This window comes from Natrix helvetica, assembly GCF_964273705.1.
Source record: "Natrix helvetica genome assembly, chromosome: 2".
Classification (NCBI taxonomy): domain Eukaryota; kingdom Metazoa; phylum Chordata; class Lepidosauria; order Squamata; family Natricidae; genus Natrix; species Natrix helvetica.
This window is the reverse complement of record NC_138552.1, coordinates 126113370-126233003: the sequence shown is the minus strand read 5'-3', so window position 1 is coordinate 126233003 and position 119634 is coordinate 126113370. Positions and strand designations below refer to the sequence as shown.

The 119634-nt window shown below is 40.5% G+C and overlaps 1 protein-coding gene across 8 annotated transcripts; it reads left to right on the top strand.

Moving 5' to 3' along the window:
- Positions 1-19943: 19943 nt before the first annotated feature.
- Positions 19944-83733, top strand: TFAP2B (transcription factor AP-2 beta). 8 transcript variants are annotated; one of them, XR_014174359.1, is made up of 11 exons: positions 19944-20021; positions 21191-21452; positions 25771-26229; positions 33900-33960; positions 49991-50210; positions 54301-54419; positions 59083-59224; positions 74571-74830; positions 76614-76676; positions 77278-79574; positions 83532-83733. XR_014174359.1 is itself a non-coding variant. In XM_081941238.1 (10 exons), the coding sequence occupies exons 2-9, from the start codon at positions 21372-21374 to the stop codon at positions 76652-76654; spliced, it is 1383 nt and encodes a 460-aa protein (XP_081797364.1). In that variant the 5' UTR covers positions 19944-20021; positions 21191-21371; the 3' UTR covers positions 76655-76676; positions 83532-83733. The 8 variants fall into 8 exon arrangements, 6 of the variants coding, with proteins under 6 accessions (XP_081797364.1, XP_081797363.1, XP_081797361.1 ...); XR_014174360.1 differs by lacking the exon at positions 83532-83733 and having other exon boundaries at positions 77278-77388; positions 79428-83500; XM_081941238.1 differs by lacking the exon at positions 77278-79574.
- The last annotated feature ends 35901 nt before the right edge of the window (positions 83734-119634 follow it).

Here is a 119634-nt window from a genome sequence, read left to right as displayed (position 1 = left end):
GGCTTAGTAAGCAAACCTTGCTTCAAAGTAATCAGTGGGACGTGTTAATCTAGTTAGAATGGCTTGCACAACAGTATCAAGTAGAATAATAAGTTTTCATCTTATTATTCTGTATTCAAAAGTTCCACTAAATGTAGTGAGTCTTACTTCCAAGTAACTGTACTTAGGCATAAAGGCAAAGGGTCTCTTGACTACTCCCAGCCCTGAAGTCCCTGTTACAGATACCAAAAATAGTAATCCTTGGAAGACTTGAAAGCTTTCTAAGACATAATTAACCACCTATTGGGTTGGATAACTTTCATGATCAGGAAACTGAGAAGACAAAATAATGAAACTTGGGGAGGGGGATATGTGTATTTACAATACAGTTTGAAGATATACCTCTGGGCAGAACAATAAATTTAACTACATCATTTAATAGTTGTGTTAACACAACCTACCACATATTGTTGTTCAAATTTCATCTTCTTCTTTTTTCCAGTAGTTCAGCTCATCTCCCTAAATTACCACTCAGGAAGGTTGACATCCACCCAGAAACAAAAAGTCTGTTTAATTCCTGAGTATAAACTGAGTCAGGAAAGTCTTTTTGCCTTATGTAGCATCACATCACATAGCATCGCAAGCGGGCTATGGAAATGATTGTAAGAGAGGAGAGAAAGGTACTTCAGAGATATTTCAGATAGTAGCAAGGAAGAGTGCAAAACCATTTCATGTTCACTTGTATTCCCTATGCCACTGTCTTTAAGCAAAAGACCATGTCAGGGATTTAATTTGACCCATTTGCTATTAGTACTGGTAGAACTTTAGTGAAAATGTTATTATTCTAATACAAAATTGGCTGCAAGAAAATAGCAGAGGAAAAGAGAGTCCCCCACCCCCATTTACTGTTTTCTAGCTGTATTGGAATAACAATCCCCCACATTTTCAGTCACTATGTTGGCCTGATTATATTTCAGCAATATCCAAAAGGACAAAAAAAAGTTTTGCACTCTGCTGTGCTACATCACATACACTGTTCCCTCTAGTGATTCATGTCAGTAAGAATGATTCAGGGACAATGTTCCCTCTAATTTTTTTTTCAGTGTGAGCAGAAAAGTATAGTGTTTGAGCGGCACATTTTTATGCCTGAGCAGCACCTGAATTTTTTTCACAGGTGTCACCTAAGACAACAACAAAATCAGTATTATTTGAAACTCAAAGTTATGTTTATTCAAGGTACCCGCTTAATTAAAAGTGTTATATAGTATCACTTAACAACGCTCCTGCTTAGCAACCAGTCTTAAAGCTGTCAAGTTACAAGATCCTTGCATCCCTAACCCTTTAGGAAAAAAACCCCCAAGGGGTCTTCAAACTTGACAGCTTTAAGACTGTGGACTTCAACTCCCAGAATTCCTCCTCCAGTCATGTTGGCTCAGGAACTCTGACATTGAAGCATGTAAGTCTTAAAGCTGTCAAGTTGCAAGACCCTTCCATCCCTAACCCTTTAGAAAAAAACCCAGGGTCTTCAAACCTGACAGCTTGAAGACTTGTGGACTTCAACTCCCAGAATTCTTCCTCCAGTCATGTTGGCTCAGGAACTCTGGCATTGAAGCATGCAAGTCTTAAAGCTGTCAAGTTGCAAGACCCTGACACCCCTAACCCTTTAGAAAAAAACCAGGGTCTTCAAACCTGACAGCTTGAAGACTTGTGGACTTCAACTCCCAGAATTCCTCCTCCAGTCATGTTGCGGCGACGTCATCTGCGTGGATCTGCTCCATCTTCGGTTTTTTTCACAGGGGGCAGGGCTGCTGCTGAAGATGCCGACGAGCCCCTGCCACCACCAGAATAACAGCTGCCCCCCCCTCCTCCTCCTCCAACAGCACCACAACATTTGGAGTGAAGCTGCCAAAGCTCCCGCTGGCTTTGCCCGTGGAAGCGGCGGCAGCGCATCCCCCTCCACTCAGAGCACCTGAGCTGGGCACCACGTTACCCCTGCTGCCCCCTCCTCCTCCGCTGTGCTTTTGAGAAGCCATGAGGCCTTTTTCCCCTGCTCCTGCCCCCCCCCGCTGCCTTCCTACTGGCTCCCGCGGCCTCATGGCTCCTCAAAAGCACAGCAGAGGAGGAGGGGGCAGGGGTAATGCGGGGCTCAGCTCAGGTGCTCTGAACGGAGGGGGAGGCGCCGCTGCCACAGGCGGGAGCACCGGCGGGAGCTTTGGCGGCTTTTCACCTCGGGCGCAGCATCGGGCAGCAAATGTGGTGCTATTAGAGGAGGAGGAGGCGGCAGCAGATATTCCGGTAGCGGCAGGGGCTTTGAGGATTTATTTTAGCCGCAGCGCCGGGCGCAAGCAGCTAGGATTGGCCGCCCACAAAGGACCTCCCCGGGCTTGCTTTGCTGAACTAGCATCAGTCGCCCCGCGCTCACCAGAACAAGTCCGGGGAGGTCCTTTGCAGGCGACAAGTTTTAGCCGTCTGCAAAGGACCTCCCCAGCCTCCGGTGCCTGTGGCAGTAGAAATCACTGCGCCGCAGTTGGAAACTGCTGCGCTGTGTTTTCTTGCCATGTACATGGCCGCGCAGCCGCGCACCTTAGAAGGAACAGCGTTCAGGGATCTTTGCAGCAAACTGACCCCTCCCTAAACTGGAATCTGGGAAGGGTCCTGAACAACAGATAGTCTTACCTTTTATGAAGACAGTTGTCTGTAAAACAAAACTGGATGCAGATTGTGTAGTCTGGAATGAATGAATGAATGCCAAAATGAAACATTCTAGTAGTGCTGGTATAGTGACTAAGCATAACTGATAGTAGTTAAATCCTGCTCTTCTTTCTATAAGAAATGAATCTTCCATGAAGGTTCCCTAAATTTTCGAATGGTCCTTTAGGATGCTCAGTGGGCCAAGTTCCTCCATGGGTGCAGCTGACAAAGGGACATCCCCTTGTGCTTCCAGTCTATCACGGACCACAGAGTCACATTTCTTTTGTGTAATTCCCATTCAAGTCAGCTGCCCTAGAGATTCGGTAGCCCTTATGATAAATCTTTTCTGGATATAGTAATCAATTCCTGAATTTGTAAATGCTGGCAGTGCAAAATGAAATAAAGAATAGCATTTAACATGTATATATGCTTGGGGGTAGAGCATATCCCACTCTTGTCTGGAACCGGCCAGCATTCCAAGTGCACTCATGACATGAATGAGACAGATTTCTACTCTTTATGATTGCCTTGCTGGCTGGCTGCCTTTCTTTATTCTGAGATGAAATTATGAATGGAATTACTCATACTGATAGCTGAATAGTGAGTTATATATCCCCAAACAGAATAACAGAATGACAGCGTTGGAAGGGACCTTGGAGGTCTTCTCATCCAACCCCCTGCTCAGGAGGCCAGAGACCCTATACCAGGGGTGTCCAAACTTGGGAACTTTAAGACTTGTGGACTTCAACTCCCAGAATTCCCCAGCCAGCATGGGAATTCTGGGAGTTGAAGTCCACAAGTCTTAAAGTTCCCAAGTTTGGACACCCCTGCCCTATACCATTTCAGACAAATGTCTAATCTCTTCTTAAAAACCTCCAGTGATGGATCTCCCATAACTTCTGAAGGCAAGCCATTCCACTAGTTATTGTTCTCACCATCAGGAAATTTCTCCTTAGTTCTAGGTTGCTTTTCTCCTTGGTTAGTTTCCATCCATTGCTTCTTGTTCTGCCTTCAGGTGTTTTCGAAAATAAGCTGACTCCCTCTTCTTTGTGGCAGTCCCTCGGGTATTGGAAGACTGCTATCATGTCACCATAGTCCTTCTTTTCTTTAAACTATACATACCCAATCCCTGCAACTGTTTCTCATATGTTATAGTCTCCAGTCTCCTAAACATTTTTGTTGGTCTTCTCTGCATTTTTTCTAGAACCCCAACATCTTTTTTATTTTGCAGTGCCAAAACTGGAAGAAATTTCTTAAGTGTGGTCTTACCAAGGCATTATAAATTGGTACTATCACTTCCCATGTTCTTGATGCTATCTCTCTGTTGATGTAGCCTAGGGCAGCATTGACCTTTTGGTGTCTGTACCACACTGTTGGCTCATATTTAAGTGGTTGTCCATTAGGACTTTAGATTTCTTTTCACAGATATTCACACTGCTACTATTGCTATTTAACTCTCTCAGCTTGTCTTTATAGCATGGATGCAATGTTATTTTACAATATGCCTCATAACATTGAAAGGGCTCCTCCTTCAACATTTCAAACTAACAGTTCTACTCTGGACAGTAGCAAGGGAGAAAAGCTGGAGGAGCCAATGCACTCCATTGGAATTTCAGAAAAGGAGTGATCTTCTCTTCCCAATCTTTGGTGGATTAGAAAACTTGCAAAACTTTATTAACTTCCAGTGAATCCCCATCTCAGCAAGATCAAGATCAATGAATCCTAAAACTACAATTGGTTTTATTGATATAGATGGTAAATTTACAGTATGTTTGGAAAGTGGCATATCTGGGATCCATGAAACCCAAAATCATGAAATCCCAAGCCTTTAAATTCGATAAAGATCTGGAAGCCTTGAAGAGCATTATTGCTATTTCTCTTGAAATTATAATTAAAACCTTAAAGGGGGGAAAAAAGAATCAATCCCAAAATAAACTCATTACAAATTTACGAACTGCATACATACAGTGCAGGGGCAACTCACCAGAAATAATGTAAAAATAATTAACCAACCTTTAGACGCCGAGCAGCAGAAGCTGTTGTTAAATTACATAGAAGGATGCCTTCAGGAAATCTTCTCACTGCTGGCTGATTTTAAACTTGAAATAATGGATGCTTACAGATTAAGGGCAATAGGCAATCCCTCACAGAGACCTGCCCCTATAAGTGTTAAATTTCTAACATCTAGTACTAGAGATCAGCTCTTGCAACTTTCAAGACAACCCACCAAACTGAAATACCACAGATGAAAAATTGTGATTTACCCAGATCTTTTTTTTTACAGTGTTCCAATTACAGCAAGACTTATATTTGGTGCTTATGCTTGCAAGAACTAAGAGCATGAAATGTTTTTTCTGCATCCATCAATCTTCTGTCTCTCTTGAGGATGAGATCCAGGTGGTCCATATGAACAACTTGATAGGCTGCTATGGAAGTTTCATATGCTCTGGATGATGAACAACAACTTTTGTTTCCCTTTCATCTCTTCCTTCTCTTACTATGTGAATTGGAATTGTGCATGCATGACCACTTGGCCAAAAAATACATTTGCGAACCACGTGCTAAGCTACATGCACCTTTTAGAGACTTCAGAGTGGTCTTTGATTTAATTTCCCAGCCTAAGCTCCTTCTTTTTATTTATAAATTATATGATAATTCCACTATACAGTTCAACTTCAGCTCCAATGGACATTATACTAAGGAGTTCCCTGTCAATAGTGGAGTTTGGAAGTGATACATTCTACCACTATCACTGTTTAATTATTATATCAATCCTTTAATTGCTAGAATAATTGATCTCTCTCATCATCCCCAGAATTTGCACAGAAACATTTATATGCAGAGTTGTTCAGAGTTCATCAGGCCTGGAAAGAATATTGTAGACCCCAGCTGTATATTATAAAGTAGAGGCAGTAGTAATTAATTATAATGAAGCCAATGTGTTTGCCCTTTAATTTGATTCTATCAAGATTCAGGCAAGTCATGTGGTTTTTAAGCATCTCAGTATCATATACCATATCACAACCAAACATTGGATTGGACGCATAGGGAACATGCAGTTCCAAAAGCCTGAAGATCTGCCACAGCTAGGGAAACACTTCTTTGTATCACATGTTCCTGCTGTACTTGCAGTACGTTCAGTTCAACTTCATGCGCAATTATAAGATGCCCAGTTAGCTCTATAAACCACTTTTGACCCTTGCAAAAGGTCCAAATTAAGTTTCTTAGGAACATTTGGAAATTCCATATTACACTTCAGATGAAACTGTACATCTCAAGGTTGGCATTAGTAAGATGAATCTAATGCCTAGATACATATCTTTGAGCCACTGAGCTACCGTGTCTCTGGTGTCGTATAATGGAGTGAGCTCCCATTACTAGTCCAGCTTCTGCCAACCTAGCAGTTTGAAAGCATGTAAAAATGCAAGTAGAAAAAATAGGAACCACCTTTGGTGGGAAGATAACAGCATTCTGTGAGCCTTCGGCATTTAGTCATGCCAGCCACATGACCACGGAGATGTCTTCGGACAGTGCTGGCTCTTCGGCTTTGAAATGGAGATGAGCACCTCCCCCTAGAGTTGGGAATGACTAGCACATATGTGTGAGGGGAACCTTTACCTTTACCTTTATATATATTTTACATGCTGGACCAAGTCATTTTTGTCCCGGCATATATAATTTCCTAAGTCCTTAGTCCTCTAGACTAAGACTAGAGGTGGGTTGCTCCCGGTTTGGCCTGGATTGGGCGAACCAGTAGTAGTGGCAGCAGGAAGCTCCGCCCACCTGCCCAGATGCTTCTGCGCATGCGGAGAAGCATCGTGCGTGCACGCAAGCGCACACACGCACAAACTGGTAATAAAAACCCCACCACTGACTAAGACGGTTCACAAGGAACAAAATTATTAGCTTTTTAAAATCTAGTATTGTGTTAGGGCATGGGCATGCAACAGAGACAATCAAGGAAGGTCTTAGGAACATTCAAATGTAATCAAATTTTATATTCCTCACTAATTTTTAAAAGTAGTTCCTACAATATTTCCAGACCTGGGAGATATCTAAGTCAAATTACTATCCCTAAACTCAGGAACACTCTAATGCTAGCATGGGTCAATGTATCCCCATGAGAGACCTTAGTGGGGAGAGATAAGGGCATTCTATTCAAAATATAAACTGCACCCATAGAGAGAATAATGATTTTGGAATTAATATGAGGGAGTAACCCAAATATACATATGAAAATGATTGAGTGTGGCAGAGCTGGGCCTGGCTGCTTTAGTGGCAAAGGATGTGAGCGACTTATTGGAGCAACTTCCAACTTTCCTTGTCACCTTAATCATTGACTTTGTTTGTGAAAAACTGGCAGAGAAGGCTACAATTGGTAATCTGTGACCATGGGACAATGCAACTGCCATATGTGCAAGTTGGTTGCCAAGCACTCATACTGCAATCTCATGACTGGGAAGGAAGGAACTTCAAGAACCAGTCATAAATACCACTTATTCATTGCCACTGAACTTTTAACAATTGCTGAACAAGTAATCATTAAACATGGACTACATATATCAAACTGGCAGCCCGTAGGCATGATGCGTCACAGATAGGTCATGTCCACTCCAATTCCACAAATGGGAGAAACATTGTGAAATGTCATGTTACGGCAACGTGACACGCTGCAAGTTTGACACCGATGACTGATGTTATCACATGCACATTAAAATGTTTCAGCCTTAAGATTTACCTTTTTTCCCCCTATTTTGGTAAATCAAGTTATGGACTCTACAAAGGGCCCTATAATGTTCCAGTGACTCTTAATAATAAAATTTAATCATCATAAATCAGTCAATTCCAGATGGTATCAGAATATTTCCCTCCTAAGAGATTGTCAATTTGTGGAATATATTAAGAAGGAAATGTATTCTTTTTTTGAAAAATAAACCAGGCACAACTAACTTGTTAACTCTCTGGAATGCATTTAAGGGACCCCCTGATGGAGGCACCAAGGGATCCATTATCACTTGTGCCTTAGCAAAGGAGACTCTGAGACTATAATCTTATTCAGATGGAAAAGATGGTTAAAGATTCTGTTAGAAACCCACCCATGAGTCATATCAAGCATTTATAATAGTAAAGCTTAAATTGGGTGTTCCAAAGTACTGAGCACTATATGTTGAATTAAATATTTCTAAAAGTATAAATGCAATTTCAGTAGCTATAACCCAATGGTAAAAAAAAAAAATCCTCCTTTGGGGCAAATGTAATGTTATCAAAACGAACATTACATCAATCTAAAAAGAGATTCTTACGTTACTTCCTATTCGATATCTTACTCAGATAAGTAAGGTGAGAAAAAATTTATGACAAGCTAAATTCGCTCAAATACCTTTGGCCAAATCCAGGTTATTTTATGGATTGGCAGATTTAACCTTCCAGATTTTCAACTATATTATAGGGATATTATTGTAATGTCTTTTCCCCCTTTGGGGAACTTGCATTATTTTCTTCTTTGGAAATCATATGAAAAGCAAAGGTGTAACATTTTTCAAATTTGTCGTCCAGGTATATTAAACAGGAATGATCATTTTTAGTTTTGAAACCTGGCAGGCACTGGTTTACTGGTTTATTTGGTTTATTAATAAGTAGCGGCTATTTTTTGATCCAGAATCACAAAAGAAATTGACATTGTAGAACAAATAGTTGGAAGATGGAATTTTTTTGTTTTGTTATGTTTGGGCTAAAGATTGATCAACATTTTACATTGGTTTATTTCTAATGGTTGTTTTAAAGGTTTTTGAGAGATTGCATGTAGAGTACCAATTACCTGCAATATTCATTTAATACTGCATACAATTGAAACATATACTAATTTAATTAATATGGTTCATCTAGCAGCCTCCAAAGTTTAACCATTGAGTAATTTATTGAACCCCTCAATTAATGTCTAAAAAGGAGTAGGCATTACATTTTAAAAAATGTTGGGACTGTAAGCAAGATGCATGGATTTTTAAAACTTGTATGATTCAGTCTTGAGTTATAGTCTTGTTTGGTTTTAAATAGCTACATACTGTACACCAGTACAATTTTTAAAATGAATATTATGAAAAAGAATCTCAATGTGGTGTTGAACTATATTTGTAAAACATGGAATTTACTGGGAAAAGAACTTACTTCCCTGATTTTGAGGAATGGATCTAGGATATCAGTTCATTACCTACTTGTGAAAAGTTTCTGTGTTCTGAAAAAGAGGGGGGAAAGGTGAAATATCTTTCTAGATTTAATCATAACTTTCAGGATTGAATTGACTTCACATTGCAATATATAGTTATTACATGGGTCCTATATTGGTGTTTATTATTTTAGTTTATTTTAATCATTAAATACATTTAGATTATTTTTTCTTGTGAAATGGCTTTTTCTTTTGTGTTTCTTTTGTGTGTATTTTTTTAAAGGTATAAATAAGAGACAGGGGACATCAAGGTCATTTCTAAGATAATGTCTGCTTTGATAAATGTAGCCTTACGTCTTTCCTAGGGAAAGATCACATTCCTGGTATCATAAAGTTCTGAGATTTCTATTCTAAAATATCATGGGAAGATGCTAGCAATTGACAGCAGGGGGCAAGGGGTAATGCCTTCCTGGATCCTGATAAATTGCTATCAAGTTTCTTCCACTGTGTGTGTGTGTGTGTGTACATGCAAATCATATATATATATATACACACACACACACATACACATATACATGTATCCATCCTCTTCAAGTCATACCAGTATTACATTATCTACTTTTGCAGTTGTACCTACATTCTCCTTCTATGATTTCATTTTTTTTTTCTATTTCCTTCACCAAAACTGTGATGATATCTTTTCTTGCACTTAAAATATTATTTGGGAGATTTTCAGTGCCCCCTAGTGGTTAATATATTCATGAAATGAAATAACATTCCCATGCAGAAGACAAGCATTCTACTACTGAGTCTATGAAAGCTATGAGAAGACCAATCTTTTTTTTTTACCAAACAGCAGCAACAGAGAAGCAGTTTTTACATTATGATACAAACAGGGTTGGATTCTTTAGACGATGCATATTATAACGTTTCATTTTGTAGATTAAAGTCTCCTTTCCTGGATGGATTGGATTAAATGGATTACGGGCACTTCAGTTTACAATATAAAAAGGAGGCACTCTTTGAGTTGTCAAAAAACTGTTTGCTTTTATTGCAGCTGAGGGACCTAAGCAAAAATTCTAAGAACATATTAATGGCTGAATCAGGAATACAACTGTGAATGTGTTTGATTGTGCATTTAATTTTAAATCATTCCAACCTTTTAAAAAAAATAACCAGGGAAGATACATAACAGGATACAAATAGACAGATGGTTTGGAGTATTATTTGAAGGACAATAAAATGACAAAACAAACAAGCAAAACCATGTCCTTTGTAAAATGGCATAACCTAAACAGTAAGGTTTTGTTCCAAACCATCAAGAGTCAAACCATGGCACTAAGTACTCATTGTCTGCATCCTAAAATCAATAATTGAATTTGAAATATATGTGGCTCCAGTTCCCATGCTCAAAAGATACAATCCCCTCTTCCCTAAACAGATTAAAGGCATCACCAAAATTTGACCATTTTAACACCAAATTTCAACAATGCAATTTTTGAGAACTTTTGGACAGTTGAGTGTTCTGACACCCCCCCCCCCCCGCTCTGGTATACCAAGTCACTCCGACACAAAGTCTCTTCCAGATGTTTATTGACATACAGGTTCAACCTTGGCAGCAATCCAGCCTGCCAAGGTCAAGATAGCACTCTGGGCAGCAATCCAGCTACAGCGACACCCCTTGGCAGCAATCCAGCTACCAAGCTCCAGATAATCACTTTAGCAGCACTCCTGCTTGCCAAGGTCCAGGGAACAGATTGGCAGCAATCCAGGTAAACCCTTTGGCAGCAATCCAGCCTGCCAAAGTACGACACAGATTCTCCAACTCCAATGATCAGTTGATTCCTGCAAAGGGTGTGTCCACAAGCAGTCCCTTTATAGTCTGGAGAGGAGTCTAATGATCAGCAGCTGAGAGCAATTACCTCCTGTAATTGCTCAATTGCTCCTTACACCGTGGTAGCACGCTGGTAACAAGCATCTAATAGCTCACTGCTGATGTCTGACTCACTGTCCTGTGACTCCTCCCCACTGCTCCAAGGCATGACATCAGGAGCCCCCTTCCTTTGGCTTTCACCACTGCTCCATGCCTCAGGCGCCACCTGGTGGCCAACCAGCCTCTCTGCGCCCTGCTCAGAGTCGGAACCCTGTCCAGGGTCCTCCACATCCTCCTGAGGGACCCTCGCCGTCGGAGTCTGGTGGCAACTCCAACGGCTCCTGCTGGGCCACAACAGTTGAGGAACAGCCTAATTTTGCGGGGGAGGGGGAAGCAAATTTCTTCCCACAAATTTCTCATTTCTGGCCACTCTCACTATTAAAAATTTGAATGCTGGTTACTTCTCTCCCCCCACCTCCAGTTGTTACCTTTGGCCTTCCAACTGTTTGAGAGTGGAGAAATGGCATGTTTTCCATCTCTGAATTAGTCTATAATGTGTAACCTCAGCAATGAAGCTTACTTTCAACTGATTATGCACAGGTTGAAGATAGCAGTAGGAGAAAATAATAGTTCTGCCCTATGGATTGAATGTTAATTGTGTGTGTGTGTGTGTGTGTGTGTGTGTGTGTGTGTGTGAGAGAGAGAGAGAGAGAGAGAAATTTGGTTGTCTGTAGATGGAGAGAATCCTTTCTACCATATAGCAGAAGTGTGATCATATGTTCAGAGCTAGTTTGGTATCGTGTTGAAGGCACTGACCTAGAAACAAGAGATTGTGAGTTCTAGTCCCACTTTACGTATAAAAGCTGGATGAGTGACTTTGGGCCAGACTCTCTCTCTCAGCCCAATCCACTTCATGATGGTTGTGGGGAAAATAGGAGGAGTATTGAGTAGGTTTGCTGCCTTGAGTTAGTAGGTATTTTTGCTGCCATGAATCATGAGTATGTATGCATACGTGTGTGTGTGTGTGTGTGTGTGTGTGTGTGTGTGTGTGTATAGATAGATAGATGATAGATAGATAGATAGATAGATAGATAGATAGATAGATAGATAGATAGATAGCGATATGACACACAGAGAGGGGGGGTGTATTAATATACTGCACCAGTTAGCAATTTCAAAATTGTTAGCAAGCAAATAATTGGTTTGTAGTTGCCTGGTGCTGTCCCTTTTTTGCAGGATCTTCCATTATAAGATATGTTTTACTAGATGTTAATCAATCTTCAATTACATCTCCTTGTAGTATATTAAACTGCTGAACAATGAATGTGTGTAGACCAGTCAGATGTTTCAACCAAAAATTATCTTCTGTGCTGTTTTCACCACCATTTCTGCTGTTATTACAAGTTCGGTTTCTTTTCTTTTTTTTACTTTTTCATTTCCTTTATCTAAGCTGTATTTTTGTTGTATTTCTTTAGTTTGTCCCATAGCTGTGCCCAGAATTACCTTGTTCTTTTGATTTGGCAGACAAGGTATTCAACTATAACTGCAGCCATGGTTTGTTTCTGACAAAGCACTTATTTTTTGATATTACAGAGTTGGCCTCTTTAAAGTGTCTTTGTAACACATTTCAGTGCAGCAAACCTTATTCAATTGTTTTGTTTCTATTTTAGATGCTCAATTATTCTTGGTTTATTTATTATTTTATTTATTTATTTATTTCTTAGCGCTTATAGACCGCCCCCTCTCCTGAAAGGGACTCGGGGCGGTGTACAGTCCGTATCAAAAATACAACAAATTAAAATTATTAAATAAATAGATACATATATACGTATATGTGAGGAGGATAAAAAAATATATGCAAAACTGTACAGCTAAGTAAATAAATCAGAATATACAAAATTTAAAATCCCAATATCCTGTAAGATTAAATTTAAAAGAGACAATCCCTCTAAAAACCAATAAAAATGTGTATGCCAGGAGGTAGACGTTATAATTATGCCAGACCAGCCAGTCGGAACAGGTGAGTCTTCAATTTCTGTCGGAAGGCGCGGAGGTCAGTAGTGGTTCTAATGTCGGGGGGGAGGTCATTCCAGAGGGTTGGGCCCATCACAGAGAAGGCCCTACTCCTTGGTGTCGCCCGCTGGCATTGCCTAGTGGACGGCACCAGGAGAAGCCCCTCCCTGTGAGAGCGAATTGGCCGCAGGGATGTGTGTGAGAGGATGCGATCCCGCAGGTAGCTAGGCCCTATGCCATGGAGCGCTTTAAAGATGGTAACCAGAACCTTGAAATGCACCCGAAAGACCACAGGCAGCCAGTGCAGCTCACGCAGGAGAGGTGTTACGTGGGAGTACCTGGTACTCCCCATGACTACCCACGCGGCTGCGTTCTGGACTAGCTGCAGTCTTCGGGCGCGTCCCAAGGGAAGCCCCATGTAGAGAGTGTTACAGTAGTCCAGGCGAGACGTCACCAGTGCATGAGTGACCATGCGTAGGGCATCCCGGTCCAGAAGGGGGCGCAATTGGTGCACCAGGCGAACCTGGTGGAACACCCCCCTTGCCACGGCTGCCACATGGTCATCCATTGACAGCCAGGCATCTAGGAGGATGCCCAAATTGCGCGCCCGTTCCACAGGTGGCAATTGTACGCCCCCTATGGCCAGTGATGGAATCAGCTGGCTGAACCGAGGTGCCGGTAGCCACAGCCACTTGGTCTTGGAGGGGTTGAGTTTGAGTCTGTTGTCCCCCATCCAGACCCCGACGGCTTCCAAACACCGGGACATCACTTCGACAGCCTCGTTGGGGTGGCTTGGGGTTGAGATGTACAACTGAGTATCGTCAGCGTACAGATGGTACTCAACCCCAAAACCACGGATGATATCACCCAGCGGCTTCACATATGCGTTGAACAAAAGGGGCGAGAGGACCGACCCTTGCGGCACCCCACAAGAGAGTGGCCTCAGGGTCGACCTCTGCCCCCCAGTCAACACACATTGCATCCGGCCGGAGAGGTAGGAGCCGAACCACCGTAAAACGGTGCCTCCGACTCCCATCCCCTCCAGCCGGCGCAATAGGATACCATGGTCGATGGTATCAAAAGCCGCTGAGAGGTCTAATAGGACCAGGATAGAGGAACAACCCCTATCTCTGGCCCTCCAGAGATCATCAACCAACGCGACCAAGGCTGTCTCTGTGCTGTGCCCGGGTCGGAAGCCGGACTGGCGTGGGTCTAGATCAGTGTTTCTCAAATTTGGCAACTCTAAGGCATGTGGACTTCAACTCCCAGAATTCCCCAGCCAGCTGGGCTGGCTGGGGAATTCTGGGAGTTGAAGTCCACATGCCTTAGAGTTGCCAAATTTGAGAAACACTGGTCTAGATATACGGATTCATCAAGGCGACGTGGAAATTGCTGCGCCACTACATTCTCAACAACCTTCGCTAAAAACGGGAGGTTGGAGACTGGACGATAATTAGCTAGCTCCGTTGGGTCAAGTGAAGGCCTCTTGAGTAGGGGCCTCACCACCGCCTCTTTCAAGGCAGTCGGTAAGGAACCCTCACTCAATGAGGCGTTCACCAGGCCCAGGAGCCAGCCTCGCGTCACCTCCCAGGATGCCAGTACCAGCCAGGAGGGACACGGGTCCATTGAACATGTGGTGGGTCCCAGCCGTCCACGCAACCCGTCTAAATCCTCAGGGGCAACAGAGTCAAACTCCTCCCAGAGTGGACTCACAAGACTCACTGTTGACGGCTCGTCCGGACCACTGGTTCCATTTCTTTTGCTTATTTAGGTAGATGGTGTTGTTCTTTTTGAAGAAAAGGCAGAGGAGAGGGTGCCTGGTTTAGAAATGAAAATGATTTAACCGCTATGCTGGCTTCCTCAATTACCAACTCCCCTGGTTTGCTTCTAAGTTACTTCTGACAAGGCTTCAGTTTCTTAGCTTTCTTAGCTCTGAATAGATCGTTGCAGTTCTTACATTTCTATTTCTCTTAATCCTTTATTTTGTATTATAAATTGATGCTGATGTGCTGGTCATTGTCCTGTTATTTTTTCTTTTGGATGTTGTTTTTAGAACACATATATACAAAGCCAGAACTGATAGCAACTGTTGCCTCTGCAAAAAAAAAAAAAAAAAAAAAAGGCAAAGGAACAGTGAGCCACATACTTAGCTGCTGCAAGAAAATCATATAGTTTGACTACAAACAAGAGCATGGCAAAATAGCAGATATGGTGCATTTAATGGATGCAAGAAATACCACTTGCCTGCAAGCAAGAACTGGCAAGACCACAAAATAGAGAAAGTAATAGAATATGAAGAATCTAAAATGCTCTGGGACTTTAGTATTCAAACAGGCAAGCACCCGCCATATAACACCTCAGACTTAATTATTGATAAGAAAGACCAAACAATGTGTCTGGATAATGGACATTGCAGTACTTGGACACAACAGAAGAAAAATGGTGGGGGGAGACTCACAAGAATCTGCAATTAGAAGTAGAATGACTGGGGCAAAAGAAAGCAAAGATAGATGGGCCTTGGGTGCAATGCCAAAATATCACCATTATGAAACATCACTTGAATAACATTGACAGTGATAAAATGATGAATTGATTGCAAAAGCAACTGAATTTGAAACAGTTTACATCATGGGACAATACTTTTACTATTATTAAACAATACCTGCCTATCCTATATCCATAGGAAGATCTCAATGCCAGGTCTAGTCTAAGTATTTGGCTGACTGTGCACAATAATAACCATAATAATTATGCGTGTTCCAAAATAAATACTAGTCCAAATTTGCTTCATTGCAGAGAACAGGACATTGCAGTTCTCAATATGGAAGCAAAGAAGAAACTTAATTTGCTTCAAAGGATATTTGGCATGGCTTTCCAGTCTTGACTGGAATTTGCAACAGCTCACAGAGACTTTATATCTTTGTACAGGAGTTTCATTGGCCATTACCAGTGCCAGTCAAAATTGCTTTGAGAAGATAGCAAAAACTGCTAAACTGAATAGGTTACAGTGTCTTATAACTCTATTGAGTTTTTGGAGAAAACTCCAGGCCGATCTCCAACAGGTGTCCTTTGCAGAGACAGCTCAGTGATTTAAAATGGATGAATTCCATAAACTCTTGTGCAAGAATGTTGACATGTTTGCTTTGGTGGTGGAAAGGTGTATGGACAGAAAATCTTGGCTTTACAAAGCGGGAGCAGGATTAGGCACTGCCTTGATTTATGATCTGACTTTCAAATATTGCCCATGGTATCTTCTGAATCAGCTTTTTGGAGGGATTGCACAATTTTGTGATAGCTTTTTATATGATCCCTAGGGGTTGAAAGCCACTTGATGGGATATAATCATTCAGAAATATTTTCCTCTATAAGGATAAATATTAAAATGGTTCTAAGGGATGCACACCTAATCTTTGGCCTGTGCTTTTGGCCTCTTTTATTTTTCAATACCTGTTAAGATCTCCTGGGGGGGGGGGAGCTCCACTAGTGACAGGCACTGGATTTTCATTCTACTGAAAACTAATGTCACTGTGTTTGGTATTTCAATTCCATTGCATTCCGTGGAGGTTCTGAGTCAGCATTTGAAATGTGGTGGATACTTGGACAGGAGTAAACAAATGGAAATTTAATCCTGGTAAGAAAGGGGCATACTGAATAGGAAATGTACAAAGCAGCAATGGCAGCTGTTGTACTGAGGAATGCAGCTCCTTGAAGCAATCAGACTCATAGCTTGAAAGTTCATTTAGATGCTCAGTCATTGATTGGTATTAAGAGTTTGGGCTGGTAGCCCACGCACATCTGTTCTTGGTATACTTAAACCAGTCTGGTGCTTTAGTTATATCCACCTTGAATTATTTTCCTAGATTTACATGGGACAGCTCCTGAAAAAGTAAGGCATGAGAAAGTTTATTTTATGCCAACATCAGATCCAGTTCTTAAGCAGCCCATTCCCACTGTGTTCTGTTCCCCCACCACCATCCCTGAGGTCACATTTCTAATTCACCCCCTTCTCAATTGTATACAGCAAAGTGAGAATATATTCTTAATCTAATGAATTGCTACCTGAAATAGAAAGAGAACGTTCTGGAGTTTGAGACTATATTTTATACAATCTCACACATTTAATCATAAACCTCAGCATCCCTTTAAAAAAATGTCTTCTGCTAAAACGATACTTTTTTACATTTGTATCTGAAAATCAACTTTGCAGATGAATTTTATGCTTCTGTGAAAGTCATATGACATATAAAAATATGAGATATAAAGAATATCTCTGAGTTGTTTAAGATTGAGGGACATACACGTTTAATGAAATAATTGTGTGTGTATTATTCTTTTCCATCCAGTGGCACATTTTTGCACTCCAGATATAAAAGTACGCTGACATTTCAATGTCACTATTTCCTACATTTTCTGGATTTTTTATTAGTTAAGATGTTTGAAATAAAATATGTTATTTTTAAAATGGGACGGAGGTCCAGCACTAATTTAGAAATTTGGTTCTGTTAATTCGGATTAGTTCCAATAATGCCGGCTCCTGCTTCCGTAAAGGCAAAATTGGACTATCGTGCTAAATGGGAATATACCGTTTCTAGACAACAGAAGAATACGATTATTCTAAATCCTCTCGTTATCTTGTGAGAGATTAAAATCGAGTCGCACAGTTTTAAAGAGCAGCGCGGAAAAACGCCCACGACCACCAGCAGAGGGCGCGAAAAGAAACCGTTTCAAAACCGAGGCCGAATTAAATGCCCGCTCTCGGATGACCTCGGCGTTCCCGGGCTGCGTTCGTCGACTCTACAGGATGAATCCGCTTACTCAAAAGAAAGAATAGAAAACTCCCAGCAGATCTTTGCTGGAGCCAAACATCTCACTGCATTGGAAACGGCAAACGGGGAAAAATATCTTTCCATTCCCCCCCCTCCCCAAGTAAAAGTGGGATAGGGATAGCAGGGCGGAGGAAATAGCATTAGAGACGCTTCTGAATTGCGGAGTGGCCACAGGTGTCTTGGGTTAGCGCAGCTGAATAACGAGCGGTCCTCCGAACCTTTGCACACACGAATGTTCTTCAGCCACATCCATGGCTGCAGCTCGAATCACGGTAGAATTATGTCCTTTCTTTGTCAGATTTCTATCCCCCAGGAGCGCAAGTCCAACATGCACAGCGCTCCCATCCGCTCCCACCCCCTCTACCTCCCCCCCCCACCAAACCACTCGATAAAGGTAGATAGGCTTCTTCTATTGCTGACAATGGGTTTGAATCTAAACCTTCCCAACCTAGCCAAACACCTGACACCAAAGCGTTGTTAAAACACCACGTTCGCTTTCATCTTTCTTCTCATAAAGGAGAGGACAGCTTCCTGCCATCCCCAATCCCCACCCCACCCCGTGAGCATTTAAAAAACCCGAAAGGTTGATTTCAACTGCTTGCAAGAGCCCATAGAGGGCGCTGTTGTCCTGTTGAATTACAGGTCTTTCCGCCCCCCCCCCCTCCCTCAGCCGCCGCCGCTCGTTTCACACTCAAGTTTCCCATTAATAGGGGTTCGAGGATCTGTTGTAGCCCGTAGAAAGGCAGGTCCCGGACCCAACTGTAATTTTTCTTCCGTGCCAAGTTCTCTTGACATATTAAACCTACGCGAGTAAATTGTCTTCAACGGTGTGTTGGCGTTTCCGACACCATACATTTTAGCATTTTGGAGGCGGCGCATTGGCATATACAGCGCGGTAGAAGTCCCAAGGAACGTGACTCTACCGTCTTCATGTGTTTAAACCCCAGTTTTTATTCCCCCCCCCAAAAAAAAACCTGGAGAAACATTTCACGGGGAGACGAATTTTTCTAGTGTCTTCACCTGAATTGGTTCGTGCAGTGTTCTCGGGCCCGTCCAACAGCCAATTCAGCTGGAAACATCTGGAGGCGAATGAAATCGCTACCTGGGTCCAGTAAAGCATTGCCTGAACAATCTTCCCCACGCTCAGTCCTAAGGAAGCCCCGATTCGTTCAAGGCATTTATTCCCACATTCGGGATCGCAAGATTACAGGCTGATCCGGGCGGGTAAGGAAAAGGAATCAGAACCATTCCTAAATTAATTATGTTTTTTCTATCCTGCTGTGCTTAAGTCTTAAACGCTCCTATTTCCTATTCGACCGCACTGCAAGTCTAGTTGAGCTGCAGGGGAAGTTCGACCTAACTACTAATGGCTGCTTCAGTGCAAATTGGGCCTCCCCCCCCCTCCAGGCTGTAGAGGAAGGCTGGAAGCCAGAAGCTCGCACGCTTAAATTTAGCACCTCCGGGGCACAATTTCGTGTAGGAAAGGCAATAATATCTTTTGTTAGCCAACCAGCCAATAAGGTTACAATTCCGGTTTACCCTTTGTAGTATTTTTATGCACGTGGGTTTTCCCAACGGGACCAACCTGACCTCACCGCCACGAGGACAACAGGGATCGTTTCCACCCCAACACAGCCCAAAGGAATCGGCTCCTGTCGCAACCGGAGGAGAAGCCGCGCTAACTATTCGGAACCAGGGAGGAGGGAGGCAGGTGGAGTGGGAGGACACTGGGTACACAAATCGTTTTGCAGTTTGTCCTCTGCCCGATGGCAAGGTCATGATCCTCAGCTCGAAAAATGGGGAGTCCGTTCCCGGTGCCAAGGAGCGAGTCACACTTATTTGGCCCCATTGAAAGCGGCAGGACTAACTCCCCAGTAAGTAGGAGCTGAAGCGGCCAGAACCCAGACTTGGAGCTCGGGATGATTTTCACTTATTGTAATACTGCCAGCTTTGGAAAAATGCGCATTCCTCCGTGTGTGAGAGGGGGGGGGGAGAGGGGGAGGGAGAGAGAGGGAGGGAGGGAGGGAGAGAGGGGGAGGGGGGAGAGAGGGAGGGAGAGAGGGAGAGAGAGAGAGAGAGAATGAATTCTCTCCTTCCTCACCTCCATCCCTCACCAATTAATGCGCTCTCCTTGGAAGCCTGAAACCGTTTCGGCTGTCTCTCTCTCTCTCTCTCTCTCTCTCTCTCTCTCTCTCTCTCTCTCTCTCTCTGTCCCCAAAGCTGTGTACGGCGTATTCAGGGCTGCGCCGCTCCCGTCCTAACGCCGCCGCCTCTTCTTCCTCCCACTCCTCCTCCTCCCGCCCAGACCCGCTTATAAGACGACAAGCTTTGCTGCCGCGGCTCCCTCTTCCCAGCTTTCATCACTTCCGTGCAAAGGCCAACCTGCCTTACTCCTCTTATTCCAGCTACCTGCTGGCTGCGAGAGCGTCTGACCTGCTCCCTCCTCCTGCCCTTTCCGACAGCTCCTGCTGGAAAGGTGCATTCTGAGGTTACGGGCACCGGGAGGGGAGAGAGAGAGAAAAGTTGGATTTCTCACTGTTATTGGGGCGGGCAAGGACCCCTGGACTCTTCGCTGAGCAGCTCACCCCTTCCCCCTTCCTAGAAGGCGAAACCTCGATGGCTTGCCCACTCTTGTAAAGACCTCCTGAAAGGGTGCGTTTTAAGGCAGCTCTTCTCCTAAGTCCCTTTGCGAAATTCGCAGACCTCTCGAAAAGTCTCTCTGAAATCCGAGCAGGAAAAGGCCTGTTTCCGCACCCAGCCCAGGGTGGTTTTGTCCCCTCCGCAAGGGGCGAAAGCTTACCAGCTCGTCTCGCTGAGATGGGTCTCGTTTTAAAACGCGCAGTTCGTTAAACGTCCGCTCAAAAAAAGTCCAGGCAAGTGTGGAAACAAAATAAATCAAAGAGAAACCGCTTCATGAGAGGGAATCTTTGAAATGAGCTTCCCTGGGTTAAATACGGCCGGAGTAGGATGGTCCTGGTCTTTGGACTGCCTTGGCTTTCAACTGAGGAAAGAGAGCAAATTGCCTGAAATGAAGGGACACGGGGTGTAAACTTATGCAGCGTTTTCGCCTCTGTGGTCGTTGCTGCCCCTGGTCTTTGCATTTGTCAGTCAATCAGAATTTATAAAACTCTGCGTTTCTCTCCCACCTCACCCAAAAGGAGGAAAATGTCTATTTACATCACAAATAATTATGTAATGTATGTGCCTAGGTGCGCGCGTCTGTGAGTTTTTTAGTTGTAAATTTCACACATATGAAATACCTATGTGTGCGTATTACAGATAATATAAACTTATATCTTTAAATTATTTGAAAGAGTGCCTGGATGTACTGCATAAACAAATCGATCTGTAAAAGGAAATGTGTGCAATACACATTCCTTGTGGTCAGAAAGTTGAGATCCACGTTTGCTCCTTTCCTTGAGTGTGTCCCTTACATAAATGTATGTATGTATGTATGTATGTGCAAACATATGCACAAATCGGAATGTTTACCTACAGAAATATCTCCAGCGTTCTTTTTCATAACTTGCCTGTGTGCGCGCGTGTGTGTGTATGAACATATAGCCGTATCAAGGGTGGGTGAGTAATTATATGCATAATCTATGTGTGTTCAATATGTCTATGTGTTCTATATAAACTCCACAGATGGGAATGATTTTTCCTCTCTGTCTGAGGCTTCCTTCTCCAGCCTATTGTTTCAGACAACAGATATAAGTTGCGATGGGAGAGGAACGTCGGATTTGGTGTCTGTCCCCCATTTCCAATTATAGATGGATCATTACAGACAGAGAAGTCCTGAGAATCCAGACATCTGCTCTTCACATGAATGCACTCACCTCCTAGAGGACAGCCCGCCATCATGCTCTGGAAACTGGTGGAAAATGTGAAATACGAAGACATCTACGAGGTCAGTATGGAGAGAAGAGGCACCTTGGCGGGGCAAAGAAGATTTACAGAACCGAGCAAGAGTCTCGGGCAGGCATGGAGATCTCGGGAAGGCAAACCAGAGAGGGGTCCGAGGCGAGCCGGGCGCTCGACTCCAGGAGTCCCGGCGCAGTTTGCCTGCCTCGTGGAGGGGAAGGAGAAACGGGGAGGAGGGGGACAAGCAGGAAGGGATTTCGGAGGCTTCCTTTAACCAGCGCCTTAGACCCAAAGAGGAACTTTATTTTCTCAGTTTGGTTTTTTTCCTTTCGTTTCCTTCTCCCTCTCAAGAAATGAAAGAAGCAGGCGCTCTGCACTCAGCTGGCAGGTAAAGCAGAGATTCCCTGGCACGCCGCGCTCGCTTTAGATCCACCGGAATTCGATTAGAACCGCAGCCGCCTTTCCTTTTCCGTCTATTTTCACAAGGGCAGCTTCCTGCGGAACCGAAGGGGCTCGCTTTGCTCGGCTCGCTTTTCTTTGTGAGGCAGCGCGAAGCAGGGCGGAAAGGCACAAGTCCAGACGTGCCCCGGAGACCCCCGCCCGTGAGAAGAGCCCTCGCTATGATCTCGGCTCTTTCCCTTTGGCTTTGCAGGCATCTTCCGCGCCCGAGAGGCAGCGAGAGCCGGCTCACTTACTTCCCACCTTTGGCTCTCTTATCTCGAACCGCTTCTCTAAATTGCCAGGCACTACCCGGCTTTCTCCGAACCGGGCAAGTATTGCCATCCCGTTCCATTTGCCCTGCCTCGAAATAAACCCATTGGCCCTAAGCGCTCAGGTTCCACACCTCAGGTTAGACTGCAACGTCTATTCCGGGGTGATGAAAAAAGAGTTTTCTCTCTAATTTCCAACGTTTGGACTCCGGATAGTTTCGGGGGTTTTTTCTCCCCCTGACCCTTTTCTTTCGGGTGGGCGACCAGCTGGCGCCCTTGGAGAAAGCACCGCGCCGGAGGCAACAGGAGGATTCTCCTCCGGCGGATTAAGTTGATCGTTTCTTTCTGAATGAACCCAAAGTCTGCCTCCGGCTTGCCCCTACCAGTTAATCTTTCAAAGCTTAAACTTGTGGGAGAAGTGAGACCGCCTCGCCATGTCTCACTCCAAGGCGCTAGGCTGAGGTACTCCTCGTGTAGCCTTGTCTTGCAGTCCCGGGACAGCTCTCCAGATTTCCAAAAGCGCCCTTCAAGACAGGGATCAACGGAGCGCCGGCAACGGTGCTCAGTTCTGTTTCTCTCCCCTCCTCGCCGCTCTCTGTGGTCTTCCCCTCGGCATCCCACTTCCCATCGACTCACTTAAAGGCAAGGTTCAAAGTGAGCTGCGTCTCTACCGGAGGGCAGGTGAGCCAGCGAGGCAAAGACTCTTTCTGCCTCTCGATTTCAAGATCAAATTATGGATCCTTCAGCCGGCTAGCGAGGGTTTCTAAGTACGCCAAGGTATTTCCTTTGGTCAACTTCTCGTTCTTTTTCCTCACCCGAATAATGTTGAACTGGCTCTGGAAGGATCGAAAGATCCTTGCAAATTCTAAAAAGGGGACCGAAATACCGGAAGGACTCTAAAACCGCTCTCTTTTGAGTTTTCTAACTATGCCATCAATTTGCTCTTAAGACAGGTGTGCATGGGTGTGCGCCCGCCCGGGCGTGTAAATGCACCCACCCACCCTCGTGTAGGGAATCCTTCCGCTTTCCTTGCGAACATCAAATCGGCCAAGCTTTAAAAAGCAAGATTAAATCGTGGCAACGCAATGTTATTTTTTCGGAACTCAGGCATTCAAGTTTCTCCTGAAACTGATTTGGGGCTTTGCCGACCGAGAAGGCGTTTAGGAAACGGTGTTCGCGGTTGGACGTTCACTGGTGAGGTTTACCAGGATAGGAGAGCAGCTCTTGTAACGTGAGAAAGGTTTTCTGTCGCCTCTGACTTTACGAGAGAACTATAACTTTGCTTTTCTTCTTTGGAATCATACCATACCTGTTCTACCCAGGTGTCTGCTGGGCGCCTTTTTGCCACAGCAGCTGCCAGAGCAAAGTAAGTGCATCTTGGGCGGGCGCACACTCGGTCAGGTACTCTGGCTGGCTTTCGGTAGCCCGTTGCAAAACCTCGCCAATCTATAGCAGGGTTCGGTTGAGCTCCCTTTCTTTTTTCTTTTTCCCTTTCTTTTCATAAGCTTAATTGCTTCTGTAAACAAATCGCTTTGGTTGTCTTTAAATGTTAAAAAAATGACAAGCTCTTATTTGCTTTAAAAATCAGAACAAAAGCACCGAGGGCAATCGATTTTCCTTCGTATTTGGAATCTATAATTAAATGTAAAAAAACGGGGGGGGGAGGGAAATATGATTTTCTCCCTCCTTTCTTTTTGCCTCTAGCGTTGCTCCAGATCACTTCCTTGCTTCAGATCAGTAGTGCCTCGTTTACACGTCTTCCCCTGTTCAAATTAATAGAAGTTCTGCCTCTTGCCCGCTCAACTTTTTGTCCCTTCCCTCTCGCTCTCCCCCAGCTCTGCCTCCGCCAGCCCCCTCGTCTGATTACATCTAGTAATTCTCCACTGAATGAACGTCATTTACAATACGAGGGGAGCTCTCGAGCTGCCTGCAAAGCCTTCACGCTCCATTTGGTCTTGCATTCTCCCTTTAAAGTAGTCGTGTAATATTAATAGTCATGAATATCAATTATTATGAGGCGGCGTAGGGAAGGGAAAGGAGAAAGGGGCACTGGAGCAGTCTGAAGCTTGCCTTGGGTTGAAGAGGATTGCTTTTGGAAGCGCAACGGGCGGGGAGGGGGGGGCCAACACGAGGACGCTCCTCGCCGACCGTAGACTCTCTCCATACATATTTTCCTCCAAATTTTGGTTTTGATGGATAGACTCGGAAATACCTCCAGCTGTTCTCCTGGGTGCACCAAGGTCTTTTGCAGATTTTCTTGATACCGCCCCTCTCCTTGTTACTAGAATTATTAATATTAATTTATTATTATTAGTATTATTATTATTAGTAGTAGTAGTAGTTATTCTACTGCTATTTTATTTTTACCTGTTTCAAGATTTTTTAAACAAATTTCCAGATGTTAGTCCACACCTATTCCGCTATGGTGAGTTGGGGTCTGTGTTATGATTTAAAATTGCCCTCTTCTCTTTGCCCCTTGGTGCCTTGTCTGTAGACCTTCTCTCATTCCTTCTCTCTTAGCCTCCATTCCTTCCTCCCTCCCTCTCTCTCTCTCTCCCTCCCTCCCTCTCTCTTAACGCCTTTGGCTTGGTAATTTAGCACAATAATTGGAAGACACTTGCAGCTGCTTCTCCATTTTGCATTGTGTGTTCTTCATTTGATCTGGGAATGGGGAGGGGGGATCAGTGAGGGGAAACTTTTTCAGGGGAGGAAGGAGATATTGCTGTTAAGGAAAGGACATACATTTTCTGGTGTGTGTGTGTGTGTGTGTGTGTGTTTAAAATTGCAGCTTTGTTTCTGTTATAGTATGTATCAGTGTTATAAGAATATTCGTTGACTTTTTAATTACTTTTTTCAGGTTGTTAGGGATAATCGTTAATATATACTCTTTTTATAGTCATTTAGTATTTTTTTTTCTGTCAGACACAAATGTAATTTGGGGGAGAGTGTAAAGAGTCAAAGACCAATATGTTTATTTTGAACCAGAAACAGACTTATTTTTCCATGCAACCATTTTTTGTTTGTTTGAAGTTGAGTTTCTTTGAGAATCGTTTTGGTTAATACTGTTTTCATATCTTCCTGCCCTTAGAATTATAGCCTCTTGGTCATATGTCCTGCCATCCAAAACCTGAGTGGATGGCCCCTTTGTTCATTTCTTCTCACGTTTTAAATATTTTTCCCCCTGAAGCAATTGATGGTTTTATATATACATTCATATTTATTCATATGCTATCTAGTTTTTTTCAAGCAGCATTATATTGTTATTATTGTTATCATCATTCTTACTGGTGCAATTTAAGCCTTTTGGTGAACTTTTTTTTAAATAATTAATTTTATCATCATCCTCAACCTCAGGCTCACAATCCCCATTGAGCGTTGGGCTTTAAAAGACCATTTAGGGTGTTATGATTATAGTTGAACGTTTGGGGAGAAGATAAGAAACAAACGGTTATTAACCCCAGGGAAATATTTACATTGACTCGAATGGTGGCACATGGCGACCATCACCATCACTACATTGTGAGAAATAGGAGCACTTTAGGATGAGTGGGGTTTTTTTTTTTTCAATCATAGAGGATGACTTTTTAAAACGCCTCTCTTTCTCTCTGCTTCTTTTGTTTGTATCTCTGTCTGGGGCCTAACTGCTCCCTCCAGGACCGGCACGATGGAGTCCCCAGCCACAGTTCCCGGCTGTCCCAGCTGGGCTCGGTCTCGCAAGGCCCTTACTCCAGCGCCCCTCCGCTCTCTCACACGCCCTCCTCGGACTTCCAGCCGCCCTACTTCCCGCCGCCCTACCAGCCTCTTCCTTACCACCAGAGCCAGGACCCTTACTCCCACGTTAATGACCCCTACGCCCTGAACCCGCTGCACCAGCCCCAGCAGCATCCCTGGGGGCAGCGACAGCGGCAAGAAGTGGGCTCCGACGCCGGCTCGCTGCTGCCCCAGCCACGGGCTTCTTTGCCGCAGCTCTCGGGCCTCGACCCGCGACGGGACTACCACTCCGTCAGGCGGCCAGACGTCCTTCTCCATTCGGCTCACCATGGCCTGGACTCCGGCATGGGCGACGCACTTTCCCTCCACGGCATCGGGCATCCCAGCATGGAGGATGTGCAGGTAAGTCTTCGCGGGAGGCCTGGGACTGAGGTTGGGGATCGCGCTCCGGAACCGGCTAAGGCGAGGGTCATTGCCCCCTCAGGTTTCTTGGAACCCTGGGAGCCCTTTGAGGCTAGAAAGCCACCCTGATACCAGTGCAGCCTGGGTTGGATGCCACAATCCATCAGTCGGCCAAGTGGCTTAAAAGGGCTCTTCTGCCGCAGGCAACTGTGACGGGCCAGGCTCCGGAGCAGGCCTGGAGTTTGCAAGAGGCGAGTCCGCCGCCTTCATGCGGCGGCGACTAGGTTCCACTGGAACTGCTGCGCTGCCTTGTTACAGACCCAGACCCAGCCAACGGCGGCAAAGTTTCTGCCCAACCCTAGAAGGCCTGGCCCTGTCACATTTTCCCTAACCACAAGGGACTCATTTCTAAGTAGAAGGGCTCTCAAAGAAGGGGCGAACACCCAGCTGGGCCGACTCCGGACTCTCGAGGATGGCCAAAGAAATGGCGAGATCCCAATTCCTACCACGCTATTCTCCCCTATCCTCCTAAGAGTCTTAGAACCGCCGGGCCTTCGAAGAAAAAGGCTGGGCAGGAAGATTGACATACCAGGCCAGCTTGGTGAAGTCCAGGACTTGGTGTCCCAGTCCCTCGCAACACCGGGGGGCCTGGCTTAGTTTTAGTCGGCTTTCCCCCTTTCCAATTTAGATAAACAAGTCTGAAAAACTTGACAGGTTAACCTGACCAAGGAAGCTGACAGTGTTTATGTGGTGTGTTTTGGTGGGGAAGAGAAAGGAAGAGGATGTCGCCTTCAGCCTATATTGTGTGGCTTACTTCTTAGCTACTGAGCTTCGATGGATTCTGGCCTTGAAGCCGAACCCTGGGCATATCCCCCCACCTCTCTCTCACTCTCTCTGGTGTGCTTTCTGGCGGCTGAATGCCTTTGAGTCAGCGCATCTCCTGGGTTTGGTTGCCCGTGGCCGGCTGTGTGTGTATATATTTGTGTGTGTGTCTGCGCGTGTTTGTAAATAATCTTCCAAAGCAAAACTGGAGCTGTGAAAAGCAGAGAAGCAAACAGTATGGAGAAAACCGCATGTTTTGCAGCTCAACGGATAGGAAGTGGGACGCGGGTGGGGACGACGACAAAGATTTTGCTTTTCCCCGCAATTGGGATGCTTTTCTACTGCGTTTTCCACTAACCCTTTCCGGATGTCCGCGTGCAATTGCCTGAGGCAAGCTCCTCCGATTTAACAGACATGATCCTGCCTTTTTCCCTGAAGGGTAACCTCGGCTAGGCAAAACGGAGCCTTTCTTTTTCTTAAAACTGCTAGAGTGAATGAGAAAAAGCAATGAACTGAGCCAGATCTTAAGCTCTTGAAAAAAGAACCTGACTACTTCGATCATAGATTTACCCCCTACTCTATCCCAAACCTGGAGTCCCGGAGGGCTCTAATCGAGGATCGATATTATAATCAATTATTCCCTTATTTCCCCGATTAGGGGTAAGTGTCTTTGCAAAGGAAGGCAATTTAATTTTGAAATACACTTATTATAAAATTTCTGAAACGATGCCTTTGCAGACAAGTTTCTTAGCAGGAATTATCGTAGAAAATCAACCCGCCCGCTTAGGGAGTAAAAGCAGAGAAAGGGAAGGCCCTGCGATATGTTACATTTTGAAGGATGTTTGCCAGATTAAGTTAGATATCTTGTTTTCCCTTCTAATAGTTCTTCTCATCTTTCTAAATCGAGTGTTTGTTTATTTAGAATTTAGCTGAATCGAGATAAGGAGAACCTGGGATGTCTCCCATATTATAATACAAGACTTTATTTGACTTGGGGTGGGGGGAGATAAAAGTAAATACATCGTGTTCCCCTTCACTTAAAGTTGGCGAAATTGGAATGTGTCTGACTATGACCAAAAGAAATCAGGCAAGTAGAGATGGGAGAAATTAAGGAGAAATACGCATCCCGCGCCCCATCACTTTCTGTTCTTCTGAAAGAAAGGCGGATCTTCCGGTGTGTCGATTTCTGCCCCTGGCCACGTGCAGCCCAGGCTTTTGCAGGCTTATTCTAAAGAGAATTTAATTGCGTTCCAAGCTACTGGCTTCTAAGCCAAAGGTGCCTAGAGCGGCAGAGCGGAGAGAGTGCCCCAAAGTTGATCCAACAGGGCCTGTGGGTTGCTGTAATCAAGACCGGGAGGGTATAAATTGCAGGGTCTTGTGTCAATAAGATTGGGTCCTCCACACATCGCCCCAGTCTCTGTCTGTGGGTCTCTCTGTCTGTCTCTCTTTTAAGAAATTAGATTTCTCTGTGAGAAATGGTGGCAAGAAGCTATTTAAATCATGGATCGGCTCAAAAACTGTGTAATCTCGGGAAAAGTTCGTTCCCGTTTGAGATCATAGACTAGGATCTTTCCCATCAATTCGGTGGGAGTTAGGTTCCTCTAACAATGCCTGTTAAGTGTAAAACACTGTTGAAAGAGCGGAGAACAAGATTGTCCAAACATCCCGTTATCCCCTCAAGAGATCCGATTTTAAGTTGTTTTAGACAATTTTTTAAAAAATGTATGTTGGTGTTAATGGGTTTGATGAGACCATTCCATTTATTCTGCTGTAAATAACGCTGGCTGAAGTGAGACTGACAGGTGCCATAGTTAAACGGATTAAATTTGCTGCATCATAGATATACCACTATGACCTGCCCATTCTAAGATGAATTCTTTACAGAGAGCTGCAGAATTCCGTGGGCAGGAATTCACGAATAGTTAACAGTTTCGGTTATTAGGTGGAAGTCTTGTAATTTCACTTCGAAGTTCAGTGAGACTTATTTCTAAATAGATATAGGATTGGACTCTTAAAATATATGTATACCTATACCGGGATCTTGGTATTCCATAATTTCCTTTGTAATTTAAAATTAGAAGGGAGAACAGGATCGATAGAATGTTACAACATACCCACGTGCGAAGGCCAGGAAGATGCTTGCAATTTTGGCTGGCCTTTAATTAAAATATGAAGGTCAACTTATCTATGATATCGAGTTTGATATACACTCAGGCAGAGTGCTGTCTACATGACAGCGTGTCTGTCTGTGTGGGAGAGAGATTAAGGTAAATATGTATGAGATTATTATTAGAAACATCGGATAGTTCTCTCAGGTACATATCGCCGTTCACAGTTCCGTGTGAGCCGTGCACTGGTTTTGCTTCGCTTATCACTTCCGTTGCAAATTTTATTACCTGGAAGAAGATGAAAGGGAAACCGGGATGCTTACTCCCCACGCCACAGTTTTCAGCCGTGGGCCTTTCTGCTTCCCAAGTAGATGGTGTTACAAGTTTCCCAAGCCTGCGTTTCGGCTTCTCTCGTTGTGGGTCAATTTTGTTTCAGAGACAGGTTCGCCGTCCAATTGGATGGAGCCTCGAGCAGGGAAGGGTTTCCCAGGAATTCCCTCTGACAGAAATCCCTTGATGGGGCGTTCTCATGCACGTGTCTCCCAAGGAGCTCAAAGAGCGTGCATCAGGTTGCAACCCCACTTTTGCAAATTGATGGGGAAACGAATCCCTTGGCAATGCAAGATGCTGATCTCCGAGCAAGCGTTCAAGAGGAAGCGAAGGGCTAGAGAGTCTCCCCTCGCGCCCAGCCCCCCCCTTTCACCCTGATTTTATTAAGTCGACTGGGGATAAATGTCTTCAATTGGTGGTGGGTCATTACTGATCTCTCTTCTTCTCCGCTCCAACCTTTCTCCTCTGTCTTGTCGCCTCGCCTACCGGGAGTCGAAGAGATCAGGTTTTGTGGCGGCGAAACATCCGAATCTTTCCCAATCCACTGCCCAATTCAGCTTGGACTTCAGCTCCCATCTTCCCTAGCCGGAAAGGCCCAGGGAATTCTGGGAGCTGAAGTGCCTCTGCAAAGGAATTCTGGAAGTGAATCCTGCAGTTAAAGAAACCCAACAATTAAAAGTGTGAGGGGTGTGTGGGAGTTTGTGTTAGATGGGTGGGTGGGTGGGTATCCGTGCACGCGCATGCTTCTTTCCACGTTTCCGCGCCCAGTCCTAATTAAATCTTTACGATTCTCTCTGTGACTATTAACTGCCAGCATGCTGCGCGAATATCCTGTACAAAAACCCAGCAGGCGGCCGTAATTAGATAGAAAATCAGACAAGACTCTTCTCATTAACTACAACAGCTCAACCACATTGTGGAGTGGGGGAGAGGGGAGTCGGAAAGGAGCGGAGGTCGTGTGGAACCCTTGTCCAAAGTTAGTACCACTCATCCGCCTTCCATCTCCGCGAAGATGGAAGGTTGTTAGTATAGAGAACCCAGAATAATGCCAAATTGGCAGGTTCGCATTTCATTCTATCCTGGAAGAAAATGACCCATGCAATTGAAAACCCATCCTCTTCCTCAAACACTACCGGCGTAAAGTAAACCTACCAATGAAGAGAGTGGGATCTTGTTTAGACAACTGTGGGTCTTCGGAGAGCCACTCTAGGACTTCTGAGCCAGTGAAACTCTTTTTACATTCTTAAAGCTCACCTGAAACTATAAAAGGGAGGAGGGAGAAGGAACAAGGCAACACTTTATCACTTTAACTTTAATCACTTTATGGGAGCTACTAATTTCCTCTCAGCTGAGAGGTTGCGGTGGGCAAGTCCCCCACCCCAAATTTAATAGCACTGCAGATGCAAGAACTACTGGTGAGGTTCACCCATCACACACTGACCGAGTGCTGGGGATGGGATGTGGTGTTCTGGCTGAGTTTAGGGGTCGGTGTAGGATGCGAACACCATGTGATGAGCAGCTATATAAACAGAAGGAAGGGAGTTTATGATGTGTTCATGCCAATGTGCCACTGCCAAGAAAAGCCACAAAGTAAAATGTGGCCCAAGATCACAACTTCTCTGAAGGCAGGGAAATTTCCAAATGGTGCAAATGAGTCTTTGACATTGGAGCTGGAAGAAGGCTGCTTGGAATTCTGGTCTGTTCAATCTGTCCTGTCTGCTTCCAGGTCAATGTATTTAGGACCAAATTATAAGTGACTAGACCTGGGTGATGCAGGAAACCTTGAATGGCATGGAATGGCGGCTGCCAGCCAAATGGAGAGTTAGAAATGTAGGCCATGGTTTAGGGCACAAGGTGCCTAGAACCATACTTGGCCTCTTAGTGGCTCAGCCCCAAGACTCTGGAGTGGGTTGTTTTCATACACATATGTTCAATTTACAGTTCTTTGTTGAATCTTGTTCCTTGACTATCATGCATAATTGTTGGGAGTCCTGCTCAAAGCTTGCTTATGCTCTCTGAAGCTCTGAATGAGCCTAGGGCCTTGGAGGAACAAATTTCAGCTGTCCTTTTCTGAAATATGACTGTGGTTACATTTATGGTTAATTGAACAATGGTTTGCTCAACACTATTTTCTGAATTTCTAGGATGTACTGAATTAATTACCATGGTTAGCTTCACACAATGCCTTGATCTAAAATATATTAACCATTTTTGAGATAATGGGCAGTGCCAGACAGCCTATAACTTTTATAAAACAACAACCTAAATTGATGTAAACTTAAGGGAACTTAATATTTAACTTGGGCTGAGAAGCAAAAGAGAAAGAACAAGAAAGAGCAAGAACATCATGTTCTTGCTATGTATAAGAAAGTGGGGAATGATATATTCTAGTTACATTTGGTCTCTCTATTCTTCTTTATCACTGAGCCATGATATCTAATTTGTCTATTTAATGGCAGAGAAAACAGGGAACCTACTTCTGAAATTAAGAATCTGTGTTGATAAACTGAGGCAGATTCAGGCGGGCTGTGTTCATACAATTGTAGCAGGAAATGTTTCTGATACAAATGGGAGGGACTTAATTGTTTGAAGGGGGGATCCCCTGCTCCTTTCAAGATGTTTCTCTCCACTGCGAGTTGCTACCTGTAAGGAGCTGCAATTATCATTCAGGAGGATGTTAAGAGCACAGTTCCATTGCTTAGCAGCAGAAGCCCCTTCATTCTATAGAACTGGTTCCCAAGAGAGAACATTATGGTGCAATGCTGCCTCTGCCAATATAGAAAGGACCCTTCCCCAAATTGATGCTCTTCTGAAGTGCTTGAAAGCATTTCAGCAAAAGGCATGAGCTTTACGTGAGCTGCATGTCATGAAAGCTAATGACTTCTAATGAAATGTATTGGTCAGAAATACATTGGCTGTTTGGCTGTCAGTCTTGAATTTTTCTTACGTTAACATGGCTCTCCCCCTACAATGTCCAAAAGTGTTGGTCTCCTACCATCCATACTGGCTAGTGATTAATCAAAGTGTACCATTCTTTGATTTGCATTCTAAGCACACCATATACAAATTTATCAGCCTTTGGTAAATAACAAAGCTCAGGCTACCTGAACCAATATTAAAATTAATCCTCATTGGAGCTCTATTTCCTTTTTTGTATACATGGCGGTTCCCTGTAAAAGTTGAGCTTCATTGTCCACAGGTAGCAGCCACAAGGGCAGTAAGAAAACTCCTGCGTCAAAAGTAAAAGTTGCCCTTATAGGGAGAAGGATAATTATGCCAATCAGTTACTACTCCCAACCCATCTATTCTTCGTTCCCTCTCAAACTCCAGGAGGGCTGGAGTCCAAGTGTACAGAAATAAATAAAAGCTGAAATCACCTCTTTACTCCCACAACTCGGTGTCATAATGTATATTTGAGACCCGCCACAATTCATTTTCTTTGCATTGTCTTCTATGTCACTATAATTTCTCTTCCTCTCCCTCTTCTCATCCATTGAAGTCAATTGTCCCACAAAAGGGAGTGTGGCAATAAACTCAAAACACTGAAATAACTCTTGAAATAATATTTTATTTGTTCAGTTATTTGCTTTGAATGAAAAAAATATTAAATGCTTGATCACGTTAAATACTGAACTGTGTTTGGGGTGGTGCCCCTCCTCCAGTCAGAAATCCTTGAAGTTGGTGGACTGGAGGGAGTTGGGTAATTTTTATGTAAGTTTGTGCTAATTTGGTTGATTTCAAGATCTAAATCTATTTCCAACACCCATCAGAGACTCAGCGGCATAAATTGTGCAATAAATCAATAGCAAGCCTCTTAATTATAATCTTTATAAGGAGGAATGCAAAGAATCCCTCATTTATTTTCTCCCAGAGCAAAATTCTATTTTGTCTATTTGTGCCTATTTTCTTGGGACAAGCCCTATTGAGCAAACGGAACTCCAGTGAAATCTAGGTCAGAAGGAAAATGGATAAACAGCGATAAATTCAAGAGTTTTCTTGCTGAGCAAACTTGCACCCACTGCTATTTCTTGTCGCCCGTCAAAAGTTTAGTTGCAGGTGTCAATGGGCTGCACAGATACCAAAGCCAAAATTGTAAGGCTCCAGGGAATAAAGGCTGAGCACCATTGATGACTTACTTTGGCCTCTTAAATCATTAGAAGGATCACACCTTACATTTTCTGTTCACCCTAAAACCCCTAAGAAAAAGAAGCTTCGTTTTCATACCATTTTAACATGGAGAAAAAGAATATTTCCCCAATTAATTGTTCTTCGTGGAAATAATGAGCGTTCATTAATGAATTTGAGATAGTGTGGGACTTTGTCCAGCTCTATGCACCTCTTTGTTCTTTTACTAAGTGCTGGGAAATTTGAACAGTGATTTTTCCCTTCTTTCTCCCCCTCTGTCCTTAGGCAGTAGAAGATGCTAATAACAGCGGCATGAACTTGCTGGACCAATCGGTCATCAAAAAAGGTATGGGTAACTTTTCAATTTTTGCACAGTTTGTTGAATATTCGTGGGCACTGTACAGAGGCAGTTTCAGGCCTACTTGGAAGTAAGCTTCACGAGAGGCTTTCTTCCAGGTAGCGTTGAGGATGGGGTTGTGTGCTTTGTATACAGAAAAAGTTATTCAAGTTCCAGAAAGGAAGCCCTTATATCCCGATTTGATTCAATATTTGCAACATAACGGTACCATTCTGAAGCACTATAATCGGGAGCAGGAAGTAGACATACTAAACGAAGCAGCCCATTGGCTGGAATCTTATCCACCCTGCTTGTGTGAAGCTTTTTCTCTAGTTCTAGGAAATAACTTTCTCTTGTTGCTCATCGTCGTTGTGGGAATTAGAATAACCTGCAAGAGGCCAAATTCTTGACCACGGTACTTTTGGTTTCACTGGAGCTTCTTTCCAAGCAATATTTAGGGGTTCTGTGAATATGAGCACAATCTGCTTCCACAGAGGAAGTATAATTTTCCAGGATGGATGAAATATCTGTCCTATTGTTTAGGTTTAGCTCCTGGGAAGGGGGGAGAGGGGCATCCCACCTCTCTTGTGGGCATGTACCTACGGTATATCTAGATAGGAAATATTTGATCCACCGCCCAGAGCAGAAGGCTGCACTTGGGAGTACAGCAAGGGCACAATCTCTTCTGTGTCAGGGGGATTGGTGGTGGTGGTGGGGCGTTGGTCTTCCTTGGCAATACGTTGGGTTTTTTTTTTAGCCTCCCAGTACTTGTGGGCCAGAATGAGGGGACCGAGTCTCTCTGTTCCGGAGGAAAAGGCGAGGAGAGGGGGATTCCCCCCACGCTCCATTTGTCTACACAGGCATACGTGATTTAGTGTAAGTGTGCGGCTTCGCCCCACTCCAGTAGAGGGAACGTGATCTTAACAAATGTTTGCAATCTCTTGTACAGCTGTAAGCAAAATAATTAACTAATTAAACTAATTAAATGTAATTACAATAACTCATTTTGGGCGTATTGCAGCTGCTTCTTGCCCCCCCCTTCCCGTTTTGAATTTCTTTGACAGGCAGGCTCAGGGAGAGACACGCCCCCTCCCTGCGCAAAGCTGCGGAAGGAGGGAAGGAGCGAGCTTTAATTAGCAGCGGAAAGGCGCGCTGAAATTCAGCTGGTCTCCCCGAGAAGTGGGGAAAGCTCATTACTTGTTATCTCTGTGCTTACCCCAGTAGGAACAACCTTATCCGAACTAATGGGACTTTCCCCCTCACCTAGAATTCTTGTTTGTGAACAAATTAAGCAGCTCTCGGAGCTTAGGCCAGTTCGAGTGCTTTCCCCGCCCTTCCACCCTCGGGTGAAATTAAGACCTGGTCTTGTCTGACGCGTGGGGCGTCTGCCTGCTCCGCTGGCTGACTTGGACGCTCCAGAGGCTTGGGATCCGACTGGGTTTAGCCCGGTCCAAAGTCGCGGAGGCAACTCGCTCTGCTACCGGCCACCTGTCGTAAGATTCCACTGACCTCCCCAGGCTTAACTTGGGATCTAGTTTTCTCGCCAGTTAATTTTGAAATCAATCTTCCAGGAGAGTTCATAAAACTCCTGCTTAATAAGAGGCGTTGTTCTGGAATGGCGAGGCAGAATTTAAAAAATAAACACATCAATTCAGGAACGCTTGACCTAAGTAACTCCATTCTTTTCAGATCCTTAAGTAAATGGGAGTTGGGCAAGAAGCAGAATATGGAGAAGCAGCGGTGATGTCACACAGATACTGCTTGCTATCCTGATGCAGCCTTCAGAAATCAGCTTGAAACTGATATCTGCTCATCTACTTCAATAACTCAATCTAGATACTATTGCTTGAACAGAAAGCGCAATCCGAAGTATCTTCACCCATGAACGTTAAGGGTGTTTAGGATTGGAAAATAGGCCTTGAGGCATTTTCTTAGAAGCGATTGATAGCATCGCCCTAACTATCGCTGTGGTGGCCACAGAAGCCTGCCTTCGTTATTATGTCGGCCCCGCGATGGGTGGATAACGCTGTAAATCACGAGTGAAGAAGTGGCCTTGGTGGGGCTTACTTTGGAATAAATAGTCTAGGAATAGAGTGTTTATTGGGCATCTGTTTCACTGAAAGCCTCTGGGTTTAATTTCCAGGTGAATAAGTTTATTATCCTCGTCTTGAAATGTATTAACTATTCTTGATAAATACCTCCTGGGAAGGTAACTCATTCTCTAGCTTGAGAAAGTCCGTCACCCCGACGCTAGATACCACCTACCAGGCTCTATTGTCCACTAAATCTCGGGTCGTGGGGCTTTAACTTGGTTAACTAAACAGTTACTCGTCCAATTAATTAACTATGTCCAGGTTCGCACAGCACATTTGGCTAAAATACCTTAGCTAATTTATGGTTCTTCTGTTTCGTTGTTTTGGGCGTTTGCTACAACGAAATGGAGCGTCCCTGTTGGAATGGCTCCTTTCTCTCCCATCCGCGGAATCCATGGGAAATGGGGCTACTGACTCCTCTGTTACCCAGACCTCTCCCGGTTTTCCAACCTAGCACAAAAACATTCTCCCCAAGATATGCTAAAGAGATCAACTATTAATACAAATAACCCATCCCTTAGAGCCTTGTTTTTATGAGCACGGAGGCCACAAAAACCAATGGGCATATCTGCCATTTTTATTGCTTCTTTGGCCTCGGAACGTGTGGCCTCCTTTCTCTCCCAGATCGCCTTTTCTACATTTTAACAGCCCCCGCCTTCCTTTCCTCCTCTTCAGTTATCCACGTCTTCCCTTGTCCCCCAGATTAAAAATATGCAGCTAACCGGGTTAAAATTCAAGTAAAAGTTTAAGATAGCAACCTGTCCTGTAACCGGAGCAATAATAGTTCATACGTTACATTCTACCACCCATCACACACCAAAATCTTTCGAGCACAGCTCCATTTCAAGAGGGACAGCTCACTCGTGGCTGCCTTGGCACAAAGTGCTCTATTAATCATGGTTAACAAACCTCAGTGGTGGTGTTTAGTACTGTACTGTTTTCATTTAGCCTGCTCTTATGAGCCCAGTGCAAGATCTATGTTGCCTCACACAACAGCCCTGCGAGATAGGCAGCTCAGAAAATGTGACTGGCCCAAAATCAGCTAGGGGGCTTCCATGGCTGAGATCTCCCCAGTCACAATCTAATATCTTCTACCAGTAATAATAATTGTTTTAACTCAGTTTGCTCAATCTGCTAAGCCACAATAAACAACATGGTAATTTGGTTCCCAAACATTTAATCGTTGGGTTTTAGTTTAGCCAATGCTGTTTGTTAACCACGCTTATCAGATTGCGTGAACCCAGCCACCAAGTACGGCAGGACACTCGAGAGACGGCCTTACACATGAAGAACAGGCGATCCGGATCGAAATTTCTGCAGAATTTTCTGCATTCTGTTTCAAAATTAAAATTGGCTTTTTCCGTGGCGTCCAAAATTTAGCTGCCTGGAAGTTTATTCCTTCCTCGCCCTCGTCAGACTTTATAGCAGACACTTATAAGCTACAGGGCCTCTTTCCTAATAAATCCATGCTAAATGACACTGATTTTTTCCTGTTTTAACTCTCTCTCTCTCTCTCTCTCTCTCTCTCTCTCTCTCTCTCTCTCTCTCTCTCTCTCTCTCTCTCTCTCTCTCTCTCTCTCTCTCTCTCTCTCTCTCTCTCTCTCTCTCTCTCTCTCTCTCTCTCTCTCAAAAAAGATGGTTTCGTTGACTATTTTCTGTATCGCTGCCGGGTTGAGATGCAATATGACGCGGCTGCGCAGCCTTCTCTTCACCCCCCCCCACGCCCCCTCCCGGTCTGGTGATGTTTGCGATTCGGGCTTCCTTGACATTTCTGAAGTAATTTAGTTAAGGGGAAATGAGTTGTTCCCAGTAGAGAGAGCAAACGAATGGAGGGGAGTAGCCAGCGTGATAAACGGCGCTTTCATTTGGAGATCTCCAGAGCTCGTTTAAGGCTCATTTTCTGTATTAGCCCCCTTTGAGCTATTAAGGCACCAGGCGGCGAGCGTGGCTCCTCGGCTCGGGGCGGCCCCGCCAGGAAAGCCCCCGCAGAGCACCTGAGCTGATCCCTGGCCACCGGACTGGAGGAGAAGAGCGAACGGCTCTGTCTTGGGGGAGGAAGACACCCACCCTTCTCTTAATCTAAAGTGGTGAAGGGGGGTTAATACGATTTGGAGGGGGCTGGTCAATGAGCAATCAATAAAGTAATAATGAGAAGGACGCGCTACATTAGCAGGCTAGAAATCCAACGAGACATTAAAGAATCATTCGGAACTCTCGTCGCTACCGTATTAAGGCGGGCGGCTCGGCGAGGGGCTAATGGCTGTCCCCAGAAAGAGAGGTACCCAAATCCCTGAGACAAAGCTTACCGCGACGAGGAGGGGGGGGGCAGGCAGTTCTAGGGCGGCTTCCCCCTGCCGGAAGATGGAAGGGAGCGGGGGTGTTTCCTCTGGGTGTAATAGCTTATGCAAATCCCGGCTTGGCCTATACAAAAAAAATAATAATCATAGTTGGTGGTTTAGATATTATGTGAACTCAGACAACCTTGCTTTGGTCGGTAAACTAAGGAAGCCCCGGCTCGGTGTGATGCCAGACCCCGAATCGCAGATATTTTAATTTGCATGACTTGTGGAACGAAGTTTGCAGAGGTTCTAGCCGAGAGAGAAAAAGGGGTATTAGTCGCTTCACCCATTCAGAGTGGGGAAAAAGAGACTCCTGCCAGCCTTTACCTGACTTGGCTTTACCTAGTTTCCAATGGAGCTTACTTCTGAGTAAGCATGTTTTCCAGCCCTGCACCCTCACGAGTCGCTAATAAGTAACCAATTCCCTTAAACTAATTGTATGTGTTTAAGGAAGAACTAATCTGAGTTAAGCGGCAGAATTGGTTCTCCACTCAAGCTTTTTTTCTTGCAATTATCTCTGCCAGGTCATGTGCTACTTTTATCCTGGGATAATTTATCTACCTCCTCCCCCTTCCCCAGCTCATTGATTCTACATTGATTACATGGAACTGTAGATCGGGATCCCACTTCACGGAATGGAGTAGGTGGGGCAGCCCTTCCAGTCTTGGATTGGGGCGAGATACCTAGACTGCAACCCCATACGCCCTTAACAAGGAGCAATATGATTTGGAGAGGTTCGCTTTGGTGATGGCCCCCTACCCGGTCTTCAAGGATGGAGGGTGACCCTGAATATTTGCCCCGAACCAGATGGGTTCCTTCCCAGTTTAGGGAACTTTGACGGTAGTGCCATATTGCCGTTACTCTCGTAAGCAATAACAATAGGCTGGACGGTTTGATCGTTCTGAATGCGGCAAGGATGCGATTATTCCCGGCTAAGTGGAGTTATCGCTGGAACTGGCTTTAGGGGAAAATAATGTTACGCGGATGACTGACAGGGGGAGGCAGCGAAGCTTTAAAGGAATTCCAGCTACTCATCCCAGAGGCCGCGGGCAAATCAACACGCCTGGGGAAACTGAGTGTCTTAAGAGGATATGGGGTGGGCAGGCTTGCCATTCTTCACTCCCCCCGGGGTTTTAAAGAAAGCTCCTGACGCTAGTGTTCGAATATGGGACTCGGTGATGACCTCGGCACAAATGGATGAGAAGCATAGTCCTGGGATGGCATTAACAGCCCGAGGACGTAATTGCCCCCTGCTGCCAATACGAAGGTTGGCACCTTCCGGCTCAATAAGGAATCGTTAACTCTAGAACTACATTATCTGTGTTGTCAAAATCTGAATGATCGCTAGTGGGCAGCCTAGAGTTCGCGTTTTTTTTCACGTTAGAGTTCCGGTATTTTGTAGCCTGGATATAATCGGCCTTAGTAACCATGGTGACCTGAACCGTTTAAACCTAAAGCTGTTGAGACGGAAGTTTAGTTAAATCTGCCCTTTTTTTTGTACTACAGGCGACTCTGGAAACTCGAGCATTTTATCTTCCATCTACTCCATGTGAAAAGGAGCAGACACACTGAGATACTTATGTCCTCAAAAAAATAAATTGCAGTCTAAATCCTTTAATGGGATTTACTCTGAAAGGAGCTGGTATAGGATTGCAGCTGTGGTTTTTCACCCACATTCCAGGTCGTGTATCCATGTACGATTTAGGATCGCCCATCCAGCACTCGGAAATTCCCCCTGGCTTGGTTGCTTGGTGAAAGTGGCTGAGCTGAGTTTCTTCCAGCTAGTCAGAAGTACCAAGGGATGGGCAAAGAAGGCCCATTTTGTGACCAACGACGTAACTCGAGTAAATGTGGAGTTTGCAAGCCCGAGACATCAAGCTAAACCATGCACATTTCTGCCTGTTACTTCCCTACCTCTTCCACCAGGTTTATTAACCAAATCGAATTCTTTATAATCTAGAATTATAGATAAAATTTAGGTGCTATTTGCAGTCTTTGTGGCTGGAGGAGAGGGTGAAAGGAAGAAGCTTTTAAAAATGGTAGTGGAGATGTGCTGAGAATTTAAGAGTATCTTCTACACTTCCCCAAATTGTCTGTGTGCTGAGAGGACAGACTAGATCATGTCAAAGACAGCTGGGGGATGGGGGGTAGTGGCCTGAAAGGGTAAGACTAATCAAATATCCGAAATCTTGGTTCTTCACTTTTATTTTATTTTTTTCATTTTTCTTTTAGCACTTTTAAACTTTTTATTATATAGTAACCCGCCCAAAGTCGCTGTCTTTGTGAGGTGGGTGGCATAGAAATTTAATACATAAATGGGAGGCAATTACATTGACGGAGCCTTAATCTTGCCTACCTATGAGTGAGATTAGACGGTTTCAAATGAGGGAGGGGTGCTGCTTCAACGAGTGTTTCAAAATATATTTCCTTGAGAGGGGGGAAATAATGAATCTACATGTCCCAGAGCCAGCCCTATAAACACAATCTGTCAGAATGTCATTCTTGCGGGGGAGGGGGGACGACCGTATAGGAAACTATTTCACTATTGCACACGTGAAGATATTTACTTGGGTAGATTAAACGTTTAATGGACGATTCAAAGAGCAAGCCAACGCCCCTCCCTCACCCAACCCCTCCCCTCGCGATTCGCGGAGCCAGCGACGCACAGCGATCCTCTGAGGCGCAACTGCTTCCTGGATTTCTGCGCTGCCATTTGGGAAGCCCCACCAAGAGAGCTCCGTTTTTTGCCTTTTCGCCGCCGCCTTCCAACCTAGCTGTAATATATGAGCGGGAAATGGTAAACATGTCAAGGAGCGAAAAGTGTCACGCTGGGTTGCTTCATGCTCCATTTCCTCGCTGTATCCCGCTGCTGTCGTTGTAAAGCCAGCTTCGCTTGACGACCAGCTCCCGTTGTCGGAAACAGCATTCTTCGTAATTACTAACAAACCAAGCGGCGACTGTGGTTAACTTTGCTTTCTCACTTGGAGAAGCTCAAGAGAAATGGGCGGGGGGAGGGGGCTTGGGGGAAAGCGGCGGAACAAGAACGGGGACGGTCCCTAAGGGACGAAGAAATTCAAAGTAGCCACCCTCTTCACAAATGTGCCATTTAAAAGGGGGAACGGAGAGGAGAAGAAGCAAAGCAAGCATTTCCAAAGTGAACGAAGGTTTGAATCTTGGCATGAAAGCGGAGGCGGTGAGGATTGATGAGCAGTACAAATGAAGTTATGGGATCGACCCGCCCTTCCCTCCAGCGTGAATTATTTGCATCCCTCACAAAGGCCCAATTATCGGGTGTAAATATTTGTTACGATTTCTTCCACGCATAAAAGCGTTGCGGAACAAATCTAGCCTTGAGTTTATTCCGGGATTAGTGGGGCTACAAATCATAGGCTTTGTCTAAAGGACGGACCTATGAACGTACAGCTAGGGGAACATCAATGCCTTGCAAAATGAGCCGAGAGCAGTCTAGATTGTGGGTGTGGCTGGTATTTTTGAATGCGACCCGTACACGAGGGGTTTTGAGACTCCTGGCAATCTTCATACCACACATTCATTGGGGAGAGAAGGGATGATCTACTTTTTTGTCTGCTGTGCCTTTTCAAGGGTTGTTGGAGAAAGCATTGCGAAATTCTGCAGTTTTGAAGATGAACACTTCTGAATGCTGTTGCTTTTTTGGTATAATGCAAAGAACAAATCTTAATAAACCATATTTCTTTAAGTGGGATTTTAATCTCATGTGTATATGGGTGCATTTGTGCGTGACCTTACAATTTTAGGACAGGAGCATACCCTACTTAGTCTCTGAAACAATTGTCATTATTTCCCATGTTCTGGGGCGTAATTCTCGAATTTTAAATTGGGTCTGCCTGGAATCTTTACTGCATATTGAAATAAGTAACAAAATAAATGTCCCTTGATCTTAAAAAAAACGGCAAGAGAGACATGTAAATTAAAATGAAGCATCAATTACCAAATGAACCTTTTTTAATAGCTTTATCCTATTATACACACCCCCTTGCTCTGATGTGTACACCTAATGCATGTATCTTGAGTAACTGAAATCACCAAAATTGCATTACCTCTGGCAACAGCTTTAATATTAAAATAATTACACAGATCTATAGAATTTGATCCCCCCTTGTTTCTTCCATGGGAAACTTTCATTTTCCCTTTTCTTTTAAGAAGCGTTAAGTAATGCACAAAAGATGGAATACAGATTAGAGCATGTATCCCTGGTGCTATGAAGTAGCAGTAGATATGAGGCAGAGACTTAGAGGAACTCTTGGTATATTTGCACAAGTCATCAAGCTGTTTACAAAAGAATTGATGGTTTTTGGGTTTTCCTTTCTCCCAAGGTGCATAAAGCAGGAAGCAGGCAAATACAATCTCATCTGCTCTGTGGAAACTATTTGATAAAGATATATATTTGACAAAAATTAAATGCAGCCTGTAAATATTGAAAGCCAATAAGTGGTGTCTGCAGTACTGAATTTCCCCTTGTCCTCTCAACCCAAAGCCATTAATTGGTTTGTATCAAAACCTCTGATTGAGACAACAACTGATTTAGTCAGGAGCTTGCAGTCCTTCAGTAGAATGGTTTGGGAGTGAGGGTGGGTGGGACTAAGGACACCTATCTTATCTTACACTAACCACATTTTAAAAATGCGAACCAGTTATTTGCTTTGAAAGAGCTTGGAACTCCAACATCTAGAGCTCACACCAGATTTGTTAGAGCATCCTATACTGTAACTCCCAAAATTTCATGATGATTTGAGATCAGAGGCATAGCACCACATTGGAGAAGACTGATGTAAAAACCAATAGAAGTTAACTTTTTTGTTTGCTGCTCTATCAGTAAGAGGCATCTGGCTAGAGACATTTAGAGAACATGGACTGATAGCTGTTAGTTCTTGCTATATTTTACTTTTGGCCTGTAGATTAAGCAGGATGGGATGTAGGTCTTATTGATTTAATAAGACTGATTCCCTTTACATGGCTGCAGATAACCTTGTGCTTATTTGATAGGAAGACCCACATAGGACAATTATGAGTCAGTCTGGGCAGAATCAGGCTGCAGGTGTGTATTTTGTTGTAAATAGCAATCCTATAGTAGAAATGTTAGTAGCTAAGACTTTCTCCGGATTCCCTTGTAAATCTTGTTGAAGGCAATGGGGTTCTTTCATTAGAAATAGGTGGCCTCTTTGAGCTGGCCTCCTCTCCCACAATTGTAGCTGCCAAGGGCAATTAGCAAATCCAGAAGGAGCAGCTTCTTAATGATTTCAATGATCAATGCCTATTATGATTTCATAATGATTTCAGTGCCTATTTCAACAATGATTAAATAATCTTGCGATGGGAAAATCCTTTGCTATTAAGCTCGCCTAGCTAGTATGGAAAATGAAGGTAAAGATGGCCTCAGACTGAACTCAATGTTAGTTACCTACATAGATACAATTATGTCGGTTTTCTTCACATCAATACAGAAGTCGTTTGCTATTTAGTTCTTCAGATTTTTTTTTATATATAGAAAAAATGTTCCATCTAGTTTGCTAGTGTTCTGAATATTTAATCAAATATGACCTTTCACAGTTTCCAAGAACTTTGGCCAGGACTGCCACAATTCAGAATACATTGACTAGGGATTAAAACCACAGCAAAAGCCATATTTCAGCAACCACTTTGACAGGTCAGGCACAGGCTACCAATCGTGCTGTTCAGAAAGGGTACTACTAGTTCCATAATGTTCAGGTGGTCAATTTAAGCTGTGAAAGAAAGCTAATTTCTGCCAAGTGTATGTTGCCATTTCTGCCATCCTAAGTACATTATAGGTTTTCTGCTGTCTCTGCCAAAAAGTTTCATAAAACTACAGTTTTTATTATTTTAAAAAAAATATCTCCAAAGACTCGTGGAAGACTGCCACACCTATTACCATGACCTGTTAATTAACCATTTAATCTCCCTGGTCCAATCTTGGTTCCTATCCCTCTTTCTGTAACACACTGCAATTACTTCTGTCCTTAATATGTGGGAACAATTTTACGCATTGTATTCCAACTATATGTAGCAACCTGTTTCCTAATTCCAGAAATATTTTAGCCATTCCTTGGCTCCATCAAGATGCAGCTAGGCACAAGATCAGAATTGGAGTCCTTGGTCACTCATTGCCACTATCACCTTTACTTTCCAACATTAGTTGAAGACCGTGTTTTCATGCTATGGATTGTACGGTACCTTCAGTGATCCTTCTTCTTTCTGTCTTGCTTCTCCTTCCTTACCAAGGAGTTATCTGGCAGTTGGGCTATTTCTGAACATAGGTTTAGTGCTGCACCCGTGTCCTGAAATAGCCTGACTGGCAGGTAACAGATGCAAAGAAAGGACTGGACTTAGCAGGGGCATTGAGGAAACTCCTATTCATTTCACACTTCTTTCTATGCCCGTTACCTGGTCTATTGAAGAATATGATATTGAGGATGGTGGATAAAAATAGTCCAGTTGACAGGAGCAGAGACTGGAGGAGAGATTGCAAGAAGCATTTTGAGAGCTCCCTTGTCCTTCATCCCTTGACTCCTCTGTCCCTAATGCCTGCCATATGTTAGTGAAACTGGACAAAGCTTACCTGATATTGGTGCCTTTTCCTAGAACTTGATTTGTAAGTGAATGCTTGGTGGAGATCAGAGAGGTTGGCCTCGAAATAATTTAGGAAGGAGAAAGAATTGGCTGAAGTTTCAAAGTTTCACCCTAGAAGACTCAAAGTTCATCTACTTAAGTATGAGATCACAATCAACAGCAATGAGAAAACCAACATCAGAAATGTAGCCAATTTTCTTTGAAGAAGGCCCATTTGGTCATTTGCTTACACTGAACTCAGATTTAGGACATTTCTTTCAGAGCTGGAATTTCTGCAATTGTCACAGGGTATATTGAAGGCTTCTGTCATGCTAATTACATAGAATTTGTACAAAACAGTAGAAAGTTTATTTTCTGCTTAGAGGTCCTAGTACTGCTATTCCACACTACTTGCACCTGATAGTGTTTAAATTACTTTGTCTTCTGGCATGAATACCCAGGAGGCGCTGATTCTTGTATGCAGATATTTGACTACTTATCTTACAGTACTTTCATTATTTTGTTTATTAAACACATTCTTAAGAGTCAATACTCCCAATTAAATAATTGGGGCTTCCTTCTCAGCTTACAACAGGACTCATGCTGTACTATTTTTTTACTATGAAGATATTGGAGTAGATTTGGAAATCCTGTTGTAAGGGCTTATTTCTTTGTTCTGTATAGATTGGGACTCTACCAAAGATGCACAAATATACCAGGAACTGAATACTTTGTTATCAATGACTGGCAGAAAAAGAAATAAGGAGAGTAGAGATATTCAGGGAGCCTTTACATAAATTAAAGCGATTTGTTGGTTGATCGGCATACTTGCTGTTAAACTATACATACACCTCCCAAATATGATAGGGTTTTTAAAGATTCAATTGTAAATAAAATTCACATCAGAAATAAATTGCTTATATTTGTTTTTGGTGGGTTCTTTTTTGAAGGGGAAGGAGAGGGCCACAGACAGCTTTATATCTAAATCATATTTGAAGAAATACATTTGTTTTAATGCAATTGTCTTAGCATCCATTGTTCCTGCAAGAAACATGTTGACAAACAAGAGGATCTTAAGGAGTATGAACAGTATATTTTACAATTTCACATATGCCACAAACAATTTTTATTCCTTTTGTATAATTAAATTTATTCTCTTTGTTCTCCTTCCCAGTTAAATAGATACATAAAAAGAATGTTTTCAAAGGAGATATATTGGCTTTTTTGGTTTGTTAAATTAAAAAAAATATTTTAAGGCATATTAAGTCAGTATTCAATGAAAAATGATCTAGCTGGGTCATTCTCTTTCTCAAATTTAAATTACAAGCTCTTTGGGATATTTTTCTTGTTAGTGGAATAATAAACAGCTTACAACAAAACACGTTTTTTATCAGTGTACATTAACCTTTGCAGCCAATATCATCAGCAGAGATCCCTATTTAGACAGGATTGTAGTTGTTGTTATTATTATTATTATTATTATTATTATTATTATTATTATTATTATTATTATTATTATTATTATTATTATTATTATTATTATTATTATTATTATTATTTATTCGCACCCTTACTTTTCTCTGGTAGCTCAAGGCACAATAGGTTTTCCCCTAATTTTTTTCCTACAAAAACAACCTCTTCTTAGGAGGGCTGATTTGAAAAAGAATGAAGTTGCCCAGGATGCATTGTGGTTATTTGTGAACGTAAAATGGATCCCCTTGTCTAAGAGCAACACTTCAGCTACTATACTGTACTGATTACAGCTTTTGAGTTTAATACTTAGTATCATATTTTTTTTCTTTTTTGCATTCGTTCTGAACATTATAGTCTAAAGCAAAATACAGGTATCCCCTCAACTTATGACCATTCATTTAAAGACTGTTGGAAATTACAATGAAGTTGGAAAATGGTCCTTGCGCTTAACAGTCTCTCAGTATCCCTGCAGCCATATGATCAAAATTCGAGTCACCATGTACTTATGATGGTTGTAGCGTCCTGTGACATAATTGCTATTTCCAACCTTCACAGGGGACTTCCAAAAAGCAAAGTCAATGGGGGAAGTTGAATTTGCTAAATGACCATATGATATACGTAACCTCTGCAGCAAAAAGGTTGTAAAATTGGACATGACTCACTTAATGTCTGCCTTGTTTAGTGACAGAAGTTGCACTCCAAACTGTGTAAGTTGAGGGCTATTTGTCGTGAACTAAATATTTATGGTTTTCTATTTATTACTTGTAATGTTGTGAAAACATTACCAGATGCAATATAAATAGGTACATGCTTGATAAATATATGTTTAAATGATATATTTAAATGTCTGATTAAAAATACAATATAATCAAGGTTAGTTCTGGCACAGAAAAACTAGCAGTTATGTTATAAGTTGAAAGAGGGGGTTTCCTCAGCATTTGCTGAGGAAAGTATCGATAAATTTGGCCTACAGTATTATTCATGATGCTGAAAAAGTGCAAACACTTTTAAAACAGAGTCACCTTTTCTATGCAATATTCTAATATATGGAATATATTCTAATATGACTAATAAAAGGGACACAGTATACATTACTTTCACTGTTAAGCTAAAAAGATTGCTATAAGAAAAACATGTAAGAGGTTAGAATCCACTAAGATATACAACATAGCATATCTTTGTAATGTTATAGTATGTAACTTAGTCTGTGGCAGGGGTGGCGAACACGCAGCTCTCGAGCCGCATGCGGCTCCCGGCCAAAATGAATGCGGCTCTTTGCCTCTTATCATTATTTTGTATACTGTGGCTCTTTGCCAAGTTTGGATTTTGTTATGCTGCTTCTGAGGAGGGACCTCTGAGGAGAGATCTCCAAGCGCGTAGTCCCGCCCCCAGGCTGCGTCATCACGTCTCCCATCCCTCGGAAACAACTGCACGGGCCAGAGAGCGGGGGGACCCGTGTGCAGTGGTGGGTTCCTGCCGGATCGCACCGGATCGCACGCGCTCCCTTTCGGCGCTAAACCCGGATCGCGCGCTCCCTTTCGGCGCTAAACCCGGAAGTACGGTCTTGCCCCGCCCCTGGCGACGTGACGACGCTTGCCTGCGCTCCACCAGCTCGGCTGGGAACAGAGACGTTTCTCTGCTCAGCAATGTCTTCAGTGGAGTGGTGGCAGCCTGGCAGGCTGAGCCTGCGTCCCTTTCAGGCGCTCTGCTTCAGGCGCTCCGCTCCGCTGAGGAAACGTCTCCGTTCCCAGCCGAGCTGGTGGAGCGCAGGCAAGCGTCGTCGCGTCACCAGGGGCGGGGCAAGACCGTACTTCTGGGTTTAGCGCCGAAAGGGAGCGCGCGATCCGGCACGATCCGGCAGGAACCCACCACTGCCCGTGTGTCACATGTTGTATCACATCTTGCCGTTAGTTCTTAGTGTGGAGGACGCAGCACACCCTCACCATCACTGCAGGATTTTTACCCTCACTCAAAATGGCAAAATGCAAAGCTAAACGAAAATATGAAGATGAACACAGGACATTTTTGGAAGAATGGGAAGATGCTTTCTTCTTTATTGAGCATGTTATATTATGTGTTTAATATATTATTGTTAAAATTATATGCTTTTGTGTGAGTGTTTGTCTGTTTTGGCAGGTCATTGCGTGGTGTGGCTCTCTGACTCTCACAGTTTAAAATTTTGGCTCTTTTTGTCGAACTTGTTCGCCACCCCTGGTCTGTGGGATATGGGCCTGTATGTGCACATCTGCTAATTTCAAATATGCAAGCATGGAATTCAAAATGCAAAAATAAATATCTAAATCTGGGGCCCATCAGTGCTGTGATTTCCCGTATTTCTCCATGGCAAAATCATAAGTTTTCTTTTCTTTTTTTCTTATCAAGTGCTACTGAATTAATTTTATCAGATAGACCAGATGAGAAACATGACCAGATAAGCTAATTCTCCTTTACATTAATAGTATCTTGTAAGTCTGAAGTAAAAATCCCCCCACATCGCTTTATAGCCTGATAATTTAGGGATGGCCCCTCCTGAGAGCTTGCTCTGCCCGCTAAGCAGGCTATCTTCTCTCTTATTTGACTACTCCCTAGACAGTATCTCTTTATTGGTCTCCCAAGATCATTTCCACATACTATTACATTAGTAGAACACGATCATATCTACTTTACCTGTATACTGTTCTTCCTGAGTAAGGTAAAGTCTTCAATAAGAGTAAGTGCTTTGGTCCCTCATACATAAAGAGAAAATTACTTTTCCAAATGTATGTTTTCTGAGGTTATCTAGTCTGCTGGGAGAAATAAAAAGCGGAATCAGCATTTCAGTCTTTTTTATTACAGGCAGTCCTTGACTTATGACCATTTGCTTAACAACTGTTTAAAGTTATGAAATCACTGAAAAAATGACTTAGAACCAGTCCTTGCACTTACAATCATTACAATATCTCCATTGTAAAATTCTGGCCTTTGGCATTTATTTACAATGATTGCAGCCTTCTGGGGTCACTTGAATGCCATTTGTCACCTTGCCAGGGTAGCTTCCAACAAGCAAAATTAACAGGGGAAGCTGGATTAAAATGAATCTGGCTGAGTGATTTGCTTAATGACTACAGCAAAAAGGTCTCAAAATAAGGTGTTACTTGCTTAGTAATGGTGATCATAAGTCAAGAACTACCTGTATACTTTAAACACATAAGGAAAATGCTTACACTCACTAATCATTTGACTTCTCATGATGATTTTGTTCTACTATTCTAAACCAGTAATTGCTTTTTAATGTATTTCTAATTGTAACTATTTCTTTAAATAATGCAAAGAATGTATTTTGATGTTGTATGATACCTGAAGATGTTTTCATGAGAGGCAACATATAAATAAATGAAACATGAAATGAATAACAGCCACTTCTCTAAAAATAGTTTGAAATCCTTTTTAATTAATCAGTAGGAAACTCTTCAGGATGAATGCAATTATGAGCTTTGTGGGCTCCCTTGACAAGCTGATCTTGCCCATACTGCTTTCCTCTCTTTCTAGTTCCAGTTCCTCCAAAATCTGTTACTTCTCTGATGATGAACAAAGATGGCTTCCTTGGTGGTGTGTCTGTAAACACAGGTGAAGTGTTTTGTTCGGTCCCTGGGAGGCTCTCCTTGCTCAGTTCAACGTCCAAGTACAAAGTCACTGTTGGAGAAGTTCAACGGCGCCTTTCACCTCCTGAGTGCTTAAACGCTTCCCTCCTTGGAGGAGTCCTTAGAAGGTAAGTCATGAGGCAGGCCAATCTGTACTTTCTGATGGGATTAAAACTGCATTAAGATTACTACAAGCAGCCGTTGAGGTTTAAGAGTGAATGCATATGAGATATACATTACAGTCTGGAGGTCATCGCCACTGGCACCCAATATATTAGGCCAATCATGTTACATGGTTCATTAATTCTGTAAGACTGGCCACTTTCTTTAAATAATCAAACTGGTTATTTCTGTATAACATACAGAAATAACCAGTTTGATTATTTAAAGAAAGTGGCCAGTCTTACAGAATTCAGATCAATATCGTGGAGTTTATCATTTAAAGTATCTTTCAGCTTCAAGAGTAGTCCCACTTGGAGCTGCCTAGATGTTAAGCAGATATTGGTAACAAATGGCAAAAAAGCTCTTTCACGAATGTCCGATCTTTACTGCTCACCCAGGGCGGCTGAGTTGTGAATGGAGTCTCTTAGGTCAACTGATGTATATCTGCCTTAGATGGAGGTGGAGGTGCTTCATGACATTCTTCCTCACTTTAGGGCTGTTCCTGTTTGCATTTCTGAATATCGTTATAAGCCATGCTGCAAATTGTCTGGAAATTTTAACTGAATGTTACAATTGAATCAGTTTTAAATAATTAATGGTTATGAATTTTATAATTTATCATTTAGTTCGGATATATTGCACTAGTGGAGAATGAAGGAGCAGATGAGATTTCAAATGCATGAAATGTCTTAAGCAATCATTTAGAATTCTGTTCCTCTTCGCAGTATAAATTTCTAATATTTATTTCTTTTACATAATTACTATAAGAATTTATGAATATGATTGGAAACTATGAAGAAGGAGTAAGTTCCTGATTATTTTTGCACTCCCTTAATTTTAATGATAGCATTATTGGCAAAATGTTATTATTGGGACTTATAGAATGCAAGTCTTTCATGAAAAGCCCTTGAGTAAACATAGACACAGTATTTGTCTTAAACATCAAAAAGAATGGATAAAATAGGGATGAACAGTTCCACAATGGAAAAGAGTAAACAATGAATTAGGACTAGTACTTCCCAGTTAGTTTAAAAACAACTTATAGATATGTGACCAAACCAGAAGACCCAAAACTGATGAAGGTATTAAAACAAACAGGGATTAATAAAAACTCTGAATGGATATTTTTAAACTGGAAAAATGACTATAAAATGTTATTCATTTGTAAGTAATGGCAAAGTGATGCACATGAGAGTGAGGAAAATTATTTTTGTATAGAAAATCAGAATAAGAATACAGTCCTGTTTCTGTGGTGAACAATTTAAAGAAAATATCAATTTAATGTGAAAAAGCTGAATTTCAGAACTAGGCATTCAGTGAGAAGGATTCTGAAAATAAAATATCCAATATCAATTCACTGACAATCTTTAATGCAACGATATTTGGAAAACTGAATAGTTCTTATCATTCAGTCTCACGAAACGATATTGTAATGTTGGAGAAAATAGGGGGGGAAAGGAAACCAGAATAAGTGAAGGATCTAATAGCGTTATTGTGAAATATCAACAGGTAAAAAAAAAAATGAGTAAAGCAGATATAACAGAAATATAAAATTACACATGATAGGAAAGAAGTTGATAGAGAAGAATTCTTTTATATTTCTCAGAATGCCAGAACTTGGGATCATCAGTATAGTGGAATGATAGAATATGCAGCAGAAATAAAATGGATTTGCTTTTCACAATGCCTACCGTAGCTGAAGTATGGAATTATCTATCATAGGATTATTAGCACGGGTGGCTTGAAAAGATTAGAAAAATATTTATTTCTTAGATTTTCATCCTGGAAATTTTATTTGTTATTAAACAAACATATATTGCTGTCAAACCCAAACACAGGTGACTCCAGTTGGCTTAGGATATTTATTTATTTTTTTAAAAATCCGTCATATAACAAAATTTCTAAAAACAACAAACATCTACCTTACCTCCCCTGACAGCAATAATACAATTAGATTATCCAGAGACATTTCCTTTAGATAGTACACACAACTCTATTTCTTCCATTTTCTCCAAAACAACAACAACCCTGCTACATAGACTGGGCTAAAGGACTGATTGGTCCCAAGTCACTTAGTGAAACTGAATCTCCCTGGTCCTAATCCAGTACCTCAACCACAACACTTTGGCTATTAGTCATGATAGTAGTTATCTCCAGGATCAACAGCATTGAGAACAATAATACAAGAAGCCTTTGCTCTTATATACTGGCTGGAAATTCTCAGTGTGGCATTTGAAGGCATGAGGTCAGAAAAAGGTTGTCCTAAAATCAACACATCCAATTTTAGAAAAACTGTAAGGTCTTGCAGAAACAACCAGACTCTAATCACAAATTTCCAAATCTATGTTATCTAGTATACCTGGGGCTATGCTACTCAACTGTTTGGACCATTTGCAAATCTACATGCTGTGAGCATGAGCATATCTCCCTAGTTTTTCAAGGTTACGATCATTTTCCCACCAGTGACTTCTAGTATTTTTCTGGCATCACTCAGGCAATATAAAACCTGTCATAACTGCTACATTGGGCCAATGATGGTTGGAACAGGGCTGAGTGTGTGTGTGTTCATCTGTGATTCACAAACATTAAGCTCCATTTACATTCTTAAAAATGATGAGGATTAGAATTAGAATTATTTGTCAATACACAATATATGTACAATGAGATTGGTTGAGACTCCGCAGTGCACCCCTCCCAACACAATACAACTCATAGTGAAGACCCCAATCTATTGTATCTATTGATTTTGACTATTAGAAATTAAAACTGGGGAATGTTAAAATATTGGACTTTGAGGACTCGAGAGGGCCCCCGACCACCCTTTGAGAACCACTGCTCTAGTTTAGAAGATGCTAGTGGAGATCCTGTCTGTAGCTAACAGGCAATGGTCAGCCAAGTCAATGATCAATCTTATGCTTCCAAATTGATCAACCACTCACCACCCCACTAGATTTCATTGAATCCCTGCCTTGGAAATGAGTTCTTTACAAAACCAAAATATATTGCTGATGCATCCCCCCTATCTCCAGTGGTCCCCTACATATATTTCTGATTATATCATTCAATTACCATAAAAAATATGCAAACAGAGGGGAAGGGGGTAATTATTATTTGAAAAACAATACACATATGGAACCCTAAAAGGCACTTCCTGCTGCCCAACCTTCTCTCCTGATGAAGACCTAGCAGCCATGTTGCCTTTGAAATCCTTCCTCTGACTGTGCCAGGCAGCTGCTACAATAGGAGTGCATCTTTTCAGGCAGTGCTAAACCCTCATTTCTGAAGTCGCACTTGTTGCCTTGCATTATTACTGTTGCTGCTTTGAAATTATTATTATTATACAAAACACTTCTCATACAAAAGCATGCAGAAAACCTACTGGGTTTTGTTATTGCACACCATTAATACATACTTTCACAAATGTGCCCTATATTGCTGGGGTGATGGCATAATCTCCCTTTCCACATCAGGCCATTCTTCAGCTCCAATCCTAGTCTTTTTACTTCTTAGCCTCTTTTGAATGTTTTGTAAGCAGAATTACAAGAGAAACAACCACAAATCGCCACCCTTATGGCACGGCTAAATGCTGCTGGTGACGCAGCTTCCCAAGAACAGCCAGTTTGTTCCTGGTAATAGCAGGGCCAAAGCTGACATAACCCTCCCTCCTCGTTCATTTGCAGCCAGCAAACCCGAGCGTCGCTGGCAGCCGAAAGAACAACAAGGGTTCAGGTTGCAACGGACCCAGCGAGCTCTTGCCAAGGGCGGCGTTTCTTTCCCGTCCTGTGGCACCACGAGACCTCCACTGTGCTCGTTGCTTGCACGCCAATCTTGGTGCCCAAAGCCAGGACTCTGGTCCCTCCCACCCCTCAGCCCCCTTCTCTCTCTCTCTCTCTCTCTCTCTCTCTCTCTCTCTCTCTCTCTCTCTCTCTCTCTCTCTCTCTCTCTCTCTCTCTCTCTCTCTCTCTCTCCCTCCCTCCCTCCCCCCCCTCTGTCTCTCTCTCTCTCTGACATTCGTCGGAGGTTTAAATCCCCGCGTTCCTTTTTTCGTCACTGCAGAGCCAAATCGAAAAACGGGGGGCGATCATTGCGAGAGCGGCTAGAAAAAATTGGTTTGAATTTACCAGCCGGCAGGCGCAAAGCGGCAAATGTCACTTTACTCACCTCCCTGGTGGAAGGTAAGCAGACTTTCTGTCCATTTCGATTTCTCCCCCCCCCCATCCCCATCCCCAACCTCCTCTGGCGACACTTCTGGGCGAGGAAAGGTTTGACATTTTGTAAAGTTGCATCGAATCGTTGATGCTGTGGCATGAAAAATCTGCCATGCAGAAAATCAAGGCTCATTACATATCCCAACTGGGGCTGTGTTTAAGATTCAGCAAGATTGGCATTTCCTTTTAAGTAACAGTGTTACATGAATTCTGCAATTGCCAGCTAAATTTTATTCATGTTTAAACGGTACTTATAAAATCAAACACTGATGTCATATATACTTGTTAGGACATACTAAGGAGTGGTTATGATATCTGTCCTCATGGAAGAGGAAGATACTTTAATTAAAACATTTTGAGGAGGGGGGAATAACACTCACTCCAAACTAACTTCTCCACCATACTGAAATTTATATACAGCATAAAAAGGAAATGCCACAGTATAGATTCTCAAATAAATATACAAAGAACTAAAGAGTTCTGGGAAATATTTGTTTATATATAAATTTATTTGCTATTTATCTCACAAATGGGGTTACTTTAGGCATCTTAAAACCAGAAATGAAAAGAAATGTAAACATAACAGTAGCAAGATAATAAAAGTATGAAATAAACAATGAAATGCATAATGAAAATCAGGAACATGAGATTAAAAGATGGGCCAAGGGAAGCAGCAAATTGAGGGGGGGGCAAGGTGGGATTTGCTATCAATTCAGTAACCATCTCCAGTGTGGTACTCCCCCTTTGGGTCCCCAATAAAATAAACTGTCATGTAATACTTAGAAAAGAAATAAATGTTTATGTCATATATTTTCTTGGACAACAGAACATTACATCAGATTAATAGTTACATACTGAATATACCAGGGGTTAAAGAGGCGTAATAACAAGAGAAAATAGAGGGCAGTGAAATAGAGGTGAGATCAGAATAATTTTTATCAATAGCAACTATTTTCAAAACAACAGAAGAGTGCACACACACACACACACACACACACATACACACACACACTTACTTCATTTGAGGATGTGGACTTAGTTTACAAAAGCCTATGCATAATTAATTCAGTAAACATTACAGGCAACAGCATTTTGTAATGTTTTTGCTGTAACAGACCAACATAAACATCTTCCTGGAAATTGTAAAAAAAATATTAGGTTGAATACAGAGGCAGACTGTCAAGTGCAGAAAATCAGGAATCCATCAGTTCAAATGAATATATAGGTTTATTGTAACCTAAAGCTCTCTACAAGAATCTGAACTACTTACTAATGGTCAAAGCAAATAGGCTGTAGGTAAGAGTCAATGGAATTCAAGGTGGCCTGAATTGAACTGAACTGAACTAGCAGAAATTGAGAAGTTGTAGAAATCCAAAGCATAGATAGCGTGGTAATAAATAAAGGACTTAGCACCACCATAGAGACAAGGCCACTTTTAGTAATCTGTTAGGATCTGACTATTGTATAAAGATTTCAAGTAATTTCACAATTTTAATTGTGATTTTCAAGCAGTCATTTAATGAGCAATTGTGCTATATTGGAGCAAATAAAATGCCTGTTGAAAATAAGGTAAAAGTAAAAAAAAAAAAAAGCCCTTTTTGATAGAGATAAATAGCAATTATGTTGGGAAGAGTTAAAGATTAAAGGAAACCAGGCCACCAAAGAGCACGATGGCTGGACACTATCAAAGCTGAAAACAGCCAGAGAATAGAAAAACTCAAAGAAGCAGTGCAAGATCAGAAGATGCAGAGAGACCTGACTCATAGAATCACCAAGAGTCAGGCATGACTGAATGGATAACATCATCATCTTCATAATCACCACTGAATAACAGTTACTTGGAGCTGTTTGGGCTGTGCTGGGGGACAAAAACATAGTTTCAATACATTCCTAGCAAATCTTTGTCATTCCAGTCAAACAAATTTCTAAAAAGCAGGCATTGATTTTATGGAGTGTAATCTCCAGTGTAATCACTTTAAACTTAATGGGAAAAGACAATTGCTAGTAAATACTATGATGATTTATTTTTACTTTATTTATTTATGTCCCACCTTTATTATTTTTTAAAACAATTCAAGGCAGAGAATAAACCATACTACATAATTCTCCTATTTTCCTCACAATAGCAACCTTGTGAGGGTGAGTTGGTATGAGTGAGAGAATAACAGAGTAACAGAATTACAGAGTTGGAAGGGGCCTTGGAGTTCTTCTAATCCAACCCCCTGCTTGAGCGGGAAACCTTATACCATTTCAGACAAATGGTTCTCTAATCTCTTCTTAAAACTCCCAGTGTTTGAACCTCCACAACTTCTGGAGGCAAGATGTTCCACTGTTTAATTGTTCTCACTGAGGAAACTTCTCCTTAATTTAAAGTTGTGCCTCTCCTTGATTAATTTCCATCCATTGCTTCTTGTCCTGCCTTTAGGTGCTTTGGATAATAGATTGGCTCCCTCTTCTTCATGGCAACCCCTTAGATATTGGAACACTGCTATCATGTCATCCCTAGTCCTTGTTCATTAAAGTAGACATACCCATTTCAGCAACCATTCGTTATATGTTTTAGCCTCCAGTCCCTAATCACCTTTGTTGTTCTTCTCTGCACTGTTCCTAGAGTCTCAACTACAGAAAGAGACTAGAGTGAGTGGCCCAAAGTCACCCAGATGGATTTTATGCCTAAGGCAGAACTAGAACCCACATTCTTCTGGCTTATGGCTGATGTCTTAACCACTACAGCAGACTAGCTCTATTATGATTGTTAATATATATTTTATAACAATGTAATTTTTCATCTGGGCTGACCAGTTTTTTCACTATAAAGCTAAATGTTAGTCCATCTGGCAGAAATTGATACTTTCCATCAGTACTATTGTATCTGCTTCTAATAGTCCCCAAATATTTGCAACCTATATATGAATTATAGAAAGAGAGAAAGTTAGCCAAGTGATGGAATATGAAAGATGATAGAGATCATTTTCTTTTCCTGTGTCAAGGATTCATCAGAGGTAGTGGAATTCATATCTCTTTTTGTAAATTTTACTACAATAATTAAATATTCATGAGAAATAGAATATTTACTAAATAGTAAGTTAGTTACTTGAGTAAGTTACTAAAATATATTTGCTTTTATAGATTAACATTCAGAGGAGTATATTCTGTTTATCTTCTTCCTTGGAGTTTAAATTGCAATATACTGTTATAGCTTGACAGAGCAAAGAAATATGAAAATAAGTAGTAATGTAGGTTTTTTAATTTTATACTTACCCCATCCTTTGTACGTCAAAGTAATTCCTACCAGCAAGGGTAGAACTTTGGAGTAAGTATGGCGGGGGTATGGCTTTTAGATTAGTTTTGAAGAGTTGGCAGAAGATGTGTATTTGCAGTCTACAGAGGCAAAGAGAATGGAATAGAAAGAACTTCAGTTGTATTTGTTTATAATTTATCCAATCCATTGAAATGTAAGAATGTTTCTGAAAAGATGATGCCAAGTATGTTTCAGATTATACCCTTAATATTTGTGAGAGGAAGATGGCAAGAGAAAGAGGAAACAGACAAGAGGCAAAAATAACAAGAGGCCAATGTCAGCAAATTCAGACATGTATTGTATATTTAGACTTCACATGAGTAACCTGGCTGTAAGATTACATTGATCTCTGTATTTGCTTTGGAATTAATTATGGATAAGATGGTTATCCAGTGAACATACACTACAGAGGAAGGCTTCTATGCTAGACGTGTGTGCGTGTGTGTGTGCTTGTGCGTGTGTGTATCTGTATGTCTTTATTTGGTTATACAACAGCAGTAAGCCTGTGCTGGCAGAAGTGAGAGGCACCATGTGTTTTCTCCCATTCTGCTTCTGTTCTCTTTCCACTTCCCCCATTTCCAATTAACCAATGGGAGATTAATAAAGGAGGATCACTAGATGTTCTGCTATGTAGCTTCTCATGCATCAGACAGGAAGACTTCTTTGCTAATGATAACCAGGCCAAGATTATACATTATGGTCAAGATGTTCTAATTAACCATCATTTGATTCAAGGTTTGAGTTAAGATGGCATGTTAAGCCAAGCCACAGTACTGTATTACTTAGTAATTCATGTGACCCAGGTCTGTAGTAACTCATTGAGACAGATAACATGGATTAACGTATCACCAACTTTATTTCTAATGGATGAATAGCATGCATGAATGTACTGTTGTGTGCTTTTATGTTGTTCTATCATTGCATTTCACTGCACCTTGCTTCTAATTATTGAGCTGCTGGGAACTGATGGGGAGCAGTGCTTGGAACATGTCCTTTGATTTGTTATATACTCTATGGCCTGACTTGAATAATTCAGAATATGAATTACTTGAATTGTGCCCAAAAAGACAAATGTACACATATGTACAATATGTGTTCAGAGGCACTATTCCTTTGTTTTTCCACAAACTTTGCATTTTGAGGCCACATCCTAACTGGAATTGTTGCTTTAAGAATCTCCAAATCTGAACTGGGACAAAATAAAGTTTTGAGGTATTTTTTTCAAGGTAGAAGTTTAATTGAGATAGTAAGCACTACTGTTGGCTTTCAGGTGTATTGCAAATCATCCTGAGCTGGTTATGATGACCAAAGCTGCTTGTTTTTTCCTAGGAGAAGCTGTACATTTAGCTCGGGATTTTGGATACATCTGTGAAACTGAATTCCCAGCCAAAGCAGTTTCTGAATACCTGAACAGACAGCACACAGACCCTACTGATCTCCACTCCCGAAAAAATATGCTGCTTGCCACTAAGTGAGTAGAAATATAAACCTTGGACATGCTTTATTTTCAAGGCCCTGGCCTTATTTTATTTCCTCTTGCATTAGCAATCCATCTGGTTTCATTTCGAGGTTCAATATAAATGTTTTCTTTTTCATATATCACAAGTAGCTAGCCAGTACTGGCCCAAATCTATTTCAAACTGAAAAAAGGAGAACAGGAAAAAGAAGAATACATGTGAACAAAGAGAGAAAAGACAGATAGAAAGATTTGTCAAAGAGAAAGTCAGATGTAAAAAGAATGAACAGAAATGTAAGAAAATAAGTTTCCCTCAATTACTCTTCCAATTCTATTCTCTGTCTAGGTACTGAAAATCCCTCCCCAGAGAGTATAACTGAATAGAAACAATCTGGTAAATTGATTTTAAAGAAAAAAATGTGTTGCTATTTCAAGTTATGATTACAACATATTAAGGACATCAATGGAGATTTAGTGTAAAATAACTTGTCAAAAGTAAATTGTGGTTGCCTGATATTAGCAATTTCCTGCATCCCAGGGATACCATTTATTGTTGTATCTGATTGTCCTTCATTTGGTCCGCTGAATCTAGTGCCTATCAAATAAATGTGTAAAACGTCAGCAAACTGGCTCTGGATAAAATCCTGCTTTAGTTTTTGGAATGCCTTTGAGATGTTGCTTCGCCATCTTGGAACTCTCCAGAGTTGTAGCAATCTATTAAACATCTTCAAAGATAAAATATGCTAGGACAGATTTGATGATTAGGAAATAATTTTGAAACAATCCTGGGAAATATGGTTGGAGTCAGCCTGGAGCCTATAGCATACTATAACTATTTTACAGAAAAGAAAGGAATTCCAGAGTATTTATGAAAAGGAGATAGGGCTTCCGTCCTTGTCCTGTGACAGGCTGCAAGCTGAAATGAAATCCTACTGAATAGATGAGAATGAAGCCCTCAGTTCAAGGGCTGAGAAACACTGTGACTGTTGAAAATGCTTTTGCATCACCAGCTGCCAACCTCAATATTGCACACTACTTTTTTGGTTAGACAAAAAATAAAAATAAGACACAGATAAAGAGAGAAAGTAGTTCTGTTTTCATGTAAGTTATTTTAAATTGTTATTTTAACGCTTGCTGTTTGTATATCCTTCTTATATGGAGGAAAATTACTTTTGCAAATCAATTTTGATCCACTCTTAAAAATAAAAATAAAAACTCAAACCCAAGCCACAAATAACAAAAATTATGTACCAAAGCAAATGTTTTGTGTTTCTAATTATAACAATAGCACTTAGACTTATATACCATTTCAGAGTGCTTTACAGCCTTCTCTAAGCGGTTTACAGAGTCAGCCTATAGCCCCCAACAGTCTTGGTTCTCATTTTGTCCACCTCGGAAGGATGGAAGGGTGAGTCAACCTTGAGCCTGATGAGATTTGAACTGCCAAATTGCAGTCAGCCGGCAGTCAGACGAAGTAGCCTGAAGTACTGCACTCTAACCACTGTGCCACCGTGGCTCAATCATATAACACTACCTGCAGCGATGATGCTAGCCAATAAGCCTCACCTGCCAACTGAGCTTTTGCAGCTATCCACCTGCTTATAAATGTTATAAATCTACAGATGCAGACCGTGCTGCCAGTCAGATAATCTATGATTCCTCCCACCATTATCAAAAAGAAGCTGGAGAACCTTTGTTGGGAATATTGCTTGTAAGTCAATCAAATATGAAGTTTCAAAATGTACAGGTCTGAAAGACCACATCTAATTTCCTTGAACATGGTCCTAAAAAGCCTAAAAATATTCATTTTTATAAAATGATCAAGGTTATGTTAGCTGTATAACTAATGGTTAAAGTAATTTGAAAGTAACAATTCCTAAATTGTAATTGCAATAGAATATGGCACTATTTTCAGCTGTGGGAACCATAAACTGCAGTTGAAGTGTTCCAGCATTCTTATTACTAGTCTTGACACCTGTGGAAATTACTATATTCGGACTTATTAGAAGTGTAAAGCAATACCTAAAACCAGAGAAAAAGAAAGCCCCACTAAGGTGGTGCTTTTCTACATGATGATGCAAACCTATAGAAACTGATTCTCACTGTGCAGGGTATTGTTCTGACCTAGGCTTCACAAAATCACGAAGCAGACTCCTTGTCTTGACACAACCACTTTTTATTAAGCTAATGTGAATTCCTCTCATTCACATCCAGCAAAGTCCTGGCAAACAGTCTTTCAAGGGTGAATTTACAACCACGGACCTTATCAGACTTGGAGAGTTGCCAGGCTGGTATCTTTCAAATGCAATGCTGTACAAGAAAATACTTGGCAAGGAGTCTCTGAGAGTTACAAACAAATCTTCACACTAATTAAGCGAACTAATTGTCTCCTGCAAACTGCACTCCCCTTTTGCTCCTCTTTATTCCCTATAGGAGGGGCCATTCACCTTTACTCTCGAGTTGGCCATTGTTTGTTAATTGTTCCCTTCTCCTGGCAGCTCTGTGCATGTGCACATCAGGAACAGGCTCCAGCTGTTTTTCTGCCCCACTTATCTCTGACGGTAGCTGATAACTGCCAGACAGCCCTGGCCCCATCATCAGAGCCTTCCCCAGACTTCAGGACTGGCCCATGTTCCTCCCCAACCTCCTCACTGTCTGAGTCTGAAACCAGCTCCGCTGGCCACCGGCGGCCAACAACAGATATTTGCTCTTTCATTTAACAGCACATATTTGTTTAATATTAAACACAGATGTTTAATATTTGAATCCATGATATGATGCTCATGATATGTTTATGAAGTCAATCATAGAGAGAGGCTCTTACTGAAGACATAAAATACATTGTCCTTGAGATATGACAACACTGTAGGCTGGACAAAATCGATATATTTATATAATGGCAAAAGTCATCAGAAAACTGGATAATAACTGTCTTGGTAGAGAATTTTATGGCTACAGAGCAAAAGAGATATGGTTCACAATTAGACAAGATGGCTCCTAGAAAATCAGGTATATCTTCCTGAATATCTCTTTCCTGATTACAAATTGGACAGTTATCAGCATAAGTGAAATATTTGGTTTGCGGACTCTCCAATCTCACAACCTCCAACCAAAAGAGAGGGGGGGGGGGAAAAGAATATGGCTAAGAACATTCTATCCATCAACTGAAGAGCTGAAATGGAACTAAGTTGTTAACAAATAATTTGATCAGTATATGAGAGTTGACAAATAATGTGGTGAATGAATTTGAATCACAAAGTATCATTTGTAGAGCTTAGCTTAGCACATTTCCACAAATCAGACCTCAAGATTCAGAGGACTTTGAGATATTGTAGAAGCCAGTAACTTCTATCTCTTCACAATTCATGCATTTTTGAAATCAGAAGTTTTCCTTCTCACTAGTGAATTCTTTTTTTCAACAAAGAATTTTTATGTTTTTAGGTTCTTGATTTTCTTTATCCTTCTTTGCATCCTTTGAAACTGATTTATTAATGGTATAAATTGGCAAATAAAGCATTAAAATAGCTTTAAGACATGACATCACTATTGCTGACATAAAGAAGCTGACTACACATACATAATAAAACTACAGTATAGAGAAGTCAGTATTTTTGTGATACAACAAAGATGTTAAGAGGAATTCATCTCAAAAAATGTACTTGATAATACAAGGAACACTACCAATATGTATTTGACCAAAGAGATATTAATTTTTAGTTTAGTGAAGCATTTGCATACCTGTTAATATTAAAAGCAATTTGCAAGTGGTACCATTTAGCAGGAGAGTTGGCTAGTTCTTCTTTACTGATTGTATTCAAGTGGGTAAAGACAACTGTCTCTGGGAAGCTTTAATTTGGATTCCTGCACTTAGCATTGGATTGGACTCGATATCCTAAATGATTCATGTGGTTCTGTTTCTAGTTACACAACTGTTTGCCAGTTCAGTAAAACTAGAAGCAATTCAAACCCTATGTGTTTACCCCAGGTGCCTTCTGGATACCCCTGTAGCCCTTTAATCTGTCTTCTATCAATTGCTCAATTTATGTTAATGGCAGTAGCTACTTATTTCATAGCCTCTTAAATCCTAACATCCCCTGATGCCTAATCAAGCATGGGTGCAACCTGTTCAAACAGATCCTAGAATTCCCTCAAGGGACTAGATGTCTGGGGAATTAGAAGATCTGATCATCAGGCATTGGGGCTCTTAGAGCAGCTGAAATCACAACTCTTTTAACCATATTATTCCATACATTCTTGATGTTCTACCTACTATTTCATCATCTCATCTTTCTGTGAAACCAACATCTGTTTTGAATTGAAAGATCTTCATTTGCATTTCTGCTATATTATGCATCTATCTATTTAGGTTGTTGTTCTTATAAAACAATAAACTTAATTTTGGACTGTAGCACACTGGAATGGAATGAGTGGGTTTTAATTTAATTTAAACATACATTTTTAAATGTCAAAATAATATATTCTTCTCAGATGAGAAGAGATTACCTCCAGCCTGGCAGACATTTTATAACGTTTTTGGGAAGCAACTTTACTTTGACAACATCAGTAATGTTCAAATGATAACATTCTCTCATTTAATTAAGTACCTTGCATTATGTGGTATATACAAAAATGTGACAGTGTTCATCAAGATTTTCTGGTAGCAAAGTCTGACATTACTATTAAGTTAAAATTTTCGGTATTAAGTGGAAATTCATCAGCAAAATTATGCATTAAGTTGAAGTCAATCCTTAGAAGTAGACTCTGTTGAGTAGAAAACAGAAGCTTTCTATATCATACTTATATTGTTATTCTTAAAAATGGTCCTAAAGCATCAGTGATCATATGGATTACAAAAATGGAGACCCAGATGCAAAGATATTGAGAGATCAGAAATGTTTAAGAATACTTTTACAGAGACTTTTAAGAAAAATAGTTCATACTAACCAGTCATTGTTAGTCCTAAAACATCTAAAGCTAAAGGATTGGAGGGGAGGACCATAAAAAGGGGGTCATCCCTAGGAAGATCTGTTGTCTGGTCCATAATCCATTGATATCACAAAGTGAGGGACACTCAACAGATTGTTCCCTACATATTCTAAATATCCTTGCCAGGATTGCATTTTGGCAATGTATTTGGCAATCCATTTAGATAGATTTTTCCCCATGCTAGATAATGGAGGATGTAGTTTCAGTTTTTTTAACACAATAATGCTTAGATGGCTATGTGACTGTCCTCTGCATAAACAGATCTAAATACTTCTGGAGTTGATGATCAAACAATAAAGTAGGTCAAAGGGTTCCATCAAAGCTATATAATATAGAGCTATGTGAAGTTTAGTGGCAGTCAACAAATGCATTTTACTTGTAAGTTCTATAATGTATGATAGTTATGAAGAAAAAGTGAATATAGACAATATATTCAATTCTCTTTCTTCGTAATACAGTGAAAGCTTGATAGAACAGATTATGCATGCAACAAACTCCACTTTGATTTGTAGTACTTGCACATCTTTATTCTTATGCATATGATGCAAAATACATAATTTGGCAACATTAAATGATGTGATTTGCATCACTTTCATAATGATGTTATTAGACAAATGACATATTTTGCATTGTTGCCACGAAATACTCCTTGATTTGAGAGATTTTCCAAAGAATAGAACCAAGCATCCAATGAGACTGTTAAAATGAGTTTTCAGTAAATTTCCTTATTTCTTGAAATTGACAAATGCCTTATTAAATCTCAAATACCTATGTGTGCAAAAATATTCTTCATACTGGAAACATAGTTTTGGATACTTTACAAATTGTCCAGTTGCACGTTAGATTTAAATGCTGTGTCTTTTTATGGAATAATGGAATGTAAGCTATTACAAAATGTATTATAGCTTTACAGTTAATACAGTTTTGTAGCATTCACATATCCAATAACTGAAATGTTAAATGTATTTTGTTTACTTGATCTTCAAAGAGGTTTACATGTACTGCTCAGTATATGTTTACAGATCACACTTGATTAGTTTCTGAATTTAGATTGTATTATGTACTTTCAGTCCATGATCTTAACATGCTACAGTGCATTCATGATGCTGATAAAACACTGTAGTTCTTTTGTTATGAGATCAGGCAATTATGAGAATTCACTATTTGAAAAAGAGAATATTTATCCATTCTGGATCTTTGTATGATAGCGAAAATCAGTATCAAATTAAACTGCTGATTTAAGGGGGGCAGGGTGAATCCTGAACAGAATAATTTGCTATGCTAATTCTAGTAGTAAAGAAGTAATAAAGAGTTACTGTGAAGATATATTTAGTCTTTAAAAATTGTCTTCTAGTGTTAGTCCTGGGTCTTATAGTGAATCTGTTAACCCAGATATTTGGTAATGCTATATCACCTGTTTTGGTCTTGTATTACAGTTTTAAGTATACTGTTTTTACTGTATTTTTACTGAATTGACATTTATAAACAGTGAGACTTGCTTTTAATTCTAAAAAAGTGGAGTTCAGATATTACAAATGAAATACATAGTAAAAGAGCTTAACAGCTTATAAAGATTAATATTTTTATTTTTCAACATTACTTTCTAGGGTCAAATGCACTAGCAAAGGAGTTCTACCCAGTGAGTCATTGTTTTGTAGCTCTGATTCTAGATAGAAGCAAAACAAAAACAAAAACAAAAAAGCCCAGAAGACCAAAACAACAAAACCAAACAAAACATTGGCTTATGGAAGTAGAAGAGAACCAATTTATTATTGTGGTTAAGGTACCAGGCAAGAAGCCAATAGACCAGCTACCAATCATGTTTTAGGCACAAAGCCAGCTGGGTGATCCTGGGCCTGTCACCCATCTTAGCCATAGGAAGAAGGCAATGATAAGCTGCTTCTAGAAACCTTGACAAAAAAAAACAATAGGGACTAATCCAGGCAGTTGCCAAGAGTCAACAAATAAGTAAATGAGTAAATAAAATAAAGGAATAGGACCTAAGTGAGTCATCAAATGTATGTACAAAACAAAGAGGTTTAGCAAATAAAAGTAAGAGCTTGAATAAGAAGAAATGCTCTGGAGAAATTAGAAGAAGATCAGTGGAAATCGTCTTAAGAGGAAAAACTACAGCTGAAAGAACAGAGGGCTAGAGTTCAGATTTGCTTACCAATTGCCTTATGTAATGACAATTTGACATTACAATGGTGTAAAAAAAGCAGCTTTGTGACCAGTTCTCACATTTGCAACCATTATATCCAACAACAGTCATATGATTGTCGTTTGTGTGCTTTGTGAGTGGCTTGTGAGAAGCACAGTTAATGGAGAATGTGAAATTAAATCAGTCATGTGATGTTTTGCTTAACAACCACAGTGATTCAGTTAATGACTGAATGGGAAGTGAGGCTGTAAGTCAGTCATGGTTATGAGGGGGGGGGATCTCTTGAGGCATGTATTTAGGAAGTAAAGTAACAACAATAACTGTTCTTGGCCTGGTGGCTGAGCTTCTCTGTATCTTATCTAGGAACTGTAGATACTATGGCTCACGATGTTCAAAGTTACAACAACGGGGTGAGGAGGCCTTATGACTGGTTCTTGTAGCCTTGTGGCCATTGCAGCATTCCCACAATCATGATTGTGACCATGATTGGCAACCAGTTTGCAATTATGACATTGCAACATCCTGTGATCACATGATCTCCATTTGCAACCTTCACCTACACCTTCAAACAAATAAAGTCAGTTGGGAAGTTGGCCGGAGCTTGCAAATGGTGATTATCTGATCTCATATCTAATGACCAAACAGAATTTGGGGCAATTGGAATTGTCATTGTCAGTCAGTTTTGTCACATGACATTGTACTTTATGATGGGTTGCTTAGCAATAGAGCTACCATTGAATTATCATTGTTAACTACTGAGGACTACCTACACAGTTGTCTGTGAATTAGTTAAGTTTAAATAATATGCTACACCAAAACCAAACCAATCAGATATTGGATCAGTGTGGTATGTAAAAAGTGTGAAATGTGACTGTGGATTATTGTGCATTGTTCAACCCCTAATTACAATTTGTTCAATAAAAATGATTTGGCAAGATGTGAACAAAGTCCACATTTTAATTTGGAGTTTTTATAATCATCTACATCACTTCTACAATACTTCCTTAGTCACTCTGATATTTTGATTTTTTTTTTCTGAATGGTTATATTACTCCAGTTGTAACTGGTGCTTTGGTTTGTTATTCTTTCCTGATGTACTGAAGAATTATAAAATCAATTACAATTTTGACAATTTTGATAATATGATAATTTATCCCACAGTGTTACCCTTGTTCTTGAATTATGACTTATGTTTCTTAATTAAATGTTTTATTCATATGAATAACTTTCTATTCCATGTACTGTATGTTACATAGACTTCATTCTTTGTGAACATTATTGCAGTTTCCCCTCTTTTCTGCTTGAGTGTGTTAATTCACATGGTTTGAGCTGTGAGTAACCTGCCTCGTGTATGGATGAGATTAACACAAATATAGTGAAATTGTGGGATTGTAGCTAAGTAGACCGGCTTGTTTTGTAGTCACTGCAAAATGAGTGTGTCAGAACTGACTTTAACCTTTTCAACACCTCAGGCAAAAAGGTGGAGTAGTCCTATTGTATGGTGGCAGAGAGCATCCTATTTCTATTACTGCTGAAGTAACCTTTGCACCCAAAGTTTCTGATCACTGCTGTCTCATCCAGATATGGATGTTGCACGAAAATGTGTAATCCTTCACTACCTTATACTATTGCTGCACTGAAATGTTACCCTAAAGTAATGAGGCAGGATAATGAGGAAGCAAAAAACATGTTCATATTTAGTATCGGGCATATAAATATTCTACAGTGGTGGTTATTTGGACATTGGAACAACCACGCAAGCCAGTTTTAACACATTTCAGCATGCCAGCTGCCATCATGGAGGACATATTTCTTGAAACTATAAGAGTTTGAGTCATAGTCCCATGCAACTGGGACAAAAATGTATCACAACTCTACCTTATTACATGCATAAAATATTTCTAAATACGGTGGTGACAAATGTGGCTTTAGCTACTCTGCCATTCTTCCATAACAGTTGAGATATTGTTAGGTGTACTGCTGTCACCCCAAATGTATTGTGTAGACCTAGGAGAATATGCTACCTCCTCTGCCCCATTTTTCCTTAGGAAGGTTGACCTTGGGCCTAATTCCCTTTCACATAAAAATCTACATTTCAGTAAACTTCCTGGCTTGTAGCTATCTGTTCAAGATGACAAAATAAATTTTAATGCATGTTTCCCAATATTTACAATTAATCATCCATAGATCTGATGCTTTTACTACAGCAGCTGGGAGCTGGCGGGGGGGGGGGGGGAATATTAAATCTGTGGCTATATTTAGATGTTTTTCCCTAGTCTATTGAAACTTTTACAATAGCTTTTCTGTTTATTTAATTTATGCCTCCCTTTGGCTTCCCTGCCCATATTGTTTGGTGCTTTATGTCAGACTTAGGCCTTTTGCAGTATGTACTGCCTGTTTCCCCACTTGCTCTATCTTGCAGCCAAGTCCCAAAGAGATCTCATTTATTTTGTGCCTTAGAATGTGGTTGCTTTGTTGACAGCATAATTTAAAGAGATATATGGATGACTGAGAAATCATTTGCCCAAATTTGGCCAGATGTTTTTTTTAGACATGATTGGAATTACATTGCCCTTGTCTGCAGGGCCAGGCAATATTAATGTCTCAAAATTTCAACTGCTCGCAAACCCCAACTTCTGCCTTTGGTTTTTGAAGATGCAAATGTGTTATTTGGCATGTATCTTCAACATTTCCATTTTTAATTTTTTACCATTTTAATACTTCTAACAGTTGAGATCCACAAATAGGATTCTTTAAATTTTCACTGTCACCGGCCCTCACTTTTAAAGTATCACAACTGAGCCATCATACTGTAATACAGCTTTATTTATAACTTCATTTCATGTTGAATTACTATTTATATACAGTGCCTTCCTGTAAATCACTTTGCCCTGTGTAGAAAATGGATGTTGCTATCAATTGCCTTGCTCCATATTTCTACATGTTTGTATAATGGATGGATTACACTGGCGTGCACCCATCACACTGGCACATCTGTCATCTCAGCTTCTGGATTGCATCAATTTGTCAATTTTAATCAACTTTCTATAGTCAGCATAAATCATTGAATTTAGAAAATGTGACACATTTACCCTACTTATTATTTACTTTGACACTGCGTTTGCCTAATTGAAGTCTTGAACAACATGGAAGGAACTACTAGAATGTTACCAGTGGGACGTTAATGAGCAGGCATGACTAACATTCTGTCTGAATTTTTCTATGCATCAGAACTAAGAACAAGGTCAAAATAGTTATGTATCGATTAGTCAGTGGAATTTAACATTCCTGGTAATTAGTTTTTCATTTAGTACAGAAATTGGGACAAAAATCGTTCTAAGGCTAATCAAATAAATTAAAATTTAAAAAATTGCAAGGAATTGAATCCAACAGTTGAATGACCTTATTTATTTATTTATTTATTTATTTATTTTTCATTCATTCATTCATCCATCCATCCATCCATCCATTCATTCATTCATTCATTCATTCATTCATTCATTCATTCATTCATTTATTATATTTCTCCCTCAAAGACATAGAATTCATGGCATATGGTCAGCCAGTTCACACATAGATTACTTGGGTGGCATACAATATTTAAAAATCTACAGATAAAAATCTCACCCTACCCACCCCATGGCCTCAGCAACACAATGAAATCAGCCACTTGATCAGCTCCATCTCCATTCATGGCCCCCAGGCCCACTGACAAATCAGATTTTTAGGGCCTTTTTGAAAAGCAACAGGTGGAGGCTAAGTTTACCTAGGAGGAAATGATGCTCCATAGAGAACAGGCGGCCATCGAGAAGACCCTTTTTCATGGTCCCACTAGGCGTATATCCCTAAGCAATGGAACCCAGAAGATACTCTGCCCTCTTGTCCTGGTAGGTCAGATGGATATAATAGGGGAGAGGCAGTCCTTCAAACCTTTGGCACCAAGCCTTGTAATGTTTTAAAAGTGGTAACCAGCAATCATTGCATTTCTTTTAAGCTGAATGTATGTTATATGGGTATGTGTGCAATGCTGTTGTATTCTGTTTAGGACTGATAGGTAGCTGTACAGCAATATCAATAAAATATGTATGCATATCTGTGATATCCAAGTCCCTCTATGGATTATTGACATCAGTGAGAGATACTAAATAAATTAACAAAATGGAAACAAATTTTTTTCTGAGTTATGCATGAATTCAACCTACGTAGCTTTCAGTGTCATATTGTATGTATGAGTGTTTAATACATATTTAAGATTATAAAAAGCTCTTTCTGTTTAAAGTTTCTATTCTCATAATGAGATACTTCTGGTATCTCTGACATTATTGTTTTTCAACTCTCCTTATAAATATTTATTGTTGAGGAAGGCGATACAGGATTCTAATTCTAATATAATCCCTGATAAAATTGATGGTTCAGACACAGGATGCCATAAAAAGAAAAAAATACCTGTGAGTTGCAGTTTAAGAACTGGTTTGTTTAATTTTGGGCCAAGAGGTTTTGTGAACCAAGCGATTATAGTGTGTGAAACATGGTTTATGGTAAAGAGCCAGTCACTAATACTTTATTTAACTAATGACAGTTAAAGAAGCTATGGAATGTATAAACCTAGTCTGCCTTGGCTGATGGAACCATAATGTTGACATTGAGTTATGAAACTAAGAATGGCCATTCTGGTTAAATCTCGGAGAGACTAATAGGACTGTATACTGACCTGGAAGTTTTAAAAAAAATGGCCCAAAAGAAGGCAATACCAAACCACTTCTGTACTGTTTCCAGAAAACTGTGGGTATCAAGTTGAGTTCAGCTCAACTTGAAGGAGATTTTACTTTTTTCTTTAAACTTTGTGCAGGTTATGCTGATAAAAGAATTGTAGACATGTCCATCATGCCTCTTTAACCATTCTGTTATTTACTGGTTCACTTGAACAAGTCAGCTTGTGTTATAAGTATAATCTTTATTGTCATTGTACTTAAATACAACGAAATTGGTTTTAACCTCACTGGTGCAAAATTATAACAGAAACAAAGAAAGAAAGAAAGAAAAAAAACTAGCGTGTGCATGGAGTGATTGTGGTTGTATTTAAAAGTCTCACAGCCCAAGGATAGAAACTATCTTTAAACCCGTTTGTTTGGCTGGCTATACTTTGATGTCTTCTGCCTGATGGTAGAAGTGCAAAGAGACACTGACCAGGGTGTGAATCATTTCTGAGTATCTTCCATGCTCTGCTAAAGCAGCGAGATCTGGCGATGTCATCCAGTGATGTCAGAGGTCAACCAATGGTTTCTTGTGCCAAATTGATCACTCTCTGTAGTGCCTTCCTGTCTGCAGCTGTTTAACCAGCATACCATACTGCAATACAATATGTACGGACACTTTCTATGGTGGACCAATAGAAAGAGGTCATCAGCCATTGTTCCACCTGAGTTTTCGCAGGACTCTAAGGAAATGAAGTCTCTGTTGGGCCTTTCCTATCACCAGAGATGTGTTGTTTTTCCAGGTGAGATCTTGACTAATAAGCACTCCCAAAAATTTGAAAGAGGAAACCCTCTCCACACAGCCTCCCTCGATATACAGTGGGGCAGGTTGCTCTCTGTGCTTCCGGAAATCTAGCACCATCTCCTTTGTCTTACTAGGATTTAGATGTAAGTTCTTTCTTGAGCACCATGCGGATACCTTCTGGACTTCTTCCCCATATGCTGATTCGTCCCCTCCAGTTATGAGACCCAGCATTGTTGTGTCGTCTGCAAACTTTATTATGATGTTGGATGGATCAGAGGATATGCAATCATATGTATACAGCAAGTACAGGTATGGGCTGAGCACACAGCCCTGAGGGGAGCCTGTGCTGAGCTTCAGCGTGGAAGATGTGAAGGACCCAACCCTTACTGTTTGTGGACGATCCGTCAGGAAGTTTTTGATCCATTCACAAGTGAGGGGAGGGAAATTCGGGTCAGTCAACTCTTCAATCAGAATTCCTGGTAAGATGGTGTTCAAGGCTGAGCTATAGTCTATAAAAAGCATTCTGACATAATTCCCAGATTTCTCAAGGTGGCTCAGTGTAATATGTAGAGCAGTGGTGATGGCATCCCCTGTCGACCTGTTGCTTCTATAAGCAAACTGGTGTTGATCAAAATTTGATGGAAGACAGGACCTGAGGTGTTGTAGGACCAGTCTCTCAAAGCACTTCATCACTATAGATGTCAGTGCAATGGGTCTATAGTCATTTAAGCTTTTTATGGCTGCTTTCTTCGGAACTGAGATAATTGTGGCTGCTTTCAAGCATGATGGGACTCTAGCCTGTTGCAGAGAGAGGTGAAAAATTCTTGTCAGGACCCCTGTTAATTGGTCAGCACAGGTTTTTACCACTTTCCCCAACATCCCGTCTGGACCTGCAGCTTTGTTGGGATTTACAGCCTTCAGCTCAGCTCTCACTTGATGTTCATCCAGGGTGAGTGGCTGAAGGTCAGAGGGCCTTTGGGCTAAAGCCACAGAGACTGATCTTTTGACCTCAAAGTGGGTGAAGAAGCTATTTAGCTCCTCTACTAGCAGGGCATTAACATTGGCTATTTTTGCGTTGGTTAGGTGTTGTAGCCCCTGCCACACCTGTCTTGAGTTATTATCTTCCAGATACTTCTCTATCTTTTGTTTGTATTTCTGTTTAGCTGCCTTAATGCCTCTTTCAAGTTTGCCCTGGCTTCATTGTATTTGTCTTCATTTCCTTCCTTGAAGGTGGAGTTTCGGGCTCTCAGAAGTGATTGTACCTCTGCTGACATCCAGGGTTTACGATTACTGTAAACTCTGATGCACTTATTCACTGTTACATTGTCTGTGCATGTTTTAATGTATGAAAGTACAGTGTCAGTGAATTCTTACAGCTCCAAATGTTCAAATATACTCCACTCGGTAGTCTCAAAGCAGTCCTGCAACTGGCAGAGTGCTCCCTCCGGCCAGATTTTGACAGTTTTCAAGACTGGTCGTATCCTTTTCCTAAGGGGGATATACTTTGGGCACAGTAGCAGAGAGATGTGGTCAGACGTACCCAGATGGGAGAGGGGGATTGCTATATATGCCTGTCTTAAGTTTGAGTACATATGGTCTAGAGTATTCTTATCTTTGGTGGTACACTGCACAAACTTAGGGAGAACAGACTTTCGACCGGCTTGATTAAAATCCCGAGCCATGACAAAAGCCCTCAGGGTAAGTTTGCTGCTGTGTCTCAATGGCTTCATGTAACTTAGAGAGCGCTGTGCTAACATTTGCATCAGGTGGAATATAGACAGCAGTGATAACTATAACAGAAATCTCTCTAGGTAAATAAAATGGCCGACAAATGACAGTTATGAATTCCACATCTGCAGAACAGTGTGTATAAGCAACTCTACTGCTAGTACACCAGTTATTATGTGTGTAAATACAAAGTCCTCCACCTTTGCTTTTAACAGAGTTGCTGTTTCTGTCAAAGCGGTGTGTGGTGTGGTTAGTTAGCTCCACTGATGCATCCGGTACAAGTGGATGAAGCCAGGTCTCTGTGATGATCATCACACAGCAGTCACGAATGAGCTTATTCGCTGCCATCCATAGCTCTAGTTCAACAGATTGTGGACAAAGGCTCTAGAGTTGGTTAGAAAAATTCTTGGTAATGCTAGTCTGTGAGGCTGCTTCCGTAACCGAATCTCTGTGATCTATAGATTACCCGAAATGTCAAACTTCATAAGGACGTTTCTCCTTATTACACTATTACAGGTACCAGATCTGAGCTGCAGAAAACCAGATGATTACTAGAAAGGGCAGAGATACAGAATGCTCTAACTCTTCACCATTGTCTGATGACTGTCCTAATTTTTACAGTCTAGATCAGGGGTGTCAAACTCATGTTGTCAGAGCAGTCTCACATGACATGTCAGAACTTTCCCCCCTTCGCTAAACTAGGTGTGGGCGTGGCCAGCACATGACACATCCAGCCAGTGGGCTGTGAGTTTGGCAGCCCTGGACTTGATCATTAATTAGCTTTCATTGTTCTGAATACAAAGGATATTTGAAGTGAGATACTTTGCTACACAAGAACAATTTCTAAAATGATAGAATTCAAAGGAAATTGAAAGAATGCTTTAATTGTCAGATTTTGGTAGATTCCCCCCTAAATACTGATAGTCATCAGAGTTCTCTAATCCTGATTGATCTAATCCTCTTGTCATCTGCTTTCTTCATTTCCAGGCAAATGTGTAAAGAATTTACTGATCTTTTGGCCCAAGACCGGACACCCATTGGCAATAGCCGACCAACACCCATCTTGGAGCCAGGGATCCAGAGCTGCTTGACTCACTTCAGTCTCATCACTCATGGCTTTGGCTCCCCAGCCATCTGTGCTGCCCTGACTGCTCTCCAGAATTACCTGACGGAAGCTCTCAAAGGCATGGACAAGATGTTCTTGAACAACAACTCTGCTAACAGGCACACTTCTGGGGAAGGACCAGGTAGTAAAACTGGAGACAAGGAAGAAAAGCACAGAAAATGAAAAGAGAGAGAGAGAGAAAAATCAGAAAGCAAGCTAATGAAAATAGGGGGTAAAACAGAAAGAAAAGGAGAGATTGAGAGTGATCCTTTGGGAGGAAAAACATTTAATTTTAGCTTTAAAATATTGGATTGGGTTTTGGAAGAATTACGCTAGGTAGGTCACATCTGCAAGTAATTTTTAAAAGAAAATAAGGTTCAGAGGCGCACAGTGGAACAGGAAGAGTGGCTCAGTGGCTATGGCAAAGGAACTTTTGAAGATAACATCCAGGATTTTCCACTTCTGTTATCCCACACTACTTTTTTAAAATAATTTTTGGTGGGGTTGAAATTATAACAGATAAAAGCAATCAATAATTTATTGGAAGAATCATTTTGATAATGTTGCTATGTTGGCCGAGGTACACAGTCTGTTTCTGTATTATTACTATTTTAAAAAAACCCTATCTAAAGTAGAAAGAAAAACCTAAGGGATGGATATATTTTATTTTGGACTGTCCCATCCAGAGCAAGTTTCCTGATTTTGTGCAAAATTTTTGCTGTTCTCTCTCTGTGTGGTCTGAATAGCTGGGCCTCAAATTGGTCAGCAGCATTTGGCCAAAGTATTTCCTAATAGTGGGAAAAAAGGGGGAAATCTGGGTCTGTCCAAACTATGAGTCCTTAAGAAGAATTGTTAGTAACTACACGCAGAGGGGATGGATTCTGGCTGTGAAAATGTTAAAATGTAACTAACTACAGTATATGGATAAGTAAGTGGAAGAGCTAATGGATTGCTCCCAGGTGCCTCTGCTTGCTCTGGATACCTACCTAAAGTGTTAATCAAAAGCTGCCCACTTAACATATTTAATCCTGAAACTTGGGGGCTGCAAATAATCATTTTTTTTCTATCCATAAGGATGTGTATAATTTGTGTATATATGCTCCATTGAGGTATTGGATTGGATCCAGACTTGGTCATATTTGGAGGAGACCTGTTGTAATCAAAATTAGCCATTACTAACTCTAGACCTACAACTCAACATGACTAAGTCTGAAACCAAATAACTGACCATGAGAGTCAAACCTTTGTTTCATAATAAAATATGCCTATCATGAAGTAAACATTTTCATGAAGTTGTACCTGTGGAAAAATAAGTTGCACAGGGATGCAACAATTGTGAAGAACAAGAAAGGGAAAAGGAACATTTCTTTTTGTGGATAGATATAAAGATCAACATGCCTTTTCTTTTCAAATGCAACTTTTTTCATAACTACTGTTGTACGGAGGGCAAATGTTACTACTGAAATGGCGCTGTGCCTGAAACTGGTAATCTTTATGCCTAGTTTGTTTTATAAAAAAATTTCTAAAATACACATGGAGCTCTCACCTGGAACACTACCTTTTACATTTCTATGAAATAACTTGTCCTATTGAAGGGGAGGGTTTGCAGTGCCCCCAAAAGAGGCACAAATGTGTGCTATCAAAATGAAAATCCATGTATGGAAGAGACCCATGTATGCATTGGAGTGCAGTTAGGCCTCCTAGACTGGGAACAGTAATGGTAGAGATAATGTCACAGATAATGGTATCAATCTGTACATTTTAATACTAAAATTTGAGCAATGACTGCCTCTCTTTAAAATGTCTCAGATCACAGACACACTCTTTGTTCTTTTAAAGAAATGTTAATAAGAAGAATGTCTTGATAAGTATGTTAAACCTTCTCAGGAGTATGCACCTTTTTAATTTTCTTCTGTTTCCCAAAGCTTTGCCCGCTTGGCTTATGAGCTTCTTCAAAGAGGACTAGAGCTCCGTACACATTTCATCAGGTACTGAGATGAAAATCCACAATTCTGACACTTTTCCTTTTCAAATCAAAGTCAGTTGTTTTGGAATTCTGTAGGTGTACTTCTTTAAAGAAGCTCAAAGGGAATAGATTAAGGCTTTACTAACTGAGCAAGTGATGCTGATTTAGAAGCAAATACTATGTCCTCCAAAATTATATATATATAAAATTGGGAGGTGGGGCAATAGTGTTTGATGCACAGAGTAAAAGCAGATATTACCTTCTCTAAAAGAGGAAATATAAGAATCATGGCTCATTATTAAATTACTATCTAAATTTAAGGAAATCAGTTTCCCCTCGTTATCAAAGAAGTGTTGCAAATTTTGCCTTGGAAGACAAATAGTTGTCTTGAACCTGGGGTGGAAGAGGAGGAATTGGCCATTTTTCAATAACTTGCAGTGATTAAGTATGAATTACATTAAAAAAAATTAACTCCTTTTTTGGAGTAGGTAGGAAAAGAAACCATCCTTAAGGGGAAAATGAATGTCACCCTGCATGTTATCACTTTGCAAAGGTTTTGTTGATTTGACAGTGGCTATGATATTTCATGCATTTTGAAAGATTGTTTCCCTTTGTCATAACAGCTTGTGTCTATGCTTCATTTTGGCCTCATATACTGAATTCATTCTAGAAGATGAGAATAGGATAAAGATGTATTATGCCTGCCACCCTGATCCTAAACACATTATATGGCTGTAAGTTCCATTAATTTTGGTGGAATTTAATTCCACTTAAGGGAACATTGAAGGCTTGGGTCTATGGCTAATCATCCATGCGGAAGTCAATTTTTTATTTGAAATGCAGTTTTCAAATGCTATTTGGGTACTTGCAGTTTTCAATAAAAGTTAGATCATTTCACACTATAAACTGGGATCACATAATACAGCAGTGGTTAATTTTTCATTTGAAGCAACTGCACATATCATATGCCAGACAGTTGCATCTTTTGCAGCATATATACAGAAATGTATCAATGTGCAGATGCTTGAAATATTCTTAATTTATAATTATCAGTACTTTTTCCATATAGCAAACTATATACCATAGGTGCTAAATTATGCATTGTGCATTTAAAAGGTGATAGTGATTCCTAATTCCCAACCAAGCCAATTAAGATGTACTTGAAACTATTCTTTCACATCAAGTGATTTTGGTGTCATGAATTCACCTTTTTGTTTGTTTTTATCTATGGACATCTTAAGGCACCATTTCTGAGTATATTTATCTAGGCAGGAAAGTTCATCAATCTATGGAGCTTCCATCCATATATAATATCTAACCACTAAAATTGCAGTTCTATTGACTTTAATAGGAATTGATTTAATGCCAACTAAATTCAGTTGTGGGAGAAGTTGTAAATTCTGATCTTAATTCATATCTGTCCAATTTAAGTGATGTTTTAGGAGGATGAGTAATTAAGCACAGCATTTTTACAATAAGATTGTGATCATGGCTATTGCAAAACTTGAAAAATATTAACTGAGCTTCCATATGGCATTAATTCATTTTAATAGGAATGTAGTAAAACAATAGTTATGGTCAACATACTTTTTATTTTTTGGAGAGTGATACCTTAGTGTAGCCATTCTACTCTGCTTGAGGAAAAAAGTGTTGGTTCATTTTTGCTGTCTTGAGTACTAATGTTTTTTTAAAAAGCTGCCCAATTTATCAAGGCAATTAATAGGCAATTAACAATTAATATATTAAATATTGCAATTTAGTAGGAACTGTCCCTAAGGAAAAAGAAATGTCTTCATCATGAAACACAGTAAAGTCAAAACTGCAGTTCCAGCTACCCAGTTTGCTATATTTATTTTTCAGAGAATTGAGTATGTGTTTGACTTGATCCTATTAAAGCCAATGGAATTTCAATGTGCTTAATATTGACTGGATTATACAGCATTCTTTTAAAATAACTTCCTTTATACGACATACTTGAAAATTGTATCTTGTTTGTATGTCTTGTCCATTCCAGTATCCAGAAAGAAAGAAGATAGGAAAGACAATGGATCTTTATGTTCATACTATTTCAGAGGACACTTTATGGTACTTGAAGGCAATTGCAGTATTGATTACTTTTATCTTTTCTCTGAATTTAGGCTTTGTTGCTCAATTTTATAAATATAGCAAGTTTCCTATTGCAAAATAAAAATAATTTACTATTCGTCCTGTTGATGTGAACATGAAAGATCCAAATTGAATTAACATTAAAAAGGCCTACTGAGGAAATATTCCATTACTTAAAAATCAACTGCTTGTGCCTAACATACAGATTATCATTAAATTAAACAAGACATTGAGGCAGAAGAATTGAAAAGTTGAACAGCTAATCAGGAGATATTTTGCTCTTAATGGATATGTAACTGATATCGATTACTGAATCGCTTGCCTTTTCCTTTTAAATGCTGTTAAAGTTTGTTGCATAACATCCCAGGGAAACCTGATTTGCTGTTTTAGAATAAAATTTGAAAGATTATTTGGGTATGGGAAGACCAATTATTATTTAGTTTTAAAGAGCAGGTGTTTGGAGGCATTATTTGGTAAGCGTGTCCCAATCTCAGCTTGCTGACCCTCAAACTAATTTTGTGTATGCATATGAAAGACAGAAGGAAATAGAAAGAAGTGCCAGTGGTTTTACTGGATAGGGTCTTCTGCCCCAATAACTTGTTAACTATTCCAGGAGAATATTCTTTCACAAGGTGTTTTGTTTTGTTTTTTTTGGTATCACCAACAGATTCTGTGACCCTGCAGCAGAATGCACAAATGGATTGAGCAGTATTGTCTACACACTGATTGGCATCTTCATATTTTCAGAGATACCTTTTGTGCAATCCATCCTTTGCTATGCCAAGCCCTACTCTTCCCCCATCTCTTATTTTTGGTAATTTTATTCCTCATCCCATCAGTGTTCTTAGAAGCTAATAATCTGACCCATCTACTTTTAAGTTTTTTTTAAAGAGCTTTGTAAATTACTCAAATATATAAAAAATTGGCTGCCCATGCTACTGTTACATCACAGCTGCAGGACCCAACTTTTTCTTGAAGCAATGTATTAAAATATTAGTTATCAATACAGTCTTAAAAGTAATTGGTACCATTTAAATTTCATGAATAAACACATAAGATTAATTTATGAGTAAGATAAACTTATGGTAAGATTAATTTATGAATCAATGATATCTTGGTGAAATAAAAATAAAACAGCATTTCTCACTTTTCTAAACCCTGTAAAACCATATGACATTTAAGCACTACACATACAGTTCCACTACTGATCTATAGAATTACATCATGAAGTCAGTGCACAAAATTTTGTTTTATACAGCACTTTTGTACTGTGTCCCCTGCTTAAAGGGTGGTATTGTATTACTGGAGGAAACAATTTGGTATCCCCCGTGGACTGCAGTTGTAGAAAAATATCTTTGATCAAAACTGTTTAAAATGTCTGAGGAAAACTGAATGTTTTGATTACACAGGGAAAACATAGCATTGTCATTTTAATTCATTTAATTTCCCCAGTATTATTGCAGGATTGGGGGAGTAAGAATGAAATTCTTGTCTCAGCTAATACTTAAATAGGAAGAAACAAATTTGTAATATCATTAAATGTAGCTATAATATAATCTTTAGCAGAAGAAGCTATTTGAAAATTCCTGTGTATCGAACTGCTGTAAAAGAATCTAGTAGGAAAAAGCCAGCATTCCTAAATTCAGAGAAAATTCTGTTGAAAAATAATATAGTTTTGAGATTATATACATTTGTGACAGCTAAAAGCAGGTATCTACTAATTTTGGTTCTCTTGCCATTCATTTCTGCTCTTTGATGAGAATGTAACGTTTTCCCATTCTCTGCATTATGATGCTTCATCTGTTGCACTTATTGGTATTTTAAACACCATTCCACCAAAGATTATGACCTGCAATAGATCATAGTCTTTGGTGGAACAGATCCTCCCAGGCATAGAAATTATGTGAGGCTTTACCAAGGGCTCCCCCAAAGTCACTTGAAATAAAGCAATTGTCTCCCTCTTTAATAATCCAATTGTTAAATCAACCTTATTCTCCATTATTATAAAATTAAGATTGGCTGCTACTTGCTTGTGTCACTTAAAAACTAAATTTGGAACACACTGACAAATACTTTGCCAAACACTGTGCCCAGGCTCTTGTGCTTCCTGCACATCTTGTTCTATGCTTGGGAATTGTTCTTTGTTTAAATATTCTGTTGTGTATGAATAAATACACATATGGCTGGAGTAGCTTTGTTATAACCTACCCCCTACCCCCCAAATTTAAAAGAGAGACCACTGGTAGTTGTTCTGAAGCCAAACAGGTGTGCCACCCTGTGTAATCTTCTGGTAATTTGGAATGTCCCTTTACATAGCTCTCCAGTTCTGACAAGTACAGTTAGCATCATCAATCAATGGCAAAAGCTGATAGAGTTGTCAATACCATCTGCAAAGCTGTTATTCTCACCCAGGAATCTTATTTCTGATAGTTCCCAGTCTGTTTTTCAGCTACATGAAGTAAGAAGAATTGATGCTATGAATAGCAGAGGTTCTTGTCACCTGTTGTTTCTTCTGGCTGTCAGCAGCTTCACATTCAACAGATGCGACTTTTACTCTTACTGCCTTCTGGCCAGCTTTGCAGTAGACAAAGTCTCTGAGCCACATAGTAATACAATCGCCTTACTGGAAACATTCTGTATGATTTCTAGAGTAATTTAGAGAGTAAAGTTGCATTAGTCCTGAATATTTAAGATCTGCATCTTAGGGGAAATGGTTTGAAAGGGAATTTCTGAAATTTGTTTTAAATGAAGCTTTCTTTCACTTTAGGTTTAGTATATGGGTGGACAAGTATGTGACAATTTTTCACATCAGGCTTCCTTTAAATGAAACCAGCAATCATGAAAGAAAGGACTTTTTCCTCTTTCCCTTGGGGTGGTTTCTCTTTGAAATGGCCTCCCTTTGCTTTCTGTCCAAGCTCTCTATTGCAACCACTTTGGTACACCTGGGGAAAAACTACATGTTATTGTAAGGTATATCCCTTAGACAGGGAAGGAAAATGGAAAAGCACAACTTCCCTATTGCCAGGCTGGCAATCAGTCTGAGTGAAGGAAAGCTCTGAATTCATAGCCTTCTCTTTTCACCTTTGGCTCAATCAATTCATCCAGTTAGATGATTGAGTTCTCAGCAGTTTTCCAGAGGGAGGGGGCAATACATCACCCTTGAAATAGTAATGGAACTACAATGGCAGCATGACTGGAAGGGAAGGACAATGGAATGGTAGCAATTCAAGACATTTCAAAGGGAGTGGGGGGGGGAGGAGGAATTAACCATCACCCAACCCTAAATCCTCCGCCCCCACAAAGCCCTGAATGGTCACTGGTGATCTAAATAATACTTTGGGGAAACAGTGTCTTCTGTTGACAATTTAAAGGCATCCTCCCATTCCATCCTTGCCCCCTCTTTTCCGCCCAATTATCTGCTTAAATTTTCATTAAAAGAAAAACTGCCAAAGTGGTAGGGATAACTATCCACTAGTGGAACAAACTAGCTGCTAAATCAATTATAAGCACCTTGCTCTAGAGTTGCTTATTAGACCAAGGTGTGATTCCTGCTCTTCCACTGGATTTATCTTAGAGGCATTTCCATGTATTATTAAAACCTTTATCTTTCTTTTGCTGAGTGCTAATAGAAGTAATGGAGCAGGGGATTCTTACAAGCATATTGTTAACTCAAATATATAACTGGCTGAAAAAAAAATCTGGACTATGACTAGATGGCAGCAGAGATACAACAGATATTTCTTAGCTGTTTCTTCCAGGTAGTGGATTTTTGTTACCCAGAAAGAGTGTCTCTAAGGAAGAGAGTCTCCTCCTTTTTCCAATAATGATGATATGTCTTCAGCACTGAATGCCCCCCCTTTTTTTGTGGGACAGCTGACTAAAACTTTCCACCCGTCTTAAAAGCAACTTATCTGCAGTTAACAAATTAATGCTTTAATTGCACTGATGTATGTTCTCGGCCATATGTTTATTAAAATATATGTGTGAGTGTATGTTTTCCAGTATTGGTATTTGTTTTCTCCAATTTTCTATCTTATGTTTTTTAAAGAACATTTAAAATGAACAATGATGTGTGCTGAGAAAGAATGGGTGGCTAAGAGCCTGGTCTGTGTAACCCCTTGCCACCCACCTGTTCTATGAAACCCATTCTAGGAAAGTTAAACCCTTGTGAGCATAGAAGGGAATCTGTGCTCCCACAGTGAATTTTTAAGAACTGAGGACTCAAAGAATAAAGCTAAAACGAGGCAAATTCTTATACAAAAAAAGGACTGGGAAATCAATTACATTCTCTTTTTATGTTATCACAAAACATTTAAAACAGTAAAACTGACTCCTATTCTTGAATAGTCTTTCCATTAACAGTGGAAAAATATCAAATGTTTTAGGGTCTCTTCCAGAAAAGTAATGGGGTGGGTTAAAAAATGGAAAAGGTATTCAATGTTGAGTTTGTACATATTTATTTATGCTTAATTTAATGGGATTGTGTAAATACAGCAAGCAAGTAGTTTGGGGATTATTTATCTGTGACTATACCTCTGTGAATGGGTGGGGAATTTAAATCTCGGGAGGGTTGAGATCAAATAGAGAAAAAGACAAAAAAAAAATACAAGCGCTTGATACTAGATAGTACCCAATCTGATTTTTTTTCATTCTTTATTGACAAACTGTTATGGTAATGGGTAGAACTTGGTTTCTTGTCCAGTGATGACCTGATTTACATAAATAAGAAGAATAAAAAGATTGTTGTGTTTTGTTGTATTTTCCTCTTCAGATTTTTCCCTCTCTCTTTTTTAACAAAAAACCAAAACAAAACATTGGTGCTGCTTCAGTGCTGAAGATGGATTTACTTCTGCAGCCGAGAAAACAAACAAAAAAGCTTTCCCATTCTGGGCTTCTGGGAAATTCAGGATCTGGTTCTACGGTGAAAACAAAAAACAAGCAAAATAATAATAATAAACGTTGCTTCTCAGAAGTGTTTGGCCATTTGACTTTGTCTGAACTTGCTGACCGTCTCCCCCCCCCCCCAGCAGCCTCCCCTTTCCTTTTTTTTTCTGACGAGTTTCTGCTTCCGCACCGCCGCCCAGATGTGCGAGGACCAAGACGGAGGGCGGTGGCGGTGGCGGCGATTGTCCGGGCTCCGAAGCCCGCAGTCCCGTCGCCTTTTCAGCAAAACCGGCATTCACAGGCAGGCGCAGCCGGCTCCTTTTGTTAACGGCTCTGAGAGTTGTCAGCCTCTCGATGCCGAAACCGCAGATTGTCCCTCGAGTCCTTATTTCGTGTAAAGGAGGGCTTGCTGCCCCCCCCCCCCCAAGTTTTATGTTCGGCCCGGTCCACCTCCCCAAATGGCTCCATGGTTGAGCCTATGGACGGAATGGTGAAGAAGAAAAAAACACGGAGAGTGGGAATATTAACGGGGTTGAGTTAAAGACAGGCATTTTGATTTACATTGGATTTTTGTCCCAACTCTGGGAATGGACTTGATGCCTGTCATTTAAATTCAGTTGGGCGCTCGGCGGGTTGCCTGCAGCAAGGGAACAAAACCTCCGTCCGAAGGGCTTGTGGGAGCGATTTGGGGGGCGGGGGCGAAGGAAGAATCCGAATTTAACCCTGTTTACCTTCTGCAGAGCCCAATCGAAGCGGGTGATGTAGGAGTAATTCCAACTGAATTCGATCAGTTTTATTCCCAAAATTGGAATCGTTTGGACTTTCTTTTTTAGGAGACGGAGATAGGATTGAGCACCTTGTTTAAAGCAATCTATCTTCGAATTTAAAGTTGGATTCTCTGAAATTGACTCCAGCGCCAAGAGGCTTCAAGCCTTCGTTTTTTGCTTTTCCTTGAAGTTAAATAAAATATTTGAGTCGTATTGTCGGCTGCCTTTAGATTAACTCGGCAATACCACCGAGTGATACTGTAAGAGACTTTCTCACTAACGGAAATGGCCCCTATAGAGTGAAATAAATCCTTACTCATTTTTAGACATCTTTCGAGGGGAGGGCATCTGAATCTCACGAGTAAATGCAATTATTATTAAATGGACATGATCCACCAATGAGAAGGCGGTCCCAATGTATTATTTTCCACTGAAATGAATTAGTGCGGGCGTATGGGTGTGAATAAGGTCGTACTCTGCTCATTTGAAAAGAAAAGAACCCCCCCCCCGCCCCCAGTTCAGCCCTAGGACTGTAGTTTGGCGGTTCAATCAGATTGTGCAGAGGGTTAAACCCAGGAGACCAAGCCCAGTAAACTGCCGCATCGGGATATCTGCCAATGAAAGCTTTTTGCATTTCAAGGCGAGGATAAATTGAGGGCAAAGACTGAGGGAAGCTTTCCGTTTTCATTTGAAGGAAGATTTTCATCTTAATCCTCCTCCCGGTTACGCGGGTTACTTTTTTATTACTCAGCGTCCCAAATATCGGGGTGGGCGGAGAGGAAGGAATTCCTCAAGTTTTATTTGAAAGTGCACCACAGGACTGATGTCATCCACTTTCATGTTCTTGGAAAGGGCCAACAAATGCATTTTGTTAACTGAAGTTTATTAAAAGGTCTTTTGCAAAACTATCAGGTGGAAGCCCTTTAAAGAAAAGATGATGAAAATATGAGCAAACGAAGGGTAAATATTTGGAATAACAAATTTGCATTGTGTACACATACGGTTTCAATTCTAAACAGAATAATATGCAAATATTTAAATGCCTACATTTTTTATTATTCTAACGGAAGGGGAGCGGAAGAAACCAGAACATTTCACTGGAACAGGAACAGGAACTGTAATTCCTGTTCCAAATGAATTTTCTGCAAAAGTTCCTTTTTCTTCCATGGTGCATCTAAGCAATCTTTGCCAAACCCGCTTCCCTGAGATATTCAGTTATAACTCCTTCCTATAATTCTTACCCAGCATGGCCCCTGGTTAAGGATGATGAAAGATGTAAATCTGTAGGACACTGTGCCAAAATCCAGTCATTCCCCTTTTTTCTTTCTTTCTTCTTTCTTCTTTCTTTCTTTCTTTCTTTCTTTCTTTCTTTCTTTCTTTCTTCTTTTTCTTTCTTTCTTTTTCTTTCTTTCTTCTTTCTTTCTTTCTTTCTTTTCCTTCCTTCCTTCCTTCCTTCCTTCCTTCCATTCATTCTGAGCCCAGTGTTCCAAATCAAAGTGTTCCAAACTGGGGCCTCCAGCTGCCCTGGAGTACAACTCTCACAATCCCCATTCCACAATCCCTTCGCAGAATTGAAGTCCAACATGGTTGGTGGGTACCAAGATAATGTCATGCTGGAAAGCTTTTCTTGAGATGTAAAGTTTTGTAGAGTTGATGCTTTCCTAAATGGGTTAATTAATGAAAACTAATCCTGTGTAGAACTTCACAGAAAGAGGATTACTTTTGTGACTGAGAAAAAGTTTTTAAGCTTGCAGCAAAATAGCATCTCTTACTAGGCAGGGAGAAAATGTCTCTTTCCCATGCAGATTTTGCCACTGTAGCAAATAGAACAGGAGAAACAGAATCAAAAGTACACCAAAGAACAAAATATTTTTTTTATCCACAGTTAATTGCCCCTTAGAATGTGATCCTCAGCATAGTGCAGTCATAAAATATACATTGGGGATTTATAGTGTTATTTGACAATCTTGTGGCAATATAAAACCGCCTTCATTCCTGAAAGGGTGTAGGGTTGTTTGGGTGAGTCTATAAAAGGCTTCAAATGGATAAAGGGGAAATGGCCAGAACACCAAAGCAAGCAGTAGAGACTGCAGTGTGGATTGTTGAAACTCTAAAACAGGTGGCAGCAACCAGCTGAATGAGGCTCATCTCCATCTCTAAGATGGACCCAATTACTATTTGAATGGGAGATCATAAGATACCCCAGGGCTATAGATTGTACTGTGAAGTTGACATAAAAAACTCAGAAGGCAATGAGAAACCACATCAGTATTGCTGCCAAGGGCCATGTTGCCAGGAGCTGAGTTCCAATCAGCAGAGATTTTACTTTTAGTGGAAAAGTTGACATAGATGAGGCAAAGGCAGTTTGGATGTTTGAATAAGTAAAATACAGTCTTGACTTCTTATGACAGAATTGGGTCAAGAGTTCAAAATCTAAAAAAGACTCTGCTCTTAAGCTTTTCTAGTAACTATTCAGCTTTTGTATTTACAGTAAATGCCCTCCTATGTGGTGGCAGCAGAAGTACTCTTATATAGCTAAACTTAATCCTGACTTAAGTGGAATCAAGGACTGATTTCCAAGGAGAACTTGGCCAGAATTATCTTTAATTAAATTGGAGAATGACTATATGAAGAGAATTAGAATAAAACTTTTGATTTACATGTGGTCCTCTCAGTGTTACAATTTTAAACACATTAATCCAGAAATGAGTTTATTTCTGAATAGGCACACACTAAACTGTTATTTTCTCTGTTTGAAGTGGCAATTTGGTCATTAAAGCTTTGCCTTAATGTATATAGCTATAAGCAGCATTTTGTTCCTTGAAAACCTCAGGGAGAACTCTCCTCTAGGCTTAACTTGAACTTAGCTTTGTAAGGTTTCCTTGTAAATAGTATCACTGAGTGATGTGATGAACAGCCAGTTTGAAATAATTAGGAATTCTGCTTTCATTATACTTATTTTCTAAGATGTACATTCCATTGAAATCAATGACATTTACTGCTTGGTCAATCTGTTTGCAATGAAGACAAAAGATTGAAAGCTTGGATTCACCAAGTGTTTATTTTATCACTGACTTTAGTGGAGCAAATTAATCCTCTCCTCCTCCTCCCCCAGTCACAGGAAAATGTGTGCTGTAACATATAATTTATATTTGAGTAGTCCCACTCAGTTCTATCTGACATGTCTTACAATATGTGCCTCTGGTACATAGCCTTATATTTATTACTATTATAAAAGATTTATCTGAAGAATTGTATCACTCAATTAAGCATTCATAATTTCCATTGTTTTAAATAAGGGAAAAGATTATGTGGCTTAATTATTCCACTTCAGAAAAATGCTAATGTCTTATTTTCATTAGAAAAATCTGATGAAATGAATTTTGTTTATTACTGATTTTAAATAGTTCAGTTAAACTACACCTTTTCTGAGATAATGAAAAAAATGTTGAATAAATTGCACTATATATAATCTAAGACTGCAGAGCTATGCAGATTTAGTTGGAAATAAGCAATTATTGTTGCTGGGATTTGTATGATGATTAAATCAGAACAGTATATTAAACAGGCTGAAATTAGGCTTAAACTTAAAAAATGTGTGCCTCAGCTCCATCCATTAAAATTCACCTTTACCAACAAATTTTCCCTTCCCTTAGAACAGTCCATTAAAAATATGTGGAGACTATCAAATAAAACTGCAAGCTGTAACACCTTTTATATTATTTCTAGCTCTATATATAAGTTATTGCAGAGACAGACAGACAGACAGAGACAGAGACAGAGACAGAGAGAGAGAGAGAGAGAGAGAGAATGCAGAAATTTTCCACCACCACAATTATCTTCCTAAACCAGCACCCTCCAAATATTTTTTTGGGTCCGGTATCTTCTTAAAAATGAATTGTTCAATTTAAACCTGTAAGACTTGGCATAGTGCCAATAGAAATGGCTGCAAATTTAGATAGCAACTTTTATGGAACCCAGTGGGATTTTACTTCCATGACAATATAGAAGGTGGGAGAGTAGCAGCAGGAAAAAGGAAAACTGAATGAAAGTCCAGACAAGAAGATACCTGAGCTTGCCTGCATCTCATTTTACAACTATAAACTAAAAGAGCCAGTGGTTCATTTTAAGAACTACTGCCTCCAATATGCAAACCTCTGCATCTCTCTGCAAAATGCTCTTTCTCCTGAGTAGAGATATGGCATTATTCCTCAAAGTTTTGTTCTGACCCTTGCACTATTGCTAGAGATTTCCTGTGGAATTGGTCCTTGATAAGAGGGTGACTGGATTCTATATCCAGGTGCAAATCAATGGGACATACTTAGAGAGGTCTGGTGCTGCTAAGTATGACTACAGCAGACTGGCCTTCAACTCTCATAAATCTTAATCATCATGGCCAAAGCAACGGCAAGCAATCTTAGATCCAGAGCCCCACACAGCTTAAACAAAAATCATGTTTCTTAGGGACACATAAATATCCTTACTTTGACCTATTTCATACAATCATCTACCCACACATCCATTCCCTTTGCCTAAGTATAACTATCCCACCCCACCTCTTCAACTTGCCCATTGCTAAAGATCCTGGAGAATTTTATTAGTTTAGTAAATAATGGTTTGTCTAGCCTAATCTTATCAGGTGGAAGAACTTGCCACTTGAAGCCTATTTACAGTGCAAGCAGGGTGTTTAAAACTGGGTGATGTCATAAGTCTGATCTAATCTTCAAGAGCTCTTATTGAAGAATCCTGCTGTCATCAGATGGCTAAAACTCCTTTACCAAAGATGAAGCTTAGGCAGAAAGGTGAATATTTTAAATATATGAATTCCTTGTCTCTAACAGTTAGGAAACAGTCAAGATTGTTTTGTTTTCTCATCTCCAGGAATAAACTTTTTGTTTAGAAAGGCAAGGTACCAATCTCTGTTTCTAATTGCTACAAACGGGTTGGTCTTTGAAAACTTCCACGTTTGCTTAACATGCTCCTTTGGGGGCTTCTGGTTTACATTTCCATAATCTATTTATGTGACTTAAGAAAGTAAGTTGAAATACCTTATCAACCAATTTCTGGATAAACCTTAAACCTAAGATTTTCTCTTATCAGGTTTGCAGATAAGCTTTCTAGAAAGCTTTTTCTATGGGGAACTGAGAAGCAATCCAATGTTAATAATAACCCAAATGTAGATACATCAAATTACTTGCAAGATAATTTAAGTGAATCTTTGGATTATTACATGCTTCCTTTTTGATTTCTAGGAAGCACCTGAAATCCCAACTGGCACAGCCTGTAGTTCAGCCCACATTCTTTCGTTTGAATTGTGTTTTTTAATGTTTTTATTAGATTTGAATCTTTCATCTTTTATTGTTGGTATCATGAGCAGAAAGGGAGGGAGGAACACACACACACACACACACACAAAATTAGTAGGTTTGAAAGCTGTTGCTTTTTGTGTGTCTAGGAGAAATGTAAATCCGACTGTAAAAGTAACAATAACCAATATCCTTGTCTTACAAAAGAAATTACCCTAGTGCAGGGGTGTCCAAACTTGGCAACTTTAAGACTTGTGGACTTCAACTCCCAGAATTGGGAGTTGAAGTCCACAAGTCTTAAAGTTGCCAAGTTTGGACACCCCTGCCCTAGTGCCTAGTTCCACTGGCAAATTTGTTAAGAAAAAGAAGCTATGTATTGGCTGAAATCCAACTGAGTGATTTTGAACTAATCAGTCTCCCTCAGCCCAAAAGGATTGTTGTTGCTGCTGGGGAAAAGGGAGGAAGTGGTAGGTAGACACCGTGAGCTTCTGATCAAAATGTGTGATACAATCAAACAAGTAAAGCAAATAAATAATTTATGATAAATAATAAAAGAAAAGCTAAGAGAACAGCGTCCAAGCATGGGATGTTTGCTTTACCCTTTAGATGACACTGGGACCATGGTATCATGAATTTACTTCATTCAGAGAAAAGTAAAAGGGCAATAACTGCAATTAAACTGAATTTTGGATCCAGTGTTTAGGAGTCGGCAAGAGTCAAGGATCCTTATTATTCATTTTAAACAATGCAGCCAAAAGTATCCTAGATAAAAAGAAGTTCTGGGATCAGCTTGCCACTGAATTGGGTGACCTGCTCAGAATCTCAGGAATGCTAACAATGGGATCTCCCTAAGATTTTTAAGACAGGAGATGCAATAGAATTGTGAAATATATGGCAAACTGTGACACTAATATAATAAATAACCATGTTATCAGGAACACCCAATATTCATCTTGGAAAGATTTATTCTAGCTAAAACAGAATGTTCTTTCTGCATTTATTTTCACTGTTTCCGTCAGGTTTTGCGTAACAATAATCATATCTTAAATGAGAGGCCATTGTAGAAGGGGAGGCCTCGCTTTGCCTGAAGCTGTCCTGCCCCGCAGACATGTCAGCACAATAATCCTGTCTCTCGTTGTGCCCCGAAGGATTAGGAGGAAAGGAAAGGCCCTATCCGATCTCCTCAGCAATCTTCGCACAGTAGCGGGACCAGGGCTGGATGGTCTATTGACACAGGAGCACAGGGCTCGGGGCCTGCGAATTCCCAATAATCCGTGGAAATTTTTGCCTCGCGGTCTACAATTCAAAACGAAGGAACAGCTACTAAATCGATCTGAATTCGCTTTATGTCGATTAGTTTATAACACGTTTTTATAACAAGAATGAAGGAGGGTACGTTTACGGCATTGCCCGAGGCTTACAAAAGCTCGGAGCCAGCCCTAGGCGAGAGCTTGAGAACCTTTTGCAAGAATTGCTGTAATTCAGGAGCAGTTGCGCCTCCTAAACTCTCCAGCTGGAACACGCGGAGCGAGGGGAATCGAGGCGGCCTCGCCTCTCGCCCGGGCTGGCACGAACTCCAAGGGCGCAGCCTTTCCCCCTCCCTTCGACCCTGCGCAACGGCAGCAGCTGGAACAAATCCAAAACCTGGAAAGTCGAAGCTGGACGGCTTATCCGGTGGACCCGCCTTTCCTGCCCCGGCAGGCCGTGCCGTCCATGGGGAAAGGGGGGGGGGGGTGCCAAGCCCGCCTTTCCGTTCCCCTAACCCGCTTGGACTATGCTCACCTGCGAGTGCCTTTCCCCGGTGCTGCTGATTTGTAAAGCAACCTGCGGGTGTTGATTACTATGGAAAGATCACTCCCGCTGCTTTTACTCAAGGATGGTCTAACGTGGTGTGTTTTCGGGGAAAGTTGACAAGGGGACGATGGGAGGTTATCTGTTTCCGCCCAGTCTTTCTGGGTCCCGCGCCGTCAACGCGGAGAGGCGCGCCAACGCGGCAGCTGTACGCCAACTCTGGCGTGCTGCGGTTGCCCGGAGATTTTTGAACGTGTTTGCTGGGAATTGTAGTTTAAATACCCCCTAAGGTTGAGAAGACTGCTGTAGCTTCGAATTATTTATATTTATACACCTTCCTTCCCTTTAAATGAGATCAGGGACTTAGAGAAAGCATTTAAATCACAGCGTTCTTGTAGTAAAATAATACAAAAAACCTGCAGAAACAGACACAACTAGCAGATCATTCTCCCCGGTCTGAAATAGTCAGATTCAAGCTCCAGGCTGTTTTTCAGGTAGCTGGAGTCGAATTCAAACTCACAGCTGCTCCCGCTTCTTCGCCCACTCGTCCCCCATTGCTTGCTTTTTACAGCATCTGTGTCCGCCGGCTCCCCTCGATTGGAAGCAAGGTGGTATTCAGGTGTTCTTTCCATACAGGTGTGGCCTTGTGCGTTGTTTATCTGGTGCTGCCGCCCGGTGCCTTTTAAGGTTCACTTGGGGCGAAATGAGCGTTTGAAACAAAGCTAGTCCCGAGAGCTCTTCCGGCGAATGATGCCCCTCTCCCCTATGCTTTTATCCAGATCTTTTCCTGCCTCGCAACGCCGTGGAGTTTCCCAGTGTTAAGGCTATTCATTCTTGCGGCAGGCCGCAAAGTAATAACTAGACGGGCCCGCCGGCTTCCTCCGGTCTTCCCCCGCCCCGGCTGCTTTCTTTCGGCTACTTAGCTTTCCCCCCCACCCCCGCACCATTTCCATCCTTTCTCCCTCCCCGCCTATTCTGTCAGGCAATAGGCTGTAAAATAGTTATCCAGCCCAGCAGACAGGCAAGCGCCGTTTGAAAGTAATTTTTGCCCCCGGCGTTCCGCCCGGGGCCAAGCAAGCGTGCTCTCTAACTGATCAACCTGGATATTTCATTATTCATTAATTTACTGTTTAACCAAATCCCACTCATTATCAGAGGCAACGCTTGGCAGAGCCCAGCGAACAGTAGCAGTTGGTGTCAGGCGTGGAGAATTGGCCCATTTGATCCTGAGCTGTTTTATTATTCAGCACCACCGACTGAGAAAAAGGCCCATGAATAATAAAGAGCCAAAGCGTGTTTGAACTGAAAAGCATGACGCGGGCCGGCAAACCAGCATTTCGGAAATGAAAGGCGAGCTGGCCTGTCCCGTACTGGGGATCTCCCCAGCTGTGGACGCCAGGAAAGGGCACCGTGATCTCACAAGAGCAACCACCAACTCTTCCGTTTCTTATTATTCTGCAACAGCTACTGTTCAGTTTCCTTTTCTAGCTATATTTTTAATGACTCAGCCATTACACAGAGGCAGAGAAACCCAATACTATAATAGCTATGCGACTGCAAATAGAATCTAAATAGAATAATAATGATACAAACAGGATTGAACTATTATTGATGCTACTCTTGTCTTTCCATCTCATATGCAATTCCTACTCCAAATCTATCTACTTTACAATTTACTTCTCTAGTGTATTGTCATCCTGTTAATACTTGCATGGCATCTTGTTCCTATTCACTGAACCTCTCTGAAGCAGTATCAGTGAGTTTTTATTAAACTATTAAGGTAAATTTTATTTCGAATGGGTTTGCTGGCTTCATGTCAGCAATCCAGTAATTATATTGGCTGGGATAATGAGAGTTGTAGTCAAACTTATAGGGAGATAAATGTAGCAGCTGAGTGAGTTACAAAAATAGAACCTCAGCAAATGATTATGTCTGGACCATTTCTGTACAAGTCCATTGACCTATATCCCTTAGATCACCAATGGAATTAGTTCAAGGGGATGCAGGTTCAAAGTCCCACTCAGCCATAAAATTCATGGGGTAACCATTGGCCAGCCACAAACTCTCAGTCAAATAGAACACAACACATTGTTGGGATAAAATGTTTTGAGTGAGGGATAGAGATAAATCATATATACTGCTTTGTGCTTCTTAGAGGAAAGGTGGGATACAAAAGCACCTCACAGAACCCCCCTAACTTTTAAATTCAACTCGGGAACTTTAATAAGGAAGCATGTATATTTTGTATTTTTAAAAATATTTTAACAACTGTATTTTAAAAATAATTAGATTTGTGCATATGTTTAAGTACACTTTTATGAGAAGTTCATATGTTTCTTCAAACTCTCAATGAGATCCAAAGCACAAATACAAAAGTCATTCCCTTTTGTATTTAATTTAGATTCATTCATCACCCATTCATTCTTGACACTTTTTTTTTACCACATACCTTTTTAAAGTAATCCATTATTGCTGCTTGTTTCACCTGACTGGAATAGTCATTATACACAGCCATTTTCATTTCTTTTAACAAAAATGAATTACTTGCAACAGCTTTCTAAAACCCTTTCCCTTTCTACAAACATTTGCATATCTTGTAATTGCTTTTATCCATTTTCCATCTTTAGTACACTTTCTACCAAAGTAAATTTGCAGTTTCTGGGTGATGGGATTTTTTTTTGACATTTTTTTTGACAATTTCTGTAAATAACTTGTTCATAAATTCCAAGTAACATCTTTTGTCCATTCACTAACTAGGATAATAAAATTATCTTTCTAATGTTGGCAATAATATGGGCATAGAGAATCTATAGGTCTGTAGTCCAGCCATCAATTTCTAGGTAGCAGATATGTAATTCATAGGAATTTACTTATATTAAAATATTAAAAATTGTCCCAAAGATAAATTGGGTTATGTAATTTTTTTCCAGGATGTAAAAATGTTAGGATGATGCAAAACCTGTTTGAATGAGTGAAGCATTATTTTCTGTATCTTCAACATTTCTTTTCCATACATTCACAATGGGGTCCAGTTGCCTTGGGCAAAAGTCCACTTTTTGTTGTTTTGTTACATGCTCTGTTGCCATTTTATATTCATATTTTATATTTGTTTGTTATGATATGATTTTTTCTTTTGATTTATTTCTTCTTCTTCTATGTGCTGCCCAGAATCACGTTGTTTGAATCAGCCCAATAAGGGCTGTAATTGTAAATATTGCAAATGGGTTGCAAACAACAAATGATATTTATCTTTAATACAAGAAATAGTGAAAATCTATGGAATAATTGATCTAAAATCCCAGCATTGATTGAAATCATCCATATAACATGGAATATTAAAACAATATTTTAAGATTTAAATTACACCTTTTAGTTAACAGTCAAATTAATTGAAGGTGCTACTCAATGAAAGCATACAAAAATTGGTACTAAAATGATATGATTCAAGATTCAGAAAACAAACCCTCTAACTTTAATTGACAAGTGCATCTTTTTCAAGACTATATTCAAGATTAAAGAAACCTGAGTAGTCTTTAAAAGCAGAATTTTTTTTGGGAAATATAGTAATCTTTTATATTAGTAACTGATAATAGATGGTGTTATAGACTCGTTCTGGCATTTGACACACACATTTGCTATCACTACAGACTGAAGGCAAACATAAATTTTAAGAGCAGTAGTCACTGTAGATGTTGGTATCTACATCCATACATTCATTCTTGTCCCTTCATACAGTGCAGTATTTAAGTACCAAACACTTGAAAAGAGCAGATATTTTATCTGCAGACTATGAAAAAACTTTGTTCCTATTGATTGAACTTTAGGGTCTTATTAAAGGCCAGGCTGTTTTCATTTTCATTTTATATATTTTTCTTTCTTTTTTCCCTTTAGTCTGTTAACAATCTAAGCAGAAGTTCTTTGGATCTTCCACATTCCAGTCTTGGACAACTGCTATGAGGCCAGAAGACAATATGCAGCCACAAAGAATGTGTGTGTGCATGTACAGAAAGTTGAGTTTGAAATTTCAGATCAAGACCACCCTTACTAATGGAATTAGACTACAATCCTAAAGTTAATTTGGGAGCAAATTCTATTCAACACAGCAGGTTTAACATCTTGACTAAATATACTCTCAGGATTGGGCTGTCAGTCTAGAAAGTTGTGGTTAAGGTCAGCAGAAAGGTCTCAGTGTGGGTTTGTTTAAGGTCTGCACAAAGTACTTTTGGAAAAAATATATTGCTGCATGAAGCTGTAATCCTTGTTGTGGCCAATGTGATGAGAGGTTTATATTTCCTAACCATGAAGGACTTTCTTTAAAGTGAAAAAGATATCCCAAGATTTTGCCAGTCAGTTGGTTCCAAATGTTTATTTAAAAGCCTTTAAAAACCCTGGGGAGAAAAATCCATTCCTAGTGGTAAGGTTTAGAGAAACCAGCTTTCCTCTGACTTTAATTTTCTGATATATCAAAACCAGGGCTGGGTTGGTTCTGGTAACCTGGTGCAATTTCTGTGACCAGATTATTTATTTAAATATTCTAGCTCCTTGCTAGTGCTTCAGGCAGTTTACAAAATATGTGAATGAATCAACAGTCACAGCAAAAAAAAAAAAAAAAAAAAAAAGGCAGAATTGCCATATAATAAAATTAGACTTTAACAGTTAAAAATAAGAACAAATAATAGACAATTATTGTATTATTGTAGTTAAAAAGCTGAGCATCTCAGCTGCTGTGCACCTGCATCCCTTCAAAAGAACAATTGACTTTGCACCTATTTCTAGAATTCAGCAGTGAGGAACACTGGTGGACCTCTCAATTTCTAAGAAATTCCAGAATCACATGGAGATGAAGGGAAAAAAATCTTAAATACAGAAAACAAGCAAGTTTCTAGATCACAGCTTTTTCCTATTAATACAGTACTTTGATTCCTCCTCTCCCTCCCCCCACCCTCCCCCCTCTCCACCTGCAGAAACAGCTTTATCCAAGCCAAGTAGCTAAAAATCAAATCCATCTCCTTTTTGCAAGGAAAAGTTCAAACTCTGGGAATTTGGGAGTAGAAATTTCAAAATAGAATGTGCAATGCAATAGCAACAATGGCAGTAACAAAAAAAAAGAAGTAAGAACAAGTAGGATGAGTACGAGAGACAGATAATATTCAGCAGATTTGTTTGCTAGTGACAGTATGGATAAGATCCAGCTAGCAAGACTTCCTAGCAAAATAGTAAATAGTAGAATTGCAGGATCATAAATTAGTGCAAACTATGTACATCACCTTTGGTGATAATAAGGCTTCTATGTATACTAATCTGTCAAGATGAAATACTAACTAATAATGAAAACCTGACTTTTGCTCTTTAGCTTCACAAATGACCTAGGGACCAAGAACAGCCATAAGACATGTCATAAAATGTGACAAATATTGATGCCACAAATTAAGTTTAGATTGTGACCACTGCCTTACCCTCCTCCTTGCACACCCAGAGCCTCAACCAGATATTTGTTTAAAATGATCCTCCATAACTTGGCCTTCCCACCCTTTTCTACAGCAGAGTGATGGAGTAGTTCTATTTTGGGGCAACACACTGGAAAGCTCTTGATTTGTTGCAAAGAATGCCAAATGATAAAAAGAATCTGAAAATTCTAATTAAGAATTTCAGAAGAACAGTATGGCCTGTGTTTTATAATGAAAATAATTTAAGTGGTGGTGGTGGAGAAAATGGCTGAAGCCAATCTTATCTTTAGGAAATATTGTGCCAGAGGTGAATCCTAATTCTGGTTGTACACAAATAACTGTCATGCTGGCATAAGCTGCTTTTTTAAAAAGTGTCAACCTGATGACATCTGTTTATTTGAAACATAAACGAAAGAGGAAGGATGTTGTTCAAATAATAAACCCTTTAATATCCCTGTTACCAGAAGCGCATTGTTAGCTGTTAAAATAATCCAAGCTGTTACAGCATCTGATCCTGCTGTTGTTATTATCTGTAAGAAAACTTAAATTATTTCATTGGAAGTGAGATCAGACCATAAATTTATTTAGTGCCATGCCCCATCAAAGAATGATTTGTTTCTTTCCATTCTGCAGTACTGTAATGCAGTACATTGCTGTTACTGTTCTCACAGTACTATGCTTCATAAGCATGTATTCTTGTTTGGGTTCCCCCCCATTTCCCCCCCCCCCATTCCCCTCCAACATTTAAAAGGGAATTATAGTCTTTCTTACTTTCTGGTCTTTTCTACTTCTGGGCATTGCCCAGTCAGTTGCTGTGAGAAACTGGTTGTTCTCATATAGAAGCCTTACTTTATCAAGACATGATTTTTCATCCAACTATTTCTATGTCAGTAACTAGTCAGAATGACTTTTGAATGAAGGGCGATAAATCTCTAGTAGTAATTCTAGTAAATAAATAACTCATGCAGAGACACAATGGGTAGTTTTGTCACACATCTTCACTGACATTGCTGAAGTTGATTACTATTTTTCATTTCTCTGCTGGAGGTGATTGATTCATTCAACCATTCTTGATTATGAGATGCAACAAAAGTGTCTATTCTAAGCAGAGAGTAAGAATATAACAGAACAGGACTGCAAGAAGATAAAAAAAAATAGAACTATGCAGGTACATAACAACTAGGGTTTTGTGTGATTGCATTCAGTTACCTAATAGGAGGGAGCTCTGCTTTGTGTTCTCAGGATTCACTGTTTTCAACTTTGATGATGATAATGATTTTAATAAACATACCAAAAGTGATCATCCAGTCATTTTGGAGGAAGTGCTGTCAGCAACTAATGGATCTTGCAAAACCTTTTATGGCTTGTTAGTGAGTACTGGAGCGTTAGTAGAGGTTAACATTGTTTGAATAATCTGTTGCTAACAGCAGTAATTCCAGTAAAATATTTCAATTATTGGTTTATTTTTACTTCATGTTTTAATTGTGAAATAAATGATATTACTATTGAAATAAAGAAAATGCTGTATAATGGCCCCAGTCCATCTTGCAATTTGATCTGACATTAAGATAATTTATAAACTTCACCAACCCCATATCAGGCTAGAGAACAATGCAAAAACTCACATAAACAGAAAATATATAATTTCATTATATATTAAACTTATTAAAATTATATTTTAATTTAATGTAATTTTATAATTAGTTTATTTTATTTTATTAAAATTATATTTTAATGAATGTTTTTGGAAGATATGTAAGTGCGCTAATTGCATAAACTGCTATATCAATCAAGCCTAAAAAAAGAGAAAGATAGCATATTGGAAATATGGAATATATGGAATGCAACATGTCATGTCTTCCAAACATGTGTAAAACAGAATAAAAGGGAAAAGGACTGTTATGGGAACTATTTCCAGTAGGGAAAAGTAGAAAAAAGAGCAAGAAAGCAAGCCTAGGTTTTTCCAGCAGAAGCAAAAGTAATACCAATCTGTGTTTTCAGAGACGGGTTTGTATTCAGACATCTCCAGTTATGCTTTAGCTGATACCACACCCTCATATGTCAATGACTTCAGCTACAACAAGAAAAACAAGGCTACAATAATAAAATAAAGAATCCTTTTTCTAAAGGCCTGAATTTGAAATTAAATTCATTAATGTTGATGTGGAGAACTTCTGTTTCAGGTGGTAGCTGTCTCTTCCTTTTAGTTCTTTTCTCATTTAATGCTGACTTATTAGATTAGGCAAACACTGGTTGGTCATTCCAGTTATATAATACGAAAAATGCAAGCTATCTTCACTCTTGCTATGTTTATTTTGGTAATGACATGAGCAAAATACTGATCCCTGATCCAGTAATGTGAAATGAAAGGACCAGAGTAAGAAAGTAAGAAGAACCATGTATACATTGATGAAAATTTATATGTAATAAATAAGCCATTACAATACACTATTGTAGAAAAAGAAAAACACTCTTAACTATACAACAAGGAATCTGTACGGGCAGTAATACTTTGTTAGAGCTTTCTGTTGTATCTTCTGAAACTCATAGAAATGGAAATAAAATTAGGACTGTAAACATCTGAAAATACCAAAAAGACTGGAACACTACAACTGAAGTACTATAAACACCCACATTTAGAGCTTTATTCCCAAATATCATAGAAGCTGTTTTGCCTAAGATTGTCATAAAGGAGTAAACCAATTAAATAAAATGCACCTGGTTCCTTTATTGTTTGTATTGCATTATTCAGTGTTTTTACCTGGTTAATACTTGGTTGGGATAAACTAGCAGGAAATTTTAGGATTGGAAAGTCAAAAGAACTCCCCCCACCCCCGCCGAAGAAAACAACAGTAAACTATTTTTTTATTTTGCCCAAAAAGAACATGTCCATTAAATTGCCACTACTTGAACTCAGAGAAGATTGCTTTTGACCTTTTTAGCCATGCTGTTTACAAGTGAAGACTATTCTTTTGCATTTTAATTTGAAGAGTAACCGCCCACCCCCATATTTTTTATTTCATGTGATCTAGAAAGATTGAATCCACCTTGCTTTGAGTGTAGAAGATCACTACAGGTGAACACAGTGTTTTTCAGGTTAGAACCAGTATTGCAGGATAATTCTGCTGACTGCCAGGAGTTCAATCCTGACCGGCTCAAGGTTGACTCAGCCTTCCATCCTTCCGAGATCAGTAAAAGGAAGAGCCAGATTGTTGGGAGGCAATAGGCTGCCTCTGTAAACTGCTTAGAGAGGGCTGTAAAGCACTATGAAGCGGTATATAAGTCTAAATGCTAGAATAGTGTGTCAGCCCTTGTGCTGATATTCGTGGGGTAGCGGCTTTTCTGTGGCACCACTCAAGGGCTTCCACGCTGCCATCGCCAGCACTACTAACGCCACATCCGCTCAGCTGTGCTTACACAGTGCCACTGCTGATGCTGCCGCTCGGACATGCTTACATGCCGCCAATGCTGCTGCTGCTGCTATCACCGCTGGGGCCACCAAAGCCTTTCCCCTCATCTCTCTGATGTTGGCGGAGCCTGTTAGAACCTCATGGTCAGTAGCTGCATTTCAGAGCTTACTCTGAAGTAACTTCTACTTGGGTGTAGCTGCCTACTCTGCAGTAACTCTTCTACTTGAGTGCAGTGGATAATATAAAAAGCATGAGGACAAGACATGAAGTCCCCATGCTATGGAGGGTGGGGGATAGAGTGTACCTGTCTACCAAATAAATCCGTCTAAAGGTACCATGCTGGAACCTGGCTCCCAAATTCATCGGATCATTCCCAATCGTCCAGGTGATTAACTCAGTTATGGTAGAACTAAAGCTGCCTCCCCTGTGGGAGAACACCCATCTGGTATTCCACACCAGTTTACTCAAGCCAGTGACCACATCAGTATTACTTGGGGCTCCCTGGATGCCTTCCCCAGTACAGGTGGAGGGGAAGTGGCATTATGAGATTGATTGAATAGTAGACTCCCGCTGCATTGTGGTACGCTACAAGAGTAGCATGTGGTATGGAAAGGATACCTGCTGTTGGATGCTTCATGGGTGGGGGCTTCTGATGTGCATGCCCTCATGCCTGGTCCACTGGTTCCATCATCATTGTCCTAATAAACCTGGGGGGGATGCTGCTAATGGTGTATTTTGTCTTCCAGTGGTAGGGGGCATGTCAGCCCTCGTGCTGACATTCATGGTGTTAGATTGGGTAATGAAAGGGACAAAAGGCTAAGATAACAACAGCTCTTTATTTGGTCAAGTACAGACATCCACTGAGTGAGAGGTCTGACAGCTCCCTTTTTAAAGGGGAGCTGGCCAGCGCTTCAGCCAATCAGGTCTCTCTCTGTTCCCGCCTGAAAAGAGAGGACCTGACTGGAAACTACTATTGTCCTTGCAACAACTAGAGGGGGGAGTATCTAACACATGGGGTAGCAGCTTTTCCACAGCGCAGCTACCTCCTGACCTTGGCGAGGGCTTCCACGCCACCATTGCCAATGCTGCCAACACCACACCTGCTCAGCCATGCTTACACAGTGCCACTGCCGACACTGCCGCTTGGCCATGCTTACACACTGCCAACGCCGATGCTGCCACTAACATCACTGGGGCTGTTGCCGAAGCCCTTCCCCTCATCTCTCTGATGTAGGCGGAGCCTGTTAGAACCTAGCCTACCCTGTAGTAACTTTTCTACTTGGGTGTAGCTGCCTACTCTGAAGTAACTCTTCTATTAGGGTGTAGCTGCCTACTCTGCAATAACTCTTCTATGTGGGTGCAGCTAATAAGGAAGAAGGCAATGATGACACTGAGTGGGGGTGTGGCTGAGGGTGGCTGAGGGTCATGGTGATTGGTGCTGGTGATTAGGGGTATCATTTGGGTAATTGGTGGATTTGTGGGTGGGACTGGGTGGGGTAATAGTATATCTACAGTGATGGGGTTAACTTTGTTAGAACAGACTGGGATTTGCTTACCTTTGTATCATAGTCATTAGTGCTGGTTATCACGTAGTTTCTTAGATAGAAATAAAGTTTTTCACCAAACAAACAACTCTCTGTTTATTTTCAACATGCACGCTGGAACGTGACATAATGCTTAAAAGCCATTTACCTAAATAAACAGGGTTAACTTCTGATAAGTCTTTGTCAAAGAACACAGTCTAGTATTTGGTACACTGATTTGTTTAATCCTTTTGCAGCCTCAATTTGTCCTTGTTATCACCATAGCTGAAAATTCCACATTCTGCATATCTCCTCCAACTATCCAGATTGGTGGCCACACTCAAAGTTTTATGGAAAATGGTTCACAAAAAATATCTAACTTTCAGTTTGAAATATTTTCTCCCTTTTGCCAAGAGACAAATTAAATAGTTAAAAAGGTATCTGAAGTTTGAAGACTCTTTGGTCTTATCCACTTCTCATAGGTCTTTATGAGCAGGAAGGAAGGTTAGGGCAGCTTTTCATTTCCTGTGAGAATGTCAAAGCATGGAACAATAATAGAGTCTGGAATTGCTCTTCATAAAAAAGAAATACTGAAATTATCAGCAGAATAGAAGGAAAGAAGCAGAAAGGGAGATCAGAGATATAAAAAATAATTTTCTTATTACAAAGTAGTTTTCTTTCTTTAAATGGCAAGAGAGGGCTAATCCAGTGGGCAGCCAAGCAAGGCATTTTTCCGGTAATGTATTTCTTGCAAATAATTGCTTCCAATATTATTATGTTAATACATTTTGGGAACTTTATCTCTTCCTGCACCCCAAGTTGGTTTTGAATGCTAAGGGAAACTATTCCATGCCTTTCTTTTACAATGTTTGTTGCCTTCTAGGAAAAAGCTCATGAACCAGGAAACTCTCTGCAAGGTTAATTTGAATTATGCATTCTGTGGAGAGGAAACAAAACATATTAAAAAAATGTGATGCAGTATCTTAGAAGAAGTCAGCACAAGAACTTGAGAGGATTTCTTCTAAAATAACACAGATTGGTAGTAGATACCTTAGTTAACGGTTAGTGGCTGGTTTTAATTAAAAAAGGAAGCAGGTTTTGTTTAAAATTCAAACTTCACAAGTCATAAAATTTCTACAAAGGGAAATATTCTACCAGGAAACATATTTGAGGTATTATATAAGCAGAGGTCACACACTCACATGAAAGTGAGTGGTTGCTTGGGTAGTTTGTTCAGAATTGAAAACTAATATAAACAAAATGAAACTGTCTTCCTCTGAGACAGAGCCTGGTTTGTTGCTCCCAGTATTAGAAATTTCAATAGAGCAGAAGCTGTTTGGCAATCTTTAGCTATCTCTGCTTAAAGATGAGATCTCGGATATCCAAATGATGTGTTTTGCATTGAGTAATGCTTTCTTATAGCCCAAATCCAGCTGCAGCAGAAGGCATGGACTAAAGAGGATTCATGTTTTACAAATGAATGTAAATGTATTATCGGAGTGCCTACTGTTAATATTAGTGATCCTACTAAGATTGTGGAAGCAGCAGTATAAACACTATAGACAGAAAGTGGGCAAGAAATTGAGTGTTTCTGGGCAATATTGAAATCTGAAAAACTGTATGGTATATGAGGGAAATAATGACAATTCTTGAAATCAACAATAGAATTTCAGCAAATAATAAATCTTTTATTGCTTAGCAACTAATTCTTGGTTAAAAACACAATGATCACAATTAGCACAAATTTATATTTGCTATTCTAGATATGGATGTACTTTGGTTTTGGACATTTGCAGACATCCTTTTGGATTACTAGTAGCTTGCCTTTGAATCTCATGAAGTATCTTGCAAAAAATGTTCTGATTTCGCTAATCATGACAAGGATAAAGGCTGAAATTCAACTCAGTCTGCAACTGTTTTAATTTTTACTAAGCAGCTCTACTGCTGGTTTCTGAAGTTTCATTAAACAGTGTTTTAATTTCTTTGCATTATAAAGGTTAGTGAGATTGCTCCAATGCCAAATCAGCCTGTAAACACTTCTACAGCACTCCAGCATTTCTAATAGAAAATTTGACACAGTGCACAAACACTGCGTGTACAAATGCCCATTATGTAGGTTCTAGCATCAATTCATTAAATTGTTTTGGTTAAAATTCTCCTGAGATTCCATTCTTAAAATGATTTGAAATAGAAACCACAGGTCTTGTCTATAAAACATACTTTTTAAAATCAGATACTGTTTTTTCCCATATGTATAGAAACAAATTATAACCTCAGTTATGTGTTTCTCAGAACAATATATGTTGAAGCATTGAAACTGATGATATAGAAAGTATTAAAAATTATGTCTTGAAATAAAACCAAATGGTAATTATTCAACAGGACTTTAATTCACTAGGAATTGCCAATAATAATAATAATAATAATAATAATAATAATAATAATAATAATAACAACAACAACAACAACAACAACAACAACAATAACAACAACAACAACAACAACAACTTTACAAGATACATCAACAAATTGCAGCTTCCTGCAATAACACCAGCGGAACTGCAAAAAAATGTGCTACTCGGAACATCTTATATTTTAAGAAGGTACTTGGTTGATACCTAGGACACTGGCAGCAAACTGTATCAACCATTAGCACCAGTCACTGGTATTTGCAATGCATTTTTGAATGTTCAGTTGGCTGAGTTTCATGTTTAATGAATAAAGTATAATAATAGTTTGCCTATCATCCTAATCAATATCATTTTCTGCATATCTTGGTTAAAATGCATGCTCTGGGATGTTGGAACATCTGGAACTTCTTATGTATTCATGAAGATCATGGTTTAAATTTGAAATGCTGTTCAAACAAATGTATTGAGACAGAGAAGATCTACTATATAGATATGTCTATTAAAAAGCATCATTGTTAACACGAGCTTTTGAATGACTGCCAACATTTTGCCAACTGGGACACAGTGCACATTGTTGGCATGTATTACAAAAGCTGTCTTTGAAATTGGAACTTCCCTATGCCAGTTCAAAGGTTAAGATGTTGGTTCTGTTCTTTTAATAATAAATCATTTAATGAACCTTGAATAGACAGACTTTCTTTCATTCTTAAAAAAGTATCTCTGTGTAGACTTTTGTCACATGAGATATTTCACAAAGCCTAAGCAATTGCCTATATAATCCATACATTTTGGGGAATATTTCCAACAAGGACAATTGAGGGCAGAGATTTGCATAAACTGTACATACAGTATGTTAACAATAAATGCTAATCTAGAAACAATTACTATCATTTTAAACAGAACTGCAATGTATTTCAATTTAAGGAGAAAACATGCCTATTCAGTCTTCTTTGCCAGTGTTAATGTTGAAAGTCCCTATTTTCCATTCCATGGTCCTTACCTTGAACATGGTAGCTGGATTAAGTAGTTCTTTGAATATTCTTTGACAACTTCTGAAATATATAATACCCCTTTGTAAAACCAAATAGACTCCATATATATGGTTGGCATGGAATAACCATCTAGTCCATTTAAATAAACCATGTTTTGTTAAAAAGGAAAACTCAAGATAAACACAAAGACCATATTTGCTTCTACACAGTGGAAAGGCAGTCCCAAGATTTTATGCAGCTTTTTGGTAGTTTTTACATCCTTAAATATAAAGGAAAGTTGGGGAAATGGAACCATCCATGGAAAAACATTGCAGAAGGGGAACATTGTTGCCTGGGCCCTACATAAAATTTTGAGAATACAATGGGCATTTGCTTCATAGGTCAAAGCTTAATGTGATAGCATTCCATATGCATAATAAATCAGTAGATCTTCTAGGATGGTATTTGATGTGGCACAGAGATTTTTCTGTAATGGAAAATTTACAAGGGTCTACCAGGTTTTCTACTTAAAAAAAAAACAATATAAGTAGCATTGCTAAAGAGGAGAATCACCGCTTCTTCATCTGAAAAAATACTGTTCTTCAAGCAAACTGCCTAAACAACCAATTGCAGTGACACCTTCAATATTAACAAATTAATACAAAATCTTGATGGAAAGTTGTCCAGGTGAGCTTTATGTTTAGCACTAAAGAGTCCACTGAATATCCATCCACTATATACCAATTCCAATTTACTTTTAAAAAAATAATGGCTTGTTGAGGACTGTGTTGTGCAATTATGCCTGGAGAGGAAAGCCTTGTGAAGGTTTCCTTTAGGCATATCAGCATTACTGATTTTCTTTTAAGCACTACTACTCATTCAGTGGCCATTTCCTCTTTCAGGGAACCCTCTCTGAAAAGAAGAGCTAAGAGTCTAGAAAGCTCTGAGGATTCATTAGGAGTAGCCATAGTAATACTATGTTATAGTATATAGTATTTGATATATGATTGTCAAATACTACCATAATTAATAAGGCATTTGACACCGTGATAGTAAGAATACTTTTAAGAATATGCTGAATGGAGTCAATTTTGTGCATCAAGTGGAAGAGATTTATTTTAAAATTAAACTTAAATGTTGGTCAGTGTAATTTTCTTCATTTAGCATACAGATGTGCAACAACGCCTAAGGAAAACAGCTGATCTAAATATCCATTCCTTTGGAGATGGAGTATGCTATTTATATAAGTACTGTAAAGGGGAAACGTTTCTGAAAATCCAGATCTAAGTTTGTCACATCTCATTGAGTCAGATTAAAAGATGATAAACCTTTAGCTGAACTGAATTTTCAACATTTGGAAATTTCTGGACAATTCTGGAGAATCCTAATTAGCTTGCATTGGATGTTCTTTTTTAGTAATTCCAATTTGCTTGAATGGGTCTTACAACAGCAAATTATCTGGAATATTTAGTCCCAGTCCATAAGCATATGTTAGAGTAGCAAAATATCTTTGGAAAAAGCCCGTCTTTTTATTTTATTTTTTGAACCACATCTGCTTCCTATCCAACCATGAGAACTGTAGGCCTTTTGCTAACTATGGCATTTCCGTTTCCTTTCTTGGTTTTTCATCAGAAAGCAAAGAACATTTCAGAGTCACAATGCAGATCTGTTTTGAGTTTGTGTATGCAAAATGGACAAACGTTCATCTGTTTCATATCTTATCTGAAGTGGTAGCCTTCACCAATGTTTTCAGTCAGAATACTACTAAAGCCTTTCAAGAACATCTTGATAAGATGGATTCAAAATGGAGCAGTGGTATTATCTGAGACTCTATTCCCTCTTAAGGTACTATATGTGTCAGATGGATCTTTGCATGTGCAAATAGAATAACACTTCCACAACCATTAATATTCTGCATTTACATCCCTTCCCCATTAATCCATGGATTGATTGTTTATTTACAGTACTTATAATTTCCTATTAAAATACATAAACCATAAAATATATAATTGCAAACATGCATTACTCTAAATTGTTTTATAAACAAAGTTTATAGACCAAGAAGCAACACACAATAAATGATTACAACGGTCGCGGAGAGGGGGGGATGCGAGGACAAGAGAAGATCACAAGGTCGGTTGGGAGACCGTGGCTGCTGGCTATGCCCGGTCATTTGTACCAACCCCCGCAACCTAGGTGGTCAGGAACTACAGAGCCGGGGCCTGCGGCTGATGCTTTGCAATGCAAGGTCCGTGACCAACAAGGCCCCCCTCATTAATGAGTTGATCTCTGAGGGGGAGCTGGACCTTGCAGGGATAACGGAGACCTGGTTGGGCCACGAGGGTGGTTTACCCCTCGTGGAGATGTGCCCACCAGGTTTCCGTGCATTCCATCAGCCTCGGGCCCTGGGTAAGGGTGGTGGGGTGGCGGTAGTTATACGGGAAGGTCTAGAGCCGAGGGAGTTCACTGTTCCTCAGATACCCGGGTGTGAGTCCCTTGGTGTGAAATGGGGCCCAGGGAGGCAGTGGGGTTTGCTGATTGTATACTTGGCTCCTCGCTATACATCAGCGGCCCTGCCCGAGCTCCTTGAGCTGATCTCGGTGATGGCGGTTGAGATCCCCAAGCTTGTGGTTATGGGGGATTTCAACCTGCCGTCAATGGGAGCAACATCTGAGGTGGCTCGGGAGTTCATGGCTTCCATGACAGCCATGGACCTGACCCAATTAATTCAGGGCCCCACACACGAAGGTGGCCACACACTGGACCTTGTTTTTGTATCTGAACAGTGGACGAGTGATCTGGGTATAGGGGACTTAGCTGTTACACCCCTGTCATGGTCAGATCACTCATGTCTCCGGCTCGACTTCCCTGGCGCTACCCCCCACTGCGAGGAGGCGGGACCAGATGGTTCAAGCTGGTACCGCCCCAAGCACCTGATGGAGCTTGGGCCATTACCTGTAGCCCTGACCCGCGCTCGGTCGGAGGAACTAGCGGCCGCCTGGAATAGGGCGGCGGCTGGGGCCTCAGACCGGGTTGCGCCTTTGCGACCTCTCCTGCGGCAGCGACCCACCCGAGCTCCTTGGTATACCGAGGAGCTGAGGGTGATGAAGCACCATAGGAGATGTCTAGAGAGCAGGTGGAGGTCCTCACGCTCCGAATCTGATCGAACACAGGTAAGAGCCTATTTACGGACCTACCTTGTGGCATTGAGAGCGGCCAAACGTAGATATTGTGCCGCTCTTATTGCGTCCGCTGATAACCGCCCTGCCACCCTGTTTAGGGTGACCCGCTCCCTCTTATCACAGAGGATGCAGGGGGCGCCCTTGCAGGGCAGAGCAGAGGAGTTTGGGGAATATCTGCAGGACAAAGTCGCTCAGATCCGGAGCAGATGGGCCCCCTTCAGTGGACCAGACGGGCCGCCAACAGCGAGTCTTGTGAGACCATCCTGGGAGGAGTTTGATTCTGTTGCCCCCGAGGATTTGGACAGGTTGCGTGGACGGCTGCGACCCACCACATGTTTAATGGACCCGTGTCCCTCCTGGTTGGTACTGGCATCTTGGGAGGTGACCCGAGGCTGGCTTCTGGGCCTGGTGAATGCCTCATTGGGTGAGGGATCCTTACCAACCGCCTTGAAGGAGGCGGTGGTGAGGCCCTTACTTAAGAGGCCTTCACTCGACCCAACGGAGCTAGCTAATTATCGTCCAGTCTCCAACCTCCCTTTCTAGCGAAGGTTGTTGAGAATGTGGTGGCGCAGCAGTTTCCACGACACCTTGACGAATCCGATTATCTAGACTCACGCCAGTCTGGCTTCCGACCCGGGCACAGCACGGAGACAGCCTTGGTCGCGTTGGTCGATGATCTCTGGAGGGCCAGAGATAGAGGTTGTTCCTTTATCCTGGTCCTATTAGACCTCTCGGCGGCTTTTGATACCATCGACCATGGTATCCTATTGCACCGGTTGGAGGGGATGGGAGTCGGAGGTACCGTTCTGCGGTGGTTCGGCTCCTACCTCTCCGACCGGAAGCAATGTGTGTTGACAGGGGGGCAGAGGTCGACCCTGAGGCCACTCACTTGTGGGGTGCCACAGGGGTCGGTCCTCTCGCCTCTCCTGTTCAACACATATGTGAAGCCGCTGGGTGAGATCATCCGTGGTTTTGGTGTTGAGTACCACCTGTACGCTGATGATACTCAGCTGTACATTTCAACCCCAAACCACCCCAACGAGGCTGTCGAAGTGATGTCCCGATGTTTGGAAGCCGTCGGGGTCTGGATGGGGGACAACAGACTCAAACTCAACCCCTCCAAGACTGAGTGGCTGTGGCTACCGGCACCTCGGTTCAGCCAGCTTATTCCATCGCTGGCCATAGGGGGCGAACAATTGCCCCCTGTGGAACGGGCGCACAATTTGGGCATCCTCCTTGATGCCCGGCTGTCAATGGATGACCATGTGGCAGCCGTGGCAAGGGGGGCGTTCCACCAGGTTCGCCTGGTGCGCCAATTGTGCCCCCTACTGGACCGGGATGCCCTACGCACGGTCACTCATGCGCTGGTGACGTCCCGCCTGGACTACTGCAACGCTCTCTACATGGGGCTGCCCTTGGGACGCGCCCGGAGACTGCAGTTAGTTCAGAACGCAGCCGCGCGGGCTGTGATGGGGAGTACTAGGTACTCCCACGTAACACCTCTCCTGCGCGAGCTGCACTGGCTACCTGTGGTTTTTCGGGTGTGTTTCAAGGTCCTGATTACCATCTTTAAAGCGCTCCATGGCACAGGACCTAGTTACTTGCGGGATCGCATCCTCCCACATACTTCCCTGTGGCCAATTCGCTCACACAGGGAGGGGCTTCTCCTGGTGCCGTCCACTAGGCAATGCCAGCGGGCGACACCAAGGAGTAGGGCCTTCTCTGTGATGGGCCCAACCCTCTGGAATGACCTCCCCCCAGACATCAGAACCACCACTGACCTCCGCTCCTTCCGGCAAAAATTGAAGACTCACCTGTTCTGACTAGCAGGCCTGGCTTAATTACAACTGTTCCTCCTGGTAAACGTACTATAAACTGACTATTTTAGGGGTATTGTTTTTAATTTAATTTGTGTGTTTCCTAGGGGTTTTAATATTACATTTATATATACTTGCTCTGTACAGTTCTTTTAATTCGATTTTAACCTCCTCCATATTTAACTGTACATACTTAATTCTTTTATTTATTGTATTCTGATATATTCTTTATATGGACTGTACACCGCCCCGAGTCCCTTTCGGGAGAGGGGGCGGTCTAGAAGCACGGTAAAATAAATAAATAAATAAAATAAAGCCAGCTGGAAAAGTTATGGCTTAGTAACTTACTGAAAGATTAAGCAGAAATGAAGCCAATCAAAACCTCCAGAAGATTGTAGAGACTTAAGTCACTTAAGGAAAGCCAGGGAACTTTTTTTAACTCAGTTTCAAACTCTGCATATTTCCTGATGCTCATTAGTGAGAGAGGATCTTAGTAAAAAATGTTGTGGACCATTGCACTACCAAGAGACTATGATGATAGAACTGCAGAGCTCCAAAAGGATAATTGAGAATCAAGCAGAGTACAGAGTAATGGAAGAGGAGATCAATTTGGACTGCTGGGCTCACTCACATCATATCTTCTCTGGAGTCAATGGCCATCAACCCTAAACGATCTGGCAAAAGGTAAAACACTACATTAAAATGCAGTGCTGGATAGTTGAGACAGACTGATTGACAGCCAATTTCATATAATCTTTTGCTAATGGGGAAATAATAGGGGCAATTTAATTTAAAAAAATAACTTGGAGAGAAAGGGTAACAATATTTATCTCCCAAATACAGACATATGCAAGCACTTTTCATGCTCTGGAACTTCATTTGACCCCTTGTAAATATCTGTGGGAGATCCCATCTAAGATCTCTCTCTGCAGTGTCTATTTTAATTATAGTATAACTTTCATGCACAACTATGCCATAAATGGCCCATTCTGTGCTGCTAGCTATTGTGCAGGGACTATTAGCAAATTTTTATTTCTAAAAATAGCTAGTTGGGTAGAGCTACATTTATGAAATTTCTGGTAGGTTTTGCACAAGCTTATGCTGATCAGCTCCTTCCAACCACATACAGTGTCCCTACTTGTCTTTGCTTTGCTAAGTGGTCCCTTATGGAGCTAGCCTGCTCACAGACTCAGTACATAACCAAATCAAATGAAAAAATGGGCTATAGATGCCTTGAACCGCAACTCCCATCATCCATTTTTACCATGAGCTGTGGCATGGCCACCAGCTTGGTTGGTTTCAAAAATGGCTTGGACCAGTTCATGAAAGTTATGGGGATCGTTACTACCCCTGTAGATCATCTTCTGGGGGACGTCTGCCATTGGTTGGCCATGGTGAGAACAGACTGTTCAGACAGGGTCCAATCTAGCTGGGAACTGCTTATATTCTTATATTCATTACCAAAAGCCCCTTTGACTGTAATAATAAAAAGTGGTGACTGACACCTTTGAAATGCAGAAGCTTTGGGATGGCTGATCTAATATAGTACTCCCTTCATTTCTACAGGAAATTAGCCTTACTTGAATCAATTGCGTATCTAAAATAAGGACATAATTTTTCTGTGTTTGATCAATTAGAATGTGTCCTGTTAGTTTCAGTGATAAAAAGCTCTAGGTGTATATTTGTTTCTACAGCCCCTTATGCTCATAAAAACACATAAGTAATATGAATAAAGGAGATTCACTTCTATACAGAAATCCTGGGCATGCAAGGGGCTAGGTAGAACTGCCTCTACCTGAGAGTATCTGCTTGTTATGTCAGATCAGGAAGAGTGATAGATAAACTTCATTCCTGGTCCCTTTCCTTAAATGTAGCCATCCAGTGGGACCTAGGAACTATGCCTTTTGCCTGGAAACCCTTCAACTTGAGATCTGGCAGGTCCCCATCATCTTAACTTTGCAGAAAGTACTGGCTGATCTCCCAAGCACTGGGATAGGTGAAGTTGGAGATGGAAGATAGTGCTATTGGCAGCATTTAGGGAGATAGGTTATGACACCATATTTGTTTCTATTTTTAGTATCTTTTTGCTTTTATCTTTTGTGTGATGTTTGGTTTATATAATTGTTGTGAGCTGCCCAGAGTTATGGTTCTAAGATGGACAGCCATACAATCTTTGGAATGAATAAATAAATGCAACAACTTCCATTGCTTCAAGTCAAGAGGTGTAGAAGACACAGAGAATGTCCTTGAAGAACAGGAAGAAGATCTACTACCAAGGCAACAATTGGAGAACTTGAACCCATTCCAAGAAATTAATTTGAAAAAATACCTCCGATGGACCCTTGCAAATTCATATGATCAAGTATGATCAAGTATAAAACATTTTTCTCTCCTAGAGGATGAAAATAAGGGAGGTGGTGAAAAATGCAGCAATGTACAAGATATGGGGGAGGGGGGGTCGTGGCACCATCTGGGGACAGGGAGGAGGGAGCAATATCAAAAAGGCTCAGATCACAAAAATAAATGTATTTGAAATATTATTGTAATTGTTGATAGAAAGTGACAAAGAATGAGATGATTGAACACACGATTGATATAATGTAAGAATTCTGTTTATGCTTATCTTTTAAATGTTGTTTTCAAAATTGAAAAAAATTATGAGATTTGGAGGGACTTCCACCACTAGCACAGGAGCTGCCAAACATTTTTATGCACCTTTGTACCCTTTCCCCATAAATGTTTTAAAAAACCAATAAAATCTTTTTTTTAAAAAAAAAGTATGATCAAGTATGAACTGAATACCCACATGAAATGTGCATGTGGGAAGAACATTCAGGCTTGTAACAGTCTGTCACTGTGGCTGTTCCAATAAAAGTAGTTTTAGGTCTTATATGGCCTTGGTTTCTCGATTGAAAAAAGAGGCAAAGAAGCACTAGAGCAGGGAAACTCATGACATGTTGGCAACTTTTTCTTCCCTCATTTCAGCTGAATTTTTCACTCAAGGCCTGTTTGAAACTGCCTGGTGTGTGGGGTTGGTTTCATTCAGTTCTGTTTGGTTTTTGCTTCCCTTTGCACAAACAAAAGAAAGGTTGTTCTGGATCAGGACTTCAAGCTGGAGGCATCTGAAGGATTATGTAACCAAACTCACCGTTAAGAGAGGCTTTACCCAAGCTTTCAAACAACAGCAGAGCGTTTCTAGGACAGTGCAGGAATATAAAAGTCCCAACCACAGACCCGAGTAATTTGACAATTACTGACAGAATTGTGCACTGGTAGAAAATAAGAGAGAATAATTGGAGCAGAGGGGCTCTCTCCTTTCTCTCTTTCTGCCTCAGTTTGCTTGGGTTGCAAATAAAACGAATACATTTTGAAACAAGTGAATGCACGCGTGCGCGCGCGCGCACACACGCACGCACACACACACACACACACACACACGACCCTGCTGCCCGAATGCTTTCCTTGTGCCTACAAAGCAGGTTGAAAGAGGAAAAGGGTGCGGGAACAGCAGTACGTGAATTCACTGGGGATGTTACAGTTGCCATTGCTGAACCAAACTCTTTTGACTTTGGGAGATAAGCTTCAATGCAGAGTGAGGGCCGCCTAGGCTCTCTTTCTCCCTGCTGGGTTCATTTAGGATAAAACCCTGGCTGCCCTGCATTTTGAGCTGGAGCCTCACGCAGTGGGGGAGATTGGACTTTCTCTGCCCAAGGCGGAACATATGCTACTTCCCATCACTTTAATAGGCATTAGTTCCACAGACAGCACTGGTCAAATGTACATTATTCACAATCACTTTAATGCAAATGTGCAAGACTGAGAGAAAAAATATGTCAGAAAGAGACAATCAACTATTTTGTCCCTCCCCACCCTTTTTTTTTGGTGGGACAGGCATTTCATAATATAATATTATGAAATATATATGCTTTTGTATTTTTTTTAAAAAAAGAATTAATGTTAGAATCTTTATGTGTTATTTTCCCTGTTCGGAAATACCAATAATTAATTCTAGCATTTTAAAAACTTGCATACATTAAAAAAAGCCAATGAGGTGCTGCCTGAGCTATTTATACTAATTTATAAGTAAAACCACTTATTTTTTCCTGCCAAGTATGTTATAGAAAATAAAATCCAGAAAGCCAGATTTTAGAGGGAAGTACATGGACAACTACAATTTTAAGCATCATTCTTTTGTATGCAAAAGGAAATAAAATCATGTGGCATGTTGATCTGAATTAACATGCATAAGATCATAGTGATTGTTAATTGCACTCCCCAACTGCCCTAATTATTGTCAATATCAGTATCAGGAGTATCCAGTTGTGTCCATCTGCTGATGAAATGGCATCTGCTAGCAGAACAGAACCCCCCTTCTTGTACCCCCCACAAATCTTATTCCAAAGCAGATTTGGGGGAATCCTGGGAAGATGGAAAGAAAGACAGTAAAATGAAGTCCTACTGTGTGAATGAAATTTGCTTCCGTAATGTTGGATGCTGTTCAAGATTTGTTTATCTGCTTTCTTTATTTATGGACATCAAGGGCTATCCTTATTTCAAAATAGCCATGAGGACAGTGGTGGGTTCCTACCGGTCTAGATTGATTCAGATGAACCGGTAGTGGTTTGGCGGCCTGGGTCGTTGGAACCGGCAACGACCCAGGCCTGCCACGCCCCTGAACTGGTTCTCCAGGTGGCGCCAACAGCGCCACCATCTTATTTTTTTGCTTCTGTCCATGTGCAAAACAATGTTTACTGTACTGCGCATGTGTGCGCAGTGCACATGGCACACCCATGAGCAAACCAGCAGTAGTGACTGCCAGAACCCACCCCTGGTTAGGAATCTATTTGTTTCTTCATCCTTACTTGTTTTCCTCTATAATAGATGGAAGACAAGCCAAAAGAAACCTGCAACACAATACTGCAGTGTAACTTCAGTTCTTAATCTTTCCTTCCTGTGCAGTGGTAAAACACTCAAGAGTTTTATTTTATATAGATAGAGAAAGGAACATAAACTGAACAATGTTAACATTACTGTGCTTGAACATAATAATTATAAGCCTTCCTTCCTTCCTTCCTTCCTTCCTTCCTTCCTTCCTTCCTTCCTTCCTTCCTTCCTTCCTTCCTTCCTTCCTTCCTTCTTTCCTTTCTTCCTTCCTCATTCCATCATAGGTTTGCCCTTAACTAAAGCATTATTGGATATTTACATATGATATATGACTTTCTCTTATAATTTTATTGCTTAAAATATACAAAAATAAAAACAGAAAACATTACAAAAAACAGCATGTGGTTTTAAGATTTTAAATTGGGTAATAGTTTTTCCATTGAAATAAAGCACTTTGGCTACAGTCCATGGACTAGAAATACAGAATAAATTCCAGTAAAAGAAAATATAATGTATGTAGCTCAGGTTGAACTATAGAGTCCTTGACGCTCTCTGAACTTGTTGTTTCCTTGCAGATGTTTCATTATCCAATTAGGTAACGCCATCAGTACATCATTGGATTACATTAATTATTTCTTCTCTGTCAGCCATAAGCACTCTTAAAATGCAGGAATACCAGAATCATTCTAATACTATGGAACTGTTGGCATATTGTGAATCAGACCACATAGACATTTCCTCATTGATCAACACATTGCAGAACTTTGTAAGTGAAAGACAATATTATCCTTTCTTGATGAGGATAACTACAAGGTGTTTCTTCTATTCTGTAGGTTTTCCAGCTATTTCCTGACCATTCTGCATGTTTTATTAACAGTTTCCCTAACAAAATATATAACATTATAGTCCTGTTAACTCCTCAACTCCCTCAGGTGAAAACTCTCAAATCTACTGTGATATATTGCTATTTTTTTTTAATTGGGTGGATTTGTGTACTTCATTATTTTGACTTTATTATTTAAGAATAATCCTGTTAGCATTTTTGTTTGATTACTGATCAATTGCTAAGCAGGAAAGCATCAAATAAAAATGCTAACAGGATTATTTTCTCTCATATGAGAGTATGTGTGTGTGTACCTCTGTGTGTGTGTGTGTGTGTGTGTATGTATATGTATGTATATATATATATATATATATATATATATATATATATATATATATATATATATGTGTGTGTGTGTGTGTGTGTGTGTGTGTGTGTGTGTGTGTACACATATGTGTGTGTGTGTTTGTGTACTCTATATGTGTGTGTATATACCTGTGTGTGTGTCTATGTGTACACACACACACCACTGCATAATTGTGAAGTTTTAGTGCAGACTCATCTTGGATAATTGCATTTCTTTCTTTTTTCTTAAAAAAAAAGATATTTCCATAGAAAAAGTCATTCATCTCTTGAACTCAGAGAGAGACTGATCTTTCCATACTAGTGCTGAGTGATTTATATAAGCAACTCCTATTAATGCTAATGTAAGGTAAGTGCGTAAATCTCTCTTCCCTGGATGGTTAACAGCCTTTTTAAAGTGGCTGTTTTGGTAACAAATCTAAGTAATGATTAAATTAGAAGATGGAACATCAAACATAATTGAATACTTGCAGGGCTCTGTACATGTGATGCACAAAGATTAATGAATCAAACTAATCCCTGGTGTAAGGTTCTCTAGAAATACATATTGCATTGTAAAATTGAAAAGACATAAAAGCCTGGATGGGCCCCAATTCAACATAAAGTGCAATTAAGAATTTTTTTCCTTTGCAGGCCAGCTTAATATTGTGGAGAATGTTCTGAAGTTACACTAAATAAACCCTAGAGGATAGAATACAGTAGATGATCCCAGACTGCTTGGGAGAAATGCAGAATAAAAATGTCAGAAGTCTAGGAACTAGGGCTGCTAAGGCTTGAAAAGTACATCCAATTGGTGAGGGACATTCACGACTGGTAAACACTCATGAAAAAAGCCTGGGGCTAGATATTCCAGCTGTGGTAATATCCAATTAGAAGTATATCTGGACTATCTGGACTGCATGTCAACTCCAAGCAATAGGTAGGGAGAGGGACCTTTGAACTAGGCTGAGAATCCCAAGTTCCCTGTTTCCAGTAGCTGTGAAGTGTTGTGGTTTCAGTTTTCTCTAACTGGCAACAATGGTGATGTGGATGGCAGAATAGATGGACAGGAGGAAGAGCCTCTACTAAGGCAATGGTCAGATAAAAGGGGCCTGAGTCCAGGGCAAGAATGTAACATGCATAAATGTCTCAGATAAGCTTCTCCCAAGTACATATAAAGTAGTGCATTCAGACTTGCAAAATTCTGTTACTATATTTGTTTCATAATCTGTTTGTTTGCTTATTTCCTACCTTTATTATTTTTATAAATAACTTAAGGCGGTGAACATACTCCTTATTCCTTCCTCCTATTTTCTTCACAACAACTGCGTGAGGTGGGTTGGGTTGAGAGAAAGTGACTAGCCCAGGGGTGTCCAAAGTTGGGAACTTTAAGACTTGTGGACTTCATGCTGGCTGGGGAATTCTGGGAGTTGAAGTCCACAAGTCTTAAAGTTCCCAAGTTTGGACACCCCTGGACTAGCCCAAAGCCATCCAGATGGCTTTTGTGCATAATGCACAACCACAATTCACACACTCTTGATTTCTAACCTGCTGCCTTCAACCACAAGAACAAACTGTCTCTCTGACTCACCTTGTAGGGCTGACACAGTAGTCAAGAAAAGTCTGGAAATAAAAAGAGAAACAGGAAGGCAAGTTAATAAAAGTCCTTTTTCCCAGAGAACTGGGAAGAGAGAAAGGTCTTCCCTATAAGGCCACTTGTGAGCAACCAGAAGAGTTCTTCGTTTAATCTACACCTGCTGTATAGACCCCAATTCCAAGATAGAGTTCCGATGGACAGAAGGACAATGTTGTCACAATTTTTCTCTTTCCCTCTATATGTAAATGAAAAATAATTCAGCATTTTTTTTGAAGCAGAATATGTTGTGGGGATACCAACGTAGTTTCCTTCATGAAACAAACTATTATAGCTAAACTGGGTTTTACATGTTAGGTCATGTTCAAAGAGACTTACAAGAGAGTTCACAAGATCTAAGAGATACTGGATTATCAGGAACTTTTTTCAACCCCACTCACCTTTTTTCAAACCTTTTTCAACTGTATCTAAGCAAAGCTGTCCTTTTCAGCAACATCTCCATTTTGTTTTTGCTGCTAGAACAATATTCATTTTAGTGCTGCTTGATCTTCTCTTTGTCCTGTTTATAAAGGACTTCACAAGGCAAAGGGAGGCCAAACATATTCTCATGCACTTTACAAATCCACAGAGTCATGTTGCCCGGAGGGGATGGCACTTCCTAAGATCTGTGTGATGTTTTGCCTGCAGCATTTGGATTGAGGCAATATATGCCCCCCCCCCCAAAAAAATCCCTGCATTCCAATGGCTTTTTTAAGAGTCCAGGGACAAACTACATTTGCTTTCTCATCCCTATGGGTTCTTCTTTGTTTTTCTATTTATATTTATTTCTATATCTTTATGGACTTAAGTAGTTGTAGTGAAGGGAACCTCTGAGAAGAAAACCTTTATCTGTGGAAGTCTTTGTCCTTAGTCAGACTCTGAATATAAGGCATATGTACTAAAGCTTCTTTGGGAATAAAATCACCAGTTCATATTTATTTAATTAGATTAGAAAAAAAATCAGGATAATTGAAATTTCCTACTCAGAAATATCAGAGAACCTTGAGAAATCATAGTATTTAAAGAAAATCCACCTGGATCTGATAACAACAACAATAGTTTTATACATTTCAGAATTTTTATCTTCATATTGAAAGAATGTTTGAAGTTGCAGTATAATGGCTACTTAATGAGCTTATAACTTAAACAATGCTTGACTCATGATGTTCTGCTTAAATCTCATCTCTGTATAGAACTCATTTGGGGGACAAACTGTGTTTGATGTGCAATTAATTACTCTCTCTCAGTAATGCTTTATTTTATTTAAAGGATATTCTGCCTGAGAAGATCCTGCACTGGGAAAGTTATGTGTGGTGTGACCTTTTCACTCTTTTGCACTTTTCTGCATTAACATTTTCTCTCAAGGGGGAAGATATAAGACAACTAGAGGTATAGTTTATTTACTTGGTCATATTTGCAACCACAGAAATATATCTGTGGTTATATTATCCCTCTACCTACTGCTCTTCTTTATCTGCCCACCTAACGTGCATCTGTATTCTATTCTGAATGACACTAATTTCCTGATATTTCTGGATGGGATGTTTCACATCATCTGTTAGATTTCTTGCTGGAACACAGTAGAATTTGGTGCTGCTTACATAAGAAATATGTCACTGAGCTATGATTCCTGCCTAAAGAATGGAGAACATGGATTTCTCTTGTGCACAAAATGATAGGCTG

Coding starts and splice junctions, on each gene's coding strand:
- TFAP2B (XM_081941238.1), top strand. CDS start 21,372: ATGCACTCACCTCCTAGAGGACAGCCCGCCATCATGCTCTGGAAACTG. Junction 54,420..59,082: donor ACTCACCTCCCTGGTGGAAG/GTAAGCAGACTT, acceptor GTTTTTTCCTAG/GAGAAGCTGTACATTTAGCT. Junction 74,831..76,613: donor CACTTCTGGGGAAGGACCAG/GTAGTAAAACTG, acceptor TGTTTCCCAAAG/CTTTGCCCGCTTGGCTTATG.